The sequence below is a fragment of the Panulirus ornatus genome, chromosome 2 (assembly GCF_036320965.1).
Source record: "Panulirus ornatus isolate Po-2019 chromosome 2, ASM3632096v1, whole genome shotgun sequence".
Taxonomy (NCBI): domain Eukaryota; kingdom Metazoa; phylum Arthropoda; class Malacostraca; order Decapoda; family Palinuridae; genus Panulirus; species Panulirus ornatus.
In genome coordinates, this window is record NC_092225.1 from 72,589,229 (window position 1) to 72,733,407 (window position 144,179).

The 144,179-nt window shown below is 43.2% G+C and overlaps 1 protein-coding gene across 1 annotated transcript; it reads right to left on the minus strand.

Annotated features, from left to right (window-relative positions):
• Positions 1 to 30,919: 30,919 nt before the first annotated feature.
• On the minus strand, positions 30,920 to 105,616 carry SIFa (neuropeptide SIFamide). Its single transcript, XM_071677279.1, has 4 exons — positions 105,459 to 105,616; positions 37,110 to 37,256; positions 32,895 to 32,993; positions 30,920 to 31,450 (listed from the first exon to the last, which is right to left on the minus strand). The coding sequence occupies exons 2-3, from the start codon at positions 37,249 to 37,251 to the stop codon at positions 32,905 to 32,907; spliced, it is 231 nt and encodes a 76-aa protein (XP_071533380.1). The 5' UTR covers positions 37,252 to 37,256; positions 105,459 to 105,616; the 3' UTR covers positions 30,920 to 31,450; positions 32,895 to 32,904.
• Positions 105,617 to 144,179: the final 38,563 nt, after the last annotated feature.

Sequence of the window (144,179 nt, forward strand, 5' to 3'; positions counted from 1 at the left end):
CTGGAAGAAGTGACAGAATTTAAACATTTTGGAGCTGTCTTGAGTACGTTGGGTGATATGGAAAGAGAGATACAGAAGAGAACAGTAACAAGGTAGAAAAGTTACTGGGTCCCTTTATAGAAAAATTAAGGGTAGGTGGTAAATATGGAAGTGAAGATAGGATTAAGGGGCCGCGAAGTCCTTCCAACCCTGACCTTTGCAGCCGAAACATAGACATGAAATGAGTGACAGTGGTCAAGAATTCCAGTTGTGGATATAAGCTATTTGAGGGGAGCATATGGCATGATTAGATGAAATGAAAAAACATACAAGGGGGTATATGATAGATGTGGTATGGAAGGGAATGCAAAGGGAATGAATTGTGGAGTGGTAGAGCGGGTGAAACGTAACACTTTGAGGTGGTTGGGGCATGTGGAAAGAATGCAAGACTGGGAGTTTACACAAGGAGAGTGTATGATAGTACAATTAAATGGGTTTATGTGAGAGAAAGACCACCTGCGACATGGGGAAGCAGAGTGGAAGAATACTGAAGGGAGAGAAATGGTGGATGAATATTTGGGACGGTGTATGCGAGGGAGGCACGTAAGGACAGGGATGAGTGGAGACTCTCTTGCCGTGGCCACACCCCTTGATGCAAGTTCCCGGAGAAAACGGGCGCCAGGGATACAAAGTTAGATAGTTAGAGACAGATATAGATAGATATTACATTAGGTACCACCACATCCGTCCCGAACACTGCGACTACAACCTCACTTAGTCTAGAAACAACTGTCAAAAACCACTACAGCAACATAAACATATACATTACCAAAACCTCGCCACAGTTTAAAAAAAACAAAAAAAAAAAAAAGGACTAGCCCCACCGGGAGCTAAATATAGTCGAGCAGGCTCATGTGTCGCTAATATTCCCGTCCTCGCAAATAACACATGATGTAGAGACGGTGCAGGGGGTGGAGAGTGTGGGAGGGTATACGTATGAGATGTGATGAAGGCTGGTGAAGACGTGCGCCACGAGATGTGGTCGAGGGCGAGACACACACGAGTGGTGAAGCATAAAAGATGTGAGGAAAGGGTCATAATACACAGTGTGTGTGTGTAGTATACGCTGAAGAGGGAGGTATGTGTGTATGATGGTGACTGGAGAGATGTGGTGACGGGGGTAGACGGATGACAAGAGATGTGGTAATGGCGTAATGGTGTGTTCGAAAAGAAGGATGTGAAGGGCGAGATGCGACCATTTAAATAAAAAAAAAAGTTTTACGTAATATAATCTACAGTGCAACACTTCTAGGATCTCCCGAGGCCAGGGCTATCATCTCCCGAGGCCAGGGCTACCATCTCCCGAGGCCAGGGCTATCATCTCCCGAGGCCAGGGCTATCATCTCCCGAGGCCAGGGCTACCATCTCCCGAGGCCAGGGCTACCATCTCCCGACCCGAGGCAAGGGCGATCACTTAGGTTTACGTCAACATATCAATATGGAAAACAACATATCAGACAGAGGTCCCATGGCCGCAGAAGTCTTCCCAAAACTCTAGAATATATATATATATATATATATATATATATATATATATATATATATATATATATATATATATATATATATATATTCCGAATGACCTATACAGACATCCTTCAATAACCTATCTAAGTAAGCTCGCATGCTGAATGAGCAATCCTACATCACGCAAGACACAACTGCGACGGAGATGTGTACAGCTGCAGTTAGAATAATGTCACCGTAGGAATGAATCACCAGAGGCTACGCCTAATTCTATAAAAAAAAAAAATACAAATGAAATTTACCGTAAGTAAAGAATGAAGTCTTAAGTAACGCTCACATACATCACAATGCACCGTAAAAGTTGTAACTCATTATTGTAAAAAAAAAAAAAGTAATTCATTATTGTAAAAAAAGTTGTAACTCATTCTTCCCATAAAGATATAAACGTCGTGTGCGTGCGTGTGTGTGTGTGTGTGTGTGTGTGTGTGTGTGTGTGTGTGTGTGTGTGTGTGTCTTACGTTACTTCAGTTTCTGAGAAACTGAAGTGAACAAGATTCTGGACATGGTTCCTCGTCCACCCTGCGGGAGGGGCTCCCAGAAACATTTATATACAACTGTAATATGATAAAATGTCCGAGTGTTTCACCCACTTACTCCGCAACACCTTTAAGAAACACAAGTAAATGGAGTATGGCACATGTTTCTTAATAACTGGAGGAGATCGTCATCACATTACCACTGCTACCATGTGATATCTCGTGAACTGTGGTGGTGTGGCCTGTCACACTGCAACTTGGAGACGAAAACTAGAATACATACGTGTGGTCTGATGTTCATGTAACACATGCCCCTTTCGGCAAGCACAGGGGAGTGTTACATAGCTTAAACCTTCTCGCAAACCTGCAGGCGACGGGGTACAACCACAAGCACCGCGATATATGGGATCGCATGCTCCTCCTAGGCTAGCAGGGTCAGCAATTCTACCACCATGCTTGTGGGGAATGCTCCTAGAATAGAAGGGTCAGTAGATCTACGACTAGGATAGTAGGATCAGTAGATCTACCACTAGGCCAGTGGGGTCAGCAGATCTACTACCAGGCTAGCAGGGGTTGTTCCTAGGCTCGTATGGGTCAGTAGATCTACCACTAAGCTAGCAGGGAAATGCTCCTAAGCTAGGAGGGTCAGAAGATCGATCACTATGCAAGAACGGTAAGTGAATCTAATACTAGCCTAGTCGGACCACAGGATATACCTCAGAGCTGCAGGTATGTGACAACCTGACCCATCGGTTGCAGCAGCTACAAAAGTGTATCGTGACCTAGCAAAAGATGCGTTAAAAACCTGACCCAACAGTTGCACCAGCAATAAGTACGTAAACGAGGTAAAACAGCTTTTGACCGAAGGCTTAAAACAGCAGCCACCTTGAAACAGCAGCCAGCAGCCCTGATCGAAGTAAAGGAACAGCTGGAAGACCAGGTTAGGCAACATAGGAAAGTTTAAGTTTCTGTGAAGCAAAAGTTACAGGAAGCAATTTTGGCAACAAGCAGAGTGTCTGCATCAAAGGGAAACAAGCACACTGACGTGAGACGCGGTACGACCAGCGGAAGAAACGGGTAAATCAAAACACTTGAGCTGCTCGACCAACAGGAGGTACAGGTGGGCCGAAACACTCAGCGGATGGTTAGATGTAACGGGAGTGTCACAGGGTAAGGGCGATCCACGTGAGGATGGTAGGTCGGAGGAACAGGCGAGGATAATGGGAACCAGCAAGGGCTCGCGAACCACAAGAACATCAGGCAATGTGGAGCACTCAATAACCACTCCTATGGGAGGAAACCTAAAGGACCAGCCATACCTGGAGACGCAGGAAGGACCCTGTACGAGAGAAGCCGCAGGGGTTGAACATGACTTACTGTTGGCCCAGTTCAATCGAGCTGCGTATGACTGTATGTGGGAGGAGCGCGACGCGCAACTGGCCATGAGTTTGCAAGGGTCAGCACTAAAAATCCAGGGAGTGACAGTACTACTACAAAGACCTTGGTGGGTATGCTACAGAGGCGTTACGGCACCTCACAACGGTATGATGTCGTCCCGACCACGTTCTGAAACAGTGTTAGCAACAGGGAAAGCTCCGCAGATGCGCAGGAGGATATAGCACACAGGATACAACAAACTGCTCAACCGGCTCTTTGAGATGTTTTCCTGCTTGACTAGTTCACTGACGCCTCAGACAGACAGCGAGGCTACCATGGTACATATCGTAGAGACCAGCCAACCTACTGGGAGCCTTCGCCAGTGCTCTGATGTCCAGTCCACCTTGCACTGTAGCCAGGACGAGACGACCACTGCAGGTGAAATAGGTTTCATGGTAAAGAAGGAAAGCATTCAGGATCTGATGGAGATAACTCACAACAGCGTACACCAAGTAACATGTTTAAGAAGGTGACAGCCATCTTCCAGGTCTAGAGGTAAGAAACAGACGTGCATGCCTCAGGTCCGGTAACTCAAGTCAGCAGTCTTCCATGAGTGCTCCGAGCAACTGGACATCACGATAACCATGAAGATCCCCTTGAGGCCCAAGACTAACGGCATGGTGGCGAAATTCAAATGGACCTTGAAACAAGAACTGGCCAAGTTCTGTTACGAGGGACAGTTCGAGAGATACCTGAAACTCCCAGCATTGTTAATGGCATACTGGCCTGAGAAGCGTACGCCCTTCTGCTACACACATTCCTCCTAGGCTGCCGCTGAATATCCTAACCAGACGACCGCCTGATGATGGAATGCTGGAAAATGGTGTGTCAGAGTTCGTAAAGGAGACACAGATGCGTAAGAGTCTGCTAATTTCTGGGAAAGTTATGAAGATAAAAAAAAAAAAAGTCGAACCTTTAATCATCCTTAAGGACTTATCAGATGCAGGATTTGGTGAAGGATACAACTGATGACGAAGCCGATGAGTGAATGAGAGGGACCGTACCATTTTTAAAAAGCTGTTCTATTGACGTACCGCATCCGATGAAAAAAAAAAAAAAAGAGGTCCGAGCCGCAGCATGTACATGCATATACACTGGTTAGACTTACGCCACGGGACCAGGCATGGCATTACTCGTGCCAGAAGAGCGAGATGGACGGCGACTGTGATGAGATGCATGTGCCACCCCTGACAGCAGTAAGGATCGACTGTGCCCGATAACGATAAAGACGGTAACTAAAGCAGACCCCTGACCATCCACAGTGTACGAAGATGCAAGCATTCCCATGTAGAAACGCCAATGAAGTCACTACTTACACACTTATCCATCATACATGTAGCTTTTTATACGACTACACCAGAGAATTCATATTCATCTTCCTCACACTTAATTTCAAGAAAAACCAACTGGGCAACGTAACAAAGAACAGTGTAACAATGTATAGAAAAACCCTCCCCGACCACAGATACTCCTTGTTCGTGGAGACACTTCGGTAGGTTACGGTGCCTTGATAAAATTTATCATTATTTTCAGAAGTTGTACACACTTAACACTCGTGTTGAGATCAGTCTAGCTTAACCATGTTTACTGTCTTAACGTTATAAAACTCGAGTATTGCATAACTGTTGTCGACATGACTTAAGTACAACATTACTGTTGTCGACATGACTATTTAGGACTACATAAAGAACTGTTGTCGACATGACTATTTAGGACTACATAAAGAACTGTTGTCGACATGACTCTTCAGTTCTGCATAACTTTTTGACATGACTCTTCAGTACTACATTACTGTTGTTGACATGAGTACTTAGTACTACATAAGAGTTGTCGACATGACACTTTTGTACTACACTGTTGCTAACGTGACTTTTTAGTACTATATTACTTCTGTCGACATGACTTATTCAGTGCTACATTACTGTAGTCGACCAGAATATTCAGTACTACAATACTGTTGTCGACATGACTTCCGTACATTACTGTTGTCGACACAACAAGACAAGAAGACACAATAAAACACTGATATTAGGCTAAAGGAGGCGAGGAAAAAGTTCAGAGTGAAAAGTATGTTCATCTTGTCAACAGACCCGCGTTCTTCTACATTAAAACTCCCGACCTAATTCCTGGCTGACGGAAACAAACTTTTAGCTTAAATGCTAAAGACCTCCCAAAAGTGGCAGAAAGAAAATTTCGCAAGATTAGCGACTTGCAGCTCTGGCTTTTCCCAAAGCTGGCCAAGAATTTCTATTAAGTACGTGAAACCTGATTCACCATGCAGTAAATATTTCATTTGTATATAACCGGGGAAGTCCAAAATAGCAGCGGTTAGGCTACACGACAAGCCAGACACCAATAGCTAAAAAGGCATGCAAGGGCTGACCTTGTGCATTACATAACTCTATAAAGAAACGGAAGTAAAATACTCAACTCGCTCTTCCTTATGCTTCATCCTACCTTGTACTAAGAGCCAGCAAATCAAACAACACTACAACCATAATCATCTCTGGGCCAACTTCGACCTCACAAGAATTACAATACACACAAAAAAAAACGCCAGAATTGGTTTTGTTATACACTATCGTCTGTGCTAAGACATGACATCAAAGCACCAGCGAATGGTTACCATCTCGTTATGCATTAATTGTTACAACCATTAAGCATGGAAAACATACCACAAGAAAAACACTTACCAGAGAGAAGCAGAAGCAGCAGCAGTGTTACTCCTCCACCATAAAGTCTTGATAGATACCTTCACATGGGCTGGCTATTGACGACGACAAACTGGACGACACAAATGCACGACACTTCCCCGGTCGTCGGCACACCTCCACCACATCACATCAGTGTGTACACAGATGCAACGATGTTTCTTTCCCTCAAGACCAGTCTAACAGCCACTGACAGCTACCCTCATTAGCAGGCCAGATTTAATTTCCTCTCAAAAAATCAAATTTCCTCCAACAACTCCATTAGCTCAAACATTTTTCTCTCGGCGTCTATAAATTCTTACAATCACCACAAAACGTTTCTATATAACTGATTATCCATTATCAAAATTTCCTGAAGAAATGGGAACACGACCTACCCAAGTTTTCGTGCCAATTATGGCCAGCGACGAAATTTATATAGCCACCCCCAAGACCCTGAGGACACTGACGTTTGCGTTACCCGCCACTCTGTGTCCCCAGTCTGAGAGATATTCATTATACACTTTTACAACCAATTGTTCTCTCCCAGTTTCAAGCAAACTTTCGAAAGTAAATAACGAATAATATACGAAATATTCGTAATAATTTCGGAATTAAAGCTATCATACTTTTGCATGCCTTACGATAGAAATAATATACTGGTATTAAATGCCTGGCAACTATGGGTATTCTCGCTTCCCATGGCATGTGCCCAGCCGTGACGTCATACTTCGCGGCCGCGGATGTACTAGATCTCACGCGAATATTTTTAGGAGGGACTTTCACGTGAGACTACGAGAAGGCACTGTACCATACCATAGGTCGTCCGCTGAAACAAATTTATGATAAATCACTTACAAACAAGCGTTCCGGTGTTTTCAAGTGCTTTTCTGCCAATCGAAAACCCCACTTGGATATTCACGTAGTTTAAACATTTCACAAATAATCATTTAAAAGCTATAATCCAATCAGTACAGCATATCAACCCATGCGACAGAAATGTCTAAAGCTATAAGAGACCCAAGAGAAGAACCTAGAAGCTTTCTGACCCCTTGTTTGGGGATGAAAGTATAGTTCAAGATTCAAATTTCAGCGTTATAGTACATCCATCTATACATTACAATGATGAATGTAATCATTCATTACTCTATATGTTATCTTATTCCTTTCTTGGCAGCTACTAAGAACATTCTCCAAAATGCCTGTACGTTATCAAAAAAAAAAATCTACGAAAAAATGACTGCGTTCTGACATTGTAACAACAGGTGCACATTGTTTACTTATCAATACAAGTTGAACTCTTGTTAATCTTAATCTAAGAATCATATTTTTGTCCTAAAATGAGCACTGAATAGAACGAAGTCTGACGAAGAGTGAACGTGTTTAATGCAAGTAAATATCTTATGTAAGTATTTCGTTTTGAATAAAATGAATATTTTAAATCATCTGATTATATCATGAAAAAGGGAACACGGAATCAAACAAGAAATATTTGGAAAATTCGAGAATACGGAGCGCTCTCTCTCTCTCTCTCTCTCTCTCTCTCTCTCTCTCTCTCTCTCTCTCTCAATGGCGTATCTAAGGTACGGCAGGTAGTGCAGGTGCCCTGAGCGCCACTCAACAGGTTTGTGTTTTGACATATGTTAACCGATTGACATTTCTAACGGTTTGGTTTTGCGATATAAAAAAGAAACTCGCCTACTCTTCAATTATGATCATATTTTGCTACTATCAGTTGCATTACCGCTTAAACAATTTTGATCAAATAAGTCTTTAAGTCTTTGAGAGTTTATATCTATTTACGTTTGGCCTAACTCTTCAACAGTTTATAATTGAACTGTATATATTATACATACATCAACTGTATGTACATGTTTCAAGCCAAGGGAGCAATTTCAGTGACTGCCATAGGCGCATATTTCCCAAGATACGCCCCTAAATAGTTACGGGCATTTTTTTTAGCTCAAAATACTTTTTGTTTCAAAATTGAAAGACTTGATATTCAAACACTTCTATACTTGAAATAATCATGGAAAATATAATGCTTTCATTTACCGACACATCCTCATTAAATACGACGCAATGGAGCAGAAATATTTTAAAATTGACTTCATTTAACAGCTTAATCAAGTACCATTAAGAGGATTAGACGTTATTTCAAGACCATATTTGTATTCAGCATGAAAAATAATTCTTATAATGAGCTTTAAAAGGAAATCTTATTTTCTGAGAAAAATACCAAAAATTGAAGGTAATAGTTACACAGTAGAGTAAGCCAGGTAGGGCAGGTGCCCTGAGCGCCACTCAACAGGTTTGTTTTTTCAAATATGTTAACCGACTGACATTTTCAACGGCTTGGTTTTGTGAGATAAGAAAGAAACTCGCCTACTTTTCAACTACAGCAATATTTTGCTGCTGTCAGTTGCTTTACCGCTTCTACGTTACAATTTTGATCAAATGTCCTTACATTTAAGTCTTTAAGAGGTTGTTTGAATTTAAGTTTGGCCTAACTCTTCAACAGTTTATAATTACACTGTATATGTTTTTATATACAACCACTGTATGTACATTTTCAGTCAAGCCAGAGGCGCTATTTCCCCTAGATAGGCCCCTGCTCTCTCTCTCTCTCTCTCTCCCTCTCTCTCACACACACACACACACACACACACACACACACACACACACACACATACACACACACACACACAATTATATAATTATATAAAAACCTCTGGAGTTATCAGAGATGAAATCGTAGCCTATCTAAAACAACGCAGACAGATCAATGACACACAACATGGTTTCAGAAGACGCAGATCATGCCGTACAAACCTCCATGAATTTTATAAATCATTCAGTAACCACGACAAGACAAAAGCAATAGATATATCATTTCTGGACTTCCAGAAAGCATTCGAAAAAATTCCCAACGTAAAATTGACGAAAATAATCCGGGCCTCGAGTATTACTGGTCGCATAGGAGATTGGATAGAGGCCTGGTGACGTGATATGAAGCAGAGAGTCGTAATGATTAAGGAATCACCACAATGGTCACCCGTTACCAGTGGAGTCCTCCAGAGATCCGTACTTGGGCCTATACTTTTCATCATTTCTATTAGCGATATTGACGTAGGGCTAAATCACCTAGTGACGTAGGGCTAAATAACCTAGTGACGTAGGCTAAATAACCTAGTGACGTAGGGCTAAATAACCCAGTGACGTAGGGCTAAATAACCTAGTGACGTAGGGCTAAATAACCCAGTGACGTAGGGCTAAATAACCCAGTGACGTAGGGCTAAATAACCTAGTGACGTAGGGCTAAATAACCCAGTGACGTAGGGCTAAATAACCTAGTGACGTAGGGCTAAATAACCTAGTGACGTAGGGCTAAATAACCTAGTGACGTAGGGCTAAATAACCTAGTGACGTAGGGCTAAATAACCTAATGACGTAGGGCTAAATAACCTAGTGACGTAGGGCTAAATAACCCAGTGACGTAGGGCTAAATAACCTAGTGATGTAGGGCTAGATAACCTAGTGACGTAGGGCTAAATAACCCAGTGACGTACGGCTAAATAACCTAGTGACGTAGGGCTAAATAACCCAGTGACGTAGGGCTAAATAACCTAGTGATGTAGGGCTAGATAACCTAGTGACGTAGGGCTAAATAACCCAGTGACGTACGGCTAAATAACCTAGTGACGTAGGGCTAAATAACCCAGTGACGTACGGCTAAATAACCTAGTGACGTAGGGCTAAATAACCTAGTGATGTAGGGCTAGATAACCTAGTGACGTAGGGCTAAACAACCCAGTGACGTAGGGCTAAATAACCTAGTTTCTAAATATGCAGATGACACAAAAATCGACATGTCAATATTAACAAGACGATCGGGATAAAATCGCTGAATGGTCTAGTAAATGGCAAATGCCATTTAACGTCAATAGATATCAGCTGTCACAAGTAGGAACCGTGAACAAAAAATTCGATTATGAACTGATGGGCCACAAGATAAAGGACACCCCTAGTGTGAGAGCTCTAGAGGGTCATTGTCTTCAGTAACTTCAAATTCTCCCAGCACTGCAATGAAGCTGCCAAGAAAGCAAATACGACTTGAGGATTTACGTATAAAAGGATGTGATATTGCCAGTATACCTAAGTCTAGTTAGACCAAACGCAATGCATTTTTTGGCCCTCTACTTAATTAGGGTAAGGACATTCTGAAGTTGGTAGTAGTGCAGGAAAAAGCAACTAAATTGATTCCCTTCTTGCGTAACAAACCATACGAGGAGAGATGGCGAGAATTAACCTTGTTCTCCCTAAGCAAGAGGCGCCTCCAGGTCAAATCAATAGAATATTTCCAAATTCTTAAAAGTTTCAACAACGTTGATATTGAATATTTCTATACAGTAGCACCAGCATTACTGACGAGAGAAACTGGATTAAAACTTACGAGGTCACTGAGTTAATCTGGACTATGCGATTTTTTTTTTTTTTTTTTACATTATTGATACGTGGAATAAGCTCCCGGAAAATACTGTTCAGAGCAACACCCTTAAAATCTTCAAAATTAGGCTTGATGATAACTTGTCACTCTCCAGTATTGAATAATTCATCTGATCAGTCATCATGACGCAGTGGTATATCATGCTACCTTCTCAACCACTGATCTCTCCCTGGCCATGTTGTGGTATCATGTTAAAATTGATCAACCCACGTCACCTGCTTTGAGAGAGTAATTAAGAATTACTATACCATTCTTTAACATCAGTAATAATATAGGCAGGGTAGGCCGACTCTGGAGTTCTTTATCCTTAGATGGGAGAGGCGAGTTGTCTACAAGCCCCAACAGTCTGGTGCCACACCTCTCCATTATAGAAACTTTGCCGCATATTTCACCAAGTTTGGCCGTGATACATGGCCAAATCTTCTGATATATTTGGCAAGATGCATCATGGTGGTGTGATGGACCATTAAATCTAACTGACGGCCATATAAAACCAAAGCCTAGAAAGTGTATCAAGACACGAATGAAGACAGTATGACTGGTGACCGTTCAAACACCATCATCGCAGCTATCTGAACCACCATCACAAAGTATTGTCATATTATCAAACCCTACTTGCTACCGTTTCTTACCTTCGAAATTTTCCCGACTAAATAATCGTCTTTGTTGCCTGACTAAGTAATTTTTACATTTCCTGTTAACTGTCTACTGAAATTTAGAACACTGTAAGCCTGACTCAGGTTTTCCAAGCATCTTCACTTATTCAATGCTGAACGGAAGCCTAGCTAGTTCTCATCTCATGGAATCCTCTCAGACTATACCGTCCACAGCAGCTAAGATGATTGCTCACGTTAGTTCAGACAATTCTAACATGTAGGACAACCAGTCGAAGTCAGTCTCAATGTCAATCAGCCAAAGTTAGATCTTAGCGCGTTTGGCGACGCGTGGAACATGGCGCCAACACGAGATGGTCCGGGATGCTCACGGACTTAAGACATGTGGTTAGATAAAATGGATAGTATGGGAGATGCCAGGGTATCAAAGCTAGAATGTTGAATCAATTCATCGCTGTGACATTTTAAATACTTTATACTTGCCATTATTTGTTCGAAGACGTGAAATCGAAAACAGCCACATGTAGCACAAAGTTACAGACTTCAAAATCAATGCAAAAAATAAGAAATTGATATCGATTTTGTTAAGACTAATACATGAATGAAGTATAAGTATCATGATAATACTCGGAGTGATTTTCAGCCTCAATAACGCCTCCATGTGGTGTCGCGATGGGTTAGTTTTACACTCCTGGATCATGTCGTGCATACAAGGACATTATTGATTATATTGTATTCACGTACTGTTAAAACCAACTTTACATAAACAATCTTCTCCCTTACTGACAGGCTCAGCATTTCAAAAAATACTCTTCACTTCTTGATCATTTTCACTTAACAAACGCCGAAAAACAACTCTTATTAAGACGACTGCAATTTCAAGAATGACACCAGATCCAACACGCCTGGGGTAGCCATGCGACAGCCTACCCGTCGTCACCCACGCTGACTCGTTAGTGTTCAACGTTCATGCGTTTTACGTCCTCTTTCACCGCGTCCATTGAATAGATATAACCAACAACAGTCAGCTTCTCTCTCTCTGTATGGAACTGAAAGTCTTGAAAACCCTCCGTAGAAGAGCTACAGCCAAGGCTTTCCCCACCACCCACGACAGATCAATGGTCACGTCCCACACCACCCACAAGTCACCCGTCAGGCTTAGCTAGCCGTCGCTTATCTCTACGCTTACTTATCTCCGTAAAAGGTTTTCAACGAACTATGAATATTACTTGGTTTCTTACTGGGAAGGTGATGTAACCTAAACTGTTTCTGGTTACTACCGTTGTGACTCTACGGAGACTAACGAGTACTGTATGATGGTCTTTGAAGGCTGTAGGAACCTTGTATTCGATACTAAAGATTTACGAGAATAAGATTGTATATAATGGATTAGATAAACTTAACAATCGGCGGAAGAAAACATTCCATCCATTTGTAACTCCTTCAAGAAAATCGATTAAACTCGTAACATTAGAGAAAACTTGACGAGGACGCAAAATTTTTTTACATAAACTGGGAGCCGCCTCCATCCCGGGTCGAACGTTTCACTTATCGGAAGTTTATGCACTCAGGCGAGCCGGCCGGGACACGCCGCGTCTTTGTGGCCCACCTAAAAGCAGATAAAAGAGGTGGCTTTCACAGCGGTATTCTTGGAACGTGAGGCGGTACACAGGGACAGCCTCCTTCCTCTCTGCCGGCGACGAAGACGGTGGAGGCAGGGAGGGGAGGAGGTCTCCCCGTCGCTGTGACCTTGGTTCAGTGACCTCCCGTTGCCACCCACCCACAGAAACGTAACCCTGCCTTTAAGGTCTCCCGTCTTGCAGATATTTCGTACAACTCCCGCGATGGGTGACCTTCCTGAGGGAGCTGGGTGAACGTAGGTTCCACACTACGACGTGTGTGTGTCTTGCAGAGCCACCACAGAAGTCCTTTCGGGGGTCACTGCTGCCGGGGCATCCATGCAGAGCCCAGATTTAAGAACCTCCCGTTTCCAGAGCCCACGTACTGAGCTACCGAGTGAGTAACTTCCCCGTACTCATCTCTGCCTCAGGCTCGTGCTTTCTATAGAACTCAAGTGAAATATATCATGACTTTTGCTGAAGGGCTAAAACAAGTAAAAAATAACTTCATTAAAGAACATTTTTCATATTCTCAGTACTTTATCACCTAAATAATGGGCTAAAACAAGTAAAAAATAACTTCATTATAGAAAATTTTTCATATTCTCAGTACTTAATCACCTAAATAATGTAAAATTATTTTCCCCTTTCTGAGGAAATAAAAGAATTTGTCAACATCATAAGTTTTCCTACTCATCGGAATAATGTAAATGAATGTTTATATATACCACGAGAAAAAGTCCTCTACTTCCAGGTATTGATACCGACCATACCTTATGAGAGGCAATGTCTCTATTCAATCTTAATAGACTTCAAGGTATCTTCACAGAATGTTTCTAAAGATGTTGCAATAAACGTATAAACTATAATACTCGACGGACAAATAATTGGAACTTTCTAGAACAAATATACAACAGATGACGTAATGATCTATGACGATGCATATGTTGGCAGACAGCTCATGGGAAGGACAGATAACAGAAGACGGGCTCATGACCTAGGTTTTTACGAGTGCAGCCATGGTGCTGTGGGTTCGATTATGGGCAGCGAATTTATGGATGACGTGGTAACTAAAGGTTCTGGCGCGAGTGACGTGGCAGCTACAAATCTCTGGCGTGTGGGTGACGTGGAAGCTACAGGCTGTGGTGTGTGGGTGACGTGGTAGCTGTAGGGCCTGATGTGGAAGCTACAGGCTGTGGTGTGGGTGACGTGGTAGCTGTAAGGCCTGATGTATGGGTGACGTGGAAGCTACAGGCTGTGGTGTATGGGTGACGTGGCAGCTGCAATCTCTGATGTGTGGGTGACGTGGCAATTGCAGTTTATGGTGTGCAGATGACGTGGCAGCAACAGGCCCAGGTGAGGGGTGAGGTGGTGGTTGTAGGCTCTGGTGTGTGGGTGACGTGGCAGTTACATACTCTGGTGTGTGGGTGATGTAGTAGTTGTAGGCCCTGGTGTGTGGGTGACGTGGTAGCTGTAGACCCTAGTGTGGTTGACGTGGTAACTGTAAGCCTTAGTTGTGGGTGACGTGGTAGCTGTAGGCCCTAGTTGTGGGTTACGTGGTAGCTGTGGGTCCTGGTGTGTGGATACGTGATAGCTGTAGGCCCTAGTGTCTTAGTGTGTGAGTAACGTGGTAGCTGTTAGACCCTGGTGTGTAGGTGACGTGGTAGCAACAGGCTCTAGTGTGTGAGTGACGTGGTAGGTGTAGGCCCAGGTGTGTGAGTGACGTGGTAGGTGTAGGCCCTGGCGTGTGGGTGACGTGGTAGCAACAGGCCCTGGTGTGTGGGTGACGTGGTAGGTGTAGGCCCTGGCGTGTGGGTGACGTGGTAGCAACAGGCCCTGGTGTGTGGGTGAATTGGTAGTAACAGACCCTGGTGTGTGGGTGACGTGGTAGCAATAGGCCCTGGTGTGTGGGTGACGTGGTAGGGACAGTATCTGGTGTGGATGAGTAGCAAAAGTTGCAGAGCGGGTGAGACATGATGGATATTCATGTCTCACGGATACTGTGTTGATCGGAACCTTCCCATGTCTAATGCATAACACTTTTCCCCTTGTTTGTGGACCTTCACAAGAATTTCCAGTTTTGTGGGGAAAGACTAGAGTGTCACTCCTGGAAACTCGCATGATAACAAGACAGATCCCGGAAAATAGTTCTCTTGCAAGTTTGCTCATGATTCCTAAACGACTGTAATGTGAGTGTTAAGAATACATTGCTCAATTTTTTTTTTCTAGACCACCGTTTTCAAATACGACAGTGTTATGACTGTACACCATTCAAATAAGTGTTAAGACTATATTGTATTCAATTATGATCGTCCTTAGACCAATGTTGATAAATGAATGGAGACCAAACTGTGTTCATTTTTCACGATGGTAAAATGTTGGAACCTTAGATTAGAATCTGTGCAATGTTTTACCTTCAACACACATATTCCCTTACTTTCCACAGCCTACCCGCCTTGTTGAGAAATGACATTTAAGATTTCGAACTTTTTAATAATTTTTACCTGTGTCATTACTTGAATTAATTTGTAGTAATAAAGGAGGTACTGATCGCATGCAAATATATGAATATCACAGAAATTAACGCCCAATCGTCTGTAAAAGAAAAAGGCCTCTATATATTAGTTACCCTTACTTAATTCACGTGTTCTATGATACGTTCTCTGTTGTACATGGACTATTTGAGGGATAACTTAGCAGTAAGGTTTGAGCGTTGCCTTAATACCTGTTTGTGTATACAAAGGACACAGTTTCTTATATTCCGATATATACATATATGGATGGGGAAGGGGGTTAGTGCACATCCTGAATAAAAAGGTATATTTCGGAAGGCAATATTTTTTATATTGCATCTTTAAATTCACACAACAGCACCTTTCTTAACAGCATTTTATACAAAGAGCCTCACTTAAATGCACTTTAAAACCACATGGAATCAAAGATCAGTGAAGGTAACCCTAAAGTAAACAGCTCCACGAGTACACGACTTCGATGCTCTCACTTAGACTTTAATCTCTTACTTATATGACTCCCCTTCATACGTTGAAGAATCATTGGATCCCTTAATGAAGAGTAGAGGCTTAAGTATGGAATGAAAAAAAGAATCAAGGGACAACACAGACTCCCGTCCCTGATCTATGTGGCCAAAACATGGACATGGAATAAGTCAGAGGTCAAGAATCTACGCCGTGGAAATGAGGCAATTGAGAGGAGCATGTGGTATGACTTGAGGGAATGGAGAAAGAAATGATGGTGTTTATGAGAGATTTGGTATGGCAGAGAATGAATTGTGTAGCGATAGAGTGGGTGAAACGTAATACTGTGACATGGTTTGGGCATGTGGAAAGTATGCAAAGTGGGGAATTTAAATGGGAAATGTATGTTACCACAATAAAAGGGGCTGGTGTGAGAGGAAGACCACCTATGACATGGGGAGAGTGGAAGAATACTGGAGGGAAATGAATAGTGGAAGACTGCATAGAATGGTGTACGCAAGGATAGGGATAAGTAGACTCGTTTACTGTGGCCACTGTCTTGATGATAGTTCCCAGAGGGAAAGGGCAACAACGATACAGATAGATGGATAGATTTCCACAGAGGAGGGATACCTTCAGAGAGAGACATGGTTTTGGGGAAAGGAAATCATGTGTGACAAACCTAAATTTCAATGAGAAGGTGAACTCTGTTTTAGACAAAAAGAAGTCTGGATTGATTTTCTATATCCAGATTACCAAAATGTATTTGACACTAACACAAATGAGGCTGATAAAGAAGCTGGATCTTCAGGCAGGGTTAAGGAGGCACCTTCAGTGAATTGATTATCATATTAGTGAAAGAGAACAATGCATGTCAGGAGAGCCTTCTTGAAATGGGTTTGAGGTCACAACTGGCAAGCAATACAAGTCTGTTCTGAGACAACTTCTCTTTCTGATCCAAGTGAATGCCTTGCCAGAAGGTATGAACTCTTACTTGAACATGTTTCCAACTGATGCCATGATCTTGGGGAAAGTAGAAAAAACAAGAAAGATTACATGAATTTAGAAGGGAGTCTAAACAAACTCCATAACTGGTCTGACACATGGTTGATGAAATTCACTCTAAGTAAATGTTAAAAAAAATGCAGATGGGATACAGTGAAAGGGCAGATATACACAAGGGTCTACAGTGTTCTGAGAATGAAGGAATGGAAGGAAAGTTCCTGTTTGCAAACAAGATTTTAGTGGTTTATGAGAAAATGTAGAAGCTGGTGTTTGAATTTGGGAAGTGTGGGAAAGGAAGGATTTGCAAGTTAATGTGAATGAAAGGTAGCAGGGAAGAGAAACATGTTAATTTGAGAGTGAGTTTGAATGGTGAGAACCTGGAGGAAGTGGGGTACTTTAGATGCCTGGGACTATGGAAGCTGATGTGACCCACAAGGTAGGTAAGGGGGCAAAGGTCTTGAGTGCACTGAGGAGTGTTTGAAAGGAAGGATCAACACTTAAGAAAACAAAGATGGGTTTGTTTGACCTGAATGCAAAAGAATGGAAGACAGATGATGTGATGGAAATCATATCACTTAGGATAATATATGGTGTGGGGAGAATTATTCATGTAAGGAATGACCACATAGCTGAGAACTGTGGTGGTAGCTGCGTAACATTAAGAGAGCCGCATAGTGTGTGATGAAATAGTCTGGACATATGAATAGGATGAGCAAAATGGGACTGACTGAGAGGACATATGAATGAGAAATGGAGAAAACAAGAGAAAAGGGAAGACTGAAGAGATTACAGGGTTTTGAGATACTGGGGTCTGAACATGCAGGAAGGTGAAATCTAAGCATACAGTCATATAGATGAACCAGGGTATATGAAGATGTTTGGATAAACCATGAAGTGACTTTTAGGGCTTGGCCGTAGGTAGAGGGCTTTGGTTTCCTACATAACAAATAGAGACAAGATACAAGTAAATGAGGTTATTCTTTTTCAGTTCATGGCACTACCACAGTGAAGTAGGAAACCACAAATAAGAATGAAAAAAAAAAAAGAAAAAGACATCCATGTCTTCTAATCTTCTCCGGCTTACTTAACACTCTGCTTATTTAGCAGTCCACCTGACCAACACAAAGGTGGTTATATTACTTTTTGTGTATTTTCTTTTACTTTTCAATGCAATCTTTTGATCCTTTTTCAAAAGATACACATGTTGATGGACTTTCCAGCTATCTCCCCCATTTAAGGGTTAAAGAGCTGAATGCAGCCTAGAGCAGTAAGTTACTGACTCCTGTCTTAGACTATGGCAACATTCTAACCAGGAAAAATAATATTCCATGAGTATATCATAATGAAATTAAATGTCAGAGTTTATAGAGATATATGTAAAAGACAAAGATTAAACAGCTACTTGATGGCATAGTAAAAACATAAGGTAAAAGAAGTGGGTTGGAACACTTGTGTGTAAGCATTGAGTAGCAGTAGTAGTAGGTTGGAACATTAGGCAGGAACATGGTAGGCACATTAAGTAGAAGTAGTTGGTAGGAACTTTAGGTAGGAGGCTCTGGAAACACTGTGCTAGAGTTGCCCTCAGCCAGTGGCCTGTTAAGGGTGAGGCACTAAAGGCTAAAAGGCAGCACTGGAGTTCACCAACTATGGAGACTCTTCTGCCATGACCATCCCCTTGAGGGAGTTCCCCAAACAAATGGGCTTCAGAGATATAGACAAATGGACAGATACACAAGTATAATGGAATCTGCCTTTATGAGGTTACACTGCAAGTGAAAAGTCACCTTTGGCAAGGATATCATCAGAAGTACATTGTCTTCTAAAAACTTCAAACTCCAAAGGAGTTCATCATTTCCCTGCTAATGGAAGTAGCACAGCCATGGAGGTGAAGCAGCTACTAGAAAGAGGTCCTGGGTAATGCCAGGATCCTTTCTTAAAAAAGGATCCTGAAGCAATCATATATAAAATATACCTATTCATTTGTAGATGATAGAATTCATAATACAGTAAACGTTTTGAAAAAGTCCTGATCAGAGCATCAAATGATCCATCTAGATTTATATAAAATTCAGATCTGCAACATCCCAATTAAGGTATGCCTGTCAGCTGCATGTCTCTTCGACACTAGCTGCTTGATGATGTGATGTAATGTAAGATGGGTGCAATATTGAACCAACTGATCACTGTTCTTAACAGCCTTAGACAAGGCAAGAAGAAGATCTGGCCATTTTCATGGGTAGTCTGCTTGAGCAATTGTGGCTATAAGAACAGCAAGTTGGGTTGCCATCTGAGGTACAGGCTCTTGTAGATTATACAGATGACCACATCTGATGTGTGTCTGAAAGGAAACAAAAAATACCGAACTATGTCTCATTACCATGAAAGAAAATAAATTGCAAATTCCTGCCCATTACAATTTCAAATCTCCAGAAACTCATTGCTTTAAGAAACAATCCAAAAGATTTCAGAGATGCTAGTTTCTACTTATGATATCCTCTTTTTGCATGCAAAGGGCTTTAAGGAAAAAATAAGAATGTTTCACATCAAAGTATATGGGAAATCAAAAAAGATGGGTTACAGATAGGGCTGAAATCATTTGATGTACTAATGTTCATCAATTTGAGCCAAGATGTGTCTGTAAAGTCCTTAAAATTTTATAATTCTAACAATGAAAAAACAGTGTAATAAAGGTGTAAACTGTGTGTTACTGGAGCATAGCATTGGACATTTACAGAAGTGCAATAAGTCCTTGGTTAACATCAGAGATGTATTTCAAAAAATGCATTTCTATTCAGAAGTGTTAATCAAAACATATTTTCCTTTAGATGCAATGCTCATCATTAATTAGAGTTGCATTCTCAGATAACAATTCAAAAATATACTTTGTTGACAAAAAGTTAAAATCCTCTCCAAATAATTAGAAAAACAATAACAATACAACACAACAGTCAAACAATGTAATTAAATTCTCCGCTGTTAAACTTTTTCCAGAATCCTCAACCTCAATCCTCAAATACCTCCTCCATAATTAGGCATATAACTATACTCACAGGAATCCAGTGATGATGCTGATCCTCCAGCAAAAGACTGTGCTAAATAAATGTTCCATATTAGTCATGAATCCACTCCTACTTCAAATCAACTGGTTAACAGGAAAAACTACTGATCTTTCTAAATTTCTGAAGGATGTTTCCTTCCATAACTCCTTCAAGGGGGTGGCCACAGCAATAGAGTCTCCATAACTAATGAATTTCTGTGTCGCTTCTTAGCTTTTAGTGCCTCACCATTAACAGGCCACTAGAAGAGGACAACCTAAAATTCCTACCGACTACTTCTACCTAAAGCTCCTGCCTAATGTTCCTACCCGCTACTTCTATCTAATGTTTCTACCCAATGTACCTACCTACTTCTATCTATTGCTCCTACCAATTTCCCAAAGAACAGGGCTAATGCATAGTGCTGTACTCCCTAAGACACTGTCTCACTAAAAATAACTTTCTACTCATGATGTAACCTTATGCAGGTGGAGCCTTGGTGATCACACCTTAAAGAACACTCCCGCAACAGGTTGTAAAAATATATCGAACTTTCACATTGAACACTTTCACCCATTTCCGATCCACGCACTTGTAGATATCTTCAACTTGAAGTGGCTGCACAAGAGAAACCCCCTCACATCTGGAAACCTGCCCACATAGTACCAATCCTAAAATCCTCTGCCTGCATGAGTTATATCACAAGTGAAAAGTCACCTTTAGCAAGGCTATATTACTGGGAGCGCAGTTTCATCTCACTGAATTTTCACATCAAACATAATAAACATTTTTGCCCATTTCTGCCTAACTACTGGCTACACAAGAGAAACCCCCTCACCTCCGGAAACCTGCTCACATATTACCAATACTAAAATCCCACACATCTTACTGGACTTTGCTTGCATGAGTTACACCACAAGTGTAAAGTTACTTTTAGTAAGGCTGTATCATTGGGAGTACAGCTTCAACAAAGAACTTTTAACCCCAAAGGAATGGACATTTTCCTGCTCATGGAAGTAGCACAGCCTAGGCCTGCAGGAGCCTTCAGAAATTATGGGCAACACCAGTACTCTTAAATACAAACTGATCCTGAGGTAATCATGAATGCAATGAAATAAAATTAAAATTAAATACAACAAACCACTCAACTTCCCCTCCTCTTCCAAACCTATACTACTTTTATCATTTGTATCCAAACCCTAAGAAAAAACCGATCCACAACAAAATCACACAAAACATCCCACTCTAACGTAAACAGTATGGCTTCAGACCAAACACTTTACCACCACAACACATAATGAGCTCACACAACATATCCTAGATGGATTCAAACCTCAATGTGAAGGTTCTCTCATGTGCTGATGACCTCATGATCACATTATAACACTTTATCATCATAGTTGCAATACTGAACATGCAGCACTACACTGCAAAATTGAAGGAATGGCTCATCCAGAATAGAATGTCTTTGTATTTCCAGAGAAGTCTTCAATCACTCTTTTAACCATTGACAGATTCAAGTCCAGCTCATATTCTCAAGTCATCTTGAATGGAATCTTCCATTAAACACCAACCAAATGGGCATCACATACGATATATGACATTCAATCCCACACTGATCTAGAAAAAAAAATTCAAAACACAAACTAAATTCCCTCAGTACATCAAATGGTCCCAAAGTGGACAAGTAAAAGATAATCCATCCACTTTAAACTATACTCACCTGCTTGGTCTTTCATCCTCTCAAAAGCATATATAAAAAGGCTGGAAACCATACAAAATGGTGCATTTAGAACAATCTCTGGTTACCTAGTAACTACAGACACTCAATTCCTTCATTATGAAACAATTCTCCTAATACAGTCCCACTTCAGCATGCTCAGCACTCAGTTCTACCCAACAGCATTAGAGTGTTCCCACTTTTTAAACCACTCTATAACTAAGCATCAGCCCCTAAGTAGAAACAAAAAGCTTACACCTGCCTTACACTTCAGTAACCAACACTCACAATGTCCTTTTCCCTCAAAAAATATAGCACTGACAAAACAAATACACACTGAATTAACCTGACAAGCAAAAAACAAATGACCTCACAACTCAGTCATAAACACCAGCCCACCAGACACCACACTCCCCAGACAAAGATGAATCACACTCTCCTGCTTAAGATCTGGAAATCACCAATCACTACAACAATATACACACCATTTCAACATATCCCAAGACTATTTATGCCCAAAATGCAACTACCATGACAAAGACACTGAGCCGTTGATTACTGAATTGCCCTGTGGTCCCAACCAGTCAATATGACTAGCTTCTGAGTACTGCAGGAGCCTTATAGAAATAGAAAGTACTCCTGGGGCAGGAAGTAAAATTATAGACCAAGAAAAATCCCATCAATTCAGCCCACACTAATGAAGCACTCCTTATCCATTCCAATGAACTCCCTGAAAAAACACAAAAGATACTCATGAGACACTAGTCAAAAACCAGCCATAAATCAATCTCATAGCTACACAGGAGAGTCATTAAAAATCTACACAAAAATCCATCCAGAAATAACGCCCAATCACCTTTCATTTCCACCGGTACAAGCAATACAATCAAAACCTTAAATAAATCTCTTGCTAATGGCCTTGACAACATAATGAACTTCCATATAAAACACTTTAGCCCATTTGCAAAGCATTTACATATCTTCAACCATTCCTACTCAAAATTAAAATCCCTAAAATCTGGAAGTTTGCCAAATAAAACCAATCCTACAACCATCCAAACCACCAAGCTCTCCTTCCTCCTACTGCAGTATACCACTTTTAATCTTGGTATCCAAACTAAAAGAAAAATAGATTCACAACGGAATCAAACAAAACATCCTAATCACCCATACAGCATAGTTTCAGATCCAAACACTCTACCATTACACTGAACTTGCACAACATATCCTAGATGGATTCAGACCACTTCTCACACAGTAGTAGCAGATACAGACATGAGTAAAGATTTGGCACTATCTCCCAAAACATCCTCACACAAACAATATTTAACATCATCCCCATAACCATGAAGAAAAGTGGTTAGCCAATTCTATAGCCTGCCACAATGACAGAGTAGCTCATAATAGCTTCACCTCTAAAACAAGTAAACTTTACATAGGAGTTTCCGCAAGGAGCAGTTCTTTCTCCAACTCTCTTCAGTGCCTTCCAACATGACCTCCCATGACCTCAAGCAAACTACAACAAATAGGTCCTTTCTCCATGTCCACTTACAGATCCTTTTGTTTATTGTTTCTCAGAGAAAACATCTGATCTACACATTCTGTGTTACTCCTGAACCTACATTGTTCCTCCTCAGTCTGATGCTTTGTGCATGCCATCATTTTAATCATCACTCGCCCATAAAACTTACCAAGTATGCGCAAACAAACTTATACCTCTTCAAGGCATCTCACATTTTGCCACACATACAGTGAATAACCTAAATAACCAATACGTAACACTGTCACCCCTTTACTGAGAAATTCAACTGCAATCCCATCTACTCCAGCCACTTCATCCCTCTTCATCTTGTATGGCATTTACCATCTCTTTTATTTCTCATTGTTATCATGTGGTTATGGTAAAACTATAGAAAATTAAGAGTTACTTATTTGGTGATCAGTAAAAACTCATTATTTACCTGACTGACCAATCATAAGTACTAGCAGACTGAGTGTAGTGGTGGGCACCACAGACATGGCAAGTCTCAAGAATGTAGTTTCAGGAGTAACACAGAATGTGGAGATCAGATATTTGCTTTAAAGAATGTGTGTGAGAAATAATAGAGAAACAAAAGGTCACTAACAGGTTACTGTGGCCTTCAGGCAGCTCCAGTGACTTATCCTTTATTTGGATTTCCATCTGCGTCCAGATCTTTGCTTTGAAGAATGTGTGTGAGAAATAACAGAGAAAGAAAAGGTCACTAGCAGATTACTGTAGCCTTCAGGCAGCTCCAGTGTCTTATCCTTTACTTGGATTTCCATCTATGTCAAGCCAGCTTATAAAGCTTACAATACACACGAAATTCAACTCATGATGGGAATATTACAAGCATAAACTGACGTTTATAGCACCCGCTAAGTATGTGTAGATTGACGTCAAAACCATCAAAAGGGTTGAACACAAACCCACTATACATACACACATCAGAAAATACATAGCCAAGACAAGAATGAATTTCTCTTTCATCTATGCCCTGAACACCAATCGTTGTAATAACATTACAATCACACCACTCATTGCAACACGTTACAATCACAGAGTTATTAATGTATCATATGACCCCTCATGCCCACCATGTAACTAACACAACGGAAACACTAAATACTTACTGCTGCATTGCTTTATAATCACCTTAGATATACACACATCATCACACTTTATGATCTGACCTGTGGTATATATATATATATATATATATATATATATATATATATATATATATATATATATATATATATATATATATATATATATATAAACAACTGCCCACCAATATCAGTGTTAAACAATATCCAAAGGCATTCACACATCTGAAATTACACTCCCCAAACATGTCTTAGCTACCCTTTCCAGTCAATCTCTGGGTACACCCTTTCTTTGCTCCAACATTACAAACACCATTTCAACATATCACAAGACCTATAACTATAGGATTGATGCTGACAGACATCATCACCAAACTTACCTCGGATTACGGCAAGGCAATCTGGGACTGTCAACACCGACCTGAGGATTATATAACGTGCCATCTGGTCCAAGTCCAGCGTGCCATGTGGTCCAGGTTTTTTTTACCTGACTTTCAATGAGGAGGGACAACACGTCCTCTGCCCTGATGGAGAAGAACCCTGGTGGTTTGTAAGGCGAGTCCAGGCAAAGGGAGAAGCGCTTGAATCCATTCTTCAAAGAACCTGTACCTGAGCCGCATCCCCTTCGAGAAGCTTGAACTCGTCAAGTCAGTGTATAGGGATCAGGCCAGCTCAGACCTTCTCCAGAGGTGCCTCAAGGGGAGGACTCAGAACCCCAATGAGGAATGCCTCATACCATTCAGGCCCTCAAGAAGCAGGACTTGGCAACAAGAACGATATCAAGATCAGCAAGAAAGAAGAGAAAACAATTAGAAGAGATGAGTGTGGAGTATGAACTTGGTGGTTACTGATGCTAACTTTGCGTACAACTAGTGAGGTCGGCGGCCTCATAAGGCCCCCACAGACGACGGGATAATATCCTTGAAAATGGAGGGGACCAAGAGCCTTCTTTATCTTCGGTATTATGTAGAGTTGCTTAAATCAACTAATGATACTTAACTGTTACTGTAAAACATAATTCTAATAGATCAAGGGGAAACATGCCAAAACTTGAGATGCTGATTTCTCGAAATTTTTAATTTAGAATTTCAAATAAACATTGATTGGAAAGTTATAATCGATTTTCATTTTGTTTTCTCGTGTCAGTATATCAATAATTGGAGCATCAATCCAAGCAAATTCTCTTCTATATGTTCCTTGAGTCGATGACAATGAGGGAAGAAAGGTGAGAATCTGCTTCGGAAAAAGTCTCAAAAATATGCTACTTGCAGTATGTTGATTTACTAATGCATAAGAATTAGAAAGGCCTGTATTTTCGTCCAAAGTTAGGCCATTTATAGGATGAATTTTATATTTTATCATTGATATGTGCTTAATTTACGTATCAGTATAAAAAATGAAAAGCAAGGTACAATATGACTACTTTTGGTCTGCAGAAGGTTTTTTTTTTTTTTTTTTTTTTTTTATACTTTGTCGCTGTCTCCCGCGTTTGCGAGGTAGCGCAAGGAAACAGACGAAAGAAATGGTAAATGCAGAAGGTAAATGAGGAAAAGACTTGGACGTAATAATCTGGTGATCAAAAGCCAAGCAGTCAGTGCACATAAGCAGTTAAAAGGGTGAACAAAATTCTTGAATCTTTTATGTAGGGCTATCAGAGTTAAGTCTAAGGGAAAATATCCTCTATTTGTTTTCAGTTTTGGTTACTCTACATGAAAAAAAGACAAATGGCATGGGAAGAGTACAGAAGTGAGCTGCCAAGATGATTCCTCTATTGAAAAACAAATCCCTTAAGAGCCAGCCAACCAAATGGCTTGAATATAGTTTAGAAAAGAGGTTAAGAGGTGATCTAAAGCAAGCATTCAAAAGTATCAAAAGCTTTGATCATGTAACAAGCTTCTTAGAGATAGATTCATTTGATTTCACTCATAGTAATGGTTACAAACTTAAGGGCAAATGTTTTACCTCAGGTGAGGCAAAGTACTTATTCTTCAACAGGACTGTTAATATGTGGAATAATTTACCAATAGAGTGGTTGAAAGTGGCACCAAAGATATGTTTAAGAACACACTTGATGATTACTTTCTTCATATCCATGATTGACATCATTTGTAAATCCCAAGTTACATGGGAAGGTTACAGTCTTTTGCAGGTTTGACTATGTCTTTCAACACTTACCACACTGATCTATGACTTTCATATCTCTTCCTCAATCGCAAACAGCCATGATATGTCACTGTTTGACTGCCTTTGTATTATATGTGTTTAGAAGAAGAAAACAACCATCTGTCATATTTACATGTGTCATGGAACCATGAAAAGTGATTTTGTTTATAATGTTAGAGGAAGACTGAATTTCCAGGCATCAGAAGTTGAGTTAGAGATAGGATCCTGTGCTGAAGTTTCTGAGTAGACACTTAGATGAAATTGCAGCTGTACATGAAGATTTAAAGGCCTATGAGGCATGCCAAGGTTTAAATGTCCATGCACTACTGCATTTAAGTGGCTGGGGCTTATTATATTTATTTTGATAATCCATTTCTTTTTTAGTATTTCAGTTATTGCTAAAATCTGTCCATTCGTGGGAGATGAGCTTTGAGAAATTTGCTGTCTTAACAGGATAAACAGTACCAGACACCTCCTATAGGGATATGGTGGAAGCTTTGTTACCATGAATTCCCTCAGGGTTTCAATGAGTATTCTCCATTTCACAGTACTAGTAGCTGTAGATATGAACAGCACATTGAACAGTCTCCTGATATATCCTTTCCTGGAAGATAATTGACACAATCCCTCTTAGAAATGATTGAAATGATTAGCTGTTATAATAAGAGGTTGCCAGGCCAGAGTCATTCCTATAAGACCTCCTATCACTTCATGCAGACCACAGAATGAAAGTCCTCCCATATGCAGATGACCTTAAAGTCACCATGATACACTACTCATGCAACTACAACCATTCGTTACTTCACCACATAATAACAGCACTGGTTCAATCAAAACAGAAAGTCTGCATTATCACAGAAACCCAGTGGCACCTAAATCCATGACAGACATGAATGCAACCCTCCCATAACATTGACTGGTCAACCAATCCCACTCACCAAAATTCCAACAATACTAGGTATCATATATGGCACTCACCATTCATTTTCCACACTACAGACATCAACACAAAGAATAAACAAGCTAAACACCCTCGGTAATTTGCCAGCACTAATTCTGGACATAGAAAAGAATCCATCAGGATTCTCTTCTATCATTTCATCCACTCCACCCTAAACAATGTCTCACCTTCCTGGTCATCCACCCAGTCATGAGCAGTTATAACTGAGCTGCAAACCACACAAAACAGAGCACTGAGAATAATCACAGGCTTCCTAGCAACCACAGGCATTCAGCAGCTGCACAGTGAAGCAAAAATACTTCCAATACAATATAGTCTTAGTATATTCCAGCAAACAGTTCTTTGCAACAGCATAAGACCCCTCCCACCCTAACAACCTGCCAACTACCTTTCCTTACTAGTCCCTCCTTATACAGCAAAAATGACACTAACTAAACATATACACACAGTAAGCACTAAAAAAAACCACCCTCTCAACACTTTTATAACTCTTAACCCTCATACCATGCATCCTGGAAAGAAATTGTGCCGCAGAGGTTATGTTTAAATTTGGTATGATAAGTTATTTTCAAACTTTTTCCAGCTTTTGTTTCCAACATAAGATTCTATATTTTCAAAAAGGTCTTTAACTATATTGTAACAAAGAGAAATAATGAATGTAATATATACTTGTAAAATTGGCCGTTTCTTCGGTTTCAAAGCCTGGGTTGTTTATGCAAGTATCATCAAGGCTTGCCCTACTGAAAATACTTACACAAAAGAATCCAAAGAATAATCTTAATATAATATAATGCAGTACATTCTTAGAAATAAAACAAGAGCATAACTGAAATAATGCCATGTCTATAACATAACACTGTTTTTAATACCCTTCAAGTGTTGGTTGTGCACTGTTTATTAACAAAACACAGCTTACCACACCTTCACACCTTCATCCTGCATTTTTCTCATTGTTTTCCTCTTCAAATGGTCATCCAACGTTAGGATTTTATCATGGAACCACATGTACACAACCACTACTTGCTTTCTGTGGCTTTCCTCAACCACTTTATATGTCCTGGTTCAGCCCGTTAATGACACATCATCCATCGTATACCCCATAGCTCCAATTTACTCTATCCTATGCATGCCTGACACCCTTATGCAAGTTCAGGCCCCATACCCTCAAAGCATCTTTCACTCCATCCTTCTACCTTTCTCCTGTTCCCTCTACTTCTGACATATATCCCCTTTAAGTAATTCTTTCCATGTGTCCAAACCATTTCAGCATATACTCTTCAGCTCTCCCATAAACATTCCTTTAATTACCACGGCTTTCTCTTACAGAGAAGGGGGCCAAGTTAGGATATTTCCTCTAAGGCTCAATCCTTTGTTCTTAACGAATATGTATGAAAAAAATATATTTATATGTGTGTGTGTGTGTGTGTGTGTGTGTGTGTGATTAGGGCCTCAGTTGCGTGTGTTGTCTCAAGCTAACATAGTGATGTAGCACCAGAAACAGATGAAGAAAGGCAACAAGACGACATATGAAAAGTAAGCAAAAAACATTAAAAAAAGATTGAAAGAAGTACTTTTACAGTATAAGAGTGGTGGATGAACTAAACAAAATGACTTTTGATATGGGTAATGCAGACACACAAAGACATTTTAGAAGCTGTATTATAGCAGTTAATTATCCAAGAGATGAGGCCCTACGAGTGTGAAACTCCCTCCCTATACAGTACAAATATGTTATGACAAAACAGTTAGGGAAATGATGCTTATGTTGGAAGGATTAATAAGGTGTATATTAATCAGAATCAGTACATATTATCAAAAAAGTAGATTCTAGAAAGGGCCTGAGACAAGAAGGTAGAATGATTACAACTGCAAAAATTAGCCAATAAGTGGCCTGTGCTTGAACTCAGAGATTTACTGAAGCAGGAGGTAGGTATAGTAAGGTATTGATGGTTTTGCACTGGAAGAAGGCCATATTTAAATAAAGTAAAATATGTAAAGAAAAAAAGGAGCTGATTTACATGCTGAATGCAACTGCTGAAATAAAAGAGAATTGGTTGGTGTAGCCAAGGTGAAAGATGACCAATTACTTTCATTATGGAGTTGAGTAACCTGAAGGTATATGAGCAGGCATACAAAAACTGCTTGTAAGGAAGAAACCAGTGGGATGTATGTCATAGGTGATGGACCAAGGGAAGAACAACAGAGAGATAAAGAATACTTTTGGAAGACAAAACATGGGGACATTAAAAGAGCCTAGAGAACAGAACAGCCTTACTAATAATGTAGAGAGGCCAGATATATTATGTGGTGCTTGCATCAGATGAAAGTAGTGTATGTGAATGCAGATGGACTGGTAGTAAGAGGAAAAGACATGAAAGTTAAGGACTGACTTACAGAAATCAAACTAGATATTACTCTTGTAGTGGAGACAAAACTTAAGAATGAGACAAGATCAAACCATAATGAGCTCGGGGGGAAGTATGATGGCAAAGAGGGAAAGTGAAAACAAAAGGGTAGAGGATTGGCCCACATCATCAGGGACATGGTTTAGTTTTAAGAAATACTAGTGGATGATTCATACAAACAGTACATAATGGGAAGAGTAACTAGAGGAAAGACTTACATTGTGGTGCTGAGGTTTATAATCCTCCAAACAGTAGCAGTGAACCATGACAAACATTTGGCAACAGCAATGAGGGTGCAATGAAGATTGTACAGGAAGCAGCAAGAAATGCACTATTCAGAGATGCTATAGTTCCAATGACAAGGGATTTTATAGATATAAAGAAACGAATTTGAAGAATTTAGAATTTAATGAACGTAGAGAATCTTAAAGATAAAATTTCTTCGAGTGTATGCAGGAAGATTTCTGATATGAGCATATCACTGAGCAAACTAAATCAGTTAATACTTACTACCATTGTTATCAATTGTCTTTGCACATAGTACCACGGAAGTTGAAATTATCAGATACATAATACACCAGTTGGGAAAGGGGATCATCTGTTTCTTGAGTTTGACTATGGTTTGCAAGGAGTTAAAAGTAATTTCTGAAAGGAAACCAAACTCAAAGAGATAAAACAATTGAGGAAATTGCAGAGTGAACTATTTCTTTGAGAACATAAATTGGGAAATGAAGTTTCTCCGCCAGAATGCAGCTCATTGTTATAGATGGTTCTGTGAAGTGTATAAAGATGGGGCTACAACTTAGGTACCTTTGGCACTGAATAAAGAGGAAAAGCTAGAAAAGAGACAGGTGGTTCAGTATAAGAGCTAAAAAGCAAAAGAACATAGAGGTGTACTGTGGAGGATATATAGCCAGCACAATGGCCTACCAGCATTTGAAGGAACAGGGAAGGGGGCCAAATGAGGATATTCCCCCAAAGGCTTAGTCCTCTGTTCTCAACGCTACCTCGCTATCACGGGAAGTGGATAACAGTATGAAAAAATCTGGTAGAGGATGACTTATTCAAATCGACATTATGAACAGGGTAGAGTGGGACAAAATAATACAAGACTGGAATACTTCCTCATTAATTTATTATCTTATTCTAAAGCTGGAATGAACCTTCGTATATGTCTACGGTATATCTAAGTGTCACAAAATTAGTCATAAATCTTTACAACAAAAAGATGAACTCTGACCTTAATTTTACATGATGGCTAAAGGAAGTACAAGAAATAATTTTTCATACACATTAGTCAGGAAAGCAATTCTGCTACAGTATGATTAGTATCCTCACTAAAGGGCCTAAACTCTCCAAATTTAAACAATGCCCGGAAGTGAGCATAACGCCGTCATTTACTAAGTCATATTTGGCTTATTATTTGCAACAAAAAACTGAGACGTATGTGACCTGCGAATATAAACCAGTGACAGTATTTAGACATGTGAATTTTTTTTTTTTCTTATTTCTGATATTATGGTGGATCAGAAGAGAAGGTCCGCGTGGTGGGCGCTACTGGTTCACATCCGCTGCTTATGTCATCACTACGTCAGAGAAGCGGAGATGAAATGGTCATGACGTCATCACCTACGCACGCCATGGTATATCTGTAAACAAAACAAACCATATGAGAATTTCCTTTAAAAGCTGAGTAAGTAAACATGGCGTATACCGATACTTAGAACCATCACAGTTATCTGTGGAGAGAAGTAATTGGAATGAACATACCCACAATATGTAGATTTATCAGTAATAAATGACATATGGTTTGGAACACTTCAGACCCCAAATTGGTTTGGAACATTTCAGACCCCAAATTGGACAGAACCAGCAATGAAGACATGAATAAAATGATGTAAAAGATAAGATAACCAATTATTTTTATCTGCCAAGAACAGTAGTAGACGCAAGATGATGTTACTCATTTCTACTTCATCGTTTTCGTAGATATAAAAGTAGTAAATCTCAAAAAAATATTCATGACATGAGTTATTGGTGGACAGTTCCTACTCTGTAGTTTTTAGCTACTAATAAGTCATATGGTGGTACAGGTTGGGCATCGAAAATCCGAAAATCCTAAATCAGAAATGCTCCAAAATTCGGTACTTTATGAGCGGCGACATGACGTTACAAGTGGAAAATTCCACGCTTAAACATATTCTTAACTATTAATGGTATTTCATATATATATATATATATATATATATATATATATATATATATATATACTGTAAAGTACTTATGTTTGAATTTTTGTTAGAAAATAATTGTGACATCTTAGCTTTCTGATGTTTTTCACAAACTTTGTTTCATGCGCAAAATTATTGACAATATGGTATAGATTACCTTAGCCTATGTGTATAAGTGTATATGAAACCTAAATGGATTTTGTGTTTATCTTGGGTCCCATCCCTAAGATATCACCTGCATATCCATATACTCTAAAAGCTGAAAAATATGCAAAATCCGAAACACTTCTGGTCCCACGCATATCCAATAAGAGATACCCAACCTGTACTGTGGTACTCAAGTGTTGTGGTGACAATCTGGAGTGTTCCAAGCAATGGTCACAATAATCTAGAGGGATTCAAATAGCAGCGTCAGGTATCAGGGATGATAAAAGCATCTTTTATTCCCTGACTATGAGGACTCAATTCCCTTAAAACTACAGATCATTACATTGGGATAAAAAAACGAAGAAACACACAATGTTCTGATGTGACGTTGAACGGCACAGGGAATAACATCTTAGTAAAGACTTGTGATCACGGTCATCTATTTTCTGGAGTAAAATGGGTTAGTCACCCATGTAAAATGCATGTCTCGGGGGGGAAAAAAGGCAGCAATTTTCATATGATTATTCAGTTTCAATCCCGAAACCTCATCAGTACTACACCGTAATACCTCGACTTATATTACTTACGTTTGTCCATTAAAACTATCATAAAAAAATAGCGTTCTACTGATGAAATGATGTTAGATAATGAGGAGGGTGGTGAAGGAAGTATGAGAGAAGGTGGTGGGTAGGACTGCTCAAGAGCTGCTCCTTACCTTAAGGGATTCATTTCTTGTCAGGTCCAGGGAACCAGGCAGCACACGCCTCCACAGCAACCTGGCAGGCGGACGCCAGGGCCTTTCCGGGTTCATACACTGTAACAGAAAACGAAAGGTCAATGTTCAGGGCAATCTATAGAATTGGGAGATCTTTGTGCAGTTTGTCGCATTCTTATTCATTAGGAACATGTAGAGATCGATTAAGTTAAGGAAATCTGTGTCAAGTTGATGAGAAACTTGGGAGGAGTTACTGGCGGTGTAGTGAACTAACACGACAGTGGCTGCCAAGAACAGGTCGCTGTCTTTTCTTTGTCTTGCATACTCGTCATACAAAGGAATTCAAACAGGAACAAACTATGGGTCCTTTCGAGGCCATTTGTGATGGTGGAAGACATCGGAAACCTGAGGCATTAGTGTTACAAGGTAAAGAGATTAGTTATCAAGTCTGTTCTTAAATGTACTTAAAGTTCTGCTTTCAACCAATCTAATTGGCAAATCATTCCATATGTTAACATTCCTCATGAAGAAAAAGTACTTCTCATTCGAGGTAAAACGTTTGTTCACGAGTTGGTATCCATCCATCACTGCTAGTGAAATCCGACGACTCAAGTCGTAAGTAACTTGATAGATCAAGATCATCAAAACTTCTGATCATTTTGAGTATTTGTATCGGATTCCCTCTTAGTCGTCTCATTTCTGAGCTAAATAGATCCAAGTCGTTTAATCTGTTGTCGTGGGATTTGTTTCTCAGCGAGAGCAGATCAAACGATTGATGGAACTCAGTCCACAAACACACACTCTCTCGACGACATGTCAATTAACATTACTTGTCATTCTTAACTCTCAAGTTTCCTGAGGTGAGCAATGTGCACTTGGAGTATCTAATGGTAAATTCTCTTGGTCAATGTGATTAGTTCAAGAGGTGGCATCCCACCCGCGATTGTGGAACTCTTTCTCCGTAGTGTAAGAATAGGAAATCATAAATGAATTGTAATGAACAGGTAATCAGAGTGGTAGACGATGATACTGTGTCGCACATGTAGTGCCACAAGTTAACGATGACAAGAGCAAACAACTCAGGCAAAATGTGAGAGTCAAGTTTTGTTTGTCTGACTAAACATGAATATAAGCCGAGAGAACAAACACTGTGTTGTCTGTTTATTCACTGAGGTCTGCTTGTGTGTGTGTGTGTGTGTGTGTGTGTGTTTGTGTGTGTATGTGGGACGACTCCAAGCCACCAGATATTTCCGTTCCACATTAAACTGTCTCGTTCACTCCGCAAGAAGAGTCGATCTTACATGTTTATCTTCGGAAATCAGATTGAACCCCAGAGGCAAGCAGGGTGTTCGGGACGACACTGCACCAGCACAGGCATAACTCTCTGCCTTATTGTAATCCCCCTTGACTGGTTTTATGGTGACAGATCACTATCATTACTTCCTACCCACTCTACAATGAACTCATCTTCATACCTCTTCATGTCGAACATATTCTCTTCTAGTTTCATTTTTTTTTTTTATTCTATCTCATATACTCCTCCCCTACGGCATTCTTCCTCCCTACCCTCTCTCATCTCCATACAGCCACTCCAACAGAACGTTGCTTCGTGATGGACACACCTCCCTGGCTGCTCCTATACCATCGATACGCGTGAACAAACGTTGTAGATAAACCATGGAGGGTGGGTTGGTAAGGTATTCTGGGGAGGTGGGCTTCAAAGGTGGGCTGGTAGGCTAGGGAGGTGGGCTGTACGCTCCAGAAGGCTTTAGTCTGGGCACTACACAATAGATTGCGCCATGAATTTGGGGCACAAATATCTGTTCTTCCCCCTCATAGTTCACTGGCGCTGCGAGGAGACATACGAGGAACGTTCACGAGTGGAGGAAAGACGACCAGTGAGGGAGGAGGCGTTACCTTGGTGTGGGAACTGGGCAGAGGTGTGGCAGTGATCCCACTTACACTGAGCCAGCACCACACGCCTCGTATCAAGCCAGCAGCATCACCAGCACTTGTGCCATCACTCTACACATGGGATGATGTGAATATCGAACTTTTCTTTGACCTACAACTGATCAGGAGAGATTTTTCGTCATTAGTTTTGTGAGCGATGAACGTTTTCCCGATATTGGTGTATTTGTCCAGTCTTGTAATATTGACAGGTCGTAGTTACGTCCAGCGCTGTTGTCAGCAGCTTCATGATTTTCTCCTACATAAAACTGGGTTACTGTTAGATACACTCGCTACCTATGGACTCTATCTATCTACCTACATACTTGTCTATCTATCTATCTATCTGTTGCACATACGTTAGAAATGAGTCTGTCTACAAGTTGGTCGGAACTTTGATAAACATGCTAGAACATATAGGTCAAGTTGTGTTCGCAAATAGAATGAATAATTTCAGTCCCGTCGATATGTTCAGGGCGACCCAGCGTTCACCAGGGAGAAAGAGACAACAGACACAGAGTCATTCACACGTGCTGGGCACTCAACGCCTCAGTCAAAACACACTACCACACCAGCGACCAACTTGCTCATACAAAGACCAGCAAATGTCTGATGAAAACATTTATCCAATCAGCAGCAAGGTACCAGGTACCTCTAAGCGCGACCAATGCAGCGGCTAGTTCGCTACTAACCAAGCCAATCAGAGAGGCCAGCTGGTTCTATTCCTGCCAATCAGTGGCCAGGTAGCTCCTATCTCAGCCATTCAAGGACGAGAGACTGGATCATCAGCGAAGTGATGTAGCATCCAGATGGGTACGTCACCCTGGCACCGTCGGGAACCTACCAGCACAAAACAATATCAGAGTTTTCAATCTCGTGACGCCATACGACCTTAGAAGGACCGAGGAAGAATAATGAGGCAATCTACAGTATGAGGGTTTGTGTTACTTTGTCCCAGAGGGAGAACGGGGTGACATTGACAAGGGTCGCTGATGAGAAGAAAGGGAAACATAAGAGAAGCGGTGTGGACGACGAAGACAAGCGATGATGAAGAAAACAGGGACGAGGTAGGAGGAGTATGATAAAGAAAATGTAAGGAGGAATAGAAAGGTATGGAAAACGAGCGCTTCGGCAGAGAGGACAATATAGCCTTGCTAAAGACGAAGAAACAGATATGAAACTGAGACGGTATGGTCTGTGACGAGGTTATCTACCGGAGGATAGTACATGGGAAGGAGAGCTAACACGATACTTGATGGTGTGTGACGAAGTTATCTACGGGGAGATGCCAATGATATACTCAATTCCTACTCTGTATACAGGATAGTAATGGAGATGGGGGGAGACAGACTGGGAGGAAAGGGATATAGAGTGGGACATGTGAAGGACACACGGGGGAAGGTTGTGTTTAGCCTTAATCTGAGGCCTGGGGGTAGGCCACGCAAACAGGTGGGAGAGAACTGGACGTCCCCAGCACACACCCAAGCCACACATCCTACAAACATCAGTATTGATTCAAAATAAAGCAAGAAGCTATTTGACGAAAACGTATGAGATCAGAATGTCATTAAAACACACACACACACACACACACACACACACACACACACACACACACACGAAAAAAAATACAAAATACACCTAAACTATCACATATCAAACTTACTGCCATGCCAGGCCTCAAGCTCTCTGGTAGAGAATAACTCGAACGAGCGACAGAAATTCCTTCATGTAACTTCATTCCTAAATCAAAATCTGTATGTAAATCATCGACACGAACACTCACCCTGAACACATCCAACCTGGCTCTCCAAATTAGAATCACCAAACAATGACAGGGAAAACTGTATTGACACGAGCACATCCCATCCCTCCGCCTGGACAATGGCACTCAGGAACATACTACCTACATGATCACTCATTTGTTTTTCTGATGGATAAAGGAAATCATGACACTGTGTCCCATATACACATCCTTCTAAAAGAGCGCTCTACCCTACAGGCGCGCACACACACACACACACACACACACACACACACACACAGGTCGACCTGGTCTTAGTAATGGCTCACCCGAGCACACGCAGCCAGGTTGAGGCAGTCTTCATGGTACACCACAGAATGAGCCATCACTGACGACAGTCGCTGGTAGGCTAACTCTTGGTCACACACACACACACACACACGCAGATGTGATAAGATTGCTCTCTCTCTCTCTCTCTCTCTCTCTCTCTCTCTCTCTCTCTCTCTCTCTCGGGTACTTACGAGCGTCGGGTCCGGAACGCTTGCCGAAGATGGAGCCGTTGAAGGGAGGCTTCCGGTAGCCGGCAGCGACGGGATCCGTGAGGGCAGCCAGCAGGACCAGGACCACGGCCATCGCCACCACGACTCGCCTCGAGACCGACATGATTCCTGCAGGGGTAGAGACCGCTGGGTTACTGGTGGGTAGAGACCGCTGGGTTACTGGTGGGTAGAGACCGCTGGGTTACTGGTGGGTAGAGACCGCTGGGTTACTGGTGAGTAGAGAACATTGGGTTAGCGGTGGGTAGAGATACTAGAGAACGCTTGGCTTGATGGCGGGTAGAGACCGCTGGGTTACTGATGGGTAGAAACCGTTAAGGTAAAGGGAGGGAGAAAACGGTTAATGTTGTGGGGGAGGGAAGGTCTAACTGTGGTCTGGCCACATTAAGTATCTCAGGTTTAATGTTATAATCTCCCTATCCATGATACAGTACAGTGATCGTACGCATATTACCACGCTGCAGAGGTGAGGTCCAGTAAGACAAATACATAAGCGTCTCTTGTGTTGATATTGATTTGTTAGATTAAATATCTTCTTTATCTTGAAGTGATCACGTTCTTACAAATACAGAAACACAGTAGATGACATGATGCCACAAGGATACAGAGCGAACACCATCCTCACAGCTCATGAACATGGATTATTGAAGACACTATATCTTTTTTTTTTTTCAGTACACCCTCATGTATGCCTCATGCAACGTAGCGTCCTACTCATACACCATGACGTCATCCTCATGCACCGTGACATCCCCGTCTTCTACGGTGAGGTCCTCCTGATACACCCTCATACTGTTCTTACACAGCGAGGTCCTCCTCATACACGTGATGACCTCCTCATACTTTCCTCCTCATACACATCTTCATGTCCTCCTCATTCATCGTGATGTATTCCTCATACTAGCAACATACCCATGCATTCTTGCTACTCCCTCACGACACACCCAACATACCTTCCTCATCCACCCGCTACACCTCCACCAGAATCCTTCCTCATGCGTGTTTCCCTCATCACACGTGAAGGTAAAATACCTGAGCTGTAGAATTAAGGAGACAGGTCTCATCCCAACAGCTATGTATCTTGCTGTATACTTTTGCCACTTTGTGTATTTCTTTAACGTCGGAAATCTCCTCCAATTCAGTATTTTTTCCGACTCTTTTGTCTGGAGTCATTTCATCTCCGATTTTTCAACGCCTCGCTCACTGGCAGGATCAAAGCGTTTGCCGCCAACGATGAAAAACTTGAACGACCTTACGTTTGTTGTCTTATCTTGTTACTCTGATGATGACGTGTTTTGCCATGCTTGTCCTGATAACCGGAGGGGGGGTGGGTGTCTCCCAGGATTTAGGAAACGCAGAAGAAAACTCAAAAACGTATACTCGAGAAACATTTTCTAGCACACAGAGAACTAGTTAACTGTTCAGTGAACTTAGCTTCGCTTTACTTTCTTTCCCCCTTCACCCCATTAAGTCGCAAACATATGCAACATGGAAGACTTTCCTATCGTCACAATATTTGTTATAGCAGCTACTGTGTCACGTAATTACTGTGTGGCCGCTAACCATGGACTGGTCGTTATGTTGCCTCTTTCTTTTCCCTACACCACTGTGGGGCTCTCTCCCCTCCTACACCCCATTCCATCAGATGGGACCCGACTCGCTGTAAAAACTAGATTTTCCACTCTTTTTCAAAATGATTTCTGATCATTCTCCGGCTCTCTCCTGTTTCCTCTATTTTTGAAGCCCATTTTTCTATCGTTTTATTGAAGGTTCATATTGACTGCGAAATAAACCATGATGTTCAGTATCTGGTGCTGACTGACTTAATACACGCATTGGTTACTGGTCAGCAGCCAATCAGGAGGTAGAGTACATGAGCAGCAACTAATCAGGAAACAGAGTATAGAACACATGAGCACCAGCCAATCATGTAGCAGAGTACAGACCACAAGAGCAGCAGCCAATAAGGAAACACAGTACATATTCCATGAGCAGCAGCCAATCAGGAGGCGAGGAACAGATCACATGAGCACAACAAACAAATGGTGCTGAATTTCGACTTCTCTCTCCCTTTCTACCTCCCTTTACTATCCTCACTGTGTGTTCCTCCTCCCTTCTCATCCTCTCCCTGCATCACGTAGAGTGCTAGTGTTGATGATGATGTGTGATGACAACCACACCATACTTGCTACCATTACTAATACCATTTTCTCTATGGTTCAGTAACCATCTCCACTACACACCCCTACCTCCCACCACACACGACATTCATGTCACATTCTGCTCAACGGACTGTTACAACCACCCCACCTTAACTAGTACACACAACCATACTCTGTGGTTGTACCCTTCCCCACACTCGTCGCCATAACCACCACAAGATCTACCACAAGCAGGAGACTGTTCATCATACATACAACCAAAATACCATAAAGTAACAGCCGTATCTTAGTCATCATAATTAGAGGCATCACCTCCATCACAACCGTAAACACCAACCATACACCCACCACCACAACTGCCAATCATACACCCACCACCACAACCACCAGCCATACACCCACCACCACAACTGCCAATCATACACCCACCACCACAACCACCAACCATACACCACCACCACAACCACCAGCCATACACCCACCACCACAACTGCCAATCATACACCCACCACCACAACCACCAACCATACACCACCACCACAACCACCAGCCATACACCACCACCACAACCACCAGCCATGCGCCACCACCACAACCACCAGCCACACACACACCACCACAACCACTAGCCATACGCCACCACCACAACCACATACCCACCACCACAACCACCAACCATACACCCACCACCACCACAACCACCAGCCATACACCCACCACCACCACAACCACCAGCCATACACCCACCACCACCACATCCACAAACCATTCACGCACCACCACCACAAGCCACCCAAGACGTCCTCCAGACCATACAGTACCTCTGCCTGCCTAAGTCTGGCCATGGTGACAGCCCTGGGGTCAGGGACAGTGTACCAATGCCCCTCCAACCTCCATACTCTGGCGTCAGGGACAGTGTACCACTGGTCCCCAGACTCCGGGGTTGGGAACAATGTACCACATACGTTGTGATGGTAATCCTCCATCAGCTGGTATATTGCCCTCTTTGTGGTGCCATGTCCAATCCTCTCCCTCCTTCCTGCATACACACAACTGGATTTTGTCCGTTTCATTCACCGGTGAGGCGCTGCCTGTTATTTGGTTTTTGGTTCTGGACAAACACAATGGCGGGAAAAATATACGAGGAAAGAAAGGATGTGTTGAGGTTTAAGTTACAGCACAGAGCGAGAATTTTGGTTAGTACTGTATGAGAACTTTAGTTAGCACTGTATGAGAACCTTAGCACTGTATGAGAACTTTAGTTAGCACTGTATGAGAACCTTAGCACTGTATGAGAACCTTAGTTAGCACTGTATGAGAACCTTAGCACTGTATGAGAACCTTAGCACTGTATGAGAACCTTAGTTAGCACTGTATGAGAACCGTAGCACTGTATGAGAACCGTAGCACTGTATGAGAACTTTAGTTAGCACTGTATGAGAACCTTAGTTAGCACTGTATGAGAACCTTAGCACTGTATGAGAACCTTAGTTAGCACTGTATGAGAACTTTAGTTAGCACTATGACAAACTTAGCGCTATACTAAACCCTAGTTAGCGCTATATAGCACTATACGATAACCTTAGCTCTATAGAAGAACCCTAATATGCACCATGCGAGAAACTGAACACTGGAGGAGGAGCTTTGTTAACACTACGCGAGGACCATTGTTAACACTATCCTTTGTAAAATCTATGTGTTAATGAGGTTTTAGGAAGTCGCTCTAGGTCGACCATGTCATACTCAAGGTTGTATCTCGCTAACCACGTCATGCTCAATGTAGCACCTTGTCAACCACGTCATGCTCAATGTAGCACCTTGTCAACCACGTCACGCTCAATGTAGCACCTTGTCAACCACGTCATGCTCAATGTAGCACCTTGTCAACCACGTCATGCTCAATGTAGCACCTTGTCAACCACGTCATGCTCAATGTAGCACCTTGTCAACCACGTCATGCTCAATGTAGCACCTTGTCAACCACGTCATGCTCAATGTAGCACCTTGTCAACCACGTCATGCTCAATGTAGCACCTTGTCAACCACGTCACGCTCAATGTAGCACCTTGTCAACCACGTCATGCTCAATGTAGCACCTTGTCAACCACGTCATGCTCAGTGTAGCACCTTGTCAACCACGTCACGCTCAATGTAGCACCTTGTCAACCACGTCATGCTCAATGCGGCTGCTGGGTTGAGTTTGGATCAAGTAGATCTTTGCCTTAGGGAAAGAACAGTGAGCAGTAATTTGTTATCTCAGGACTGTAACATATGGTACGCTATACTTAGAACTAAACTATATGATCAAGATATTTCAATATGTGTCGCAAGATGTGGACTATAATTCTGTTCTAATCTATACGTATGTATTAATAACGTTATCCCTAACACGCTCCATTCAAAGGCTTCAGGCATGTGGAGCAACACTGAATCAGTTTCAGATTCAAAGGCTTCAGGCATGTGGAGCAACACTGAATCAGTTTCAGATTCAAAGGCTTCAGGCATGTGGAGCAACACTGAATCAGTTTCAGATTCAAAGGCTTTAGGCAAACGAAGCAACAATGAATCAGTTTCAGGTTCGACGTAAATATCAACACCAACTCCCCTAAAACCCTCATTATTACCCTTAACTTTAAAAGAGAGGATTTTAATGGGTTGCGCGACGCATTAAAGAGTCTGACCCTTGTTGGCTCATGCCCAGAAGAATTATGGGCTAGTTTTAATCGTCAGTTTATGCACCAACAACACACATTCACTCCCATGCACGGCAGAAACAAATGAACCAGCAACAACGAGCCTGGACGGTACTCCAAGCTATATGGCGGATAATAAACTCCACAAAAGGAAGAAACAATGACCCAGATGTTGCATGGCACTATAACACAATTAGGAGACACGTACAACGACTCAACCAACGAGCCAAGAGATTACACGAAGTGAGTACTGGAAGAGGGAGTAATAGAGATCCTAAAAGACTTGATAGATATATCGATAATAAGAAGTGTTCTATACGGAATGGGATGGGACCCCTTAGTAAACAAGGATGGGGAACCCATTGTGGATGATAAAAGCAGAGCAACAACTCTGAACATGGTTTTCAGTTCTGTGTTTATGCTAGAAAACAACGACACGAATTTTGAGATAGTCCTAAATAGCACTCACACGACACAAAAATTTACCGTCACAGTCAGGGAAGCACTAAGACAGTTAGATTATTTGAACACTAATAAAGGCCCAGTTTGTGAAAGTTTCTATCACGGGTTATTACTTGTCCAACACGAACTTACCGGACCGTTAACCTATATTGTTAAAATATCTCTCCAGGATGGAATAGTCTCACAGGACTGGAGACTACCAGACGTTACTCCTATACACAAAAAGAGAAGCCGTGATTGGCCTGGTTAATTGCCGTTCTATTAGTCTCATATCAATCATATGTAAACTTCTGGAGTCAATTGTTAGAGGTAAAATCACCGAATGGTATAGAAAATGGAACATGCATTTAAAATTCGATTATGAACTTATGGGCCACAAGATAAAGGACACCCCTAGTGTGAGAGATCTAGAAGGTCATTGTCTCCAGTAACTTCATATTCTCCCAGCACTGCAATGAAGCTGCCAAGAAAGCAAATGCGACTTGAGGATTTATAAACAGAAACTTTACGTATAAAAGGATGTGATATTGCCAGTATACCTAAGTCTAGTTAGACCACAACTCGAATCTGTAGCGCATTTCTGGGCCTCCCACTTAAGCATCAAAGACTATTGTATCCCGATGGAAGGTTATGTCAAAATATATCCCAAAGCTTATGTACATATACGTACAATAAGATTCTTCAAGATGTTGACGGTCTTATAAACATAAGAGAATCATTCGTGGAGGAAGTGTAACAATCTCCACTCATGAGAAGTTAAACTCTGACATCAAAGTTAAACTGTGACATCAACAGCACATGACGGGGTACGCGAGCATCTTGTGAGATGTGAGTTGTGAACAGTAACTAGATGAGTTGTGAGCCCTGCTTCAGGAGTTACACTCTCGAGTTATGAGTCGTGTTGGAAAAGCCATAGAACACTTCACCGCTCTCAGTAAAGATTTGACTGAAGCTGGTTATCGCTGCCTGGCATTACTTTAGAGGTTCATGAACCATGAAATGAAAAGGCTGTTCTCACGTGAGTATAATCTGGTCTGCTGGAGTTTACAGTGAACTGATGGCATTAATTAAACTTAGAGACCTACACACGAATCATCGCCGGTTTTAACCATTACATGTAGAGAGATTATACTTCACTACTGAGAACCAACTTTCACATGTGATGTGGAACGTAAGTTATGAGGCATTGCTACTGTAGTGTAGATAATGGACCAGTAGTTATCTACGTGTAAACTAACCATCTCCTGAAGTGTGGACAGCTGATGTACGTACACGGCAAGTATTGCTGATGAAAGTCAGAGAAGAAAGTCTTTTAAAACAGCGCCAACCACAGCTTTCCAATAAATCATATCACAATTATATCCTTTCACATGTCTAACGTGATATTGTAGATGTTAATCATATTCAGCAGGCTGCTGGACAACATTCATGTCTAACATTATCATGAGGATATGATCTTAATACAAAGCCTTTCTTCCTTGTCATGCTTCAGTATAAAGCCTTGGTTCCCAGTCATGCTCTCAACCAGAGCCTTGGTTCCCAGTCATGCACTCAACCAGAGCCTTGGTTCCCAGTCATGCTCTCAACCAGAGCCTTGGTTCCCAGTCATGCACTCAACCAGAGCCTTGGTTCCCAGTCATGCTCTCAACCAGAGCCTTGGTTCCCAGTCATGCACTCAACCAGAGCCTTGGTTCCCAGTCATGCAGAGCCTTGGTTCCCAGTCATGCTCTCAACCAGAGCCTTGGTTCCCAGTCATGCAGAGCCTTGGTTCCCAGTCATGCACTCAACCAGAGCCTTGGTTCCCAGTCATGCAGAGCCTTGGTTCCCAGTCATGCTCTCAACCAGAGCCTTGGTTCCCAGTCATGCAGAGCCTTGGTTCCCAGTCATGCTCTCAACCAGAGCCTTGGTTCCCAGTCATGCAGAGCCTTGGTTCCCAGTCATGCTCTCAACCAGAGCCTTGGTTCCCAGTCATGCAGAGCCTTGGTTCCCAGTCATGCTCTCAACCAGAGCCTTGGTTCCCAGTCATGCAGAGCCTTGGTTCCCAGTCATGCAGAGCCTTGGTTCCCAGTCATGCAGAGCCTTGGTTCCCAGTCATGCAGAGCCTTGGTTCCCAGTCATGCAGAGCCTTGGTTCCCAGTCATGCACTCATGCAGAGCCTTGGTTCCCAGTCATGCTCTCAACCAGAGCCTTGGTTCCCAGTCATGCAGAGCCTTGGTTCCCAGTCATGCAGAGCCTTGGTTCCCAGTCATGCAGAGCCTTGGTTCCCAGTCATGCAGAGCCTTGGTTCCCAGTCATGCACTCATGCAGAGCCTTGGTTCCCAGTCATGCTCTCAACCAGAGCCTTGGTTCCCAGTCATGCACTCATGCAGAGCCTTGGTTCCCAGTCATGCTCTCATGCAGAGCCTTGGTTCCCAGTCATGCACTCATGCAGAGCCTTGGTTCCCAGTCATGCTCTCATGCAGAGCCTTGGTTCCCAGTCATGCACTCATGCAGAGCCTTGGTTCCCAGTCATGCACTCATGCAGAGCCTTGGTTCCCAGTCATGCACTCATGCAGAGCCTTGGTTCCCAGTCATGCACTCATGCAGAGCCTTGGTTCCCAGTCATGCACTCATGCAGAGCCTTGGTTCCCAGTCATGCACTGATGCAGAGCCTTGGTTCCCAGTCATGCACTCAAGCAGAGCCTTGGTTCCCAGTCATGCACTCATGCAGAGCCTTGGTTCCCAGTCATGCACTCATGCAGAGCCTTGGTTCCCAGTCATGCTCTCAACCAGAGCCTTGGTTCCCAGTCATGCTCTCATGCAGAGCCTTGGTTCCCAGTCATGCTCTCATGCAGGGCCTTGGTTCCCAGTCATGCACTCATGCAGAGCCTTGGTTCCCAGTCATGCTCTCATGCAGAGCCTTGGTTCCCAGTCATGCTCTCATGCAGGGCCTTGGTTCCCAGTCATGCACTCATGCAGAGCCTTGGTTCCCAGTCATGCACTCATGCAGAGCCTTGGTTCCCAGTCATGCTCTCATGCAGGGCCTTGGTTCCCAGTCATGCACTCATGCAGAGCCTTGGTTCCCAGTCATGCACTCATGCAGAGCCTTGGTTCCCAGTCATGCACTCATGCAGAGCCTTGGTTCCCAGTCATGCTCTCATGCAGAGCCTTGGTTCCCAGTCATGCACTCATGCAGGGCCTTGGTTTCCAGTCATGCACTCATGCAGAGCCTTGGTTCCCAGTCATGCTCTCATGCAGAGCCTTGGTTCCCAGTCATGCTCTCATGCAGGGCCTTGGTTCCCAGTCATGCACTCATGCAGAGCCTTGGTTCCCAGTCATGCATTCATGCAGAGCCTTGGTTTCCAGTCATGCACTCATGCAGAGCCTTGGTTCCCAGTCATGCTCTCATGCAGAGCCTTGGTTCCCAGTCATGCTCTCATGCAGGGCCTTGGTTCCCAGTCATGCACTCATGCAGAGCCTTGGTTCCCAGTCATGCACTCATGCAGAGCCTTGGTTCCCAGTCATGCTCTCATGCAGAGCCTTGGTTCCCAGTCATGCACTCATGCAGAGCCTTGGTTCCCAGTCATGCACTCATGCAGAGCCTTGGTTCCCAGTCATGCATTCATGCAGAGCCTTGGTTCCCAGTCATGCACTCATGCAGAGCCTTGGTTCCCAGTCATGCACTCATGCAGAGCCTTGGTTCCCAGTCATTCAGTTGCTGAAGAACCAAGTTTTCTGTCTTCATTGATCATGACGTCATCACAACAAGGTGTCCATGAAGGTTGAGTTGTGTACAGGAGGACCGCTCGTCCAGTGTCACTCCCTCTTCAGAGTCCACAACACATCTGATATAGGAATCAATACTTCAAGTAGAATGTCCCCTTCCTCACCTCTAGTTCCAGGTTGTTCCACATATAAAAGCAACACTGACTCCACATTAGGCTGTCGGATCTACTGTATCAAGAGGCAACGAGAAGCGAGCTTCAACAGGTCTCAGTTTAGCCCTGTCCTGAAACGCCATTGTATCAACTGCTCTGAAATAATTCGACTTCGACAGAAATTGAGACAAAAAAATTCTTGGGGCACCGATGGTTTGTCATGTAAAGTCGATCTCTCTAATGAACTGGTGACAACATTGTCTTCACTGTTGTCAATATTGTGCTTAATGTTGTCAATAGTCACATTACTCTCCTTGTCTGAACACGGAGTCCTTTTCTCTACATGTCTTAATGACGCTGATATGACTTAGATAACTTAATCCCTTTTGTTTTCTCACTATGCAATAGTGAGTCCTGCTTACCTGTATTGTACACCATTCCTTATTAGACCATTATGATACGGTTTTCTCTAGCCGGTTCGGAAGTCATTTCTATACATCATACAGTAGTCTTGCTACCACCTCATACAGTAGTCTTGCCACCACCTCATACAGTAGTCTTGCCACCACCTCATACAGTAGTCTTGCTACCACCTCATGCAGTAGTCATACAGCTTGCTGCCCGTCGTACAGACTCGCATCTTGTATTCGTTACGTATCAAACTACAACAGAAACTACCATAGCGTCGTATTCAACCATCTTAAGGATAGTAAACGAAACCAACCTGAATCTCCATTTTCAGGAACTGGACAAACTCTCGTACGTTATGTTTACTGCGTACATGGAAACATCCCCGCATCTACTGCATGTTTAGGCTGAAGATCAAGTTACGGTCTGCTTCACCCATCAGTTGTTAAGGTGAACATCATCATGTGTCTAAAGATGCCTCTCTTGCCTCCTTGTTGTGAGGTGAGGGGCTGTAGTTAGGACAGGGGACCACAGGAAAGGTTTGTACAGGTGGGAGCTGACTGACACCTAACCTAACTGGATTCATACAGAGGTAAAGTATCTTGACCACCGAGACCCACAACTCAAGGAGGTAAAGTAGCGGAGAATAAACTTGACGTTTACAGTGGAATATATTGTTATTACTCTGACACCAAGTGACTATCGTGGAGCCATACGAAGATGATGTCCAGCTTATGCGTTTAACATCAACTCTCTCTCTCTCTCTCTCTCTCTCTCTCTCTCTCTCTCTCTCTCTCTCTCTCTCTCTCTCTCTCTCTCTATTTGATCTTTACTTAATCAAACTAGGTACGGTTGAGGGCCCATCGTACAGGCAGACTTCCCAGCAACTTCATGCGCCAATCAATCTCGAATATTGTTCATCAAGTTGACCAACTGTGTTGAACAATTATATTCATTGGAACAGTAACAAGAAATAAAAGATGGAAAATCATTTCAGTCATTTCGCACTTACTGTCCATAATGACATATGATGAAATTAACAATCTGTCTAATAAATCAATGATTGCATTAAGAATTCTAGTCCAAATTAACATATCTGGAATATTACAATGAAAGAATAAAATTACTCGTATTGAACGTTCATAATGACTTGGAGAGACGAACCTACATAGAGCAACAGTGTTTTGTTGTCCTGTGTGTTGTGAATGTACGTCACTCTTTATCGCAAATATAAATGATCACATCATTCTACGTAATTCCAGCCATCATGTACCATATACTGGGGTCATGTTACTATATGTATGTGCCCAAGTCGTCCACACACACACACACACACACACACACACACACACACCCAGAGCAGGGCCTACAGTGTTGCCAAGCTGAAAAGGAACAAGAGATGCCACGTCCTGGGGAAAAGATCGGACAGCCTGGAAATATTTATGAGTGGAGGACGGACAGAGAACTGGCAGTCCCCGACGGTTGCCTAACGAGTCACGTACGTGTGTGTGTGTGTGTGTGTGTGTGTGTGTGTGGAGGACGTGACGTGACCAAACTTGCTCCGACCAATCAGCACGGAGGTAAGGGAGGGGGGAGAGAAAGAGTGACCCTGAGGAATTGGCCAACCAGGAGAGGAGATTGAGGGAGAACAACTGGTTTTTCTAACCAATCATAGAGCAGTTGAGGCTGGAAGGTATAGTAAAAGTTAGAGTGGGTCATTCGACTCCACTGAGGACCAGATCAACAAGTCTAAGTGGGTGGAGAATGTAGAGAGGGAAATCTGGACATGATGAAGCTAACATAGAGCAATGAGTGGAACTCTACAGTGGTCATTGAACGCCTCGACATACGTGAACTTTGAGTTCTTTGCGAAAAAGATCATTTGTACAATTCTTTTTACTGTTTTTATCCATAAAGATGAGAGAGAAATGTTAGAAAATAGTGTGTGTGTGTGGGCCACGGTCCCTGACATCCTGTACTGTCATGCCAAAAGCGAAAGACAACAGCAAACTAAACCTCCATGACATTAACCTTTACATCATAACACTGGCAAACATAAACACTGTGAAATGCCACAGACGTAACCATGACGTCACCGTGACGTCACAAACGCCATGGCTCTCCATCAACACTTTCCCAGATTATTTTGTTCAGTTTATCTTTAGTTCATGGGGGGAGGGCCGGACTCGCTCCTTGGTTCATCATCACGTTCAGTATAACTTGACCCGTCTACACCACCTCTTCTATGGTTCAACCAAACGTCATAATGACTTATAGGAATTAATGATACATCAATAATACCATTATGCTAATGACGTAGAACCTTTCCACTACTGTCTCACGCTAGAATGAGCAAAATTCACTTACATCTACTTAAGAACTCAAGAACTGAAGTAAAACCTTTGTTATCAACTGGTCAGACCGAAGATAATCCTTAAATAGCGAAGGAGCATTGTGAGCAGCGCCATCATCTCCAACGCTAAATGTTAGCAGAAAAGCCTCTCATGTGGCAGTGTTGCTTACACTGCCACGATCACTGGTGTCCTGGCTGACCTGGGACCCAGCCCTTGGTTGGCTGTGGTGACCAGCGGTGCCTCGTCGTCTGGTGATGGTGATAGATGGTTGGTTATGGTGGTCCACAGATGCCTCGTCGTCTGGTGCTGGTGTTAGATGGTTGGTTATGGTGGTCCACAGATGCCTCGTCGTCTGGTGATGGTGATAGATGGTTGGTTATGGTGGTCCACAGATGCCTCGTCGTCTGGTGCTGGTCATACAGTTCGTGGTATCATAAGGAACACAATGTTGACTGTCTTAGGTAATCCAGCCAGCCTTTCCCTCCCGCTGCTCCCCTCTTGAGTTTTCACCCTTCCCTCCTCCCTAACATTCCTGCATTTCCCTCCCTCCCTCCCTCCCTCCCTCTAACATATTTCTCCCCTATCCTCTCCATCACTTCCCTCCTTCCCTCCTGCCTAAGCTATTTGGTCCACGCAGTGTGAAAGAGAAATCAAATCTCACGCGATGCTCCCCCCTCCCTTGATCGTGCGTGTGTGTGTGTGTGTGTGTGTGTGTGTGTGTGGATAAATCATCCAAACCTCTAACGTCCCAAAGCCTTAAGATAGTTCCGTATATCTGGCGATCTTGAGGAAGCAGCAGCAGGTGCTAGCAACATACAGGTTGTTCTTCCTGAAGGAGTGGCAGCAGGTGGTAGCAGCCGATGAATTCCTCCTCCTGAAGAAGTGGCAGTAGCTGGCAGCAAGAGACGGGCACCATCTCCTGAAGGAGTGGAAACACCTGAAAACATCAGGCGGGTTCCTCCTCCTGAAGGAGTAGCAGCAGGCGGTAGCAACAGATGGGCTCCTCCTCCTGAAGCAGTGGCTGTATCTGATAGCAACAGACGGGCTTTTCCTTCTGTAGGAGTGGCAGCAGGTGGTAGCAACAGATGGGTTTCTCCTCCGCAGAAGTGGCAACAGCTGGTAGCAATAAACGGGCTCCTCCTCCTGCAGGAGTGGCAACAGCTGGTAACAACAGACGGGCTTCTCCTCCTGCAGGAGCAGCAACAGACAGGTTGCTGATATTGTCTCTGGTGTTGGTGGCGCTGCGGTCTATTATTGTCAACACTGTGACTGACTGCCCGTTGACAGGTCTGGTTTGACAGGTGAAGCCACGCCCGTCAACTTCACTTTTCGTGAAGGATGAAGAAAGTGAGCGAGGGAGGGAGGGAGTGGGGTATGTCGGTGAGGGTGGAGTGTGTGTGTGGCCACTAACCCCTATTTTGTCCGCTGATTCATATACCATTTTCCGGAAACGAATGAACCACACGTTAGATGAATCAACCGATCACGCAAGGAAATCTACATATGGCCGGATACGGACGGGTGACGACCTGTGAGAAAATATTCCAGACAACCGGATCAAATCCGAGGGTGTTGAGCTGGTGGACCGAGGTTGCCAGAGAGACGGTTGTCTGCCTGGCAACAGGTCTGTACTGAGATGGTGTTTGTATTATGTGTATGTGATCTTATGTGACACACACACACACACACACACACACACACACACACACACACACACACTGAATCAGTCTGACAGTAAAGAAGACGATGAGTTTTTCTTGAGATGCGGGCGTGCGTCAGGAGGAGCCAGAGATGACCTTAAGAATCTTATGAAAACAAGAACCTTGTCGATCTGAATGTAGGGAAGGAAGGACTGGCTCCTCAGTCATGTGGCGGAGAATGACTGGGACAAGCCAAGTGGTGGAGTACACGACGCTGGCAACAGATAAAATTTGATGATGAAGGAAGTGAGTGCAAGAGACGGGCCGTCGCGCGAACATCCAACTCCCTCCCTCCCTGTATATAGCAGTCATTAAACACGGGAACACACAAACCTGCACGTGCAGTCATGCCCCACCCACCCAACGGTGGTGACCCATTCTTAGGTCGTCAATGAGATCAGGGAAGAGAGAGAGAGAGAGAGAGAGAGAGAGAGAGAGAGAGAGAGAGAGAGAGAGAGAGAGAGAGAGAGAGATGGGACTTCATTCCAGCAGTGGTCCCGTTGGTGAGGGATGAATGATAGGATGTGGTTCACTCAGGCTGGTAATTGGCTGCTAAAGTTGTTTAACTTTGCTGTCAGACATTAGGGTAAGGGGAGGGGGAGTTGACACACTCTACATCGACATTTACAGTTGCTTGGTGTAGTGGTGGTGGAGGCTGGGTCTTACTGTACTGTATACTGGGTCTTACTGTACTGTGTATTGGGTCTTCCTGTATTGTGTACTGAGTCTTACCGTATTGTGTCCTGGGTCTTACTGTATTGTGTCCTAGGTCTTACTGTATTGTGTCCTAGGTCTTACTGTATTGTGTCCTGGGTCTTACTGTATTCTGTCCTGGGTCTTACTGTATTGTGTACTGGGTCTTACTGTACTGTGTACTGAGTCTTATTGTATTGTGTACTGAGTCTTACTGTATTGTGTACCGAGTCTTACTGTATTGTGTACCGAGTCTTACTGTATTGTGTACCGAGTCTTACTGTATTGTGTACAGAGTATTAATGTATTGTGTACAGAGTATTAATGTACTGTGTACTGGGTCTTACTGTATTCTGTCCTGGGTCTTACTGTATTGTGTACTGGGTCTTACTGTACTGTGTACTGAGTCTTACTGTATTGTGTACTGGGTCTTACTGTATTGTGTACCGAGTCTTACTGTATTGTGTACCGAGTCTTACTGTATTGTGTACCGAGTCTTACTGTATTGTGTACAGAGTATTAATGTATTGTGTACTGGGTCTTACTGTACTGTGTACTGAGTCTTACTGTATTGTGTACTGGGTCTAACTGTATTGTGTACTGACTCTTACTGTATTGTGTACTGAGACTTACTGTATTGTGTACTGAGACTTACTGTATTGTGTACTGAGACTTACTGTATCGTGCAATGAGTCTTACGGTATTGTGTACTGAGTCTTACTGTATTGTGTACCGGGTCTTACTGTATTGTGTACCGGGTCTTACTGTATTGTGTACTGAGACTTACTGTACTGTGTACTAGGTCTTACTGTATTGTATACTGAGTCTTACTGTATTGGGTACTTGGTCTTACTGTATTGTGTACTAGGTCTTACTGCACTGTATACTGGGTCTTACTGTATTGTGTACTGGGTCTCACTGTACTGTGTACTGGGTCTTACTGAACTGTATACTGGGTCTTACTGTATTGTATACTGTGTGTTACTGTATTGTTTACCGAATTTTCCCGTCATAATGGCTTAACGAGAGGCAGTTAGCATTGTTTGAGGTTAATAGTGCCTGACGAGTAATTACCAAAATAGTTAAACAGGGAACCATGACCAATAAACTGTATTTTCCCCCCAATAAATCTGAATATGCCGTCGAGTTTTGTAGGCAAGAGCAACAACTCCTTGAGTGAGAGAGATCATGTGACTTGCAACAACACAAGACGATGAAATGCTGGATTAATCCGATGATTCGCTTTTAGATGAGAACATAACTGCCTATTAGCATATGATTACACAGTCTAGTGACGACGGTAGAATGACTCTGTATGGCTCGTAAAGACATAGGAATAACCTGTTAGCCATGATAACCAGGTATGACCCGGGTCATCTAGTCTTCATGACCTAAGTTTACGGGGAGTCGAGCCGTCCTATGTCAACGGACGAGAGACCACATCGGAGGTCAGTGCTGGTTCTGGAGGCTGAACCATCACCGCTGAACTTACAAGATTGATTGTCTACCGTCTATATCAAGGCAGAGAGAGAGAGAGAGAGAGAGAGAGAGAGAGAGAGAGAGAGAGAGAGAGAGAGAGAGAGAGAGAGAGAGAGAGAGAGAGAGAGTATATAAGGACCTGAAGTTTCCAGTGAATTAAGATTGTCCGCTACTTCATCCAACTTGGTGAGACTCGCTACCAGAGAAATGCATCAACTGTCGTCTCTGTGGAGTTATGGACACAAGAACTTACGAAGTTACTGTCACTCTAACCTTGAGGGGCAGAGACTTCAGTACGGCTTCGTATACACTGTGGATAGAAGTCATCAGACTGGCTATACATACGTCTATGGACAGAGGTCATCAGACTGGCTATACATACGTCTATGGACAGAGGTCATCAGACTAGCTATACATACGTCTATGGACAGAGGTCATCAGACTGGCTATACATACGTCTATGGACAGAGGTCATCAGACTGGCTATACATACGTCTATGGACAGAGGTCATCAGACTGGCTATACATACGTCTATGGACAGAGGTCATCAGACTGGCTATACATACGTCTATGGACAGAGGTCACCAGAGTGCCTCCCGAATACATCTATGGGTATAGAAAATGGTCCTTAAGAAGACAAATTTGAGCCTTCGTCCCCGAGACACCGAACAAACCTCATACTTCACACTGGCTGAAGAGGATTTTGCTCTTAAGTGGGAAGGAAAGTTGAGATAGGATTATGCAGAGTCACCTCAGTGGGCAAAAAACCCACTGATAAAGAGGGCGAACCTCAACACGTTCCTGGGGGTTGCCTCCACTGGATAATACAGCAAGCGAGATGACGCGAACCAAAGATGGCTACAGACAACCATGGCATTGACTCAGTTAAGTCAACAAGACAATCATTCTTTCTCGTGATACAGACACGTCAGGTGGGGGTGGCTGCATCCTGGCCCCTCCTGAGCGAGAGTAAATCAAGATGGCTGAGTGAACATGTATTCTCCTCCCTCGCTGACAGCTGTCAGGGTCTCGTGTACTATAGGTCACCTCCCCTGCAGGTCAGAGACGCCTCCTATACCTTGAATGTCAGGCTTTCCATACTACCCTGAATGTCCCCTTCCATACTCTCGTTTCCCTCCCTCTCCTCCTCCTCCTCCTCATTTTTCTTCTTCCTCCCTCTCTCTCGTCCCCGTAGTTACTGAGTGCCTCCTCCGCCACCGAGCGGACCCTCACGCCTCACTCAGACAGACGGACAGACACACACACACACACACACACAACTGTAGGTATGTAGTATACAACGACCGTCGCCAGGTTACGTCTCTCTCTCTCTCTCTCCCTTGTGGCTGTAACGTAATCCATCCTGTACACTGCCTCCTGGTTATTACCTTGGTACGTTAACATAAACACCATGTAACACACGACAGGTGTGGTGAATTATCAAGCCATTAATTGCTCTTCTTATAACCTACATCATCTTGTCATCTCATGGCTCTGGTGTATTGTGAGGCTTAATCATATCTCTTCTGTTCACGTATTATTTCATTCACTAGTTCTCTCTTCTTCTAATATTCTCTCTGTTCATCCTTTTTAGATATTACATTACTGTATCCCAACCTAAACCTCAGTTGTCTGTTCCTGAAGCTGCCTCGCTTACGAGGGAAATGATGACATGTATAGAGGAATATATATATATATATATATATATATATATATATATATATATATATATATATATATATATATATATCCAGAAGGCATCGATCACGGGTACTGGTGCAGAGTTCTGGCTCAGATATGTAGGTCAGGTAGCCAGGTATGGAGCGGCCTGACAGTGTGTGTGTCCCACCTGGGTTGGATGTGACCCACTACGAGGGACTGTCGGTCGAGCATTTTCTAAATCCAGTGAAGTGTATGTATGATGACTGGGCCCACACGTCATAACACCTTCTGAATATATCTTAGTAACTATAGAGGACAAGATATGTGTGGCCAGTACAGTAAAATCTTCACTTCTTTCTTTTCATGTTACCTAAATGTTTCATTGTCACATTTGTCATGCTATTATATTCTCGGAGTCTGACGCTCATAACATGGGCGTGTAAGTTCGTCTTCGTATCAATACTTTCCCGTACAATGAACTCGTGGGAAATCATAGATGATGTTATACAGGAGGGAAGGTTGGTATAGCATCAGGTCTCCACACAGCCATCAACGGATGCATCCTCCTCCACTTGTCCACATGACTGGCGTAGCGTAGTGGCAAGATCTGCCTCACTGTGTGTTCTTTATCTACCGTTAGAATGAGACGTGTCCACACTGTAGTCGTAAGGTTACGGTAGGGAGAGTCAAGTGCTTGCTTCCAGTGTCGATAATGATGTTCTCCTTGAAAAAATCCGGGGGGATAACTTTAGCATAATCTTGTGGCTATAATGAAGGAAAGAATGTGAAGAGAACACGAGACACAGACAAACACACACATACACACTCACACACCCACTCGCATATGAAGAGTGTGAGAGAAGTGTGATACTTTGTCACACTTCCTGAGATAAAAACATTCTTCCTTTGTATAGCATTATTAGCTGCCCTGGTGACGTCCAGGGGCGGTGTCTACAGCCTCCTGGTGATGTCCACAGCCCCCTGGTGATGTCCACAGCCCCCTGGTGATGTCCACAGCCCCCTGGTGATGTCCGCAGCCCCCTGGTGATGTCCGCAGCCCCCTGGTGATATCCACAGCCCCCTGGTGATGTCCATGGTGACATTCGCGAGTCCCTAATGAGGTATACGGCTCCCTAATGATGTCAACGGCCCCCCTGGTGACGTCTTCGATCCCCAGCTAACGTCCACGGCCTCCCGGATCCACGGTCCGCTGATCCCATTGCCATCGTAATGCGACAAGTTTTAATCTCTGCAGGGGATGAAGCCGAAATTTATGGTGAACGTAGGAATTAAAGGATCGTTGGTCTGGCTACCCTCGGTGTTAATGTTGTCTTGGTCCTGCGTGGCAGGCAGCACAGCCCTCCTCTCTCTCCGCTGCCAGTCAGCGGTACAACGCAGGCTCCTCCCTCAACGCTAGTTTACGAGTCGCACCTCAGTTGTCTCCACCCCACATCAGTTCGCGTCGCAACGCAGGCTTCGTGCAGCAGCAGTATCGCTTAGCCTCCCTGCCCAACGCGACCTTAACACGCTCCGGCCAGGCGGGCAACAGGAAATTATTGACGCTGCCCACCGACCCTGCTCTAAGATGTCACCCAAATGTTTAAATTTCGTGTCGGTGACGGACGCCAGCACAGCTGAGGAGGAGGAGAAACTCCTGCTAGTCTCCTGTGGATTGTTTCTGACGCTTTTGTGTGCCAAGCGCCTCTAGCGGCCAGGACTCGTATTACAGACGTTATCTTCTGAAACTCCTAAACAAATGTCGGGGGAAATGTCACTGGTTTTCTTTGATCGTCTGCTGCATCATATTTCCGACTGTGAAAGAGATAAAAAAAAAAAATCACTAAAAAAAAAAACACGTTAGTTTCCTTTACCTGTCTGGCTGGAATCTGAATATTTTGTTGTTTCCAATATTTTACCGATCAGTCTCACGTACACTGGAGACTGCATTCTGTATTCTCCTCTCCCGCCACACTGGATAATCCACTCTATCATATCTGCATATTCCATGGCATTCCTCTCCTCTCCCATCTCTCGCTCGCATTATCTCCTCCCCCAGTCTTTTCTCTCTATCCTTCTGATCTCTCTCTTTTTTACCTCTTTCCCACTTCCTCTCAACTATGCATGCTTCTTTTTTCAATTCCTTCCCTTTGTAGCCTCGTTCGTAACAGGTCCTGACACATGCATGTATAGATTCAGTGTCCGCGGGTTAGCTCTGTGTGTGTGCATATTCTGGGTTACGACAGAGATGCACTAAGGGTCAAGGTGACCTTGGTTATAACCGAAATTCGTCTCTATGACGGAAAAGAAAAAGATGGAGAGGACCTACCTACCTACGAGTATCTACCTACGAGGACCTACCTACGAGGGCCAACCTACGAGGACCTACAACGAGATATTGCTGAAGTACAAGACCAGAGTGTCACCCTCACCACACATGTTCCTTAACTATTCATTGCTCGTAGGTTCATCTGGGCCGACCATCAACCACATAAGTTCAATGTTTCAGTCTTTGTTCCATACCTATTATCATCACTCTTGTATAGCATGGAACAGTCTTTCCCTCTGTTTAGCAAAGCAATTATATACTTTTGTGTGATATCTTGGTCTTCCTGTTTTCTTTTGTGTGATATCTTGGTCTTCCTGTTTTCTTTAGCATTGTTGTTGATTCAGTAAATCTATTTCCTCCTCGTTGATAGACATGTAGGTCAATGATATCGTTTTATATCCCTCCAGTATCATGTCGTGCGTAGATCATCCAGTAATCTTTCTGGGCTGTGAAATCATGGTTCTTTCTCTCTCTCTCATGAGAGTTCATGAGCTCCATCCCCATCGGTTTTCTTCGCGAAGAGTTTCCGAATGTCTTCAAACGCACTCGATGATAATGTTTCTTCTAGCGTACTCGATATTGTCAACATTTTCATCTATAGTTTTCTGTCTGAGGCATTGGAAGTTCTCGGTAATATACCATGCATTACTTTAGCTTCGTTAGTGCTATATTTTTGATTAACTCCCTAACTTCTAACTTCACCCTCGGGATGATCCTTAAGGTCTTTTGACACTCTTGCCTCACTTTCTGTCACTTGAGAAAGAGAGAGAGAGAGAGAGAGAGAGAGAGAGAGAGAGAGAGAGAGAGAGAGAGAGAGAGAGAGAGAGAGAATTCGTTCACCTTCAGATTCTCGAGGCAAAAACACAAACCAAAGCGCTATGTTTGCTTGAGGAATATCAGAAAGTCTTCGAGGCGGATGACAATGACTCTATGGCCCTCTACATGGGCGTTTATGAAGACTTTCGGCACCGCTCCCAGGCGGCAGCACCATCGCATCTCACACAGACACACGCAGAATCATCTTACTTTCTCGTCTATATTTATATTGTTGTGTGAGCGGCGGCCCCTGGAGGCTGTTAGCGGGAAGAGAATATTGTGTTACTGGCGCAGAAAGATTTTGAGATTGAGCTGTACGATAGGGACGACCAGAGGACGATATGAGAGAGAGAGAGAGAGAGAGAGAGAGAGAGAGAGAGAGAGAGAGAGAGAGAGAGAGAGAGAGAGAGAGAGAGAATGAAAAAAACAGAATGTTTAGATGATGAGCGAGTGTGTGGAGGGTATGGCACTGTAATGGCTGGGCGTATACACCAGAGAGGAGAGGAGGCAGAGGGGAGAGAGTTATATACAAGAATGATAATAATGGTGGTTGGATGATAAGAACAAATGAGTGAGCGAGGATAGGGGAGACTGAGCATAATGACGAGGTAAGGAAGTAAAACTGGAGGAGAAGACTCATAAGGAGGAAAGTCAGTACAGGGAGAAATGAGTGAAGGAATGGAGAAAAAAAAGGTGGTGATGAGTGAGGTATTATGAGGGATGAGAATGAGAGAGGGAGTTAGGTATTATGAGGGATAAGTCTGGGAGAGGGAGTGATGAGTGAGGTATTATGAGGGATAAGACTGAGATAAGTAAAAGTGGAAAAAATGTGTCGTTTATTATTGGCTCCCCAAAATGGTCAGGTCAGGGAAGACAATAGCGGTCCACAGTGACTCTCATCTATAACCTGTGTTCAGAGCGACATCTACGTCTCTCTCTCTCTCTCTCTCTCTCTCTCACTAAAGGTGATCTCGATCACGTTGTGTGTGCGTGTGTGTGTGTGTGTGTGGGTGTGGTTGTGTGTGTGTGTGTGTGTGTGTGTGTGTGAGTGAATCATGGACCTCCTCACTTCTAAAAGCACTTCACATTTTCTTCTTTTTTGCGAAACCGTCTCCATTCACACCCTGCTCTTCGCAATAGACCTTCACAGCATCAATACTTCAACAATGTTCACGTCTTTGAATACCTAAATGAACGCCCATGTACACGACCTCCGTCCTTGAACTGACAGTAAACTCAAGTCTTGAGAGCCACAATATAACGTTCCAAACTTAACCTTACAACACAAGATCCTCTTTTGTTTCTTATATAAAGCTGTGGTGGTGGTGGTGGTGGCTGGCGTGTGGTGTCCCACCTCCTGGCTGTACTGACGGAGGTAAAAACTTCTGACATGGCCTCCCCCTGCATGCTGGCGGGTGCCAGGAAGGTGTGTGTGTGTGTGTGTGTGTGTGTGTGTTATGATATTGGGAAGCTGTGAGCAAGACAGGAAAAAAAAATGGTTAAAGAAAAGTCTAAGAAATTGTGAGGAAACAGACAGACTGGCACAGACAGAGACGAAGACTCAGAGACCAAACAACCAATTAAGCTTCCATTGGTCGTCAAAAAGTAAAATCGTATTGTACAGTGAGCCCCGCCAGTTTTGGTCTCCAGCAGAGATGTGCGCCCGAGCTGGTCTCCAGCAGAGGTGTGCGCCCGAGCTGGTCTCCAGCAGAGGTGTGCGCCCGAGCTGGTCTCCAGCAGGACCCTGTGATGGTTGGCTAGACACAAGAACCAGCCCGAGCAACACGAGGGAAGTGAAGACTATGACCTATACACAGATGGGAGGGTCACTTGTATGCCTCTCTCTCTATATGTATTTCTCTCTTATTTTCATACTTGATCGCCGTTTCTCCCGTCAGCGAAGCAACGCCAGGAAGCAGACGAGGAAACGCAGACAGAATCCATAGCGACTATCACAAGGTAATTGATATGTGCAAGAATGTAATTGAAGTAATTCTTAACTGAAGAGTCAATAGAATCGGTGGCCAAGAATAAGCATCAGGCAGCGTCAAGGTGATTCTCGCCATGAGCCAGGTTGCATGTGAGCCGGGCACGACGCGTCGCGGGCAAGTGACGCATGGCAGACGTAATTATCTTGGACCAGATACGTCAGACAACAGCAACACCTCCCTCCCCCTCTGGTGCGTCGCAGGGACGTTAACAGCCAAACTGGGAGTGGCTGTTAGCGGTGCCACATAATTAACTCGTCAGAGACGGTGTTCATAGATGGAGTGTAATGTAATTTCTTCAGTGGATCTTGTTTGAGCAAGGTGGTCACAGACGTGGTGCGTTGACAGAAAACGGTATGATGACAATAGAGCACTTGATCATATGTTACTTTCTTGTTACAGCACACACACACACGCATACACACACACACACATTTCATGTGTGGCGGAGTGGCGACGAGAATGGATGAAGGTAGCATGTATGTACATGTGTATATATGTATATGTTTGTGTATGTATGCATACGTTGAAATGTATATGTATGTATGTGCGTATATGGGCGTTTATGTACATACATGTGTATGTGGGTGGGTTGGGCCATTCCTCGTCTGTTTCCTTGCGCTACTTCGCTGACGCGGGAGACGGCGATTAAGTATAACAGATTTATATATATATATATATATATATATATATATATATATATATATATATATATATATATATATATAAAAAACAAAGCGCTTACCTCAAAATTACAAATGATATTCTTGACCATTTTTCTCATAATTCATCTCTATTGAGATCTAAGTTATCTTCAAAAGTGTAAAACAAATTCTGTAAAAAGCAGTTGTTTATATTTCTATGTTTTCTTTTATGAGATTTACAATTTGTCTCGGTTTTGCGTCGTCCATAAATCATTTACAGATACTGAGACGTTTATTATTGAATTGTGTGTGAGGTTAGCTAATTCATTAACCCAGCAATCTAATATTCCTATGACTAATGAGTTCTGTTTAATATAAATGACAGAGCAAAAGATAACATTATGAGGAAATTAAATGAAAATGAGTGCCACGGTAATAGGCCACGCCCTCACCAATTATGATAAATGTGTACCAACTGTTAATTGGTGGTGGAAAACGTACAAAAGTTGGGAGCATGTTATTTAAAAAATAAGTTGAAAAATATGTATTTTCTGTACCTCGCTCATCGTGCTCGTATTACCAGCATAGCTTGTAACATAGGTTGTAACATACTGGTAAATACGTGAATAAGGAAGAGTTATGTGCAAAAAGGAAAATGTCTGTCATGTTGTCATTACTTGAAACTGAAGTAAAAAGTTAGATATGTTACGTTTGGTGAAATCTGTCTCTGATGTTGTTGACGGAAGACATGGTCTCTAAGTCGTCATGATCTATCTGGTCATTTCTGTTCTTCAAGTCTTGTTGATAATTGGATGATGGTATTAACCTGTGATAACTCAAGTTATAACCTCACCCCAGCCGTTCCCGTATCATGGGTGCGTCTAATGAACCAAAGTTATTTGGTCAATGACCAGGAACCGACTTTATCGACCAACCTGTGGATGAACAGCTGGGTTGACTGTGGACCAGGATTCGAACCCATGCGTAAATGCGTCATGGTTCGGAACGCTAACCCGGAGTCGTTTTTCCGAGAATGCAACTCTTTGTACTGATTGTGCCGTGGGTGACAACGTGATACCCATTAATTTTCGAGAAAAATTTTGACTTTTTTTTCTTCCCAATTTCCTGAAGGTATATATTCTTACAAACCTTTTGTCTCCATAACATTCAAAGTTTATTTACTTTTTTTTTTAGATAGGGACTATGATTGATCTCGTGTCAGACTCCCTGACATGTTAATCTCTTTCGCTTACATGATCATGTTTCGTGTGATGAAGGTAGCGAAGGCACCAGCAAGAGGACCAGCCTGAGGCTCTGAGGCAGATCCTGCGGCAGAAGGGTGAGGAGACGTGATCACGGTGAGTGGTGCCCCCGAGATGCAATATACTAAGGTAGTGTCACCCAGGGAGGCGTCAACACCAGGTTCTGCCGGTACGGAGAGGGATCATACATGGCTGGTGTATCAGAAGATTGTGTCTATGGTATATCAATAGACTGAGCATCGAGTGATCCAGTATTCATCGTATACCAACTCGTGTGTTGATGGTGGATCTCAAATTCCCTTTGGTAAAGTCTTTCACAGTCTACTTATGCATCGTATGAATGTGAATGGTTCAGCATTATTCCCAGTCTTGATTTTGCGACCTTACTGAAGGACTGATGATGACCTTCATCCATCATGCATTATGATAACCAGACGACAGCTCTATCAAGTTCAGGATCTGGGCGGACAGCTTTAGATTCAAAGTGAGAAGGTCAGGCGGCATCAAGTCCTCCGTAGCTTAGAAGTGTTTTGTGTGACCTTATCTTTGAGGGTTCGCGAGTGTACGGCACATGATGAGGGATCTGGTGACGTAGGCAGACAATCACGAGTCCCAGGTCGACCAATACATTCTGTAAATGGCTCGTTATAGGATGGCCGGACTCGCCTCCACAGTAGGATGGTACAGCGGCCTGTCCTGACACCAGTTCATCGAGAAACTGAACATGTTTTTCACTACGCTTAGTTACTTGTCCATCACCCTCACTATGCATCATACCCCACCTCAAGAATAGAGAGATAAATGAATAGGTAAATAAAATGAGATAAATAGAACTGAATGAATAGATAGATAAGATAAGGTCTCTACTACGCCATCTGCAAAGACTTTTTTCCAATCCTAGGCTGCGACCCCTGACAATATTACTCCGCGTTAGATGACGCTGTTTGTAATAATATCAGACTTATAATCGGTCATGTCTGTACATCTCTCACTCGCTTTAAAAGCTGATTCATCAAGCCCCCGCCAGGGACACGGTACCATTCAGAAGTCCGTAATCTCCTATCAACATCCTCTTCATAAAGAGATTATAAGACGCACTTTGTAAGGTTTCATTCATGTCCAGTTCTGATGACGTAAGATGGTTACGAATGTGTCCACGTCTGCTGAAACTTTGCTGATAGACCTTACAGAATTCACCACCGAGAATCCTGCCACAAACTTGATCTTCAACTGGTGTAACTTTGTAAGGTCTCTGCCCCAGGGAACATCTTCAGACGACGCTTCGTATTCCATCAAACTTCTTCATGGCACTTGTTTTTCACTTTGCTCAACGGAACGAAATCACTTACAAACTCATTCCCAACGGCTTCAGAAACTTCCTCTGTTGTTCACAGTAGTCCTCCAACTGAACACTGAATAATCTCAGTTCTTCTGTTCACGACTTTTTTACACAGCGTATTGGTATATGGTTAGAGAAAAATCCAGTGAAACAGTTTGCCCAATCTCCCTTCCACCTCTGCAAAAAATTTTGAGTGGATCTCTTGCCCAACCTCCACTCCACACAAAAATGATTTTAACTGGATCTCGTACGTTCTGGGTAAGTGCCTGAGGCGGATGTATGAGGACGAAGAAGGTGTGTCATCACACTAACTGCCCAACTCTGGCATGACGGAGGGACGCCAGCAACTAAATTTCTCAAACATGACTGAATTCCTGTCGTGATATCATACCGCTATGATCGAGCGATGACAGAACATGAAGATTCTGATAAGGGACGAGACACAGGCCTTAAAGAAGCCACCAAGGTAACTGTGCAGCTAAGAACGACACACTAAGACAAATGGTGAATCAATCTGATATGAACACCAGAGAACAAAGAAAGTGAACAAAGTATGTGAAACACAAGGAGAGAAAACAGAGCGAGTAGCGACCATCAGTTATGAAGGTGAAGGGTGTTAGAAGCTCTCAACAAAATGGATATTAAGGCTAAACGAATGTAGAGACATTACACAAAATGTGTAAGATTATGTGTGACACTAACGTGTCTTAGTGATATAAGGGTTGCTTGGCCCACTACCCTCACACACACACACACACACACACACACACACACACATATATACATCTTACTTGAATTTGTTTCATATTTGTCTACCGTTTCCCGCGTTAGCGAGGTAGCGCCAGGAACGAACGAAGAAATACCGCATTCGCTCTCGTCCATTTTCTGGTTGTCATGTGCAGTGCATCGAGACCACAGCTCCTTTTAGACCTAATAACCTTGCTTTTACTCATTTACTCTCATCTTCCACCTCTCATATACTTTCCCAAACTTAGTCACAAACTTCTGCAATTTCTCACTCGAATCTGCCACCAGTGGTATGTCATCAGCAAACATCTAACTCACTTCCCAGTACCCTTAACCAGCTGCAGACTGCACACTCGCCTCTCTCTACATGATCCTCGCATTTACGTCCTTTAAGACCCAATCAATAAACCAATTAAACAACCATGGTGACATCACACACCCCTGCCGCAGACCGACCCTCGCCTTGAACAGTTCACTCTCCTCTCTTGCTACTAATACACACACCTTGCACTCATCATAGGAACTTCTCACTGTTTCTGGTAGCTTTCCTCTCACAGCAATTATTTGCACTATCTTTCACAAGGCATCTCTATCAACCCTATCACATGCTTTCCCCAGATCCATATATGCCACATATAAATGCATCTGTTTCTCCAAGTGTTTCTCAAACACATTCTTCAAAACAAACACCTAATCTACACACCCTCTACCTCTCCTGAAACTACACTGCTCCTCCTCTGTAAATGCCTTCACCCTTTCAATCACCACTTTCCCATACAACTTACCAGGTACACTCAACTAACTTATACCTCCGTCCTTAAACACTCTCCTTTGTCCATCATACTTTTATACACTGGCAGTATACATGTATTCCGCCAGTCCTCAGACATCGCACCCTTATCCATACAAACCAAAAAGAAATCCTGACACAGTCACTCCCCTTAAGAAATTCAATTGTAGTACCACTCTGGCCGCCTTGCCGCATTTCATCTTACATAAGGCTTTCACCACCTCTTCTTTGTTCACCCAACTATTTTCCATGATCCTCACTTCGCACGTTTCCCCGACCTAAACACCCTACATCTGCCGCCCTATTTTTTTTTTTTTATACTATTCGCCATTTCCCGCGTTAGCGAGGTAGCGTTAAGAACAGAGGACTGGGCCTTAGAAGGAATATCCTCACCTGGCCCCCTTCTCTGTTCCTTCTTTTGGAAAATATAAAAAAAAAAAACAAGAGGGGAGGATTTCCAGCCACCTGCTCCCTCCCCTTTTAGTCGCCTTCTACGACAGGCAGGGAATACGTGGGAAGTGTTCTTTCCCCCCTATCCCCAGGGATGGTATATATATATATATATATATATATATATATATATATATATATATATATATATATATATATATATATATATATATTATGTAATCGAATACCCTTCGTCTCACATTGGAGCAACAGGGTCTCCACTGGTCATTTCTCATAAGTTCATGCAACCAGCAGATAGCACGTTAGAGAATCTAACTGTATAATACGTAAATAGTGTATGTGAGCACACCCTACCATATAACCTACAACAGCATGCATTCCGCCAATCCTCAGGCACTTCACCATGATCCATAGATACATTGAATATCCTTACCAACCAATCAACAACACTACAATGTAACAGAAACCTCCAGCAGCCAGGATCGAATCTGGGACCCCTTTTAGTAGTGATAATAGCCTAGCCATAATGCTCTTTCCTGCAATGCAGGGGTCCCAGGTTCGATCCTGGCTGTTGTAGGTTATATGTTAGGGCCCTATTATATATATATATATATATATATATATATATATATATATATAATATATATATATATATATATATATATATATATATATATATATATACAAATATATATATATATATGTGGATCAGGTGTTTGCTTTGAAGAATGTATGTGAGAAATACTTAGAAAAGCAAATGGATTTGTATGTAGCATTTATGGATCTGGAGAAGGCATATGATAGAGTTGATAGAGATGCTCTGTGGAAGGTATTAAGAATATATGGTGTGGGAGGCAAGTTGTTAGAAGCAGTGAAAAGTTTTTATCGAGGATGTAAGGCATGTGTACGTGTAGGAAGAGAGGAAAGTGATTGGTTCTCAGTGAATGTAGGTTTGCGGCAGGGGTGTGTGATGTCTCCATGGTTGTTTAATTTGTTTATGGATGAGGTTGTTAGGGAGGTGAATGCAAGAGTTTTGGAAAAGGGGCAAGTATGAAGTCTGTTGGGGATGAGAGAGCTTGGGAAGTGAGTCAGTTGTTCGCTGATGATACAGCGCTGGTGGCTGATTCATGTGAGAAACTGCAGAAGCTGGTGACTGAGTTTGGTAAAGTGTGTGAAAGAAGAAAGTTAAGAGTAAATGTGAATAAGAGCAAGGTTATTAGGGACAGTAGGGTTGAGGGTCAAGTCAATTGGAAGGTGAGTTTGAATGGAGAAAAACTGGAGGAAGTGAAGTGTTTTAGATATCTGGGAGTGGATCTGGCAGCGGATGGAACCATGGAAGCGGAAGTGGATCATAGGGTGGGGGAGGGGGCGAAAATTCTGGGAGCCTTGAAGAATGTGTGGAAGTCGAGAACATTATCTCGGAAAGCAAAAATGGGTATGTTTGAAGGAATAGTGGTTCCAACAATGTTGTATGGTTGCGAGGCGTGGGCTATGGATAGAGTTGTGCGCAGGAGGATGGATGTGCTGGAAATGAGATGTTTGAGGACAATGTGTGGTGTGAGGTGGTTTGATCGAGTAAGTAGCGTAAGGGTAAGAGAAATGTGTGGAAATAAAAAGAGCGTGGTTGAGAGAGAAGAGGGTGTTTTGAAATGGTTTGGGCACATGGAGAGAATGAGTGAGGAAAGATTGACCAAGAGGATATATGTGTCAGAGGTGGAGGGAACGAGGAGAAGAGGGAGACCAAATTGGAGGTGGAAAGATGGAGTGAAAAAGATTTTGTGTGATCGGGGCCTGAACATGCAGGAGGGTGAAAGGAGGGCAAGGAATAGAGTGAATTGGAGCGATGTGGTATACCGGGGTTGACGTGCTGTCAGGTGATTGAATCAAGGCATGTGAAGCGTCTGGGGTAAACCATGGAAAGCTGTGTAGGTATGTATATTTGCGTGTGTGGACGTATGTATATACATGTGTATGGGGGTGGGTTGGGCCATTTCTTTCGTCTGTTTCCTTGCGCTACCTCGCAAACGCGGGAGACAGCGACAAAGCAAAAAAAAAAAAAAAAAAAAAAAATATATATATATATATATATATATATATATATATATATATATATATATATATATATATATATATATATATATTTTTATCCTATTCGCCATTTCCCGCGTTTGCGAGGTAGCGCTAAGAACAGAGGACTGGGCCTTAGAGGGAAAATCCTCACCTGGCCCCCTTCTCTGTTCCTTCTTTTGGAAAAAAAAAAAAAAAAAAAAAAAACGAGAGGGGAGGATTTCCAGCCACCCGCTCCCTCCCCTTTTAGTCGCCTTCTAAGACACGCAGGGAATACGTGGGAAGTATTCTTTCTCCCCTATCCCCAGGGATATATATATATATATATATATATATATATATATATATATATATATATATATATATATATATATGGTTTAATGTGTGTCTCACCTGACGTATTTTGGACCAGTTATGTATTTTCAGAGTTCACAAGATCTGGCTGAGATATACATCCTCTTAATGAGAGAAGATAAATCCTTACCTTGATAAAGTATAGAAAATGTAAGAATTTTAGGATTAAGATAATTCTTTGGCCAAGACGACAAGGCCGACAACGCAAATCATTTATAATGAGATTCACTCTAACGAACCCTTCCAGCAGTCTTTGTTTGCTAAAGAAAATGAAAGGTTTTCTTCTTTGTTTTTAAGACATGAATTTTGGTTCGTCCTTCTTCTGTGCTTGACTGAAAAAAGGTTAGATTCTTACATGCAAGAGATGTTCTCTAATTTGTGTACGACATTCTTTTACTCTTGTTTACGTTTGAAGTATCTTCATGGTAGTGTTAGACAACTTAGACGAGAAGACGAGTTTAAGTTAATGAAAATTTTGTGGTATCTTCATAATCCTCACACACACACACGAGATAGGACCCCACGAGTTTAAAACTCCCTCCCCGTACAGCACAAGTAAGTAATTAGACACATATGTGATTCGTTAATTACTACCGAAGATAATTATCAGAAAGCAAATGAATGAATGCTTATATATATATATATATATATATATATATATATATATATATTTTTTTTTTTCAAACTATTCGCCATTTCCCGCGTTAGCGAGGTAGCGTTAAAAACAGAGGACTGGACCTTTGAGGGAATATCCTCACCTGGCCCCCTTCTCTGTTCCTTCTTTTGGAAAATTAAAAAAAAAAATGAGAGGGGAGGATTTCCAGCCCCCCGCTCCCTCCCCTTTTAGTCGCCTTCTACGACACGCAGGGAATACGTGGGAAGTATTCTTTCACCCCTATCCCCAGGGATATATATATATATATATATATATATATATATATATATATATATATATATATATATATATATACATGTGTGTGTGTGTGTGTGTGTGTGTGTGCTTGCCAATTAGTACCTTCGTGTTGCAACCCTTGGACACGTCATCAATAAACAAAATGGAACGTCTCTCACACAAGTTAACGCTTCAACTCGCTAGTCTAATCAGCCAAAAGAAAATCATTACGCTGATTAAAGAAGTTTATTCTGATTAGGACGGCTTTCCGGGCGGGGGGATAACTGGAGTCTAATATTAGTCTAATGGGCCGAGAGTGAGCATCAGTGATGTGCTAGGACGTCCTAATTCTCCTCTACCCTCGACGTCCTATGATGATGACGGCTCCTAGCACGGGGGGGGTGGAGTCACCAGATTACCCTCCTCAGATAACCAGGGGGAGGAGGAGTCGAGTATACAGGTGGGAGCGAAGTTGTTCGGGCGATTGGAAAGTACATGGAATCTACTGTAATGAGAGCAATGAGTACGAGGAGGTGAGTATGGGAGGGAATGAGAAAGAGGCAGAATTGTAGAGAAGCGAACACCAAAGTGAGCAAAGGAATGAGTAAATAAGTAACTAGGAGGGTGGGCGAGCAGCGAACGAAAAGAGGACGGATGAACGTCAGCAAGAACATTGATGAATAACAATAAAAAGGAAATATAAAAGCCATCGACAGATCAACTCACTTGGCAGAGAATCGTGTGATCAACAAACAAAGAAATCCATGGCTAAGAAGGTCTCTGGACTCCAGAGAGGCGAGTCTAAGTAGCTTTGGAAAACATTTCCACATAAACTATAGAAATATCCAAAACGAAGACTAAGTACCTTACAAAAGATAAACATTTGTAAAGAAGAAAAGCACATAAAGAAAATGAAAAAAAAAACCATTCCTCACATCTGCCCACATATAAACAAGGCTTGTGTGTACTATATAACCAAGGGTACGTTATACAAGGGCTCCAGCTTCAAGGCTGATGTATAATCAGTAGCAGGGTAAGTTGGATGAAGGCAAGGATGATGAAGGTCAGTGTTCCAACTACAGAGGTACAAGTTTGTTGAGTGTTCCTGGTAAGTTGTATGGGAGGGTATTGGTTGAGAGGGTGAAGGCATGTACAGAGTGTTAGATTGGGGAAGAGCAGTGTGGTTTCAGAAGTGGTAGAGGATGTGTGGATCAGGTGCTTGCTTAGAAGATTGTGTGTACTTGGAAAAACTGATGGATTTGTATGTGGTATTTCTCGAGCTGGAGAAAGCGTATGATAAGGCTGATAGAGATGTTTTGCAGAAGGTCATAAGAGTATACGGTGTGGTCGGAAAGCTGCCAGAAGCAGTAAGTTTTTATCAAGGGTGTAAGGCTTGTGCACGAGTGGGAAGGGAGTAGAGTGACTGGTTCCAACTGAAAGTTGGTCTGCGACAGGTGTGTGCGTCATGTCCCCGTGGTTTTTAAATTTGTTTATAGATGGGGTGGTGAGGAGGTTAATACAAGTGTCTTCGGGAAGAGGGGCGAGTATGCAGTCTGCGGAGGATGAGAGCACTTGGAAAGTGAGTCAGGTGTTTGCTGATGACAACACTGGTGGCAGATTCGAGTGAGAAACTGCAGAAGCTGGTAACTGAGTTTCGAAGAGTGTGTAGGAGAAAGACGAGTGTGTTACTAAAAGGTGAATTAAAGAGTTATTATGTTTAACAGGGTTAAGGGAAAGGTTAGCTGGGGTGAAAGACTGAATAGAGAAAATTGGAAAAGAAACGGTTCAGATATTTGGGAGTGGATATGTCAACGAATGGAACCATGGAAGAGGGACTGAATTATAGGGTGGGGGGCGAAGGTTCTGGAAGCGATGAAGATTGTTGGTTATGGTTGAAGGAGAGGCAGTCTCAACAATATGAAATGGATGCGAGGCTTGGGCTATAGATGTGGCTGTTAAGAGGAGGGTGGATGAGGGTGGATGTGTTGAAAATAGAAAATTTGAGGACAATATGAGGTGTAAGATAGTTTGATCGAGTAAGTGATGAAAGGTCAAGAGAAACGTATTGTATTAAAAAAGAGTGTGGTTGAGAAAGCAGAAGAGGGTATGCTGAAATGATTTGGACGCGTGGAGAGAATAAGTGAAGAAAAGACAAAGAGGGTATATGTCCCAGAAGTGGAGCGAACAAGAAGAACGGGGTAACCAAATTGGTGGTGGAAGGATGGAGTGAAAGAGTTTTGAGTGACCAGGACCTGAACATACAGGAGGGTGAAAGGCGTGCACGGGATAGTAGAAATGGAACAGTGTGGTATACTGGGGTTGACGTGCTGTCAGTGAACTAAACTAGCGTCTGTGAAGCGTCCGGACTGAGCCATGGAAAGGTCTGTGGGGTCTGGTCTTGGATAGGGAGCTGTGGTTTCGGTGCGTTGTACATGACACCTGGAGACTAAGTGTTAGCGGATGTGGCCTTTCTTTGTCTGCTGGAGCTACCATACTATCTCGGGAAGCGGCAGTTAAGTATGGATGATATAGCAAAAGCTATATCATCGTCAGTTAACGAAAGGAAGTAGAGTTTCGTTAATGAACTTCTTACTCCAATGGAGTCCATTATTTCCTTGATCCTGGAAGTAGCGCACTATCATGGCAGCCAGAGACGGGATCCGGGAGAAGCACCAGAACTCTCTCAGGAAGGGATCCCCTGGGGTAAGTGCGGATAAGCATACGAGCGGGTGGCTGTCACAGGAAACAAAGCAATAAAGATGATGTTATTCCGAGGCCATCGTTGCCGTGCGTCAGGGTACAACAGATATCTTCTTCCTTCTGATCCCCCTACTAGAGGGAGACTGTCTTCTGGTACAGATATCTTCTCTCTTCTGATCCTCCTGCAACTGCTAGAGGCAGAGTGTCTCCAGGTGATTCCCTCATGCCTGCTGCAGGAAAGATGGAGAGCTGTCGTCTCTGAACATAAATATTCTACGACCTTCACTGAATTCCTGAATGGCACGTGATGGCGGCTCCTGAAAGAGACGTTTGGTCTCTTCTTGATATTCTGGTTCACTCGCAGCAGAGAAAGATTTATTTGCTCGGTACATACAGTCGAAATTTTGTATGAAACCTGACCAAATATTTCTCTTTAATCATTTTTCCCCTCACTCCCAAAGAGACCTATTAATGGCAACATGAAGAAAGTAAAGATAAGAATTTTGTAAGAAAGAGAAGACAGAGAGAAAAGAAAGTGATAATAGATGAGATGATAGTGATGATGATGATGATTAGGTTGATGACGATGATGGAAAATAAAGATGTAAACGATGAAATGAATGGAAGATGAAAATGAAGAAAACGGAGAAGAAAATTTAGAACAATGAGGAAGAACAGGAAGAGGAGGGAGAAGAAAAGGTTAAAAAGAAAGGTAATTTCTTGCAAATATTCTCAAGTTCTTCACGAGTCAAGAGACCATCGTACATTGTACACGAGAAGCCAAGATAATGATGGTGTTGATGACGCTAGCCAGCAGCCACTCCGCCTGACCCTGTGTCACCAGCAGGGCAAGTCTTCCCTACACACACACGCGCGCGCCTCGTCAACACCAGCGCACCAGCCAAGCACGAGGCAAGTCCGGTCAACACAAGACCGTCTGGGAAACGACGATCCATTGCATAACCGGAGTGTCAGTCTTGTGAAGGTGAAACTAGAGCGAGACCGGGAGAAACTGCGTGATCCAGGCCTCTGGTGCTCCCAGATGAAACTTTGAAGCAGAGACAAAGGTGGTTGACTTCCGTACTTAGCGAAGGTGCTATCATCAGACGAAGTGAAACTGTCAAAACCGACAGATAATCAGGCGCGAAAAATGAAACTGGAACTACGAAGAGTTTCAAGGATGAAACGCAAGAAGTTGTAACACGATTATGTTACTTTCAGCAGAAAGATAAGCGTTAGACGAAGGTGAACGAGGCAAAAAAAAACAAAAAAACAAAAAACTCACTTTCATTGTAGGGAGACAGTCAGTGAAAAGTGTAGCATCTCATCGAAGTTTAATGATCAAACAAGGAAGATGAAGATAGTAAAAAAACCTAAGGATCACTTTCATCATCAGAGAAAATGCCAGTCTAGACGCAGATCTGGAGAGGGGGTGTGGGGGTGTCGAGGAGGAGCCGTGCTGAAGGGCTGCATGAGTGGCAGGTCTTTAAGACACGAGGAAGGAAAAGGCGAAGACCAGGATGAATAGCTGGAGGCGGAGTGGCCAGGCAAGTGGCGCCAGAGAGGCGGGTAATGAGCGGCCGTTGATGTAGACGGGAGGAGTGGAGAGGGAGATAATCACGTCATAGGAGAAGGGGAAGAAGAAAGCTGAAGAGGAAGAAAAGATCAGAAAGAAGGAGAAAGCTGAAGAGGAAGAAAAGATCAGAAAGAAGGAGAAAGATGAAGAGGAAGAAAAGATCAGAAAGAAGGAGAAAGATGAAGAGGAAGAAAAGATCAGAATGAAGGAGAAAGATGAAGAGGAAGAAAAGATCAGAAAGAAGGAGAAAGATGAAGAGGAAGAAAAGATCAGAAAGAAGGAGAAAGATGAAGAGGAAGAAAAGATCAGAAAGAAGGAGAAAGATGAAGAGGAAGAAAAGATCAGAATGAAGGAGAAAGATGAAGAGGAAGAAAAGATCAGAAAGAAGGAGAAAGATGAAGAGGAAGAAAAGATCATAAAGAAGAAAGATGAAGAGGAAGAAAAGATCAGAAAGAAGGAGAAAGATGAAGAGGAAGAAAAGATCAGAATGAAGGAGAAAGATGAAGAGGAAGAAAAGATCAGAATGAAGGAGAAAGATGAAGAGGAAGAAAAGATCAGAATGAAGGAGAAAGATGAAGAGGAAGAAAAGATCAGAATGAAGGAGAAAGATGAAGAGGAAGAAAAGATCAGAAAGAAGAAAGATGAAGAGGAAGAAGAAAAGATCATAAAGAAGAAAGATGAAGAGGAAGAAAAGATCAGAAAGAAGGAGAAAGATGAAGAGGAAGAAAAGATCAGAAAGAAGGAGAAAGATGAAGAGGAAGAAAAGATCAGAAAGAAGGAGAAAGATGAAGAGGAAGAAAAGATCAGAAAGAAGGAGAAAGATGAAGAGGAAGAAAAGATCATAAAGAAGAAAGATGAAGAGGAAGAAAAGATCAGAATGAAGGAGAAAGATGAAGAGGAAGAAAAGATCAGAATGAAGGAGAAAGATGAAGAGGAAGAAAAGATCAGAAAGAAGAAAGATGAAGAGGAAGAAGAAAAGATCATAAAGAAGAAAGATGAAGAGGAAGAAAAGATCATAAAGAAGAAAGATGAAGAGGAAGAAAAGATCAGAAAGAAGGAGAAAGATGAAGAGGAAGAAAAGATCAGAAAGAAGGAGAAAGATGAAGAGGAAGAAAAGATCAGAATGAAGGAGAAAGATGAAGAGGAAGAAAAGATCAGAATGAAGGAGAAAGATGAAGAGGAAGAAAAGATCAGAATGAAGGAGAAAGATGAAGAGGAAGAAAAGATCAGAATGAAGGAGAAAGATGAAGAGGAAGAAAAGATCAGAATGAAGGAGAAAGATGAAGAGGAAGAAAAGATCAGAAAGAAGAAAGATGAAGAGGAAGAAGAAAAGATCATAAAGAAGAAAGATGAAGAAGAAAAGATCAGAATGAAGAAGAAAAGATCAGAAAGAAGAAGAAAGAAGAGGAAGAAGAAAATACCAGAAAGAAGAAGAAAGATGAAAAAAACATCAAAATGAAGAAGAAAAAGGAAGAGTAAGAAGAAAAGATCAGCAAGAACAACAAGAGAGGCATACTGACTTCTGTACTTAAACATTCACACTACTATTTGCAAATGTTTTCTTTTACTTTACTTGAGATGGAATGAAGTGATATGGGCCAATACAACTTATTTGTTCATGTTGCATGGTGCGGTCAGGTTAGACAAACAGTTCTTGTAAGTATATCAGTGTGAGCAACACGTTGACCTCGCTGCATGAAGCATACATAGTATACATACTACTATGTGTATGTATCCAGACACGACTTTAGATACTGCCTTAGACATGTGTCCACTGTGCATGGATTTTGCGCCACTGGGAAAACAAATGCTTGATATGTCTGCAGGTTACACAGTTCATGCCTTCTCCCACTTCCTCTGCTGCTTACCTAACTTCCTCTCCTTCCGTCTCATCTCTTGCCATTATCTCCAGCAGGAGACACAGGATGAGGAAGGTTGGATTTTTCTCTCACTGCCTGTATCAACCTGTTCCTCATTCACGCACGAAGCAGGAGCTCCACCCAGGGGTTCTTGTGCCACCCACATGATTGTATATACACTTCCCATCGGTTTCCAATTCCCATCAGAACAAATGTCACAAGAAGCCGTTGTCTAACCTCGAGAACAATCAGAAACAAGAGGCGGACACTTTTTTTTTTGGCAAGATGTAAAGGGCCGGGGAACGTCTGGCTTCACTTGTTGATTGCTCCACTGACGCCAACCGTGAGGTCGTCAGGTTGAGGGTGTAGCCACCTCTATCTTCTGTCTCTTTCTTTCCCAACCCCCCAGCCCAATACAGGGAGTCAGCTTTTGTCCTACTGCCACAGGTGCAGATTTCTGATGATGCCTATTGACAGCTCGACCTCTGACCTTTCCTGGTCTCGTGGGGGAGAAAGTGAGGAGGGAGACAAAGGGACGTCCAAGACACAGAGAGAGAGAGAGAGAGAGAGAGAGAGAGAGAGAGAGAGAGAGAGAGAGAGAGAGGCTGAGGAAACACTGTATTGTACACAGAGGAAAAGGAGGAAGAAAGAAATGAAACCTACAGAAGGACAGCACAGGTGAGCTCTCTCCTGCACGAGAGTGGCACCAGTTATATAGATGACGTAAAGCCAGTTACAACTAGGGACGCGTCTGTTAGTGTAACAAGGCAGGAGAGGTGTTGTTAGTGTAACAAGGCAGGAGAGGTGTTGTTAGTGTAACAAGGCAGGAGAGGTGTCGTTAGTGTAGATAAAAGTGAAATATACAAAAATATAGGCACTGGTTGTTCGGGAGTATGACCAAAACGAGATAGAGGGGGTCAAGACAAGGTGTCCAGGACACACCTTTTAAGTTGGTAACAATGAGGTCGAAGCTAAAAGCCACCGGGCTTCTTCCCTACAACACTGTAGCCACAACACTGGGGCGAGACACCCTTCGTTTCTCATTATGACCAGAACACCAAAATGAATAACTTAATTTTTAAGATACGGAACAGAGCAAGGAACTAATCGAGGAAACTTTCCACCGAGACCCAGTCGTCTGTTCTTGAGGTTACGTTGCTCACTTGGGACAAAGGAGAGTAGGTCTGAGTGAAGGACAGCTTACACGAGAGAAGGAGAGAAGGCAGAAGCGAGCGCCCGTCAACGAGGGACAGTATGTAAGGCAGCATCAACAAGTTGTAAGCGACCAGAAGGCTCAATATACCACAACGCGTGGCTGTTGGTCGTGTGTTGCTATCATGAGAAAACCAGTGTGTTGGTGTGAGCAGCAAGGAGGCACGAGGATTATAATGAGGACACACTAGATGATGGTTCTACGTCGCATTCTGGTGTCATCTTGATGCAACCGGCCCTTACTGTCCATGAGAAGCCTTGATCTGGTTGGCCCTTACCATCCCAGAGAATACCCCTCGCCTGGCTGAACCCATTCCATCCCTGACAGAATATTGTCCCCGTACTGACTGTAGTTACCACGAAGGTTCTACAGATGACATCAACACCCACCAGGATTAAGAAGAAATCTCAAAATGGAACGAAGTTTACATGAAAATGGTTAAGGTCAACTCTAATCCATAAGTTACAGATAGACAGCAGATATTGAACATAGGAAGACGCTGTAATGTCTGTTTCTTTCCCTACACTGCTAAACATTGGAGCTTCCCTTCTCCAGTCCTCTCTAAAAGCTCCGACGGGACTTATTTTAAAAGGTAAGAATTTGCACTTCATGATAAATGATGTTATGTTACCTCTCCAAACCTGTATTTCTTTAGCTGCTATTCTGTGTCTCACCCAAGGCCAGACCCGTTTGAGGACTTCTGTGCTCGACTGGAACGTACGACACAGCAACAGATATATAAATAGATCGATACATGAAGAGATGAAACAATGATAAGTAGAAGACCACCACATCTTGCGACCTGTAACATACATGATGTGGAAAACATAACGACCAGTAATGTCAGGTCAGGCAGTGATTAACAAGCCCCTCAGGTCAGTTGTATCAGATCAAAGAGAAAATAACGTTTGCATGGCGGCCAATGTTCAGGTGTGTAGCAGAGGGTATTAATGCCAGGGCCGGATATCCTTATGAAGACAGTCTACAGCGTCTGTGGTCAAAGGTTATGTAGAATCTCCTAACTGGAAATGAGTAATATTAGGCTAACGAGGGGTGCGGCCGTAGGTCGGTGCAATTAGAGGGTCGATGGCAAGGGTGGCAAATACATATTAATTGCCCAAGTTGACTAATTGAAGGGGGTCAGGTCCGAAGTTCCTACCATAATTGGTAGTTTGATGGGGCTTGACGGGGGATGCCCTCCGTCCTTCACTGAGGGGCCACAACAAATTATCTCCTCACTGGGAAAGAAAAATGTGATTCAACTTTTGTCTCTTACATGTCTGGAACTACCATGTTATACTCTACTTGTCAGGAGGTTGTAGCCAGCTACCCTCCTGATTTAGGACGAATCAGTAGTTCGTTGATGAGTTTAGGGGGTCCACGCCCCACAGCTTGACTGACCTCACCAGAGATGACCTCAGCGGGGTCACCAACATAAGAAGTGAGGGAAGAGCTCGGAATTGTTGTCCTTAACGTACTACTTTAGACCTTAATGATACTACTCCCGCCTTCTCTTCATCTCCAGTCAATCAACAGTCTCCAGCCTTGCACGATTCCCAAGGCCCGCCTTCGTGACCTGACCTGGTGGCTTCCCCTTATTCACCCTGGGGTCACCAGAAGCAAATCAGTTGAGCATTCCCTGACTCCAGACACACAAGCTCGCTAGCTAACATCTTGACGTCTCCTGTCATGATACGGGGACTTGAGAAGCCCTTGTGGTTCCTCTGCCGTCAGCAGCGGTCCTCCACACCTCTCCTGACGAAGTCACTACATCACCTTCAGGAAGGAACGCCGTGACATCACACCATTCTTTCTCCCGCAGCATCGCAGTGGGTCTTCTCTCTCATCACATCTGCTGTTCCATCTCTACCAGTAATCTTTTCCCTATTTTCTTTCTTTATTCTTCTGCGGTTTTCATCTCTTTTTTCTGCTCTTCCCGTTAACCTCAAACCTTTTCATATCTTCCATTTCTCCAGCTTTCTTATAACTACATTCTTCTGCCCTCCTTCCAGTGGTCCAGACATCCCTACACATATATTCCCCAGCCTCACTTTGCCCTCGCTACGCTCCGTTCATTCACACTCCTACACAAGATTTCCATCTGTGTACGACAACCGAGTCACCTCCCGTTCAAATTCATTCTCGTTCTTTCCTTCACAATTCCATCTATGTCCCTCTGCTATCCTGTGCTCCGCCACCACCCGTGCCACTGACCCACAGCGGTCCTACAGGTGTTGACACAACACCTGGGAGGGTCCTACACCACCCAACTATTACGAGAACACATTTGTGTAGCCTCGTCCGACCTGCGGCTGGAGCCTCACACTGGATGCCACACCCTCCGACCGGAGGTTTTTTTAATACCGTTTTCTGTTTCGCCCCAACGGTCTGGGTTGGGTTGTGTTTGGGTAATTCCAGAGGGTGTGGTGTGTGTGTGTGTGTGTGTGTGTGTTTGATCCAATCCATGGCAACTGGAAGATGGTAGTGACAGTAAAACAAAGCTAAAGTGTACTTAGTCATGATACACATAGAAAAAAAAGTAAAATATCATTATAATTATTCACAAAGGTAAAAAATAGTTGATATTGGAAATATTCTTCACATCCACCACGAGCAACACCTATAGTGCTGGAGAACACCAGCAGTATAACCTCCCAGTTGGGGAAGGATGGGCAGAGCCACTGGCAACAACGTTCATACAAAGTTCCTATTCAGCGAAATACCTGAACTTTCCGACGTTATCACTGCGTCTCCGTGATTCCATCTGAAGATTTTCAATAAACGTGAAGGAATGTGACGCGTAGGGATACGCGGATGTAGTGAAATTCTTTAAGAATCATTGATGACCGACTGTGCGACTCGACTCTAACCTCACCTTTGAGATATATCAAATATCCTTAATTATTCTAACGTTTAGATGTATCATATCTTTTATATAATTGACGATGGTAAGATATTTTATAATTTTTGTATGTGAAAAAGCACAGTTTTCAGTCAGGTACGAATGTAAATTACTTGAATAAAAGTTTATAGCGTAGCATAGTATAAGCGATGGTCAAATACGTGTGAGAGCAGGTATGGTCTTAAGATTTCGCTTCAACAATTGAAGAAGCTGTTGAAATTGGCCGTAATAAATGATTGCCTTCCATGATTTGACAATCATCAAAACAATCAAATCTTACATAATTAGATTTTAATGTCGCAATGCCAAACTTTTCTATACGAGATCATCTGACAACAGTATTGGAGCAGAATATGTCAACCCATCAAAGAACTCGGTGGAAAAAAAAAAGAAAATATTTATACAGAGTATTTCTTTTTTTCCCCCAACGGTCAGGAAATTAAGTGTACAAGGGGTAACAATAAAACCTGTATTGACAAATCTCATATTGCGCTTGACAAAATTCAATATTGTTGTATTAGTTTACAATAAATAAACCATCATTGAGCTCGCCATATTAGATGGGAGGTCTGTTTGTATAAAAGACCTTGTATTACTATTATACAAATATACGATTGTCCAAAGTAAATTCTGCATCACTCAATATATTCTAGTTTAGCATAAACAACAGTATATATATATATATATATATATATATATATATATATATATATATATATCTTTTTTTTTTTTTTGCTTTGTCGCTGTCTCCCGCGTTTGCGAGGTAGCACAAGGAAACAGACGAAAGAAATGGCCCAACCCACCCCCATACACATGTATATACATACGTCCACACGCGCAAATATACATACCTACACAGCTATATATATATGCTTGATTTTTCTTTTAAGACGAATAGCTTGTATAAATGATCCCTTATCTTTTACTGTTGCTTGTATAGGATGATAACGGGGGACCAATCTTTGTTGGCCACGGATTCTTCAGTAGTTTTTCTCTTATTTTTTCTTTGTAGTGATCCACACAGACTCCTCAGCTCCAGGAGAAACTCAGCTGTACACCAGCCTCTCTCCTCATCCCGAGAGCAACATTTCACCAGACGCTTTGATCTGGTGATATCAGATGTTATGTAACCCTCCGCCATAGTACAGATTTCCTCTACTTGGCAGACCTTAACTTGGGAACATCTTTCCTGGTATTCCTTTGTCTCGCATCACATGGCTAATGATGATCAAGTGCGTGTTGCCTTTCCTTCTGCAAGCTGTTGAAGATCTTCGCTTCCGAGACTTAGAAAAAAAAAAAAAAAAAAAGAGCACCGTATATCTTGGCGTTTTCTATGAAGCGTCTCACTCAGTCAGGGTTCTCGCGAATGCTAATGAAGTAACTTCTTTCCGTCTCGCAGCGACGATTCCCAAGTAACTCTCAGTGCCATTAGAAATGATTGAACGTTACTATATCTCCGTCACTTCCCAAGTGCGTGTGTGTGTATGTATCAACATTCCTAGACATTCGTGTGAATTAGATGCTTGCATCACCCGTGAAAAATATCCATTTTCTCTCTCTCTCTAGAGGTAAGTTGAGGAGGGAAATTAGGTGATGTGACCTTGGGGAGTGAGGAAGGAAGGCCCACCCCCTTCACTCTCCAGTAGTGTCAACAGCCTTACGCCTTAATGGATCAAGCGGCTTCTTCCCCCCAGGCTTAAAGTGATGTATGGTAAACTATTATATGGGTCGAGGTCTCTCTCCTCCAGCACCATTCACGACGTCTCACCTTTTGTCTGCAGCAAACAACGACCGCTTTCAGAGTTAACGCGACTTGTTCGAGAACGATGGAGTGAATCCTGACTATACGGTAGTAGTTTGAAATATAAGCGAGAAAGTAGAAGTGTTTGAGGTGTTACTTTACGTCCATGGGTCCTAGACAAGCAAACTAGATCCCGAGTCAGAGCTTCAGCTGAAGTACAATAAGTCCAGCTTTATGAACTTCAGAAAGTTTAGAGTAATATGGAGTAAGTATAATATGGTCAAGACTAGATTGGAGTAAGATACTGTAAGACGCAATGTTGGTTCACTTTCCCTCTTCTATAGGTATTACTTTGGTTTTTGCTCCCGCAAGCTGGCTGCTTGTGTGCCCCCACCACCAGCTAGATCACTCAACACTCGGCAAGCAGCAGCCGTTTTGATAACTTTCTTTCCCTACACCTCGAACTTTGGAACACTATCTCCTCATTTCTCTCCCAATGACAATAATTTAGTACAATCTAAAAGACAAGTTTTTTCACTTCCTCCAAAATTCGGACTCGCTATCCCATGTTTCTTTTTCCCTTTCATATGCCTCTCTATATATCAGTTAAGGCCAGGCCTTAATGTGGACTTCTGTCTGTGACTGGAACCTCCAACGTAAAAGGAGAGAGAGAGAGAGAGAGAGAGAGAGAGAGAGAGAGAGAGAGAGAGAGAGAGAGAGAGAGAGAGAGAGACTTAAGTTGAGATACTCGGAACAGAGTTATGAGAGAGAAAAAGATGAGTAGATTACGGCAGTTTCTGAGAAGCAAGCCAATCTGCTTGTGGCGCATCTTGACATGAAATATATGTTGCTATATACTTTCTATGGGCGGATATCACAAAGGGTAGACGTGATCTATACTATTAAGGGTGATCGAAATATGATGTTCCCTTTCATGTTAATATTCATATTATGACGTATACATTCACCGACAAAATTACGAAAAAAGTATCAAATTAAATTAGAAGAAATGCAAGGGAAATTATATATCAAACTTTTTTTTATGAATATGATTTCAAAACTATTTCACGTTCACATAAATCAAAATTGCGTCAGACTGCCTCACCAATTAATTCAAAAATTTAATTTCATTATTTTTGGACTGAATATGTTGTTGCTCTTTGTGCATTTAATAGATTCCATATTTCTTTATTCACCGGACACCTTTTATCACGTCTAATCATACATTTCTATATGATAAAGAACATCTTTTTAACCTTAACTGATGATATGAATATTATGATCGGGGAAAAAACCTGGTAAGATATTACCCCATTATATCAGGCTGATGTTAAAAACATATTTTGACCCATCCAAAGATCGTCATCAGTAACTATGTTTTCACATTTCGAGTGTCGATGGATCATTAACCCTTGTCAGTTTCTAGTCTACTTGCTTCTGTTTGTAAAATGTTCAATATTTTCTCAAACTTTGTAAAAGAAAAAAAATATATGCAATATAAATGAGAACAATAGTTCCCAGTTGATCTTATGTCGTCAGTAACTATATATGTACACATTCTTTTCATACATATTCGCCATTGCCCGCATCAACGAGGTAGCGTTAAGAATAGAGGACTGAGCCTTAGAGGATATATCCTTACTTGGCCCTCTTCTCTGTTCCTTCTTTTGGAAAATCAAAAACGGGAGGGTAGGATATATATATATATATATATATATATATATATATATATATATATATATATATATATATATATATTCGCCATTTTCCGCGCTTGAGAGGTAGCGTTAAGAACAGAGAACTGAGCCTTAGAGGGAATATACTCACTTGGCCCCCTTCCCTCGTTTTCAAGTTATTTTCCGTGTCAATGATCATAAATTATTCCTTAATGTTTCGATGCGACAGTAAATCTTCAACAAGAAACTAGTCTTCTTAAAATAATGGCGCCGTTCAGTGATTTCATCTCTAATACAGCTTACCTTGTGGCAGTTTTCCACGCGACGCTAAGGCAATTTAGATTACAAATCTTATGAGGCTCGTACGCTAGCCTATAAACGACTGAGGGAAGACTCGCTTCAGGAGAGCGGGCATTCCTCCTTTTCTTGAGATCATATTCATGAGAGAATTTTATGGTTATGTATTCATATTTAATTTTTTACAGATTACTTATGGTAGTGACCTTTTGTTACTGATATCATATAGACAGGATTTTATTAGAGCTTCCCACAACAACATAAGTTTGTAATATCTAAACGATAGGAAAGTATATTTATACGAGTGACAAACATAACACTGCGTATCTTCATAACAACTCGTTTGTGTAAAGCAGTCCGTCGCAGGCCCACATACAGCTTCACAACAAGAAAACCTTCGCTTCGCTTCAGCAAACTTGTGGAGACATTTATCGGCTACTGGGATACGTCCCTGGGAGGGGATCTGTGCGCGAGACCATCGTGAAGTTGGGATGTGTAATCTTTCCCTGGACCTGTACAGAAGAGCTCGCGACTGTAGTGTCTCCAAGCCTATAAAACAATCGGGATGATCCTATACGAACTTGTTCCAATACCTTGTTACAGAGATCTTACACTGGACGCCTCTTCCTCACGCGAACCTGTCTTCACGCTCAGGTACCTTAGTGTAAAACAATTATATCTCTAAAGAAATATCTAGATAATATACACTTATTTAGTTTGCTTATACATATTCAGATTAAAGGAAAGAATTGACAAACAGCTGATTAGGGGTCTTCAGCAGAAGTAAATCGTATCAGAGATGATGATGTCACTGTCTTGTTTTGACCATTTATTTATGACGAGGAAAGTTTCCATAAGTGCATATGAACCGTTGAACCATGATGGAGTCTATGACCAGTGCTTGTGTTCGCTACCTGTACACCCAAGGGCAGGACCATCGCTCTCCAGGCCACAGTCTACGGTCACTAGAAGCCTTGTGTGGATCAGCCTGGTAGGATGAGAGGAATTTCATTCTATAAAGAGTAAAGGGAGATCCTTCTCCAACCAGGGCGCTCACCAGAAATGAACCTTCCTGCTCAGACACCCTGGCAGCTCTAAGGCTCAGAGATGGGGCGACCATCCCCCACCAGATATGAAGGAGATGGGGCGACCATACATACAAGGAGGAGATGGGGCGACTTAATTACTCCCTCGAACATTGCACAGTGTTTAATTAGGTAAGAGGCGACAGCACCTTCAGGCCAATGTTGATTTCCCTAAGCTAACAAGTGTTAGATAGTTGGAACATTTGCTTCATCACTGAGCACGAGGGATATCTTCATGATCATTATCATTCCCTCTGGTATCATCATCCGGCAGTTTATGAAAGATTGAAGCAGAGAGGTCAAGGGTCAGGGGTCAAAAACTCCACCTTAACTCAAGAAATTTGAACGTTTTTATGTATTGATGTTTTACGAGTAATGTAGATTTTACGTTGAAATTAATCTTTTCATATGTTCTTAAGTACATGTGGATCTCAGGCCTTGGTGAGCATTAGTCCTAAAGACTCACAGTTCTTATCTCAGCCACAGGCTTGAAGAGTTGACTCAGCCACAGGCTTGAAGAGTTGACTCAGCCACAGGCTTGTGAAGCTAACTCAGGCATAGGCATGCTAAGATGACTCTCACAGGTTCGACGAGATGACCCAGTTACAGGAAGCGAGTGAAGATGTGTTAAACCTTTAGACTGGAGGTGGTGAGTGCAACCACAGTCCTTCCCAAAATATATATCCTTTGTTTTACGTAATTAATATTCTTCAAAATGAATTACATTCAATAAAGACCCTCAAAATAGCATACGAGACTTTTAAAGAAATGTAGAATGTAACTATTTTGGATCGACGCTGAGGTTCTTCCCACATGCTTAATAAAACTACCAAACTCCTTGGAAGGCGAGGCTGGCGTGGTAGGAGATGGATACATCTGGGCAGGAGTTGGCTATCTGCCTTCCTGGACTACCTCGACAGGACAATATATTACACGGCTCCCGGAGTGCATGCTGCCGAGTCCTTTCACTGCAGCAGAAGGTACGAAAAACATTTGGAGGTAAAGCGTAAAAGAGACTAGGATACGCCATGTTTAATGCATCACTATGTCGCGGCCTGCAGGAGAGAGGACAGGACAGCCAGAGCACAAAGATAAACTGCATACAAAGGTAGATCTTGTCTGATGAACAGAAAGAGTCTAGGTCGGCTCTGAGAACCTCAGTTCAGCAGCAACGGTTCTTACAAAAGGCGCGCCAGGCCATTATACGTGTGATCCACACTCAAGGAGATCGGTTGGGGAAGACGAGACAATAGACGGAATCGATCATTCTGAAGTACAGCTTTTGTTACTCTGCGATATGATCGCTCTCGCTTGTACACCGTGTTTGATACGCCGTCGTAGACTTAAATATTGCGTTATTCATATGAAATATTAGATATTCAGCATGACAGGCAATCAGGGTCATCCTATGTTGTTCATGTGGCCATTGGTCATACAATATGTTGTTCCCGTGAAGATTCGTCACGACTTGGTTGACCTAATGCAATATAACGAGACACTGAGTAACTTGTCCAGGTCTAAACCTCAATATCGGGGAATAATGGCTCGGCTCTTGCATTGTAGGTTGAGGGGGCGACAGATTACACCAGCCTAGCCATCTGGGATGGAAGATTCGCAATAGTTTGCCACAGGATTGTCAGCCTCACCTGTCAATAACCTACGTGAGAAGTCTTAAAAAAAGGCATCATTTTGATTAGACCTATATTGAAAGATCTCCATGTTATGGTACTTTACTCAATGTTGGTTGAATAACATAATTTCCCCAAAGAAAACTTGTCTGTCTTTGGCAAACCGAATAGATACATTCAACACTAATGTATCGTTTATCAATCATTTATTATTTATCCGACCATGGAATCGTCGATAATTTATAACTAAATGTTCCATGTAAATAGTTTCCGTATTTCCTTGCTTAATACTTCGTAATGACTGACTCTGTTAAGTTTCCACAACTCACGTTTACCAACAAAGAACGACGAAGATAGACGAGCCAAATATAAAGAAAAAACGAACGATGAAAAGAGAAAAGGTATCAAATTAGTGCCCTTTTGCGGATTTCCAACTCTAGTACACGTGTTCAGAAGACTGTCATCACAAGACCTTGTGACCTATGACCCGGTTATCTGCTGGAGGAAAGTACATGGGAAGGACGGATAACAGAAGACCTGATGGTCAATAACGAGGTTATGTGCTGGGGAAAAATACATGTGGGGGACAGAAAACACGAGAAGCTGATTTCCGTGACGATGTTATCGGCTGGTAGACAAAAGATGTAGCCTAAATTTCTTATCTACAAAGATGGGAAACAGGAAAGTAAAGCAGATAACTCTTTGATCTTTTACCGCTACTTCACAGTTGTTGTAAACTGTTAAGAACATATGATAAGCGAGACTTTCTCTAATTGGGAACCTGTTGAAGACGGTCATAGATGCGCTGGATAACAGAAAAGTTAAAGGAAATAAGGAAGAAAGAGGAATATGAGGGGGGGGGGGGGGTGAAATTGAAGTGGTGAAATAAACAGATTTAACAAATGACACAAAAAATATAAAAAGAGAAAGGAAAGAACAAAAAGCATGAATAAAGCCACAAATGAATGTAATTATGTGAAGCTTTACGTACATGGAAATAGATACTGTTACTTTTCTGATCAACCTAATGATTTACCAACGGGATGAAACTCACGATGAATAAGTTTGCCAACGACTGAGTTCATACCCTGAGCGACCACAGTTAATGACATCTGAATTCTGTTCATCTTATATTTGATATAGTTGCACATAATTCACAATTGCTTCTATGAGGCATTCAGTCTCACTAGAGTCTTTGACACCAAATCGCTAACCACTTCAAACTCTATCCTCTAGCGACAGTGAAGCCGACCACCTGGCCACTTCGAAATCAAATTGCTTATGAATTCTTAGCCGACCCGCTAGCGGCTTTGAAACCAAACCGCTAGTCACTTCGAATCCGACCCGCTGGCAACTCCCAAACTAAACCGCGTAAAGATTCGAAGCTGCCCTACTACTGGCTTCGAAAGTGACTCATTAGTGAATTCGAAGCCAATATCTAAGTTTTTTTTTAAGTTTTCGTGAGGGATATCTAAATTTTAAGCAGTGTGCCTGTGTGTGATAACAGTGAACACTAAACAGGAACACAAGTTCTACGTCCATACAAGAAACAAACATATGAGACTCCATCCCCGCCAACACTTGATATCTGTCTTTGGGTACTCCAGTACCTGTTGCTGACGGTCCGGATCCCAGCTCTCACTCTGACCAGGACAAGAATTTCACAGGAGCTGAATGTTCTCAGGTAATGATGTATCTTGCAGATTAACATTATGATAATTAGATTCAGTCGTTCAGTGCGTGGTGATGATGTTGATATAGTGAACCCTGGCAGTGCCTAGATCTTTAATTATATGTAATTATTTGAATTCATACTGACACATAGGGATTCCGCTACAAGATGTGCACCTCCCTTCTTCACCTGACCCATAGCCGACCAGCCGACCCTCACCCTCTAGCAACCAACTCTTATCCTCGACCAGTCACCCATCACCCTCGACCAGGTACCCTTCACCCTCGCACAGGTACTCCTCATTCTCGACCAGGTACCTCTGAACCTCAGCCAGCTACCCCTCACCCTTAGCCAGTCACCACCTCGCCCTTAGCCAGTCGCCTCCTCATCCTCGACCAGGTTCCCCCTCACCCTTCGCACAGGTACCCCTCACCCTCGACCAACCACCCAACAGGAGACATATCTCAGGGAAGCAGGTGATTCAATAAAGTGTGAGCTGTCTCCCCTTGAGTGGTTATTGTGTCAGGCCCGAGATGGGAGACGAGGGAAGTAGGGGCGGTTAGTGATTCGTGGACAAGGCAAGTGGCAGCAGCAGCAGGAGGGCAGCCAAGTGGTAGTAGCTGCAGGTGAGTCAAGACGTCGAGAAGAGTTAGTAATGGGCCTCGCCTCCCCTGGCTGACCGAAGCTATCAACCTGCCTCCAGGGGCGTGGGGAGACCTGGGGAGGGCAACCGCCACCTAAGATGAAGGAGAGCTGGGGAGGATAACCATGACCTGGGGCGTGGGGGAAAACTGGGAGGACAGCCGATTTCCGGTAGTGGAGAGAGATGAGAAGGGCAGCTGCTTCCTGGGGCGTGGGGAGATTACACGTCCGGGGGGGGTTACGGCCACCAGGGGGGTAACGAGCTCTTATGTAGCCCGACCGTCCCTGGTGGAGGCACGAGAAAGGTGTATGTAACACTGATGTGTGGGCCATCTGTCACTTGTTTCTGGTTATTCAACCACCCGAGCCGTCTGCTTGGAGAGATATTGGCCATTTGGGGGCCTTTGCTTGGTGCCCCTCCTTAGGGGGTATACTGGCGAACTTGGGACGTGTACTTCGAGAGGTACTGGCCCTACTCTACCCACGGCTCACCACGACAACTATCCACACGTAGTTATAACTTCCTTGGTCGGCTGCCGTCTATAATGTTGTGGCTGGTGCAGCGGGGGCCCGGCACCCCAGCACGAGGCTGATGGGGCGGGTAAGGCGGGGCGGGGCGAGGGTCCGGTCTCCCCAGTCATCGCCCCCGAAGCAGTTATTACGGAAGTATGTTGACACATTCTTACAACCTGGTAATTAACCTGGATCACTATGATGGCCTCTGACTCTCACTCCTCCGCCGGGTATGGCTGCTGCTGCTTCTGTCTGGTGTTTTGGTCGAATGTTTACCTATTTTCATAATATTTGATCATGATTCTGTTGGCGTGCGTGGGTTTAGCATTAGTGTCTTGGGCCTGAGTTCGTTCACTGCGATAGTTACCCACATATGTGAGCGTGTATGAGAGCACGAGTGTATATATGATTTCCAAACTATTCTTTAATGGTAAAGTTTCCAGTTATCTGAGTGAGCAGAGGACCTAAAGGATAGTTTGTGGCGAGAATGAACTACAGCAGGAGGAAATGTCTGAAACTCTCGTAAGGTATATGTAAGGTAAGGTAAGGCGAGCTCCAAGACCCAGTTGTGTGGGGGAAAAAGACCTCGATACATATATGTGATGTTGCTATGGCAAGACGAGGTGTGTGTGTGTGTATCCCGGAGGTAAGGGCTGGCCACGGCCACTATACCAATATCCGCTCTCATTTACGCTACAGATTGACCAGGATGTATAAGGGGGGCCCGGCCTGCTTAGTGTAGACTCATTAACGAGGAAGCTGTGTGTCACGCCAGTCCCACAGTCGATCGGTTGATTAGCCAGTCAGTAGCATGTCGACTGGTCCAACTTTTCAGTCACTCGGTCTCTCAGTTGTTCAGTCATCAACTAATTTCATCCGTGGACAGTCATCCTGCCGCTCTATCCTAACCCCATCTATCCAGGGCAAAATTACAGTAATAAATATCTTTTATTAGATAACTTCGTCACGGGGAGTCCTGTGATCTTATGTTATGAACCACATCATTTCCTCGGCCATTCTCGTTTAACCTTCGTTTCGCAGACCTGACTTCCGCAAGACAGCCAGGTATATTGACCTGACCTCACCATTTCTTTTATTCGGACACGATTCTTATGATTATCATTCCCGTGCGATGAAGTCCGTGCAGTGCGTTATTCTAACCGCATATTACGAGAGTTCACTCATAACACAGAGCACTTTGAAAGCTAAGTCGAAGTCACTGTAACGCCAAATTTTGCATTACTAAACATTTTTCGTGGGATGTATCCGAGTGACCCCTTGCTGGTGCTATGTTAGTGAATGTTGCAGAGTGACGAAGCCAAAGCCGTTGAGGGAGGAAGCCAATGCCGTTGAGGGAGGAAGCCAGTGTTGCTGCTGGAGGAAGCCAAGATATGTTAAAAGGGAAGTTCCCTCACAGTTGTCTGAGCACTCTCTAAGTTCAACGTCACCTGGAGTATACCATCACCTTACCTGCCCTGCAGTCTGCCTCTATACACACAAAACATCACCAGACATCTTTAACCTATGATCCAGTTGGTTGGACGTGGCTGGCTTCCCGAGAGCTGCGGAAGCCAAGAAAAAGGGGGTTTTGGAGCGTATATTCCATTCAGTGCGAACACCAAAATGAAAAGGAGACAAAAGTGTAGCAGGATTACGTATCTCTGGCGAAATTTATTTGCTTCTCCCTCCTTCATCTGGGAAATTTTCATCACGGAAATTAATGTGAGGCTTAAACAGTTTTATTGTACGATGGAGCGAGTGATGACACGGGCTTGTGAGGCTTAAAACAGTTTTAATGTACGATGGAATGAGTGATGACGTGGGCGTGTTTGTGCTGGAGCGGGTAACATTAACACAACATAGAAACGAGCGGGCCAGAGTTATAAACCCAGGCACCAATCTTCTTTAATTTCCTACTCTGTCTTGAAGGACTCTAAAACATCCTCATTAAATATGCAGACTCTCTTCCTCGCGCCTGTTTACCTCCAGCCAAGCGAACCCAATATGCTTGTTGTCTCGTCTGTCGGCCGAGAAGAATAGTGGTCCTCGCGATTATACCAGCTCGGCCCCACAGACAGACAGATAGACAGACAGACAGAAAACACACACACACACACACACACACACACACATAGCGTGATAACTAAATTTAACTACCACAGCCTCGAGAGAAACAAGATCTCCAATGACCTCACCAATTTCGTTAAACCTCGTTAAACCCTAAGGTAAACATGAACAAAGCCTTGAGCAGAGGAGGTGTCTCCTGCCATGATGTGAAGACTTCCTCAGTGAGTAATGTCAGGCTGTACGCTTCCGCAGGGCCATCTACACCTTCCAGTCCTTCTCCTGTGGTGGCGTCCCACAGGGGGTAAAGTAGGAACCCTTGTCCTTCCTGGTCCTCTCAAGCTATACCCAGACAAATGCGTCTGCTCGACGGAAGTATGTTAATGGCTGTACCAAACTCGTACTCGTACTGGAGTACACCATCATTATGCTCGATCACGTCTCGCCCACACTGTCTCCTTAGCCCTCAGTCCCCTGCAGGGTGTCCAGTCTACCAAGATCCTCTGACGCTCTGAACAAAACTGGAACAAACACGTCGGTACCATCATGTAAGTCCTCCACCAAAACCCTGACATCATCCTCCGTAAGCTTTAGATTCCTGGAGTTCCACGCTGCAAGAACTTCTACGCAATTTGTTATTGTTAAGATTATCATCTTGTAATAACCCTCGAGTCACAGGAGGAAATATGTTTGTCCTCGTGGGCCAAACTGTCTCGTGTCGTTTTCCTCCGTCTTAGATGAGGAAGCCTGGAGAACAACTCGGTACTGTAGCATAAGAGGAAGATGATGTGCTTGGCTGTCAACACAAGTGACACAGAGTGGAAGTTGGACGAGAGATGAGAGTGTTTGAAGTAGCTGGAGGGACTGGATGAGAAAGAAACACTCTGCTGGAACACTGGAAATATGTTCTTCAAGAGATACCCAGCTGCTGTGGGGTCAACCTCGTATGATAAAGAAAAACATGGAGTACAGATAGCCCCGCTGAGGCAAAATGTGCACAGGAATAGATGAATGAATACGTGAAATGAAATAAACATTAAAAACATGAGGTGTAATTATGAACTTGAAAACAAACAAGAAATAAGATACTGAATGATGGCACCGAGTGAACCTCAGCCTCGGACCGAAGCTATGAACCAAGATCGAACCATAAGACACCGAACCCTGGAACTTTAGTCACAATTACAGCAGTTTGCCTCTAGGAAACCGAATGTTCTCTTTAGATGTCGAAACTTCATTTCTTCTGAACATTTGCTCCGTTTATACAAGGGATTGATTCGTCCTTGTATGGAGTACTGCCCTCACATCTGGTATGGTTCTAGCTCTGCATCCTTGCTTGGCAAAGTTGAGTCGAAAGCAGTCCAACTTATAAACTGTCCCAGGCTTACTTCCAAACTTGACCCGCTTGCCCTACGCCTTAATATTGGTTCACTTTCCCTCTTCTACAGGTATTACTTTGGTTTTTGTTCCCGAGAGTTGGCTGTTTGTGTGCCCCCCACCACTAGCTAGATCACGCAATACTCGGCAAGCTGCTGCGTCACATGATTACTGTGTAGCTGTTGGCAACTCAAGGGTGGGCCGTTTTGATACCTGCTTGAATCATTACACGTCGAAGCTTTGAAACTCTCTACCTTCTCACGTCTTTCCCAATAACTATGAGTTGCCACATTTCAAGTTTTTTTTTCTCTTCCAAAAATTCGTAAATACTTTCCCTTGTCTTCTTTTTCCGATTCATAATTTTCTCTAAATCAATTAAGGCACAGCCTTGATGTGGAGTTTCGTCCGTGACTGAAGCCTTCAACATTACAGGGGCTGGATGTTACCTATGCCACTCACGAGTGGAGGCGTCCCCAGCACGTACTAGCAATTCCTGCCCTTCTCCTGCCGGAGGAGCCTCCTTCAAGCCCTCTCCTCTGCAGGAGAAGTGCAGGCTGTAGGACGTGAATGAGTACAGGTACGTGGAATGAACCTTCAGACTCATTATCTCGTGTTGCTCGACTCAGACCGTCCCTGATGGTGTTGGACAAGGTGTGTGTGTGTCTGTGTGTGCGCGCGCAAAGCACCTATTCTTACTGTATGGGGGACGAAATTTTACATTCGTGAGACTCTGTCCTTTAACCACACACCACCTCCATGCCAACGTGGCAGCATCTCAAGTCCTCCTCAGTCTAGAGCAACATTGCACTTATCCTCCCATTCTGTCACCCTCCTCCTGTACATCCCAGGAGAAGACCCACCACAAAGATAACACCTGATATCATATCTCCCACGTTGAGCTTTACCTGCCTCGCTCACAACCACCCACTGAGTGGCAATTTAACGCTTGTCATGTTCTTCGTAGAAAAAAAAAAAAATAATAGACTTCTCCTCCTAAAGAGGATTGAGAGACTTTCTTAATTTCATTTTAATATTCCAAATTTTTGTCCGAATATCGACGTCCCTCGTCAGAATATCGTATGGTTTCCTCCCTCCATCGTCAGCAGAGCAGCGAATACAATCTCGGATGTATACAACATTTTTGTCCAATGTTCATTGATCCATCTCCTCAAATTGATCTTCAGAAAGGAACAGACATTTCGTAAAATGATTTGAACCTTAATGAAAAAAAAAAAAACGGGACGTCTCCTTGCTTGCAGTATACGATATTCTTCACATATCCTCGATTACATGTCAGTAAGGAGGAGGAGGGCGAGGGAAATTGTAATAGGCAGAGGGTAAACGAGATTGGGGTAGTTAAGTGCGAGGGGTGATGAGATTGGCTGATCAAGAGACGTAAAGACCAACATGATCATACTGGAGTCTGTCCGGTATACATCACCAGGAGAGAGAGAGAGAGAGAGAGAGAGAGAGAGAGAGAGAGAGAGAGAGAGAGAGAGAGAGAGAGAAATACAGTTGTTCCTCGTTTGGGATGACTGGCGAGTATAGTGTGTGTGTGTGTGTGTGTGTGTGTGTGTGTGTGTGTGTTTAATCATAACACAGCCAATCTGGAAATAGTGTCAGATGTGAACCGACTCTGCTGGAGTTCCAGCTAGAATTTCTCCACCGATCCTTTCAGCCGTATCTGGGTCGGTACTTCAAGGTGAGATATTTCTCTCTCTCTCTTTCTTAAAGTAAGGTGTACTTGAAGGCTCCATACCGCTCAGGTCTAGCTGTTCCGACCACAGGTTTCACGGGCGGAGGGAGCTGCTGTTTGACGAGATAATGTGTCGTTGTTTAAGACAACTTTGTTGCTCGCCTGACAGGAATGATCCATAGTGCTTTGTGTCCTCAAGTTTTTCAGGGATAAAATACTGGGAGTCCTACTGTCGTGTTGGATAAAGAAGTACATGGGAAGGACAGATAATAGAAAACCTGATGGCCTATGACGAGGGTTTTATCTGGAGGGCAGTACATGGAAAGGACAGATAACAGAGGCTTGATGGTCTGTGAACGGGTTATCTGCTGGAGGACAACACATAGGAAGGATATACCATAAGACCTGATACTCTTCGGAGATGTTATCTGCAGGAGGACACTCTGTACGTGGGAAGGACACATTACAGATAACCACATGAAGCACTTTATAAGTGTGCGAGTTCATGTTTCGCCCTAACATACTGGGTCTGGGTTGTGTGTGTGAGTGATGCCCAGACGCTATGTATGCGTGTGTGTGTGTGTGTGTGTGTGTGTGTGTGTGTGTGTGTGTGAGATCCAACCCTCTATATGATAGTGATGCCAGCCAAACTCTCGCGTCTCGCACTGCTGAATCAGAACTGGAACGAGAAACGTTTCTTTTTTCTCTCTTTTTATGTGATAACATTTTTCATGGTCTTGTGTGTGAGCAGACACATGCTGTGTACGTAGAGCCCAGAGTGACAAATGACTCCAGCGCCAAACAGCGTAAAGTGATGTATTATTAATTTCACTCGTTGTAAAGGCCAGAGAGAGAGAGAGAGAGAGAGAGAGAGAGAGAGAGAGAGAGAGAGAGAGAGAGAGAGAAAATATTCTAAAAATCTGGGTTTTCATTAGACAATTTTAATTTTTTTTCTCGTGATGAAATAATTAAGTAAAGAACATGGCTTGTGTTCCTGGCGACAAATCATAGAACAGTTTGTCTTGGTTATACAGCCAGACAACGAATATCATACCGATACCTGGTATATATATATATATATATATATATATATATATATATATATATATATATATATATATATATATATATATATATAAACTTATCCGTATAGCTAGATCTATAATTAAAAAAGCCATATTCTATTAATAGTTGGCAGAGGAAGGGGATCAAATATGTGAATGATATAAGAATGAAATACAAGAGAATGAAAACCTTGGCGAATGATCGTAGGAGCGAACAAGACGATGAGGGAAGACCTCAGACGATGATGGCTACGGTCACCACCACAACAGCTGATGTATACAGAGGTCTCCTGCACACACCCCTGGGCTGCTCTCCTGACACCCAGAGGTAATCCCATCATGATATTGCACACTAACTTCACGAATGAAGTTATGCCACCCTCTCTTGCTACTAGCTCTGACACCATCAACCCTCTCTTGCTACTAGCTCTGACACCATCAACCCTCTCTTCTTACTAGCCCTGACACCATCAACCCTCTCTTGCTACTAGCCCTGACACCATCAACTCTCTCTTCTTACTAGCCCTGACACCATCAACCCTCTCTTCTTACTAGCCCTGACACCATCAACTCTCTTGTTACAAATTGTCGTAACATTTCATAATGTTGTCAATGTCTTCCTTCCACCCCATCATGTCGTCAGTGATCTTCCGTCCCTTCATGCGAACATCCTCACCTGAGGCAATTATTTTCACCGCCACAAACCCCCGTGAACCTTCCTCACTCACACCTCAACACCACAACTTTGCCCAGGTAATTGTTTTTCCTCAGCTAGTGCGACCATCTGTTCTTGCTCCTGACTTTATCTTCCTGTAAATCTCTCGCTGCCATATGTCTGACTCACTTGCCGCGGTCCCATTCATCACGACCTTTAAACTCCTGCCACCCAGAGTTTCCAAGGCTTTCACACTGGCTTCACTGATTTAATGAAGTGGTGAGGGACGACTTCGCTCTCCTGTTGAGGGAAGAATTTGTACTCCTGTTGAAGGATGAATTCGTACTCCTGTTGAGGGAAGTCTTCACTCTTGGAGTTTGCTCCCGGCCAGGGATATACTCTAGGGCCATCAACCTTCCTCTCTGTTGAAAAGAATTTCGTTCGCATTCCATTTCAGTCATGAAGCACAGAACCCATTATCCTTTTCGCTTAAGGACGCACCTAAACGCAAGAATAAGATCGCTCTCAACGTATCTATTGTTATATATATTCCCCCATCGTTCATGAGTGTTGATAATCACCAAATGAGATCATCTTACTCATGTTGAAGGATATGAATGATTCGCGACTCATTAACCCTAGCGGGAAACAAATATAAGTAGATGAGAGACGTGATGTCTGCTGGAACACCTTACCCCTGACGGGTTATATGAGATCAGATCCGCCGTCATCCAGATGAGTCTGCATTCAGAACAGGTTTACCGAGTTGAGGATCATTTATTCTGGCGAACTTTCCAGATCGCAGATACGTTTTCTTGCGGCGCAAGTACCGCTGACGATCATCTTGCGCCAGCGAACACCACTGTGCGATCATGGAGCTCTCCGTAACCCACTGAAGAATACGAGAAGAGTAAGGAAAGATTTTTTCCCTTTCCTTCGCTATACGCTTCCAGCTGAACAGTGTCTTCCAGCCTGCTCTGGTGCTACACCACACCAGACAATCACTGCTTCTTGAGCCACAAATTTCCGACGCTGGGAGAGACAACAAAACCCATCACAACAAAACAGGAGAGGGGAGGCCCTGACTGGAGAGGTGACCGAAATGGATTGGAAAAGATATTTCGTTACGGTCCAGATAGAAAAGCTACAAATGGAGTTAGGATCTTATCTCCGAAATATTGTGACAAGGTTCATATTTCTTAGGGTTTTTGGAGGAAAGTCGTTCTCTAGGATTTATCTTTGGTTTTCTATCAATCTAGTATTTTTTTCCCCCTCTCTATTGTATGACATACCTACAGCATGATACAACGTATTAGCATAAGACTTCAAAACATAATTGTTATATATCATCGCTCTTTCCCGTATCAACGAGGTAGCGTCACAGAAGAAAGGCCACCACATCCGCTCACATCCATTCTCTAGCCCTCGTGTGTAATGCACCGAAACCACAGCTCCCTATCCACAAGCAGTTCACCGACAGCACGAGGAAAATGAAATACGATAAGTTCCCAAGTGCACTTTCGTGTAAAGATCACACCGTCTGGGGATGTACACGAACGAGACAGACGTAGAACAGTCAGTTGATGTACAAGGAAAAGAGACGTAGCTAAGGTGCCGTTAGTAAACAAGCGTTACCGGATGGTGGTGTTCGGGTCTGGCATCATGCATGTTTTAAGATTTTTATTATGTGGACAATTAAGAGAACTATTTACAAATTTTCCTTACGACAAGGCTACCCAGTTTGTATGGACCTTAACTGATATTAATATCACAATTCTTTGTGTATCTAATAATAGAAGATTCAATGACATCTTTCGTGGGAAAGGAGTTAGTTAATAAATGAATTAGCGTTACTCCAGTCAATACATTGGTCATGATTGTTAACATTAGGATTATACAAAGCATCCGATTCTTATGCTACATAAATTTTGCTCGAGCCTAACAAAGATCCTTATTAGTCTACCCAACATTAAACATATTACAGATTTTACAAGGTTTTCTGTAAACACAGCCCGCAGAATTTTCTGGCGAGTTTTTGATCAAGTAATGCTTTATAATATTGTTACTGCAGAAGGCTACATTTATGTTAAAGAATTTCATCACCCTGGGAAGTAATGTAGAATCATCACTACAAGAGATAACTAAAAGATTCTTGGTATCAAGGGAAGGTTTGGGTTTATCTCTACGAGATGATTTCATAGCCAACTCGAGGGATTCATCAAAGAAAGATCTAGGACACTTTAACTATAAATTCACTGGTGTCATCCTTCAAAAATCGATCTTTTTTTAAAACATACATATTCTAATCCATATCGAAATTATAAATGATACAATCATGTACGTGTTCATAATTTGACTTGAAATCCTTTCTGACGGAGGATGTGATGTATACAATCTTATTTTTCTTCATAAAGGTTAAGTGTTTGATGACTATAATGCACGTATATAGATGCCTTTGGATGGTACCAGCGTGTAAGATAATGTTTTCATAGATATGATAATTGTAAAGCGTTACGAAGAAGTTTTTCACTAGTGTAGTGTGATGGATGATATTCACAGTTTGTATTTATTTTCATTTTCAGGTAAAATCTCTCCCCAAGGGATTATATAAAAAAAAAAGATTGTTATTAGATAGACAGCAGAAAAATTTGCGTGCTGATTGTGAAGCATATGTAGCGACACGACTCGAAATCAGTAATTGCCAAGGGCGTTCCACGTAATTAAATACCTACGATTTTCAAGTCGGGTTTAATGCACGATGAAATATTCCACACTAACAGTCACGTAAGAGTCTGTGTCATGTGTCAATCTGTGTCATATGTCAATCTGTGTCATGTGTCAACTCTGCCTCATGTGTCAATCTGTGTCATGTGTCAATCTGTGTCATGTGTCAAATCTGCCTCATGTGTCAATCTGTGTCGTATGTCAGACTCCGTCATCTGTCAGGTCTTGCAGTGAAGACGTCCCTCACTTAGCACGTCACACCGTCATCATTAAAGCTAACCCGATCCTCTGGCTACCATGAGTTAGAACATTTGATCAAGTTATGCAACACAACACGATCGAGACCACATACATATATCTATACAGTCTCTGATGGTTGTCCTTACCTATAGGTCCAGAATACCTTCCCCCAAGGGCCATGTCTGCCCTACATATGGTTTGTCCTCTCCCGTCCCTCTTCCTTGGGATGATGCTATAAAGCTCGTCACGATCTACTGTCGTCCCAGGACGTCAACCTGATCCCCTTTAACATAGTCAGCAAACTCCAGTGTGTGTGTGTGTGTACTGACCTCCTCCCCTCTGCTCCTCTTCCTCCTCTCTCTCACTGCTCCCCTTCCCACCTTACCAAGTCTCTCTCTCTCTCTCTCTCTCTCTCTCTCTCTCTCTCTCTCTCTAGATATAGAGGCACCAGCTTCCCCTCCTCCCGGCAGGAGATAACGTCGGTCTGTCTTTAACCCACAACGAAGCATGATCGCAGGGAAGGATTTGGTCATAGTCGAGCTACACACGATGGCACCGCCACAGCCCACCCAAGTCTTGACGCGACCGACCTACTCATAAGTCTGACACTCGAACTTAAAGAAAACTGTAACATTAATGACAAACTTCAGGAAAAACTTAAGACCTGGAGGCAATCGTCCACGAGCAGGAGGAGGTAGAAATTTAAGAATAAGGTTTCAGATAAAGTTTTGTAAGGAGTCTGACGAACTTGTAAGTAGAAACGGATAAGAAAAATGGTTCCGCCCAGCGCGGGATGTGAACGCTGGGCTCAACTTCCCGGGTATATACAACTCAAGTACGTTGTTTGTAAAGTATAGCCTTGTCTATTTACCTTGAACCGAGAGAGAGAGAGAGAGAGAGAGAGAGAGAGAGAGAGAGAGAGAGAGAGAGAACAAGACACTGCAGCAGGCTTTTATCTTCAATTGATTGTTGCTAAAATATTCCTGGATTTAAGAAAGGACGGCAGACGACACCGTAGCTCTAACGGGTTGGCAGATTCTGTCATTGACAGGGTTGTGCAGACCTGTCAGTATATGTGGGAGACACACGACATCACGTTATCATCACCAACGGATGAGAGGAGGAGCCCGCGCGGGGTGAGCTTAGCTTCTCAATCCCCGCCTGGGTCTGTGATCTTGAATAATCCACAGGTGGCACTGGAACCCTGACATTCTCGTGGGGACATCGTCTGCACAGGTTCGTTCTCTTTCGTCATCACGAAATATTAACAGCGGATGTGTTACTTTCCCTCCTTTTGGATCAGTGTTCATGTTAGTTATTATTTGCATTATTATATAGTTGAAAAGAATAGGTGGGATCTGTGCTCTGTGTTGATGTCCCAAAGGTACTTGAAAATTAGTTCTGGCTTAACACGAGCCTGACTGACCACAAGGTGGTTATATAATTATCGTATGAAACTTCTCATAAGAAAATCAACGATAGTGCCTAAATCACAAAGTTAGAACCACTCTCCAGTACAATGAGAAAAGCTTCGTATTGAAGAGTTCAAAATACTCTTTAGCCATTGACTACGTTTTTTTAAGATAAACGTTGATAATCATAGGATAATAAAATCCAGTCTACACTTATCATACGACGCAGAGGAGCCCTACATGCAGCGAGGTCGTGTATGGACGTAGAATGATCTTGAGCACACACAGGTGTTCAAGTTTCTCGAGAGGTGATTATAACTTGAAGTTGGCGGCCTTAACGACCCTGGTAGTTGATAGCCCCTCCGCCCAGTAAAAGCGACTTAAATGACGTATTCAGAAAGGATCTTCCTAGAGGAGACTTCTAGTGCAACTGCTAAGGTCACGCGGACCTGTGATGACCTAGCCTCCCACAGGCCCTCCAAAGTTCCCCCCAGCAACGTACATAAAGTTGTCACATCTTCACAGTAAGCATTGGCCAGGTGTTTTACAACCTTCCCTGATCATTCACAGCCCGCAAGAGCTGCACGACTCTCTGTGAAGTCCTTCGCCTCCGTCAGTTCCTTGAACTACCGAAGGACTGACTGATCCTGAACGGTTCCTGCAGCTGAATCGAGGACTGCTGATCCTTACAGATCACCGGTGTGTCCCCATCACGACCACTGTGTCAGACTGGGGTCGATTATTTGAAAAGATGTTATCTGCGCGTCCATGATTATAAAGTTAACAATACTTTCTCCTTGGTAACCTATGTCCTCTCCACAATAAGTTCCATGTTATATATATATATATATATATATATATATATATATATATATATATATATATATATATATATTTTTTTTTTTTTTTTTTTTTTTTTTTTTTATACTTTGTCGCTGTCTCCCACGTTTGCGAGGTAGCGCAAGGAAACAGACGAAAGAAATGGCCCAACCCCCCCCCCATACACATGTACATACACACGTCCACACACGCAAATATACATACCTACACAGCTTTCCATGGTTTACCCCAGACGCTTCACATGCCTTGCTTCAATCCACTGACAGCACGTCAACCCCTGTATACCACATGACTCCAATTCACTCTATTTCTTGCCCTCCTTTCACCCTCCTGCATGTTCAGGCCCCGATCACACAAAATCTTTTTCACTCCATCTTTCCACCTCCAATTTGGTCTCCCTCTTCTCCTCGTTCCCTCCACCTCCGACACATATATCCTCTTGGTCAATCTCTCCTCACTCATTCTCTCCATGTGCCCAAACCATTTCAAAACACCCTCTTCTGCTCTCTCAACCACGCTCTTTTTATTTCCACACATCTCTCTCACCCTTACGTTACTTACTCGATCAAACCACCTTACACCACACATTGTCCTCAAACATCTCATTTCCAGCACATCCATCCTCCTGCGCACATCTCTATCCATAGCCCACGCCTCGCAACCATACAACATTGTTGGAACCACTATTCCCTCAAACATACCCATTTTTGCTTTCCGAGATAATGTTCTCGACTTCCACACATTTTTCAAGGCTCCCAAAATTTTCGCCCCCTCCCCCACCCTATGATCCACTTCCGCTTCCATGGTTCCATCCGCTGACAGATCCACTCCCAGATATCTAAAACACTTCACTTCCTCCATATATATATATATATATATATATATATATATATATATATATATATATATATATATATATACACACGACCACAGGTCATGTGAACGCGCATTTTCATAGCACATATAATGCCCTCCAAATAGACTGGGCGCGAACCCGTGAACTTTTGTGTGGTAGTTCGGATCGCTAACCGCTCGATCATAGCCGAGCTATTAGCGTTCCCAACTACCACACAAAAGGTCTTGGGTTCGAGTCCTTGCCGTTGGAGGGCATCATGTGATATATATATATATATATATATATATATATATATATATATATATATATATATATATATATACACACATTTTTTCATACATATTCGCCATTTCCCACGTTAGCGAGTTAGCGTTAAGAAAAGAGGACTGAGCCTTAGAGGGAGTATCCTCGCTTGGCCCCTTTCTCTATTCCTTCTTTTGGAAAAGTAAATACGGGAGGGGAGGATTTCCAGCTCCCCGCTCCCTCCTTTTTCAGTCGCCTTCTACGACACGCAGGAAACACGTGGGAAGTATTCTTTCTCCTCTATCCCCAAGAATAATATATACTATTATTATCATTATTTCTTTTCAGACATATTCGCCAATTCCCGCGTTAGCAAGGTAGCGTCAAGAACAAATGACAGAGCCTCAGAGGGGAAAAAAAAAATCCCCACTCATCCCCTCGCGCCCACCCATTTTAGTCGCCTTCTACGATATGCAACAATACGTGGGTAGTATTCTCTCTCCCTTATCCCCAGATATATATATATATATATATATATATATATATATATATATATATATATATATATATATATATATATATATATATATATATATATATATTTTTTTTTTTTTTTTTATACTTTGTCGCTGTCTCCCGCGTTTGCAAGGTAGCGCAAGGAAACAGACGAAAGAAATGGCCCCCCCCCATACACATGTATATACATACGTCCACACACGCAAATATACATACCTACACAGCTTTCCATGGTTTACCCCAGACGCTTCACATGCCTTGATTCAATCCACTGACAGCACGTCAACCCCGGTATACCACATCGCTCCAATTCACTCTATTCCTTGCCCTCCTTTCACCCTCCTGCATGTTCAGGCCCCGATCACACAAAATCTTTTTCACTCCATCTTTCCACCTCCAATTTGGTCTCCCTCTTCTCCTTGCTCCCTCCACCTCCGACACATATATCCTCTTGGTCAATCTTTCCTCACTCATTCTCTCCATGTGCCCAAACCATTTCAAAGCACCCTCTTCTGCTCTCTCAACCACGCTCTTTTTATTTCCACACATCTCTCTTACCCTTACGTTACTCACTCGATCAAACCACCTCACACCACACATTGTCCTCAAACATCTCATTTCCAGCACATCCATCCTCCTGCGCACAACTCTATCCATAGCCCACGCCTCGCAACCATACAACATTGTTGGAACCACTATTCCTTCAAACATACCCATTTTTGCTTTCCGAGATAATGTTCTCGACTTCCACACATTCTTCAAGGCCCCCAGAATTTTCGCCCCCTCCCCCAACAGAGGGATTCGAACCCCAGGTAGGGTGCCTGGCTGCCTCCGCCACACGAATATTAAAAGACACACTTGCTCACTAGATATCTAGTGTTTTTACGTGTGTGTTCCAACCTCATCTCAGTTAGCATGAAGATTAACCTCACGCGGCTCCGATGACATATTCGTCATACCATCAACGCAGCCGCGTGCGATCAGAGTCCATGTTACCCTCGCCGAGATGAGGTTACGTCTCCCGTAATAACACTAGAAATCTAGCGAGTGTGTCTTTTAAACTCAAAGTGTTGCTGAGGTAGCCAGGCGCCCTACCTGGGGTTCGAATCCCTCGGTTGGTGTAAAATACATCTGTCCGTGTCCATAGACGGGAAAGAGCGGTCTTGTCAATTACTTTCCCCTTCCAAAGGAGTTCATCATTTCCATGCTCCTGCGTGGAGCGCAACTCCAAAGCTGAAGAAACCCCCATACAATGAATACTGCCAGTGTATGCTAATATCTTTATTGCTAATGTTCCAGATACCTTCTTTTTCACACAGGATATCGAGAGCTGCATCATTTGCTCTCTGCGTAGATCCATCTATGAGAAAAAAATGCCATCTGCTCTTTGCCAGCCTTTGAAGTTAGAGAACCCAGTAGGCAAAATTAATTTTCGCTATGGGAGGGCTCCAATATTAGACCTGATCCTCCAAACATGGGAATCGGAATGGAATTAGAGATGACACGTAGGTAGACACGTCTGTGGTGCGAAGGAACATATGAAAAATGACCAACTCTATTATCACCATCACTCCTGGCCTCGGTGAGGTTTTATAACCATTTTGAAACGAAGCTCATATTCTTAAATGTCGAAACAAAAGATTCATACATCGGATCTTTACATTAGTTTACAGACATACTAACTAGCCAACTCATACACTAGTTCTGTGACGTATCCTAACTTACGATGCAGCAAGATGTAGTAAGGAACTTTCCCCACTTACCTTGAAGACTTCTTTCTGGAAACACACTCTTCCATTATACCATCATGACCAAGATAATGTCCACTAAAGCAAGGGTTAAACGTCCAGTAAGGCAAGGATCACGTGTATGTTGTCCAGTAAGGCAAGGATCACGTGCATGTTGTCCAGTAAGGCAAGGATCACATATTTCTAGCGCTACACAACAAAATTTTAGCGAAATACATTGATGCAACACATAAAAAAAATCTTGCCACATAGTGTACGATGAAAAAAAAATAGTGCAAACAAAAGAGAAAAATAATAATGTTCACTGAATAAGAGCAAACGACCGAATCTGACCATATTTGCTTCAGAGTTAAACCGCTTGAAGTCAGCATGACCAAGGATGACAGTCTATATATCAAGATACAGTTTATCATAAAGACTCAGGGGGAATATATCGCCGAGAACGCTATACGATTCATTATATCTTATACGATTAAAGTGACTATATTGATAGACGTTGAAGCCCATGACAATCGAAATAAACAGACGACCAATGTTACACAAAGATAAAAGTGATAAACTTTATAGAATAAATCTGCTAGAATTCTAAACGATACATAGTTCACTATCTAGAATAAACCGATACAAGAATGTGCAACATCGAATCAGAAAAACTGGCAAAATTTGTACGTAAGATTCAACTTGTGCTGTACTTTAAGTAGTATAAATATTAATGTTACAATCGCTGAGTAAAGTTCAAAACGAGATGAACTTGTTAAATTTTATATGATAAATTGCACAATCACGTAGAAACAATACAAAAATACATAGATAAATATATACGGGCTTTATCATAACTTTTGTACAGTGTGGCGTCAATGACGTTACGTTAACACGACAACAAACCAAGTTCGTTAAGACGAGAGAGCGATCATTGTGGATCCGACACTGTTCACTGTGATGATGACCCACCTCTCGTGTCAGCAGTGGTATGTAAACTGATGACAACACAATATCTGTATAATATAAATTTTTGGAACCCCCGTGGTGTAGCGGTTAGCGTTCCTGACCGTGACGCATTCACGGGCAGCCCAAGGTCGAGCGCATAGGTTCGAATCCTGGGTGCGGCAGTCGGTCCACAGTCAACCCAGCTGTTCATCCACCCTTAGGGGTTGGTCGATAAAACGAGAACCTTACTCAGGTTAGGTTATATATATAATTATTGATGAGACGGCCTTGATTAGGGCCTTATTTGCCCTTGTCGTATCGGCTAACATTAAAAGGTAAAGGCCATTGTCTCAATAAAACTTGGTAAAACCTGGGATACCAATGACTGCTTTCCCCCAGTCCTGCTCTGCAGTGTAATGCGTTGAGGTAGCAACGGACGGGCGGGGATCACTGGCCACACTATACACAACTCTCGTTTACCTAACCTACATGACCTCGCACTATACAGACATCAGGAAAAGCCGAGTGTAACCTACTCCGAGCGGTAGTCAGGTTAAGAAATGACGACCAGAGTAGCGACGGGTGTGTGAACCAGGCCTGGAGGTTGAGTCATTATGATAACCCATTTCCTTCCCTACACCGGTAAGGTTTAGAACTATTTACTACTTCATGTCTTCCCTAACACCTACCACCTGACCCTTCATAAGGAGCGAGTCTTCCACTTCCTCCAAAAGCTCTCTATCTCTTCCTCTGTCTCTCTTTCTACTCTTTATCTCTCTAGAAATCTATTTCAGGTAAGACCTGATCCTAAAGTGACCTATCGCTCCCTGACTGAAGCCTTCGATACAGAATTGGTCACATCGAGAAAATCCCATAAAAAAAAAGATCACGAGAAAAGTGGATGGCTTCTGAGGAGATGCCAGGCGTTGAAGTTCCTACGTGTGGCGTTACTGACACACACACGAGGGAAGACGTCCTGCTACGCTCCCGCAGGACTCGTGGTCAATTCCCTCCATTTCCCGAGGCCTTCATCCCTCGCACACGACCCAGACATCAAACCTCCAACTTTTAACATGTTAACGACGGCAATGTACGTCTTCTCATCCGGACTGAACCGTCTTACAACAACATCACACAACGTTGCCAGGAAATTATGTACACACAATACGTCGTCTAATTTCTACATCACGAACTACCAATACTGCACACCTTCCCGTCAAAAGCACTTTGATAATCTACGTCACCTCACCGTAATTTTCTACAACAATGAGCGTAGCAGACAGTTATAGCCTCAAGTGATCCTGGAACCAATTTCAACCTCATTCGTGCATGGCACCTACCTTGGTGGAGCTGCGTTGGTTGCAGTAGTGAAGGTTGAGCCTGGTGGGGGGGTGGGGTTGTGTTGCTGGCTGGACGCAGAGGGTGTGTTGATGTGCACGAGACCTACCGGCAAGTGGTCGTGCGCCAGCTGCCTCACCTCTATATATACCTGGCCCGTCCTGAGGCTCCGCCCACCTCTTCTCCCTCCCCCAATACACCGTTGACATTTCGTTGCTGACGTCATATTCAGGGAGCCACCATATTCAGGGAGGATCTTTTAGGTACGAGAAGAGACGTCTTTTCCCTGAGGATCTGAGGGTGTTCTTCTGGCCGGTGGAACAAGGCAGTGAGGGCTCCGTCAGGCTCCTCCTGCAGTAACTACGGGACTGGTAGTTATCAAGGAGGTTCCCTGGGTGTTGGAGAAGCGTATGGTCTTAATGACTATTGTCTTAACCTAACCATGCCCACATCATCTTCACGCCCACATGATTTTCACGCCCACATGATCTTCATGCCCACATGATCTTCACGCCCACCAGTTGCGTCCTGGTCGTGTATACAGTCTTATGACCCCAGCCTTGTCATGACCCCGCACTCCATGTAATGACCCCACACACTTCGTCATGACCCCAAACCACATTGTTATTTCCCCAGCCACATTGACGTCCTCACTCTACTCCACGCCCCAGCCATATGGCCACACCGTACCCACGCTACCACACCCCTACCCACGCTACCACACCCCCACCCACGCTACCACACCCCCACCCACGCTACCACACCCCCACCCACGCTGCCACACCCCCACCCACGCTGCCACACCCCCACCCACGCTACTACACCCCCACCCACGCTACACCTCCACTTACAGTACCCACTCCCCAACCTCACCGGTCTTGTATAACCCCACCACATCTCAAGGCCATCTCTGACCCCAACATTTCCTCCCCAACCCTACTGGTCTTCCTGAACTCCATCAATCCTCTCCAATTCCCCCAGGTCACCCCAAACTCCACCACTCCTCTCTTAAGTTCACTATTCATCCCAAACCCCAACTCCTCCTCAAAGCCATTTTAACCCCACCAGTCCACCCAACCCCTCCAGTCCTCCCCCCCGCCTACTAGTTCTACCCACCAGCCCTATAACCCTCATTAGTCCTCCCCGATCCCATGTAAACCCGACCAGATCTCTCTAATCTAATCAGTCCTACGCCTCACTAGTCCTCCCCAGCCCCCTTCTATACCCCATCATGCCCTCGCTAACCTCATCTAACCTCCACCAGTCTTCCCCCGACGCCATCTAAACCCCATCAATCATCCCAAATCCATGTAAAACCCCACCAGTCCTTCCCCAACCTCATCTAAGCCCACCAACCTCCCCCAGCACACCTGTTATCTCATAATGATAACGTACCAGATAGTACTGTGTGTACTGGCATATATGACATAGCCTTGATCAAGATTAGGCGGTCAGTAAGGCAGGCAATAATGAATGTGCGAGAATCGTGTTGCCTGATATCTTATACCTGATATAATACTAATCATGCCGGATATAACACTAATTATGCCTGATATCTAATATTTGATATCACACTAATTATGCCCGATATCTAATACCTGACACATAACTATTTATGCCTGATTTAACATTAGTTATGCCTGTTATCTTATGCCTGATATAACATTAGTTATATACCTGATATAACAGTTGGTTCAGTTTGGCGCTCCTTCTCTCACTATGGAAAGCCGAGCCTTCCGGGTAGGTGTGACGAGGTACGACACCCCATACATGTCTACAATGATGACAATAATGACACAACGAACACAAGGTGAGGTTTATCGGCGACTCTATGATCCGAGGAGAGATGGAGGAATCCTTCGCCAGAAACCCTTCATGCCGTAAACGTATCTCTTTTCCAATGGCCAGGGTGTTGCTGACTATGTAGGCGAGGTGTGTGGTGGCACTAACGATAATACACTTGTCATTTGTTATGTACGTAGGAACGATGTATCGGGGAAGCTGCTGGAGAATTATCGCTGGCGTATTCGACGTTTTTCGTAACAAAATTGATAACATTACGAATTCATGAGTTCTACCTAAGGTCGGCGATGGGAACGCCTTCTTCAGCAAGGCTTTAAGGGTAAAATGATAGATGAATGAACCTCTGTTTACAAGGAGGAGTTGAGGACAGAGACTTGAGGCAGCATTTCGACACGCAGTCTGATATGAAGGACGGACGACACCTGAGTGAAGTGGGAGGTGCGCGTTCTGGTGGGCAACATAGCGAGTCTACGTTGTGCGTTCTGGTTGGAAAAAACACACAGCAGCCCGTGTGGAGCTGACGCCTCCCCCTCCGTATGTACTCTTACAAATCGGTCTCAGTTTCGTCTGAAAATATGTTAACGCTGGGAGTATGTGGCATCAAGCCTGATGGTTTGTGGAAATAGAATTAGAAGGAAAATATGATTTCATTGCCCATTCTGAATCATGGTTAGATATCAAGAACAGAGATTCCCTCGCTGAATACTGACCACCAGGTTCACTCTGTGTAACCAGGAGAGGACTAACACAAGTAGGTGGTGATGGTGTCCTGCTCTTTGGTTAAAGTTGATCTAAATCTCGTAGATAATTAACCGTTACAGCCGTTGGTAATGTCGACTTCATATTTGTAGAAATTAGATATAAACTACGTAAGAAAATAACCATAAGACTAGCTTATAGGCCCCCCTCGCACAGACACCAGAGGTAGACAACAGATGTTATGATCAGTTAGTTAACAGAAATCTGTCATGAACAAGATTCTATCATAGTGGGAGATTCTAACATACCTGTATCTAAATGGGGAGAATCCCTCTCCAGTAACTCCGGGCGTAGACTCTACCACTTAAATTTGCTTGGTCAAAATACCAACTCGTGGCGAAAACGGATTAGATTTAGTTCTTACTACAAATGAGGATCTCGTCAATATTGTTGGAGAATAGTTTGGTACGAGTGATCACCGGTAAAATTCTTCTGAGGTCGCTTTCAACACTGCATGCTAATGTTGGCCAAAATGACACTCGCGAAAAATTACTAGATTTTTGAACATGCAAATTTTAAGGATCTTTGCCTTGCTCTTGACAGGCAAACCTGGGATGATATAGTTAATGAAAATGACATGAACGCAGACTGGAAACTTGGGATGATATAGTTAATGAAAATGACATGAACGTAGATTGGAAAAGCTTCACAAAAAAAAAAATCAAAACAGCAGAGTGAATATACGTACCAGCGAGCAGTAGATGGTCGATTTTTATAACAAAAACTGTGGTGATGTTGGGACGGTGAAATAAGAAACTGCCGGTTATATAAGAAAGCTGCTCATAAGAAACCCAGAAAATCCAATAACTAACGTGATAGAATAATGTATGTAAATTTGTGTGGAGAAAGTAGAGAGTTATACGACAAAGTAAACGTCAATATGAACCGTATATTCTGAAAATAGCAAAATATAACCTAAGGAGTTTTATGTTAGAATCAAGAGAATCGTTACCAAGTCGGTATGTCTATGAATTACAGAGAACGGTGCCTTAGTATAAGACGCCGAAGCCATGGCAAAAAATATTAATTGACTTTTTGGCATCTGTATTTACGATGAAGACATAACCCATGTCCCGAAGCTAGTGTTACATGATGAGAAAGTGAATCGTCCTTCAACAAAATGACATAAAAGCAGAGGACATCATACTTACAGAAATAAACGGAATGAAAATTAATAAAAACGTAGACTATGATAAGTTTTATCCGAGAACAATGAAACAGGCGAAGAACAAGAGAGAGTTAAGCCGTTGTCTGCCCTTTTGAATAAGTCACTTGCTACAAGAAACGTTCCAGATGATGAATGAAAGTTTAGAAATGTAACACCGATATTCAAAAAAGGTAACAAGTCACTGCCGGGAAATCATCGTGATATTAACTTAACGTTTGTAGTTGGAAAACTTGAAAACTTATGGAAACCATCATTCGAGATAGAATTGTAAACCACTTCGAGGACCAACACTTAATAAATGATTCTCAACATGGTTTTTGACGACGAAATCGCTCATGTTTGACAAATCTGGTTGACTTCTATTATGATGTATTCAACATATCTTTCGATATGGTTTCGCATCAAAGATTACTAACAAATATTAAGTCACATGGAATTGATGGAGTTGTACTTCAGTGGATAGGTAACTGGTTGACTGGCCGTAGAGTTGTGATCAATGGTCAAGCCTCACAATGGTTGGACGTAACAAGTGGTGTGCCACAAGGATCAGTCTTGGGACCGGTTTTCTTTCTTATATATATATATATTGATACTAGGTTGCATTGCAGTATATCAAAATTCGCTGATGATACAAAGTTGAATGATGAATCTATAAACGAACTTAAACCGTCTACAGCTTCAAACTGGCATAGACACACTAAAGAACTGGGCTCATAAGTGGGAAATGAATTCTAGTATCGATAACTGCAAACTTTTACATACTAGTAGGAAAAAGGAAAAGGCAATCTGTAAGATGGATTTTGTGGAACTGCAAAATGTAAAGAAGGAAAAAGATTTGGGTGTAATAATATCTTGTGACTTCAAACCAAGTAAGTAATGAACAGAATCAGTGGAAAAAAGCATACAATATTCTTGGTTTCATGGGTAAAGCCTTCGAATTTAAGTCCAGGGAAATCATCCTTACCCTTACAATTCACTGGATTGTCCACATCGTGAATACTGTGTTCAGTTTTCGACACGCTGTCTAAAAACAAAAATGACATAGAATGGAGAGAGTACAGCGTCGAGCTACTGAGATGATTGCCGGACTGAGAAACGAATCCTACGAGGTGAGATTATACGACTTGAATCTATTTCGTTATGGAAAGAGAAGGTTAAGAGGTGATCTAATCGTTATTCAAAATCATCAGTGGCTTTGATAATCTTGATCCATCAAATTACCTAACACTCTATTCGATTGATTTCACTCGTAGTGATGGGTACAAACTCGTGGGCAAACGTTTTACTTCGAACAGCGAAGTACTTTTTCTTTAAAAGGAATGTTAACGTATAGAGCGATATGCCAAGTAGAATGGTTGAAATCAGTACCATTGTTACCTTTAAGAACAGACTTGATATATATTTCCCTTCAAGTCCACGACTTTCATTATTTGCGCCTCTATAGCCAAAATGACAATTTGCAGGTTATTCTCTTTGAATTACCTATGTGCCTTCTTGCTTTTACCACACTAATCTGAGTTTCTAATATCTTCCACTATTATACACAGCCCCGAAAGGACCCAGTGGCCTGTTGCTGTTTGAATTCCTTTTTCACAATCGTACCTGATGTAACACTAATTATACCTGATACGTAACTGCTGATATAACACTGATTATACCTAGTGTCCTCTGTGATGTTACAAGACGCGAGTCTATAGTGTCGTGTCTTTCATGAGACACTGAAGTTTACATTACGTTCCCTCAGGGACTGCACTGTGGATCAAGGGTTATATATGTGGGGTCAGAGCCTACACGCGTGGAGTCAGAGGTTACGCGAGTGAGGTCAGAGGTTACATGTGTCGAGTCAAATATTACATGTGTGGGATCAGAGGTTACAGCTGAGGAAATTGTTGCTTGATAAAGTTCAAGAGATGGGCCACACGAGAGTAGATTAGTAAAACACAGTACAAATAGATAATTACAAACCCACAATGATATATATATATATATACAATAGAAATAATCAGTGTTAGATAGGTAGACAGGTTGAGTTTGCATATGCATGTATACACATATTGGGAGATAGCTACATCATGAATAGATGAAGGAAAAGATAAGAGACAAAAATAGCATAATGAACAGATGATGATAATTTTGTAACAAACGAGTAATGAACTATAGATAGATTGATAGATGATAAAGTAGCGTGATGGCGATTTAGGTCGATGAATCAAATAGAAAAGAAGTAAACGTGTGTGTGTATCTGCCTTGATGCTTTAACAGCAGGAAGGTAAATACAGATGAATAACTTGGTACGAGAGAGAGAGAGAGAGAGAGAGAGAGAGAGAGAGAGAGAGAGAGAGAGAGAGAGAGAGAGAGAGAGAGAGAGAGATAGAGATAGAGATAGAGAGAGAGAGTATTGTAATATTCCCATGTGTAGCCATCATTCCTGTCTCTACGACCAGAAATATTAGTGTGTCTACGACCAGTGATTCGGTCTTCTACGAGCAGGGATATTCGTTCCTCTACGACCAGGAGGAGCGAGGAATCATTCTTATGGCACTAATCACAGAAGGAGGTTATGTCGCTCATCATCATCATCACACACACTTGTACCTTCCTCGTCCGTGTGTGTGTGTGTGTGTGTGTGTGTGTGTGTGTCTCTAAGGTGTGTTCCATCACGTTGGCCAGTTGTTTAGATTTCCCTAGTGACTTCCTGATGAAATGATTTAGAGGGAAGTTCAGCAAGAAATAACTTGAGTCTGGGCAAATATCTGCCGACTTTACGTCCAGAAGTCAATATGGAATTATAACTCAGCAAGTTACACACATCTTGACTTTCCCCTCTGGAAAATTGGAGAGCCTTTGATTCGTAGTTATCTGCCACATACACCAGGCAACACAGTGTTCTTACCGAGTGTGTAATCAGATATGTAATCATCAGTTAGAAGTCAAGAATAAGAGTAACATAGGATTATCTATGACGCAGATCAATCTAATCAAATTTAGTATGTTTAGCTGTAAAGAACCGATACAGTCAGTTACTATTATCAAAAAGAATTAAATTGATCAAGAGTGTAGCAGTATGGTAAGGGAGTGGTGTATGGTCGCGTAGTGGCAGATGTGTTCACTGTGTTCTGTGCTGAACACAGACGTCGTGAGTTATCCAGGATCTATGGCGAGGGAAGTGAATTACCGTGGCAGCCTTCGCTTGGATACGTATCCCACCCAGATCTCCTACCCCGCCTACACAGATCCCCTTCCACGCCCACACAGATCCCCAGCCACGCTCACACAGATTCCCTGCCACGCCCACACAGATCATCTACCCCGCCCACACAGATCCCCTTCCACGCCCACACAGATTCCCTGCCACGCCCACACAGATCATCTACCCCGCCCACACAGATCCCCTTCCACGCCCACACAGATTCCCTGCCACGCCCACACAGATTCCCTGCCACGCCCGCACAGATCATCTACCCGCCCACACAGATCCCCTGCCACGCCCACACAGATCCCCTGCCACGCCCACACAGATCATCTACCCCGCCCACACAGACCCCCTGCCACGCCAACATGAGTCCTCTACCCCGTCCACACATGTCTCCTACCCCACCAACACAGGTCCTCTGCCGCGCCTCCTCACGGTGCTTCCCTGGTCCTCCCTCCTCACAGAACCTTCTCACAACCTCCTATCATTACACACGTCACTGCTGGCAGCCCTCCAGTGTTCAACTCCTGTATATAAAGCAAATCTCTTTCCCTTCCGAGTATCGTTATGACATTAGCCTAATGTTCACGACCCACACAACTCTTGCCAACATGACCTCGTACGTAGTCCTGCCAACATTCTGTACACGTAACTCTCCCAGCATTACTGTACACGTGGTCCTGCCAACATCACTATACACAAAGCGCTGCCAACAGTACTGTACACAGAGTATTGCCAACATAACCCTAATGAATATCGAATACAATTCATACGGATACTTGTGGATGAGAAACTATAGCATATCCCCAAGCCGTACAGGGTTATGGTACATATATTATGATAGACTACACGATATACCATGACGAGGATATAGGAGAAGCTTTTATAACACTAGCAATGTACGGCGACCATCAGTGTGTGACACATAAGCAGCCAGCTTGATGATGATGGAAGTTTTCATGTATCATACAACAGGAGCAGCCTGAAGCTGATGTCATCGACCACCACCTTCTTCAGGACAAGTTTTCCCCTCTCCTCCCGTCAGTGTGGTGTTCCTCGGCCTCCCACTACATCCTCTACGTTACCAGCGGGAGAGATCGTCACCCATTAAGAGACAGGAGACGACCTCAAGTCTCCAGTTCTCATATATATAAACTCATAAGGTAAATCACTCCTTAAAATCGCCTTATTTTCTACGTCACTCACAAGGCAGCCACCCCTTAGAAACTCGTACGTTTACGCCGCTCACGAGGTACCCACACCCTTAGACACCCACTTGTAATGACACAGGTGAGGCCTTTGGTGGCGGGATGTGTAGTGTGGGTAATCCAGCCTGCAGGAGAGGCGGTGAAAGGCGTCCCGTACAGCCTTAGAGGAGGGGAAGCCTTGCCTCTCCTGATGGGTTAATTGAGGAGTGTGAGTGAGGCAGTTTGTGAGGAGAGGAGTGGCTAGTCTTAGTAAGGGGCATCTCTGTGAAGCCCCGTGCGGTAGCCATCGTATTGGAAGCCAGAGAAGCGGTGGTGACCGCCAGAGCGAGAGAACAGAAGTAATGTCTCACCAGTAATGATGGTCTGCTCCTGGATGGAGCCAGTTGTAACATCTTACTAACGAAAGTGTTCTTCAATAATCCTTATTAACCGAGGGATTACCTGCTCTCATCCGAGGCACGGCACAACCCTAAGTCCTTATCAATAAAGGAGCTGCGGACTCCTTTTGAAATGAGGAATTGCGCAGCAGTCCTCATCAATCGTAGAGTTGCGAATCTTATTACTTTAGAGATTGTATGATATCTATCAATGCAAGGACGACGTTAGATTGGAGTACCGTCCAGGACAACTGGAAGTAACGTTGGAACAAAGAAAATTGTTGTTTTTATCTTCCGTGCACCTTTGTTCGTCTTACCTACACCGTTGTTCATCTCTTAAAGAAACAGATCAACAATCATATACTTCAGGATATAGATCCTGTCGAGATGGCGGTTCTCCATACAAGGTCTACAAATAATCTTGTTGGCTACGTACATACAAAATGTTGAGAGTTGGTAAAATGTCAAAAAGGATTCTTTTGCAGGTAAACATTGGCAACCTGAAAATACTTCTCTTTCTAAAACCATAATAATAATAATGATAATGATAATGATTGATAATAATAATAATAATTATGATAACAATAATAATAATAATAATAGCGCATTAAAGATAACAGAATAAACGTGTGAACAGAAGTGTCCACGAAACTCTATCATTGTGCGTTAGTCTTCACAAAACCCAACATAGAGAGCCATGACTCGAGATAATTCTGGTTCTGACTTTGGTCGTTCTGCTGAAATTCTCTCGAGCTTGAAGTTAGGAGGAACTCAAGCTAAACTTGAATCTAACTTAAGCTTACTTGACTTGGTCATGTATGGGTTGTAGGAGCCCGTGGTTGTAATACCCTCACGCTAACAATGTAGGCTACGTACGTGACAATCACCAGACTGATTTTTCAAAGGAATATAATAAATGTCTACGTAGTTTTCCTCGGCAGTAACAGGCCTGAACTTCAAATTCATACGTGACATTCACGGAGGGAAATGACAATGATAGTCATTTCGTAACACACTCTACTCGCCAGATAACGCTGAATTCTACTTTCCCGATCAGTGGTTATGTAAATACAACTGAACAATAACCATAGGCTAAGTTACCCACCATCACATCTGTCTGTCCTGTGTATCTTCATATTCGTTTCCATCTATACACGAGGGATATGTCGAAGGACCCTCATATTATACAGCAGTTGTGATGATAAAACAGTACCGAGTGTTTTCCACAGTGCTGGTGTTTGATTTTCCATCACATCTTCACATAACACTGCAACACTTCGTCACAACTAAAACAGTCATGAACCGTCGTTTGCTGCCGACGAGAAAGACACCAAGAGACGATGGCACTGGGGCTCACCTGATGTGTGACGTCTGGCGTAAAGTGACTTACTCGAAGTCTGAAATTCTTCGTCATGAACCAAAACTTCACCTACAGCTTGGCCAGTGTCCCCGACCCAGCCCCTCATTCTGACCAGACCTCAACAGGTGCTCGTGTTTACCTTCATCAGCCACGTCAACACCACTAACGACCCATATCGTACCACCAGAGACCTACATTCGACCATCACAGACCCGCGCCGTAATATCTACGGACCTACTGAAAACCAAGCGCTTTTATCGTTGGTCTTGTACAAGAATAAACAGGAAATCACTTTACTTCACGTCGTATGTAATGCTGTCATGCCGACGTAGGCCAGCGAACGCCAGGGTCCTGGTACACAAGAGAGTCCAGATGCTCCTCTGTGAGAGGATCAGCTTCAGCTTTCTACGACACGTGATGGGAGTAGGAAGATATCTTCCCTCACCCAGAGACTGTACTGCTGCTACTGTGTGTACGGTACCTTTCTGGCGGCACAAGCTTCTGTGACGGCCGGGTACTGGAGTCTGGCGGTGAGAGAGGTTGGATAGCAAACCTCGTTCGTTCAGACGGTTTAAACAGCCCAGCCCAGATGCAGGACTAAACTTTGGAAACTTATAATATGATTTCCTGATGCCAACGACCGAACAGAAAATGAAAAAAGGTCATTTGTAATGGATGAAGACCGTATGAAAATATGTCTCATTACAAAGACTCTTGTGGCTATGGTAAGAGAGTTAGAAGTTTTCTTTCTTTGTCACCTGACACAGACCAGGTAGGTGGATGGCCTTACCCTCACTGTCTCGTGAATGCGTTACGGTTAACATTGCTACCCCACAGCCCACACCTACCTCACCCACCCCACACCTACCTCACCCACCCCACACCTACCTCACCCACCCCACACCTACCTCACCCACCCCACACCCACCTCACCCCAGCTCTACTTATACAATAGATTTTGAGAAATATCTGTCATCATGAAGTTCATCTGATTTATTAAGTACAGTTTTAAGTGACTCTGCCATAGTACGTACCCTCAACTATACGTGACTCTGCCATAGTACGTACCCTCAACTTTACGTGACTGTGACATAGTACGTACCCTCAACTATACGTGACTCTGCCATAGTACGTACCCTCAACTTTACGTGACTGTGACATAGTACGTACCCTCAACTATACGTGACTCTGCCATAGTACGTACCCTCAACTATACGTGACTCTGCCATAGTACGTACCCTCAACTTTACGTGACTGTGACATAGTACGTACCCTCAACTATACGTGACTCTGCCATAGTACGTACCCTCAACTTTACGTGACTGTGACATAGTACGTACCCTCAACTATACGTGACTCTGCCATAGTACGTACCCTCAACTTTACGTGACTCTGCCATAGTACGTACCCTCAACTTTACGTGACTGTGACATAGTACGTACCCTCAACCTTACGTGACTCTGCCATAGTACGTACCCTCAACTATACGTGACTCTGCCATAGTACGTACCCTCAACTTTACGTGACTGTGACATAGTACGTACCCTCAACCTTACGTGACTCTGCCATAGTACGTACCCTCAACTTTACGTGACTGTGACATAGTACGTACCCTCAACTTTACGTGACTTTGACATAGTACGTACCCTCAACCTTACGTGACTCTGCCATAGTACGTACCCTCAACTTTACGTGACTCTGCCATAGTACGTACCCTCAACCTTACGTGACTCTGCCATAGTACGTACCCTCAACTTTAAGTGACTGTGACATAGTACGTACCCTCAACTTTACGTGACTGCCATAGTACGTACCCTCAATTTTACGTGACTCTGCCATAGTACGTACCCTCAACTTTACGTGACTCTGCCATAGTACGTACCCTCAACTTTACGTGACTGCCATAGTACGTACCCTCAATTTTACGTGACTCTGCCATAGTACGTACCCTCAACTTTACGTGACTCTGCCATAGTACGTAACCTCAACTTTACGTGACTGCCATAGTACGTAACCTCAACTTTACGTGACTCTGCCATAGTACGTAACCTCAACTTTACGTGACTCTGCCATAGTACGTACCCTCAACTTTACGTGACTGCTTCCCTCAACCGTTTATCTGACCACCTCTATGTGATTTCTTCGTGGAATGACACTTGTTAATACTGCCGGCAGCTGGCAATGGGTAACACAAGGCTATTATGCCATGGGAATGGGTTCGTTCCCTCCTGCTATGAGGTTCCACTCTGAGTGGTCAGACAATGAGCGTTAATAATACATCCTGGGAGGCGAGAGAGGAGCCGTCCACCCAGGGCTGGCAGCCACCGACAAGTTATACACGAGATGGTATTCTACCACACCATCGCTGACCACAAACACCTACTAGCGGACACCACGAACTTACTTCGCTTTGGCACAACCCTCGGCCCTAGATGTCAATCTTGGGTACCTTGTGGTATCCTGGGATATTGTGTATCCCACGACCTTATTTATTCTGGGATCTTGTGTATCCTGGGATCTTATTCATTCTGGGATCTTGTGTATCCTGGGATATTGCGTATCCCAGGACCTTATTCATTCTGGGACCTTGTGTATCCCAGGACCTTGTGTATCCTGGGATCTTGTACATCCCGGGGCCTTGTATATCCTGGGATCTTGTGTATCCCGGAACCTTGTGTATCCCGGAACCTTGTGTATCCTGGGATCTTGTGTATCCTGGGATCTTGTGTATCCTGGGATCTTGTGTATCCTGGGATCTTGTGTATCCCGGAACCTTGTGTATCCTGGGATCTTGTACATCCCGGGGCCTTGTGTATCCTGGGATCTTGTACATCCCGGAACCTTGTGTATCCTGGGATCTTGTGTATCCTGGGATCTTGTGTATCCTGGGATCTTGTGTATCCCGGAACCTTGTGTATCCTGGGATCTTGTACATCCCGGGGCCTTGTGTATCCTGGGATCTTGTACATCCCGGAACCTTGTGTATCCTGGGATCTTGTACATCCCGGAACCTTGTGTATCCTGGGATATGATATTTTCTATACGTTATAATTCTATGACCAAATTCCTGGAGCTATTTTTGTTTTTACCCAAGCTGCCAGTCACTACGTCTCACTGAACTCTCCTAACCATCACGGTATTACGTCATTACGTCTGACGTCATACTGTAGTCTTTTAACCAAACAGAATCTTCATCATGAGCGAATGGGTTGCTCGTATCACTGGATAGCTGCAGGATGTGGATGTAGTCCTTTCTCTCGTGTTAATAAGGGACAATATTCCTGCCTGTGCATCCTGGCACTCCTCTCATGAATTGTCAAGGTGTCCTAATTAAGTTAATTGTTCCACGATAATTAAGCCCGGGGTTAAACAGGAGAGGGTAATTACATCAAGGAACTGTACATTGTCCTCAGGAGTAAGTATTTATGGTAATATTTATCAGGAGTTTATCATTCTCGTATAACATTAAAAATACTTAAGCTTCTTGTGTCTATTTTTGGTCCATATTTCTCTCAGTAGAAAGTTTATGGTTTAAATCGTTGGCACTGACACACAGACTAAAAAAAAAAAAGATAAAATGAGAGAAAAATACAAACAATTGATACACACACACACACACATATATATATATATATATATATATATATATATATATATATATATATATATATATATATATAGTTTAATAGATATATAGAATTTTTGATTAACAGTGTTTTATTTGACTTTCTCTCCAAGATTCATCAAATGCCTTACGCTACTGTTGTATTTAGAGAATCTTGTCTGCTCATAACTCACTTGGTATTAACTCTACCCACGTCTGATCCACCCACGCCCTTCATTACTTCACTATGCCCTCCCACCCTGGCCACCACTCCCTCCCTCTCTTCCTGGCTACCACAGCTTTCCTCACCACCACCACGCCTTCCCTCTCTTCCTGGCTACCACATCATCACCACGCCTTCCCTCTCTTCCTGGCTACCACATCTTTCCTCACCATCACCACGCCTTCCCTCTCTTCCTGGCTACCACATCATCACCACGCCTTCCCTCTCTTCCTGGCTACCACTTCTTTCCTCACCATCACCACGCCTTCCCTCTCTTCCTGGCTACCACATCATCACCACGCCTTCCCTCTCTTCCTGGCTACCACTTCTTTCCTCACCATCACCACGCCTTCCCTCTCTTCCTGGCTACCACATCTTTCCTCACCATTACCACGCCTTCCCTCTCTTCCTGGCCAACACCTTCTTCCTCATCACCACTGCTATCATCCTCTTCGGCCAACACATCCTAAACATCGAATGGCATTGTTCAGTGGTATAATCACTCATCCAGCCATTTTCCCTCTCGCTACGTCCCATGTTGTTGGCACAGCCTTCCCGCTGAAGATCAAAATATTTTCCCAAGAATGGTTCACCCAGACAGCACTTTCTATCCTCTCAAGGATATAGATGAATTATAGGCAGCTCTTTAAGGGGGTTAGTCATCGTGCGTCGGTGGCAACTCCCTCGCCGGGTCAACAGACCGGGGACAGACAGAACAGCCTTTTTATAGTACACATTATCATTGAATCAATTTTTCCTCTATCAGTAATTCTTGCGCATAAGAAGAGGTTAGTATAGTCAACAGATCTGTATTCAAATCTAACTTAACCTCATCATGTATAGTGGTCGACTATTCTGCCGTAGTGTTGGTAGATTGATCTAAGTAACTGCATGTCTAAACGTGAACTATCCCAACCTAAACTAGTGCCAGACTCTGTAAATGTAGGAGTTAGTTATGCACTTAGAGACCACGAAACACGAGACCATTGTTTACATTCTCACCTGACGAACTGTCTACGGATATAGATACTCTGTTGTTACATTGTCTTCTGGAAAAGTTACTTTCAAGCCAGATAAACAGCAGCAGCAGCCAAGGATATTCTCTCTCTCTCTCTCTCTCTCTCTCTCTCTCTCTCTCTCTCTCTCTCTCTCTCTCTCTCCCCAGCCTCCGGTACAGCGGCCTCACTGGTCAAAACATTCATTACGAGAGTTTTTTCTTCCAGTGGGCAACCAACAAACTATGCAATGCATGACCAGGGGGCATTTATGCTAGCCGGAATACTTTGTTTATTACCGAAAAGTTATACATTTTCGAGGCTAAATGGGTCAAGTGGAATCCTGAGCTGTGGGTCATATTTCTCTCTTTTTGAACAAAGATTATTCGTTCTGTGCGCGATGCCTGGCCCGAACTGCGATCCTTTATAGAAGAAACTTAACATATAAATGATAATGAACAGTTAATGATATACTTGTAGACCGTATACTAATATCAAGCATTACCACAAATATGAGGAGGATTAGAATCCCTAATACCTCGATAGTTTTTTCCCCTGAAATACGATAAAGATGGTATTGAATAGCGGCGAAATATGATCTATGGGCAGGATGCAGTGAACCTGCAAAAGCCTTCATATATTCCCTCACGTAGATATGATGACAGACAAAATAATCGAAGAAATACAAAGAAAAAATATACAGAGAAATGACGTTTGCCTTCAAGCAAAATATGACGTCTCGTTAAGATGATTCTGGAAGATTCTTTTGTCTCCTGACCAAAATATATTAAGAAAAATATGAACCACAATACGTGGAGAATGGGTTAATATTTACCTGACCCACCCTAATCTGAACGGAAATAGAGTAATGGTAAGAAAAAGAGAGAGAGAGAGAGAGAGAGAGAGAGAGAGAGAGAGAGAGAGAGAGAGAGAGAGAGAGAGAGAGAGAGAGAGAGGCGTGGGTATTACAATCAACATTCCCATACTAAATCAGTCAGTATGGTGACGGGAGCCGCTCCACACCCAACGTTTCATCTTGAATCATGGTCAACGTCCTAGGGGGGCATTCAAGGTGATGGCGCGGCACTTGGTTCCATACATTCTCTGCCGTACCTGGAGCCTCATCCTGCACATGTAGCGAGACGTTGTCATAGCCTCCTCCAGGGAGTTCATGACCTCTCTGTCTCACTTACACTAATTAGAGCGAGAAAGAAACAAGAGAGGAGATTGGTTGTAGTGTAAACTTCTCCGAGATCAATTAATGGTTATTATTGCTCTTCCAGATTATACAACACTTGTAGGTCGAGGGTATTTACCTACACCAGAACAAGTCCTCCCAATCATTATCATAATTAGACACTGTACTCTAGTTTGGTGTTCATGTTGGACTAATGTGATATAATAATCTTAAGACATACACATGCGGAGGTGAGTTGTTACAGATGACCATTACTGCTGAACTACCATGTTAGGTCAACTCCACATGTGAACATAGCGAGTTGAATCCACTTAGGACACTCGTTCATGCTCGTCCACAATGATTTTTCATAAATGTCACAATCCTCACAAATATGTATACATCGCTGCTCCTGTATAGCCTAGGAAATCCTGTTAAGCCATCTTCTAGGATCAGAGGGTTACAGATCATTGCAGTCTAAGCTGACTCTTTACCACACACCGTAGCTCGCACAATACAGTGTACAATTGATACAATGATCAACGTGAATCAGGATTGGAGAGAGAAAATGAATTAATCACATAAAACATTCTTGACTCCACCCTCCACCACCACAATGATCCAAATCATTTGGTCAACTTCATACCCGTCCGTCATGCCAGTGTCGCTGACAATGACTTCACATAACGCATGTCAGCTCGACAGTGGCGTTCTCAAAGGAGTCTGTCTTTCTCCAACCTTCTCTCTCTTTCCACACGACCTCCCATTTTCTCCACCAAACCACAACACGAAGGTCCTCTTACATACAGACGACCTCACAATCACATCACAACACCCTGACACCACAGTAGCGACAACGACCATGCAGTACTGCCAAATTGCAACGATGGATTACCCTGATCACCAGCATTCGATTACTCCCACCTAAACCATGCCATAACTAACCGGCAACCCCCAAGGTAGAAATTGGATCACACTCTCGTCTCACACTTCAGCAACCTGTCCTCACAGATCCCCCACCCGAGCATGTGTAACACGGACAAAACACATACACACTGAAATGACCCCAACGGACACAAAGCAACCGTTCTCCCAACTCAGTCTGAAGCAACATCTCACGAAACATACATCCATCTGAAACCACACTCACCAGACAGACACGGGTCATACTCTCCCGTTAATGTTCTGGCCATCACCCATCCCGACATTACTACAAACAGCGATGCATCCCATTCCACGATGCAGCAACCACAGTGAAGACAACAAACACTCTCCTCACATAGATACACACACACATCACTGGACTTGATGACCTATGGTCCCACCTGCGTCCGGTGGACGTGGCCGGCTTCCTGAGTGTTGTGGAAGTTTCATAAAGACAGAAGGGACTCCTGAGGCCGGACGTACATATATATATATATATATATATATATATATATATATATATATATATATATATATATATATATATACGCACAACTGGTTTTGAAAGGTAGTTTAGTAAAGTTATGTTGAAACATCTTCACAGTAAAACTTAATACGAGGGCCAACAGGATCAAATTACCATAATAAGAATGTTTTCATTAATTGATATTTTGCATTACTGAACTGCAACGGTAAACACAGGCAATATGTTCTAATGCTGTGTGTGTGTGTGTGTGTGTGTGTGTGTGTGTGTGTGTGTGGCCAGATCCAGGCGGGCAAGTTATGGTTATTGCAACCTGAACTCACGGAAACCTTTTCCTCCACCTCCACATGAGGTCTGGGGTAGAACAGTCCCAGGTGAGAGTTCTGAATGAGGAGAGTTCTATCTGAGAATTTTGGGCAAGACTTCTGTACTATTTCAACGTAATTTACCTCCATGTCAGAGATGTCTCAAACTCCCTCATCCCGTTCTGGCAATAAACATATCTGCGGGCATTTGTGTGATAAACTTTTACCATCAGTGAAATATATGAACAAAGGCAATGTATATTTAGGAATGCGAGGTTGTGCGTAAAGTGGAAGTCAATATATGCAAACACATTTAGGTTACAATGGAAGCTTTTTGGGATTTGTTGAAAAGAGAGGTAGAAAGTAATGATATTAAAATACCAAGTTTATTTACTCATAATTGATTCTCCATTTAATCAAATCAAATATATATATATATATATATATATATATATATATATATATATATATATATATATATATATATATATATATAACACACATACAAACACATTCATACGTATACAAACCCGTGAGGGTCAAAAGTTAAAATCGCTTAATATATTTCCTGCCAAAGTAAGCGCAGGAACGATTAAGGGAAAGTAATTGAAACATTAATCAACAAGAGAAGGCGACACATACCTACTGAAAATAAAACTGAAGTATTTTGAAGTACCCAGGAAGTGGTACAACCTGGGGACCCAGTTGTTATCGCTCGTCACCTGCCTGCCCGACACGATGGAGGAGCTGGTCATCATCACCACCAGGTCAGGTCACAGCCAGTTCATAGTAATAACAGAGACCTGGCACACAACTCCTGAAATGTGTACCCCGAGTGGCTAAATTCGCTTGGGTCAGGAGTGGCCTTCTTTCGCCACGAAGACTTACGTCCAGCCCAACTGACAGTGTGCCTAAGGGTTTGGATCATCATGGGCTTAGGTTTGGCCCACATTACACCCGTGCCAGACTAGCATCATCATTTACTGCGTGGTCTACCGCCCGCCGCGCTCATCGACAAGGGAGGCACTTGTAGAACATATGACCTACACCTCTGACACGCTCAGAACGAGGTAGCCTTGTTCGAAGCTTGTAATACGTCAGGATTTCAACGAGACAGACAGCACCATCCTTCACGAACAACTATATCTAACTCAGATTGGCCAATTTGACACGTAAGGTCTAAAAAACATCCTCGACCTGATTCTTGCCACTGTCTCGGAGGCAGTGTTCATCTCCACACACAAGTTGGCAGACGTCGAAAGTTATCGGCCACTTCCCGACTCAGCAAAACTCAAAGCCAAGCCTACCAACACGTCTTTTCCCAGAAGACCGTAACATTACACCATGCCGACGCTCCCTGGATCACCACCCACTGCATCAAGCGACACATGCAACAGCGCAACTGAGAGTTCAACAGTCGCAACAACGACTTCAACAAGAAACTTAGCAACACATTGCAACGCGAAATATAAGCACTGAGTAAACACTAGTACCCAAACAAATTGCAGCACTGAAAGCAGGTCAACATCCGACAGTGGTATGATAGAATCAAAGACCAAACTGGCTGTGACAAACGAAGGTTCTTCCCTCTTCCACATGAAGACCAACTTAGCAATGAGGAGACCGCACTCCAAATCAACAATCACTTTTCCAGCATTTGCCAACGATTACCACAACTCAACATCAGCTCCCTCCCATCATACCCACCAACCCCATCTCACGTGAACACAGAAGATGATATCAAGTAGCTAAGCGCCGTCAGCGTTTTAAAACCAAACAGTCGACCTCATAGAACTTCCAGTGAAACTGTACAAGGAATTCTCCCATGAATGAAGACAGCATATATCACTCCACTACCTAATTCACCAACTCAGAGTCTTTGAATAATCTACGATCTGTTGCAATCATTCAAATCCTCAGTCTAATTTGTGAAAGTTTTGTGTCTGACATAACCTATGCTGACGATGCTGCTTCAGCAGATCTTCAGCAGCTTGGAAACATGAAATCTTTCTCCATCATTCACTGCCATGTCAGCATACAAGACTTCGTTTGCCACAACTTGGAGAAACGCAAGACCTCGATGGCATTCACCCTCGTATGTAGACTTCCCTAAGGCTTTCGACTACCTGGTAAACCATAAAGAAAGCCGTCCCCCTGGGACTACATGCGTGTATCATCTTGTGTCTGGCGGACACCCAAACCGTCCGCTTTAGAGGAGCCACACTGTCATCACAACACCTAACATGCGGTGTGCCACAGGGCACCAGGATGGGGCCCGCTCTGCTTCTCTATCCTAAAAGACTCAAATCATCGCTGGCAGAATGTAGACGACTCCACCTCTGGCATCACTATCAACAACAACTCACCTGACTTCAGTGATCTTCAGCACATCATCAACAACCTTCAGGTGTGGACTACGGCCAACGACGTCACTATCAACCACACCAAGACTGGGACGAGACCAAACCTAGAGTATGCCTCTCAAGTTTGGCCACCGTATCTAAAGAAAAACAAAGCGCTGATATATAAGGTCGAGAGGAAAGCGACAAAGATGGCACTAGAATTAAGACCGCTGTGTTACAGGGAAAGGCTTTAAATTTCCCCACCTTAGGAGAGAGAGAAGAGCGAGGGGTGACCTGATCACAGCCTTTAAGATTTACAAAATTGCTGACGAAGACACTGACCAGTTCTTCGAGAGATGTAGGAACAGAATAGCCTGAGGACGTAACGTGAATGTAAGCAAGACATTCGTTAACAAGGACGTGGAGCAGTACTTCTACAGTACAAGTTTGGTGGATGAATGAAAGAAGATTACTGGATACATGGCTGATTCAGACAGCGTACAGAAAATTAAGATGTATGATTATGGTCAAGAAATGGGGCCCCCATGGGTGTCAAACTTTCTCCTCATACAGGATAAACAGGTATCTACACACACACACACACACACAATATGATTATCATCCTGGAGAAACAAGATGATTTTATTAGCCATGATGAGCATTTATCTCATCGCTGCAAGCGGACTTACGTCTTCATGTCTGTCATTAGCAATATTCCAAAAACTCAATATGTTCCGTAACTGTTATTTGCCAGTCGGACGGTGCAATCGTTGCAATAACGGCATTGTTACTGGCGCTACAATTGAACGAACCAGATTGGATAGAAATTTATATGTCGAATTAACAACGAATTGTGCAAGTTTTCCTCAAAATATCAAAGTGAATAGTGGAGAAACCGTATTTGAAATATATATATATATATATATATATATATATATATATATATATATATATATATATATACATATATATATCAAAAGCGCTAGTTCGCACCTGTTAAGTACGGTACGAGAAGGTAAAGAGTTGCACAACTTGGTAGCGTAGCGAAAAGGGTCACGACGGAGCCGTGTGGGAATACATGAGAAGCTTAGTGGTGTAAGGTAAGAAGCAGATCACAACGGCTCACCCTCGAGTTGCCAACAGTTTGCTCGAGTGTCACATCTGGAGACCTATGGTCCTCGAACCGTCTTGAGTGTGTAACGTTATGTAGGAATTGTGACAAGAACTTATGTTAGAATTTAAGCGCCAGCAAAACAAACGACGACGTATCTGGGATGGAAGATCGACTATGTGTGGGGAGGCTGGTGCGTCGCTGATCTCTTACCCACCCACCTGCCAGGCAACAACTTGGATCCATTTACTGTAACTCTGACGATTGTTGTGGGCTGAGGAACTGGCCTGAGATACAAGGTGAGCCTGGGTCAGGTCAAGGGCTTGTTGCTCTTCACCTGGCCTTTGGGCTGAGGTGAGGTTAGTAGGATGTTGTTTTTTGCCTTGGAAGTGAGGTGAGGTTGGGTCAGGTCAGGAGAATGCTGCCCGCCTCCTGTCGACTAAATAAAGCTGAGGGTTTCGTTGTTTGCCGACGTACGTCATGTTTATTAACGGAAACTTGTCGCGGAATAATACAGCTTCCGATATTTAGAGTTTGTTGACGCCACTGTAGTGCTGGAGGATTCCTATTTCCTCACTCACCTGTCAGCTCGTTACTGTTGACTCATTACACAACCACCCACAGTTGCAGATAAACCATCTGTCTAGTGACTCTCCTAATATCTTACTTCTCCCAGTGACCCAGTTGTCGAGCAATGATCTCACTAGTTCCTTTATCATAACCACCTACAACCTCCACTCACGATTTCGGTTCAAAGATGGTGTTTGTGCATATTCCAACATCAACACACCTGTGGTACACCTCGAATTTTATGTGGCTCAAAGTCTGTCTACCAACTACCACACTCTTCCTCTGTTTCGCCTGCTGCTCTTCTAATTCTACAAATATTATATCTTTCTTCGACTACCTAAACTCCTGCCGTGAGACTGTGGCATCCACTCACCCTCAATCCGAGATCTTCTACTTCGGGGATTTCAACTTTCACCACAGGGAATGGTTGACTTCCTACTATATGGATGATATGAGGATTAAAACCCTTACATTCTCCATTCTCAATGATTTAGAACAAATTATCTCCCACTCCACCCATATTCCTAACCGCTGTGACCATTCTCCTGATATTCTGGATCTATTTTTCACCTCTAGTCCATCCCACTGTAACTACACAATCTCGCCCCCCATTTGGTTCATCTCATCACACTCTCATAAATATATCTGCTCTAACAGTACCTCCCCTTCCAGCAGCCCCTTCAAAGCGTAAATACTGGCACCTGAACAAAGTTGACAGAAATGACTCACGATAATTCTTTTCTAACTTTCCTCGGGTACGTCTTCTATAAAGTGGTAATGTTTCTGTCTTCGGCAAACACATAGCAGAAGCTATTGTTGCGAGAATGGAAGCAGTGATCCCTCTTCCTCCAAGACGACCACTTCTTCCAATCCATGGATCAACCATTCCTGTTCTGATCCCATTCGGGCAATGGATCATGCATATCGGGCTAGGATAGACCGTCCTTCCTCTGAGACCCATTCAGCATTTAACACCGCTCGCAATCATTGCAAGTACGTTAACCAAGATGTAAAGAGTTTCTTTAATCAAAGGAAGTGCGATAACCTCTCCTCGTCGTCCACTGACAGGTCTTTCTGGTCTTTAGTTAAGGGCATCGCTAACAACTTCTGTCGCTCTACCTTACCCTCACTTCTTCGTTCCCGCAGACAAAACAACTCTCTCTGGTTCCCGCTTCTCCTCTACCACCACCTTGGATGACTAACATTCTTTCACCCACTGATGCTCCACTTACTAAACCTATGCCACTCCCCGTAATCTCTTTCCGGACTGCCCAAAAGGCGGTTCTCTCTCTCTGGACACAAACAAGGGTTATGGTCCTGATGGCATCCATCCCCATGTACTGAATGATTGTGTCTCTGAACTTGCGCCTGTGCTTACTCGTCTGTACCGTTTGTAAATAAAAACCAGAACTTTTCCTTCTTCTTGGAAGCATGCGTTGATACATCCCATCTCTGAGAAGGGTGACCATTCTGACCCCCCTTTGAATCCCTCCTCAATTCTCGTACCCTCAGACATCATGAATCTCACAGTCTTCTCCCTAATAACCAATATGGCCTCCGGAAGGCGAGATCCACTGGTAATATTCTTTCCTGTCTTACTAACGTCTGGTCATCATCCCTGAAAGAGCTCAGGGATTTTATGTAGTTACCCTTGACATATCAAAGGCTTTTGACATGGTGTGGCATCGGGGTCTCATCCCTAAGCTCTCCTTTTCTGGCTTCGCTCCCTCAATTTGCTCCTTCATAACTACCTTCCTCTCCGGCCGATCCATCTCTGTCGTTAATGGATTACCCTTAACCCCCACCCAATCCCCCTTCCCTTCTACGCCAACAGCGGTGTCCCTCAAGGTTCTATCCTGTCCCCTACACTTTTTCTCCTTTTGTCATCGATTTCCTCTTTTCCATAAATAACCAAATGCACTCATACGTTTGAAGGCTCACACCGCATTCCTTCACATCCATCAATTTTGCTCCTCTCTTTTGATCTACGTGTCGTCTCATCACGACTTCCTAAGTAAACTCAGCAGGGGAAACGAAATCTAGTCAAGTTTAATGCCCTCAAGACCAGGTTTCCATCCATCTTTCGGACGAAAACTCCCTACAACTCTCAGTGAACATGCTTGGTATTACTGTAACATCCACTCTTTCTGCGAAATCTCAAATTAAGGGAATAGTCAAGTTTGCTTCTAAGACGCTGGAAGTCCAGTTTAAATGTCGAAATTTCTTTTCTTCTGAACAATTGTTCCGTTTATACAAAAAATTTGCTGTGTCTGTGTGGAGTACTGCTCTCACGTCTAGGGTGGTTCCAGCTCTGCATCCTTACACGACAGAGTTGAGTCAAAGACGGTCAGACTTATAAACTGTCCCAGGTTAACTTCCAAACTTGACCCCCTTGTCCTACGCCGTAATGTTCTCTCTCTCTCTCTCTCTCTCTCTCTCTCTCTCTCTCTCTCTCTGTGTGTGTGTGTGTGTGTGTGTGTGTGTGTGTGAGATAAAGGTAAACTATTTTATAAGATCTTAATTAGATTATCTCCTGCCGCCCTCCAGTTGTTGTTGTTCTCGCGCATGGCTGTGTCACAGGGGCCTGAAGGGCTCGTGTGTCTTCCTGTGATGTGATAATGTCATCAGTGGAGGGTCAAGTGGCCAGTAAACAGCTGGGGGCTTCCTTATCCCATCCTCTGCGTCACGTGAGCCAGCCACAAAACATGACAGCTTGGGGAGTGAACAGCACACGACACGAAGCCCCCGCCATGATGTACTGCCTGGAGGGGAAGTGTTCACTTTCTGCTGTTGATCCCAGACATCTCCCTGTACATACACACACACACACACACCGTCTGAGTACAGTAGGTCTTTAACGTACATTGTGTACACCTGCTAGTCTATTTTTTTTTTTTTTGGTGTAGGATAGAGCGACTGACTCGTGTTGAGGTATCTAAGGAAAAGCAGAGCTGAAGAACCGGTGTATATATATATATATATATATATATATATATATATATATATGAAATGTTAGAGAGACAAGTTCATGTGTTCTCCTATCAAGTACGTAATATAAATCCAGTACCAGATCACATGGGAAAAATATGAAGACATAAACAAGCTCACTAATTTTTTTCGTAATTAGAAGTAATCCTTCGTAATGGACGAGCCTCCAAATCCCGGCCAAAAATACGACTTTCATTAAGTGTTCCACTCATTCCATTTTCTGTGCAAATTATTTTACATCACGAGAAAAAAAGTATAAAACGTAAACATCATAGTAAACATTGTGTGTGTGTGTATATATATATATATATATATATATATATATATATATATATATATATATATATATATATATATATATATACTGGGCCAAACATGTTAGGGCTTACTTATAACCATTAAGTTTATAAGTACATTTTGTCTAACGTTCTTATAAGTTTGTTCACACAGGGGAACGTACAGAGGCCGTAGCAAGATAGTATACATCACAGGGAGTGAGGAGGATCAGGGAGATGATAACCCAGCAGTGAGCAGCAAATGTGAGCAGCGACAAGATGAACCAAAACCTTGACCCAAACTACGACACGGAGTCGTGAAGTCCCTATACAGTTTAGCTTCCTGCCTGAACTGTCTCCTTTGATTAGGATCTGCTCTTCCCATACCCCCTACACCTCACCTACACGTACCACAATCGCCCCAGGCCTACAACAACTACAACCTACAGAATAAGATCGTAAAGACTGGAGAAAGAGTGGAACTTCCGGGCGCTTTATTTCCTGCTTGTGACATATTCAGGCAACAGGTCGGTGCGCCGTCCGAGGCTCCATGACAGACAACACCGTCACGCAGGCAAGGTGTCCCCCAGTCTCCATTATTGAAGGTGTGGAGAAGACGTTATCTGCACACATCGTCTCTTTGTATATCACGTGAAAATAGATGTCGCCTTCAAAGGAGGGAGGGGTAGTACTGAACCTGTCAGAGAGTAGATGTGTTTGAAGTGAAATAGAAATATCAAAATTCCTAAAAGGAAGAGCTAGATGAGCGTATACAAAGGGTAGCAAAAGACACTATGGACTACGGCCGTGGCACCCCACTTGGCTCCTAGCTATGGCACAACACCTAGCACCAAGCTCTGATACAACACCTGGCTCCTAGCTATGGCACTACACCTAGCACCAAGCCCTGGTATAACACCTGGCTCCCAGCTATGGCACAACACCTAGCACCAAGCTCTGATACAACACCTGGCTCCTAGCTATGGCACTACACCTAGCACCAAGCTCTGATACAACACCTGGCTCCCAGCTATAGCACTGCACCTAGCACCAAGCACTGATACAACACCTGGCTCCTAGCTATGGCACTACACCTAGCACCAAGCACTGATACAACACCTGGCTCCTAGCTATGGCACTACACCTAGCACCAAGCTCTGACACAACACCTGGCTCCCAGCTATAGCACTGCACCTAGCACCAAGCACTGACACAACACCTGGCTCCTAGCTATGGCACTACACCTAGCACCAAGCTCTGACACAACACCTGGCTCCTAGCTATGGCACTGCACCTAGCACCAAGCTCTGACACAACACCTGGCTCCTAGCGCTGGTAGCATATCGAGCACCCTGCTCTGGTACCACACCTGGCTCTCATCACAAAGACGTCATAGCTTCTTTAAGAACGATGGCCTCGTCAGAGTGAAAGATTCAAAGTGATGAGCACAAACTGATGGGGTGGTCAGAAACGTAGCAAATGGACCTCAATATAGACACATGCAAATTAACAGAATTTGGCAGAAAGGATATGACCCGTTATGAGAAGGTAAAGATGTGAGAAGGAAAAACTTAAAATAATTATCAGTATTGGCCTACAATACGAAAGACAATGCCCAGTAGCAAACACTAAAAGCCACAACGATGTTATGTTTCATAACTAGATATAAACTATATAACGAATGATGAAAAAAAATCTACTGTTCGTAATATCCGTGTCAGATGTCATTTGGAATATACTGTTAATACTGGTCACCACACTTGACCAGAGATGAAGAAAAAATAGAACGAATTCAAAGAGGAACAACAAAACTAATTTGATCACTCATAAGTAAGCTTTATGAAGAAAGTCAGACACCTGAAATTATTCACTCAAAAAAAAATACACTCCGTCGAGGTCTAATATAATTTTCGAAATACAAAATGTGATTTCGAAAACGTAATATACGAAAACTTTTCCACGTTAGATAAAGATTCGGTGATAAAAAAAAAAAAAGGAGGGAGACAAGTTGGAAGGAAAAAGTGTTGACAACTTAAGAAAAAAAATTTTGTTCAGGTGTCGAGAACCAGAGTAGTGTAGCAGAGCAGCAGCTGATGAACCAACGAGAAGAGGACCACCATCTTCAGTCAAGCATGGACATATACTTCACTGATATCTGTCATCAGTAGCTATACCTGTTTCAAGGAGATAAAGGTTTTAAAGTCATTTCTTGAAAAATTGAGTTTCCTCTTAGTTCTGTATCGCAGTTCCTCCCCAGAGCAGTCCAGTACAGTTAGAGTAGGTCACAGTTCATCTCCAGAGAAGTCCAGTACAGTTAGAGTAGGTCACAGTTCATCTCCAGAGAAGTCCAGTACAGTTAGAGTAGGTCACAGTTCATCTCCAGAGAAGTCCTCTACAGTTTCAGTTGGGAACTTTCCCCTTATACAGTTGCCCAATAAAATTTCTACGGCGGTATATCCTCTTCATGCTACACCATGTTTCTTCCCAGCTCCTCCTCCTTCTTCCTCCTCCTCCTCCTCCTCCTCTCTCTCTCTCTCTCTCTCTCTCTCTCTCTCTCTCTCTCTCGCCTGTAGATGAATCGGAGGGAGAGATGGCAGGGGACGCGACTCCCGGGTCACCTCGCCGTAGACCATCAAGTCTTCTGTTATCTGTCCAATCCATGTACTAACCTCCAGTGTATAACCTCGCCAGAGGCCGTCAGGTCTTCTGTTATCTATCCCTTCCATTTATCCTTCGTATTAGTTTGTGGTTCATGAGGTCAGTAGGTCAGGTGGAAGGTAGTTTCCCCTAGGTCCCCACGGGGCAGGGGTCAAGCTATCGTCTTGAACCAGCTGGATGATGGTAAAGTTCACCTGTGAAGCACCGTGGCGTAACACAGTCCCTCGTTACATTATTACCGCCGCTCAGGTGTTCCTCACGCTGTTTTACGTCGCGCTAGCGGGAGACACTTTCAGAGATGAAAAGCATGTGTCTGAACCTTCATCAAGTAGATGGATCTGGACCACTAAACCTGCTGATCTATTGCCATGAATGTGTCAGCAGGAATGAGTTCTTAAGTAGCCTCTCCCTCAGGGACTGCTACAGAACAGTCCGTCATAATGTCCCACACGATACACCGCCTCATGAGCGGCAGAGGAGATCCTGACTTGATCATGAGACGACACACGGAGTGGGAGGCGTCGCTCCTGAGTGTCTATCGTGGTTGGTGACAAACATGAAGCTGTGAGAAACATTATGTAGGTTAAAATGGGTTTCTTCTCCTCCTTCAGTGGATAGATGGCTCTCTGAAACAGGCATTATTCTGTTGGATAGATGGTTGTGTGAAGTAGATGCGATGGCTCTGGTAGATATCTTGTCTTGATCTACCTGTGTTGTGTAGGATTGCATTCTGTTATCACGTTTCATATTAACTCTTTAGATATGTCTCTCGTGTTTCCTATCCTTGAGGTTGCAGCAGACCAGCCAGCATCGACGAAAGGCAATATTTTTCATTCTTCCAATTCCCTCCACCACTCAAATAAACCCCAATCATTCACTCCTCCTCACATCTATCCTCCTACACGAAGCGCTTCCATCTTCATCTTCCAGTGACCCCACATCAACACGCCCCACCACCCGCAACTCCCACGTCCCCACCAGTCAATACCTCCTCCAGGGACTTTTCCAACTTGATCCCTCGAGCCTTAAAGATCCGACAACCCGTGGGTCACTCGCGGGACACATCTGACCTCCTCACGTGTCCCCAGGCGCGCATGTATTACCTCCAGGTGGGACGTTCCCCATGCTTGTGCCACCTGCAGCGGGTTCCTCCCTTCTGGGATAGAATGGCTGTGTCCCTTCCCCTTCTGGGACAGCATGGTACTCTTCCTTCCCATGTGGGAGGGTATGGCACTGTCTCCTCCCATGTGAAACAGCATGGCATTGTCCTTTCCCTTGTGGGATGGCATGGCATTCTCCTTCTCCCACGTGGAACAGCATCGTATTAGCCTTTTCCTTATGGGACAGAATTGTACTGTCCTTTCCCTTATGGGAGAGCATGACATTCTTCCTTCCCGTGTGGGATAGTATAGCTCTGTCCTTTCCCTTGTGGGACAGTATGGCACTTATGGGAAAGTGTGGCAGTGTTCTTTCCCCTGTGAGACGTTATGACACCATCCACTTCTCTTGGGTTTCATTGCGTCATCGGGTCTGGTTCTCTTAAGGCAGAGAGAGCCAGCTTCCGGCAATGTCCCAAACCCAGTCATCCAGACGAGATGGAATCATCTTTTCTCGTCTGCGTTCCGTACTTCGCCCATCGCTCACCTCACCCATCGCTCCGGGACAACCACCTACCCCTGCCATAACACGAGCCTCCACATGCGACAGATACACATCCCACAGTCATCTTCTATTAGAGTAGGAGCCCAATGACACCTAAGATCCCGCCACACAACACCATCTTCAAAGAGAGAGAGAGAGAGAGAGAGAGAGAGAGAGAGAGAGAGAGAGAGAGAGAGAGAGAGAGATGTTGGAGATAGGAACGTCTACATTGAACACTTCACCTGACCTCCAGACGGTCTTCAGATGGTCGAGGCTCTCGTCAGCGAGGAGACATCCCCGAGTACGAGCTCGCAAACTAACGATCTTCTGGTGTTACCGAGCGCTCGACATCTGATCTGTTGTCCCAGGCAGAGCAAGAGGAGACCGGGTGACGTCACGTAGCAGGACGCCCCACTGACCTGAGGCGGCGAGCATTCATCACTCAGACGAGGGAGTAGTAGCTTGAAGTAGTCGTCCCTTCATTACTCAGACGAGGGAGTAGTAGCTTGAGGTAGTCGTCCCTTCAATGCTCAATGATTTTCCTTTGATGTTTACTTTTCCATCTAAACCTGGATCATCCTGCAGTGTTCTTCCACTTGAAAATGTGACACGACTCACGAAACTTTCGTGTTAATGTGTACCTAAGCAGAAATGTCCTGCTGGTTTCTGCTTGAGTTTGGTTTTATTCCCGTCATGAACTTTGGCCAACGTATCCCTAATCTACCTGAGTAGTGTAAGTGAATTGTTATAGAAGTTGATAATATCAGCAAGAAACTGATGAATGCTGAATCAGCAGGCATATACAGTGAAGCATGCTTGAGAGATCATATATATATATATATATATATATATATATATATATATATATATATATATATATATATATATATATATATATATATCCCTGGGGATAGGGGAGAAAGAATACTTCCCACGTATTCTCTACGTGTCGTAGAAGGCGACTAAAAGGGGAGGGAGCGGGTGGCTGGAAATTCTCCCCTCTTGTCTTTTTTTTTTTTTTTTCTAAAAGAAGTAACAGAGAAGGGGGACAGGTGAGGATATTCCCTCAAAGGCCCAGTCCTCTGTTCTTAACGCTACCTCGCTATCGCGGGAAATGGCGAATAGTATGAAAGAAAGATATATCTATTTATTCATTCATTCATCTATGTATCTATACATTAATTCGTATGAGAATATCATTAAAACTAAAGTCCCACTTTTCACCAGTGATAAAGAACCTGTGACTGGTCGGGTTTGAAGGGGAAACTAATTTGTCTTCATTGATCACCTTTTTCTTCCTCAGGTTGTCGAGAGCCTATAGCGCTCAGGACGGCACTTGACACCGTGATGTCGAGGACCTCGACCCTCTCCACGCCTGATACACGTCGTCCTCATATTAATTCTAACGAGGAAGGCAAACAACACAGCAATAAAGAACCAACCGACCAGTGCCATAAATTTTGTTGGCCAAGTGCCGTGGGTGGATGTATGTTGTGCTCTCTCTCTCTCTCTCTCTCTCTCTCTCTCTCTCTCTCTCTCTCTCTCTCTCTCTCTCTCTCTCTCTCTCTCTCTGCCACGCCGTACAGATGTGCTACATCAAGGCAATGTTTATACAACCAAAACCTTGGTGAAAGTGAATTAACTCCGCGCTTTGCCATGTCACGTGAAATCAAAAGAATAACGAATTAGATAAATAGATGAAGTGTCCAATAAAAGTTAAGCACTCAATAGACAGATAAATCTCGAACATTGTATTCGAGCGAAATCAAAATACGTGACAATAAAACTAGAAACTTAATGACGTATACAAGTAGAGGCTGATGACGTTTTTGATGACGTATTGGCAAGTTATATGAACACTGCCGCTCAACATACACGTATAACATATATCTTACTGCTCAAGATCTGCAATACGTTATCATGATGTTATCAACATGAACTCAAAGCCTTGAGAGAGGGGAAACTCAATCCCCAGTCACTCCCTGCACAGACTACTGTCTACCAGTCTGATCGACACATCTATCATGTTTTGGAAGGTCGGGATGAGACAGGGTCCACGTCCTGACGGTCCGTGCCAGGTGGACCAGGTGGTGCTGGTGTTGTGAAGGTTGCCTCGCTGGTGTGCAGGTGGGGCAGGCATCAGGTTCTCCGGAGGCAGGCAAGGTGCAAGTGGCAGGCAAGAGTTTGGAGGAAATTATACGTCGTTCAGACAGACGACACGGGCGTGAGGATCCTCGCTACTGACGGGGAGAGAACCATCACTACAGTGAGGGAGACTCCCTCACGACAGGCGGGGAGATGACCCTTATCACTGGTGGGGAGAGAACCTTCACTGCTTGTAGGGAGGGAAGGGTAGAAAACCCTCCCTACTAAATGGGGAGAGAACCTCTGAAATTAGGGAGACGAGAACCCTACGTACGAGTGGGGAGATAACCTTACTACTGTGGGGAGATAACCCTCACCGGCCTGGTGGCCCGCTTCGCCCAGGTTGCCTGCCACCAATACCCATGTGATGGTGGCAGGTCATCAAGGCGTCCGGCCAACGCGCACGATGACAACATCGTGCCAGGGTTGTCAACCCACGGCATATCCTCCTCACGAAGTCTGCCAACACTGTTGACAACGTATTCCCTGATTTGCCATCATTACGGCGAAACCAGGTATGACAACAGCCAGTCTTTCGAGTCACTGAAAGTCACGGACAAAATCCATCATTATAATTAATCAATATTTCCACTCTGGATATCAATATATTCCTCCTCTTAAACCAGACGTTTGTGATCACAACTTTGCTTTCAGTTCAATGTCTACCATCTGTTCTAAAGTCCCGTTGGTACTTCAGATATTCTAACATGGCTGTTCGGTAAACATCGGCAGCTCTCACACGCCTCCACATCTCTAGTACATTCAATAGGTCAGGTCCTTTCGCTCTTGGTTAGGGGGTGCTTCCCCTGCTATATATATATAGACCAGAACTGACTCCCTTCGCCTACGTGCGTGTAAAATTCCCCAACACCCGTTTCTTGATATATCTCGAAATCGTGCGATTGACTAAAGGTGTTTGAACCATCTTTGAGGAGAATTTTGCCGCCGGACAAGCATTACCTTCGTAGCATAATACACAAAATTCTTGCGAGTCTCCGGCGGTCTCTCAAACTGTGACAAAAACACAAGAAGATCTGATGTCAGCGCTCATGCATATGCCTCCTATAACAGGAGAGTGAAAGGCGTCAGGTTTGCCTGGTAAAAATAGACAAGTGGCCAAACATAGCCTCGAGCAACGCCACTGACTACGACACGATCCACCGCCACGAGAGCTGGACAAATATTGCAAGAAACCAACTTAAATCTGGGCAGAAAATGTTGGGATTACCACAGATTTACATTAAGATGTATCGTACCCTTGCTGGGGACACAGACCTCTCGACTAGGATGTATCGTACCCTTGCTGGGGACGCAGACCTCTCGACTAGGATGTACCGTACCCTTGCTGGGGACGCAGACCTCTCGACTAGGATGTATCGTACCCTTGCTGGGGACGCAGACCTCTCAACTAAGAAGTATCGTACCCTTGCTGGGGACGCAGACCTCTCAACTAGGATGTATCATACCCTTGCTGGGGACACAGACCTCTCGACTAGGATGTATCATACCCTTGCTAGGGACACAGACCTCTCAACTAGGATGTATCGTACCCTTGCTGGGGACACAGACCTCTCGACTAGGATGCATCATACCCTTGCTAGGGACACAGACCTCTCAACTAGGATGTATCGTACCCATGCTGGGGACGCAGACCTCTCGACTAGGATGCATCATACCCTTGCGGGGGACACAGACCTCTCAACTAGGATGTATCGTACTCTTGCTGGGGACGCAGACCTCTCGATTAGGGAAACCGATTATGTCGCATCGCACACGTACCTGAGGGGGTGTCCAACACACTTACTGAGTATGTTGGACCACTAGAATGTATGCTGCAGTTTTCGGTCACAAGTCCATCAACTCAAGAGAGGAGTTCCTCTTTACGTAGTGGAGAGTCCAACCCGCCTCCCACACTGTGTCGAAAAAAATCGTCTTCACAACTTGGCCCAGAATGTTCACAAGACTCCCTCAGCGTTGCCTATACTGTGCACAATAATACTAAAGACACCAGAGGATGTATGTCTTCACGAGACTAACATCTTCCATCACCGTGGTCCACTCTGGCTATACACAGACCCGTGGTCCGCTCTGGCTATACACAGACCCCCGACAACACACACTGCTGGAGTCAGCAAGCTCTCACTCCACTCACCAACCTCCCTCACTACGTGCGTCTCGCCTCTCAAGTGTCACAAAACTCTACCTCTTGTGCGACTCTCCATTATCTGAACACAGCCAGGAGGAGGTCTTATCATTGCGCCCTTTGCGTTCATCAACGTAAAATCGAGGTAGGTCTTATAAGTATAGACCACTGCCCTTCATGAAGAAAAAAAAAACATATATGGAAATCATGATTATGAAGTATCCCAGGACCCCTTTCTCCAGGGGGGGTCTACAACTTCAAGGAGGCGCTACAACCAGCAGCAGGGCAGAGGTGAATTCCTTTGGACTGAGAAAATATTTTACTCCGACGATGCATCCTCGCCAAAGGTGACTTTCCACACGTGATGTACCCACAAGCACGACCCCAGGAACGTCCCACACATGAAACAAAATGTTATGCATTGAAAAAAAAAAATGCACAAGCTTGTACACAAATATTCATAAAATAAAAACTTACATACATACACACACGCACAATATATATATATATATATATATATATATATATATATATATATATATATATATTTTTTTTTTTTTTTTTTTTTTTTTTTATACTTTGTCGCTGTCTCCCGCGTTTGCGAGGTAGCGCAAGGAAACAGACGAAAGAAATGGCCCAACCCCCCCCCCCATACACATGTACATACACACGTCCACACACGCAAATATACATACCTACACAGCTTTCCATGGTTTACCCCAGACGCTTCACATGCCTTGATTCACTCCACTGACAGCACGTCAACCCCTGTATACCACATCGCTCCAATTCACTCTATTCCTTGCCCTCCTTACACCCTCCTGCATGTTCAGGCCCCGATCACACAAAATCTTTTTCACTCCATCTTTCCACCTCCAATTTGGTCTCCCTCTTCTCCTCGTTCCCTCCACCTCCGACACATATATCCTCTTGGTCAATCTTTCCTCACTCATTCTCTCCATGTGACCAAACCATTTCAAAACACCCTCTTCTGCTCTCTCAACCACGCTCTTTTTATTTCCACACATCTCTCTTACCCTTACGTTACTTACTCGATCAAACCACCTCACACCACACATTGTCCTCAAACATCTCATTTCCAGCACATCCATCCTCCTGCGCACAACTCTATCCATAGCCCACGCCTCGCAACCATACAACATTGTTGGAACCACTATTCCTTCAAACATACCCATTTTTGCTTTCCGAGATACTGTTCTCGACTTCCACACATTTTTCAAGGCTCCCAAAATTTTCGCCCCCTCCCCCACCCTATGATCCACTTCCGCTTCCATGGTTCCATCCGCTGACAGATCCACTCCCAGATATCTAAAACACTTCACTTCCTCCAGCTTTTCTCCATTCAAACTCACCTCCCAATTGACTTGACCCTCAACCCTACTGTACCTAATAACCTTGCTCTTATTCACATTTACTCTTAACTTTCTTCTTCCACACACTTTACCAAACTCAGTCACCAGCTTCTGCAGTTTCTCACATGAATCAGCCACCAGCGCTGTATCATCAGCGAACAACAACTGACTCACTTCCCAAGCTCTCTCATCCCCAACAGACTTCATACTTGCCCCTCTTTCCAGGACTCTTGCATTTACCTCCCTAACAACCATATATATATATATATATATATATATATATATATATATATATATATATATATATATATATATATATATGTGTCGGAGGTGGAGGGAACGAGGAGAAGAGGGAGACCAAATTGGAGGTGGAAAGATAGAGTGAAAAAGATTTTGTGTGATCGGGGCCTGAACATGCAGGAGGGTGAAAGGAGGGCAAGGAATAGAGTGAATTGGAGCGATGTGGTATACCGGGGTTGACGTGCTGTCAGTGGATTGAATCAAGGCATGTGAAGCGTCTGGGGTAAACCATGGAAAGCTGTGTAGGTATGTATATTTGCGTGTGTGGACGTATGTATATACATGTGTATGGGGGTGGGTTGGGCCATTTCTTTCGTCTGTTTCCTTGCGCTACCTCGCAAACGCGGGAGACAGCGACAAAGAAAAAATATATATATATATATATATATATATATATAATATATATATATATATATATATATATATATATATATATATATATATATATATATATATATATATATATTCAGATGTGTTATTTTGATAGAATTTCAGTGCGCACAGCCTTGACATGGTTGGTCCTGAATGTTATGAAAGCACTAAATTTTCCCTACATATTTGTATTTCTTTGTATTTCTATTTTTCTTTTTTTCATTTATTCCTGCATAAGATTTATATCTTTCGTTGTCAAGTCTGTAGCCGATAACGAGGAGAAATAATATTAATGATATAACCATAACAATGCATATACCTATGATGGCACACACACACACACACACACACACGAAGCTGGATTGCCTGGCAGCAATAAGAACGAAACTCCATCCATAGATTGCTTATCTCAGTGTAAGGGAACAGAAGACGCTTTAATGGGTTGTACTTCGGTGGTTATGAACTTGTCTGACTGGCCGTAGAGTTGTGATCAGTGATCAAGCTGGAGAATGGTTAGACGTGACAAGTGGTGTACCTCAAGGATCTGTCTTGGGGACCAGTTTGTTTTTTTTCTCGTATATGTTAATGATGCTCACATTGGGCTGCACTGTGAGATATCAAAATTCGCTGATGATACTAAGCTGGGAAATATACCTTCAGCTGAACTGGGACGTCTGCAGGTTCAAAATGACGTAGAAAAACTGGTGGACAGTGTTCATAGCAGGAAAATGAATTTTGATATCGATTAGCGTAAAGTATTACGTATCGGTAGCGAAAATGGAACGGTTAGCTACAGTACGAATTCTTTATAGCCGCAAAAAGTAAAAGAGAAAAATAGATTTGTGCGTCATAATCTTCGGTGACCTAAAGCCAAGTCAGCAGTATACAGAATCAGTAACAAGTGCGAACAAGATTCTTGGATTCATAGGTAGGTTTCCGAACCTAAGTCTTGCGAAATCCTCCTGTGTTCATTTTTGGTCAACCTACGTGAATGAAGATGATCAGAATGCAGAGAGTATGTACAGCGGCGAGCTGCCAAGATGATTCCAGGACTGAGACACAAATCCTGTTGGAGCCGACGAAACGACTTAGTTCAGAAAAGAGAAGCTTAAGAAGTGAGCTAATAAAAAAATTTAAAATGATCAAAGGCTCTGATGATCTTGATCTAACAAGCCACTTAAGAAGTGATTCGTCTGATTGCACTCGTGGCCAGACGTTTTACCTCGAAGAAGGCGAAGTACTTCTTCCTCAACAGAATTGTCAACATGTGGAACAATCTACCAGCTAGAGAGGTTGAAAGTGGTACTACTGACACGATCAAGAACAGACTTGTTCAAGTTCGGCGTCATGTCCACGACTAACACTATTACCACCTTAGTCACGCTCACAGTTTGAATTCTTTTTCAACTATATGCCTTTTCTCCTTTCGTCACACTAACCTGCGAGTTGTGATCGCTTCTACTATCACAGACAAGACGTGACCTCGTGGTCTGATACTATTTGAATTCCTATATTCCCTGTATTATCATCAAGAACCTGAGTGTGAGAGCAAGCACCACCTTTGGGATGGGGGAGACTGGGATAACAAGATCCGCTGGGATAGGGGCCGGCAAACCTGGCTGGGAGAGAGCAAGCTAAGCTGCTAAAGAGAACGGGAATAGAAACAGAGAGATGAACGTCACTTTGTTCTATAGTGAAGTAAGGTGTCTCTGGGGAAGAGAGGAAGACGCAATGTAAAAACTAGGATGGGAGGAATGGCGGAGAAGGGAAGAGAAAGATGAAATAGAATAAGGAGAGAAAATAGAAAGAAGAGAACAATAGATGCGGAGATCTACTAAATAAACGCCCTAAGTAAGACATCTATAATACCATCACGACTCCATCAGCATCGTGTTCCATCAATAACCTAACCATACACCATCAACACACCAACCATTATGTCTTGACGTAACTGCTGGTTTCTGTAGGTAAACATGTGAGGCGATTGTCATTTAGACTTTCAGAAGAAATCTTCTAAATCTTCGTAAATATTACAATGAAAATATCAAAATATTATCTTCAAGATAAGGATAACCTTATACACGAGATAGATGACATTGTGCGATAGCCGTCAACTTAATCTCGGTTGAATAAGTATAATATCTACGATATACACAACCTATCCCATCTTCGATTACAGACATCATGTCTTGCCATCGTCTGTGTAACATCTTCCCAACGCAGCCAAATATACGATGTTCGTGTTGTCGTTTCGTCAGGACAAGTAATAAGGATGGGTTGACCAGATCCAGCAACCACAAGACCCGGGCTCCACCGGTGCAGCGCAGCGGGCCGGACCAGCACAGATGTGTGGTAAGAGCCCTAGGTAGGTCGGTGATGTGTGGGGACGACTACTGGCAGGTGACACTCGAGGTGGGACGATCAGTTACTCAGCTCGAGATGATTCGTGACCTGATGATCAGTGATAATTGTTGAAGACTTGTATATGATCCTATATGATGTAGTGTAGATACAGGTGCCTAGATATACATATATTGGGAATATAATAAGTAATTACTGAGATGACCTATATGAAGTTTCTTGAAAATGTGCTTTTATGAATATGTACAAAAGAGTAATGTGCTAATGCAGATAATTATATAAAATAACTTTTCACTCGCAATTCTAGGATAAAAATCTAAATGCAAGATTTGTAGGTTTTTAATTCATCTTCCAATAATGGAGATATAAGATGGCCACAAAATACGATCATTCTACATAGAATAACAAATTCTGGATAATAACATTAACCTGTGTAGCGTCTGTATTGACCGTCTACGTTTGTAAGGATATCATGATTTTCCACGTCATTGATTCTATAAGCAAGAATTAGCGTTACAGCTGCTAAACTTGTTTCTGTAAAGTCCAGGTCTCGCCTTTACACGCTGGGTCTGGGATGGTGTGAGTGATATCAGAGGCTGTGTGTGTGTGTGTGTGTGTGATCCAACCCATGACAGTATGGAACGTTTTTGATAATAAATGTGATACATCTGTTTCTCAGTCGTTTCAACCAGTGCAAAGACCAGATATGATTAATACATTCTCTCTCTCTCTCTCTCTCTCTCTCTCTCTCTCTCTCTCTCTCTCTCTCTCTCTCTCTCTTGCTCACCACCAAATATAGTTCAGCCAGCTGTGACCCCCACACACTTCCTTATCTGTATGTTCCTCTGTTCTCCCTACTATAAT

Excerpts from the sequence above, each read along its gene's own strand:
- SIFa (XM_071677279.1), bottom strand. The coding sequence starts at position 37,251 with ATGTCGGTCTCGAGGCGAGTCGTGGTGGCGATGGCCGTGGTCCTGGTC. Across the intron at positions 32,994-37,109 it reads GCGTTCCGGACCCGACGCTC|TGTATGAACCCGGAAAGGCC; the intron begins GTAAGTACCCGA and ends TTTCTGTTACAG.